Raw genomic sequence first — 127,225 nt, forward strand, 5'->3', positions numbered from 1 at the left:
CTCTATGTGTGTGTGCATGTGTGTGTAAGTGTCTGTGTCTATCCGCGTTTGCCTAAGGGGGGATGAGGGGTGTTCCCCTGGAGTAAGAGGAGCACCTATACACAACATTAGGCACCTTTACTCGGGTGACCGCCAGCGGAGGCAGGGAGGGGAAAAATCGAACGAAACCGCTTTGAGTTCGGCGGCAGAAAAGTTCAAAAGTAGTGAATTTTTGGGTCAAATATTCTGCCGAGACGACCTTATATGGAACACATTTCCTGTAGCATGGGATGTAAGCGAAGAGTCCCGCAGAGAGATCAGGCATGTTACTGGAAATGTGTCTCAAGTGAGACTTGAGACGATATTATAGTTCAAGAGAGAGAAGGAGGGGGGGGGGGGAGGAGGGATGCAAAGAGAGGAAGGAAGGGAGAAAGAAGGGGGGGGGGGGGGACTCTTCTGGAAGATGGTAGCGAGAGATTTTTTTTTTTGAACCCCGAACTCCACGAGCAGACAGATTTTACTGATGATATTGGATATCCCTTTAGAAAGTTGGAATGGAACCAATATATATAGGAAGTTGCAAAGAGGAGGAGGAGGAGGAGGAAAAGGAGAAAGAGAAGAAGGAAAGGAAGGGGAGAAGGGGAAGTAGGAGGAGGAGGAAGAAGAGGAATATGATGAGGGGGTAGAGGAGAGGATCAGAGCTGTAATCATTCTGAGTTGGACAGACATCATACTTCAATTTGTTTGTTTCCTTCGATATCTGTTCTTGCTCCGTTGATGTTGTTTTCATTCCTTATTGGTTATACCAGCACTCCACCTCTGTCGATCATTTTCTTCGGTCCATATATCAATCAACGATACACAACAAGAAAAAAACAACAACACACACACTCACGTACGCACACACATAAATACACATGTTATACACATAACTTAAGCTTTTTAATCAACATTGGTATCTTTTAGTTTCCTTGTTCCTGTTTCTCATGATATCTCAGCAAATTCTTTCGATCACTCTGAATTTGCACGCCTTCTACAATTCTGGATTATCTGTGCGTAATCCTTCAATCTTCCTTTTTTCATTTTGTTTCCTTATCGTCCTTCCCAATTGATCACAATGTATCATCTTGTATATGTTTCTAATCTCTTTGGTTCTAGTGTTTTAGTGTCTCTTTTTTTTTTTTTCTTCCTCTTCTTTTATTGTTCATCACGTCTTGTAAGGAGATAAAACATATTGTATATTAACATGGGAATATGTTAATGTCAGCCTCTTTGTATGCACTTGCGTGTCAATCTGCTTATCTATCGACCGATATCTTACCATCTTATCTTTATATGCGTATATATGCGTATATGCGTATATAAAGATATAAAGATATAAAAAAAAACAGACAAAGAGAAAACACTACAGAGATTAGAAACATCTATCCACCTGTTTCCTATTTTCCTATCTCTCTTTCATGTCTCTCTCCTCTCTCCTTTCACTTTTGGGATAGATATAATATTTCTCTTACCAGCCCGCCATCTTTCCATCACACTCTGCCCTGACGATCCGCCTTCTCAGATGGGAATGCTCTCCCGGCACGTTGATGTTTTATTCATCGTAAACCTACCGGCGGAGCGTGGAGGACAGTGGTGGAAAGTGACAGAAAATCCATACGCCCAAACGCTCAACCATTCTTCCGTGACGTGTGCACTTTTTTGTGATCGATCGATATCATGATCGTTTAAGAGATGATTGAAGGCATGAATGACTAGATAACGTACATCTCTTCGCTATGATGATTTATGATACACATCTTGACGGCTGGTCCTTCTACCCTCATAAATGTGTCATGTGTTATTTTGAAACCATCACATTCGACATTAATAAAGTGCATCACTGAGTATTTTCTTTCTTGCTATCCATTGAAGCCTACAGTCATAATAATATCATATCATAATCAGATCTAATACGTATTTCAATACAGCTAATCTTCCGAGCAGCGCAGATCTTATATATCGACATTAACATATTAGATTAAATCTGCTCTATAGCTGGTATTATGTGGCGTGAAACATACAGATGCGCAAGCAATTTCTCTGTATAGCGTCTGAAACCAGAGCATTTTCTAGTCTCACGAAGTAACAGACATCAGCACGAATCGATAACTGTAAGATAAGAACACTTCTGCCAGATGACTAGCCCTCCTTGACTCGTTATCTACGAATTAACGACCATGGCTCGATGACTACCACCTAAATGACTGTCTCTCCATTCCTTCTATACTTGATATCTTTGTGATGATAACTGTGACTCTGTGATTACTACTATAGATGAATAGGTCCAGATATTTACGAATGAATGACTACAAATTGACAACTAACACTTGATAACAGACTAGTGACTCAATGACTCAATGACTATACCAATATATGAGTTCTAACTTACAACCACATGTTGACGTCTACATGTTGACTACCTTCATATGATTACAACCCCAAAACAACTAATTGATGACCACATCTTGAAGAGTACACTGATGACTATATTGTTATCACTCAGTGACTATGATAACACAAAATCGATGACCAGCACCCCACTACATCAGTGACTCGATAAACGTAACTTTATATGTATGTATAATTATACCATCAGATGACCACCACTCGATTACTATATGTTAGTCGATATCTTCGACTTGATGACTGGACTCGATGATTTACAGTCTGTTACTACGACTGGATGACTGCATTTCCCTTGACAAGAACTTGATAACTAGACCTAATTGAGTAGTACTTGATTCAGTGACTAGGAAATAATGACTACAATGTCGGCTCAACTAAAATAGTATCAATGACTACGTCTCGATAGACTACCGCATCGAATGACTATTCTTTGACTAGGAATCGCAGATAAGGACACTATGACCAGGACTTGATGACAATAACTTGATGAGTATGACGTGATCACTATCACTGACGCCCGGAAGGTGACTACCAGTAGATGACTATACCACTTGCTCTTGACTCGATGTCTCTGACCCTTCGTCACTTGGTAACTACCACTATACGTCATGGCTTGGATGGCTTTACTCGACGGTAACATTTCCTAGAATTGGTCTGCTTTCGTCAGAATTATTCGGCGGGCAGTAGTTTTTGTTTCACCTTTTTTTCATCCAAATTTAGCGGGATTTTATTCACGACTGTCTTGTTCTACCGAGCAATGCAAGTTTTGGCTGGGTTGACGGCGACGCAGTGACAGTGACATGTTGTCATGAAAGAGAAACCTATAGCGAGAGATAGGAGTACTGCGCGCGGCTCAAGTGACTCAGGCCGCAAGGGTTGGCTGGCCTTTCATGCCCATCCACGTTGCAGGGCATACGACGATCCCTCTTCATCCAACGATCGATATTGGAACATGTGACGTACGACAAGGGCTTCTTCTGCATATATCCCTCCTTCCCACCCCCCCCCCATCCCGAATCTCACGACACCAAAGCTAAAAAACTTCGAAGAAAACTACAGATGAATGTAATTACAAAAGAAGCGAATGTACATTTCTGTTGAAATTTTTGGTTTCATAAAATCAAGGCCATGTTGGGTTAAAAAGAATATCAATTAGCAACTTGACTGATAACCGCTGAGAATGCAATATCAAGAACAACATTGCTTGTTTTGGAAATATTATTATTTTTCTTTTCCTTGCGACAAGACTCATTATGCAAGAACAATGTAGCCCTATGGGGTGATACGATCAGATTGCCTCATTACAGACAATGACTCATGACTGAGAAGGAGACACGTGCGTGTGATTGTTTATATGAATCGTAAATACCATAAAATGTACTTGTGTAATTATACAATGATATATATGGCATGTTCAACTATGTTTTTGTGTGTATGCTAGGCAAAATCTTATCGGTATATTCATGAATATATTGATAATAATATATGCATATATATATATAATAATCATACATATCATACGAAACAGGAAGAGAGAGAGAGAAAGATCACACCACGTGATTTTTTTTCTTTTGTATGTTATTCAGTTTTTTTTGGACGATCACTAAATTCATAGTGGATGTAATAGTGGTTACACTGAAGCAAAACTGGGAACCGCAGTATACAACGGCGTAAACCACAATTAAATTCGATTCTGGTTCTTCCACCCTGTTCCCACGATATATCTCATTTTGATCAAGTATATATTCGGAACACGTTCAAAATGTAAGTGCATAGCTTGGTTTTCAGCTCTCTCTCTCTCTCTCTCTCTCTCTCCCCCTCCCTTTTTTTCCTCAAAGACCTGCGGCGATGGAGCGAGCAAAATTATCGAGTAATCAAGGGAACTAATTTTCAATTCGGGCCGTGTTTGTGTGCAAGTCATTTGGATCTCTGCAGTTATTTTTCTCGTTTATTGACGCTTAAATCGCCACAATTCATCGTCAACATCGCCTGCTCAGTTGTTATCGAAATGGAGATATTTGTGCTGCGCCTTATTGCAAACCGTTCCACAAAATGGAAATGATTCTGAATAGCTCTGAAGGGTCTTTCACATGCACAAACAGTGATTATTTCTTTCCCTTCTGCTGCACCTGTGCAAGATGCCTGCTTTGTGTTCATCATATCCGCCCAAAACGTATTGATGTACTGTTCGTGATACAACTGCACCCGTCAATACAGGTCATTACGCCAAGAGCTTGCCACAGGCGACCGCGAGAGCAAAAGGTTAAAGAGAGATCTTTGGTGGGCCCTTGTGTATTTGGGGTGAAAAATTATTTTCGGGTGACAAACCAATGTGGCAAAATTTGTTCCTCTTGGTGTTGAGCACAAACAGAATGATAAAACGCACATGTTTCACAAGAGGGGGCCTTGAACCCAACCTTGTTCATGTTCTTCCATACGGGAACGGTTAAGTTTAGGTAACTAGCGCGTAATGAGAAAGGCCAGGTTGTATAGACTAGAAGTCTAATAATAGTTTGAAATATTGTAATGTCAATATAGGACAACAGTTGAACCCTTTCTCCAACCCCGGTCAGCTGTTTTAATTTTTAGACAGCTCATTCCGAGACCTTTGCCATAACATCGTTTCACATTATTATGTTTAGACTGTCTCTCACCTAATTATATAGTCTCTCACCTAATTATATAGTCTCTCATTTAATATGAGATATATTTTGGATTTAAAAATTAAATCACATCCTTGGAATTATCCGTTATTCTTGACATTAAAGCAGTAAAGCACATCTCATAACAATGTACAGTAGATGTTCATTAAATCATGATGGTGATGTCCTGATGATGAAAAAGAAGTAACCTACTTCTTTATCCTTACTTGTATACAGTTTGCATTATGTATCGCAATAGTAATTTCTATTTATCCTTTTTTGTTTCGTTACTTCATTAGTAGAGACAATGAAGGTTGAAGATCGAAACCATTTAAATACACATGACACAACATCAGTACAAAAATGTAATCAAGGGAATTACTGTGAACTGAAATACAATAAGACCTTCGGAATAACGCCACATTGTTCGGGTAAACGAACCCATTTTAATTTTAACAAACATCAAGGTAGCGCCTATAGGGAATTTGTGTGTTTCGTATATATCTTCAAGAAAAACGACCCTTATTTCATTTTCAGATCGACGAACCTTCGGAATATTTCACGAACATCGCCCGAAATATCTACCGGTATTTCCGGTGATGCATGTATTTATATGAATATTGTCTATTAAAACGTGTGTGTGTTTGTGTATGTTTGTGTGTGTGTGTGTGTGTGTGTGTGTGTGTGTGTGTGTGTGTGTGTGTGTGTGTGTGTGTGCGTGTGTGTGTGCGTGTGTGTATGTGTGTGTGTGTGCGTGTGTGTGTGAATGTTCGCGTGTGTATGCCGCCTTAAATCATATTCTCAAATTCTGTCATTTTTATGATCGTCGACACTGAAGAATGGAATCGCCTACCCCGGGAAAAAAGTTGCACATAACAGAGAATGGCGGAGAGGGTCAAAGGTTAACGACACGTCCTCGATGATACACCAATAAGACTGCATCCCCCCAGACGACAATAGTCAAATTGGAGAGAAATAGAAACCATGATGTAAAAGTAAGACAGACGTGTGAAGTATTGTGTGAAAACTTAATAAAACATTCCTTCCAACTCCATCCATTTGTAGAGGTGGCAGATGAGGGCAGCTTTCCCCGTCTTGGTCTCATCTGCTGCCTCCCCTTTCATTTCCCGCTAGATTCAAAATTCTCATAAGCCATAAATTCACATTATAGGCGAAGGCGTATATATTCAAGATTATTAACCGAAAGAAAAGGGCGGGAAGCTGTTCTGCTCTCGCAAAGTACTATTACCTCCCCCATCGTAAATCCGTCCTGACCCTCACGCAAAACCCTCACCCCAATCCTAACCTCTCGCAGTGATCCAATAATTGCTGTGAATTGAAACATTTTTTTTTTTTTTTGCCTTCATTTCCCATCTTCGTTGCAGCTCTCACATAGCTCTGCGCGGTTATTGACGGTTTCATGCCATCGTGTCAAAATATTGTCGGTTATAGCTTCACAGATGGAAGTATTCATATCACCCTTTGAGACGGTTTTATAGCTGAATGTGCATTATCTTACAATCTAAGGTACAAAGTAGATTGTGTGTGTGTGTGTGTGTGTGCGTGTGTGTGTGCGTACGTGCGTGTGTGTGTGTGTCTGTGTGTGTGTGTGCTGCGTGTAAATTGTTTTTGTTATTTTATTTTTGAACCTTGAAAAACTGTGGCGATACAGTATATTTCCAACGCCATTTTTGAAAAGAAATTGTTCATGAAGAAACTACAGACCTTCTACCCGACCCAACCCCCACCAAATAAAAGAATAAACAGAAGACAAACAAACCCTGGTGCTCGAGTATTCAAGATACATGCGAAATTTGCCTTTTGCGTGCCCAGGGTAACAAGGCATTCGAACTATACCAATCAAACAATAAGAGTGACCTTCTTTTGAAAAGCGGCGGAACAAGCATATACATTAAGATATAGACTTGCAGTCGGCACGCCTCTAAAAAGCAAAGGCCTATATAATCCTAAGTCAGAGTAAGCGCATTGTTGTAGCATAAAAAAGATAAGCTTAGTATTATACAGATATGAAAAAAGATATACTGATATATCCCACTCTACTATATTCCCCTATCAGGTGGAATAGCTTTCTCCAAAATTCATTTCATGTACCTCTCCACTCGAAAGTACACAATATACCATCTCTCCTCTTCCCTGTCTCTCGCTCATATTATATATCTCCCTCTCCCTCCCTTTCCCTATATCTCCATCGCTGCCCATGTATGAGGGAGGGAGAATGAACGCGTCTGTACGTGGCATTCCTGCCCAGGACCCCGAGATTCCCTTCCTCACATCATGCTTGAATGAAAATAGATATACCCTGTCTGATTTAATTTAGACACAAATGAAGTAAGTGGTTTTGTTTATTCGGCATCGCATATGACATTTTCACGAACGCTCTTGCAATACCCCTGGTTCAAAAAAGGACACTGCATCTATACAATTCTCTCCACCCTGCCTCCCCCCCCCCCCGCCATTTTCTTCTTCCTCTTCTTCCTTATTTCCTTAGATGCAATAAGTCAGAAAATGAAAATAAACCTGCTGCTCTTCCGATCGAAAAGAAACCACGATTATTCGGAGAAGTCTCTGAACATGAAACAGAGAAAGCATGCCATGTAGTCTTTACTTAAAACGTCTTGCTTTGAATTCTCTGCTACTACACATCATTTTTTTTTTCTTCGTTCATTTTTTTTTTCTTTATACCAGGGCAGTCTTCTAAAACATAATAAACTTTCAATGTGTTTAACCACGTATTTGAATTACTGTCGAGATGGCATGTGCAGTCAGGCAAATTCATTAACCCGATGAAACAACACTCGTTTGAGCATTTTCATGCCTCGCATGGAGTAAATGGGAGTGTATAGCGATGAGAATATGTGTTGTAGCATGACAACCCTTTAACTGACACTGCAGAAACCAGGAACATTTTCTGCTATAGTTTTAGACTGGTAGTATGAGAACAAAGCAGTTTTTCTTCCCTGCTATAGTACTATGACAGTCATGTAATTAAATGACTATCTTAAAGGGAAAGTCTACCCTGAAAATTGTTTGTGTGGATAGAAGCAGAAAACGAGAGGTTCAGCTAGGACAGTGAAAGTTTAAGTGAACTTGTGATCAGAAATGAGGTTATGATTTCCTTCTTTTTTTAAAGCTGTGATCAGCAAGCCTAAACTGGCAACTCCGTGATGTACAGTAATATGTGAACACTTCAAAAATCATATATTTCTCGGTTTTCATCAGAATTTGATCAAACCTTTTCTGTCCTGTTCCTTTAACTTTTCTGCTCTATTCACACTATCTATAATTTTCAGGTTTTCATTTTCATTTTCAGCTCCTAAAATGGAACAGGACATTTCATTAGACGACCACAAAAGATGCAAGTGTTCACACCTCTAAATTCTTCCTTAATTGTGAACGCTCATCTCAATGATTTTTGTGGTAAATCTGTATATATCTAAATCTATATCATGTAAAAATGCTTTTTCATTTTAACCAATTAAATATCAAAGCTCCCCGAAATCTTTAAAAGCAATTATTATCATCATTTGTGGAGGAACCAAGCGACTATGGTAACAATATAACATTCGCAGTTGTCACTTGATGATCCGATGCTTGAACCACGCCCTTTTAGATACCGTTGAAACGCTCATGACTACAACTTGAGAACGGAAATCGTTCACAATGGGGCGACTGCCTGCAGCGCCATCCAGCGGTTCAACAGCAGGACAGGTGAAGTGTAACAACGGAACAGCGCTCAAAACTCATAATACGTAATAAGCAATCATGACCTTTATGGTTGGGGGTATTTCCCGCCCTTACCCATGAAGCATTGGGATAAAGACGTCAACCAAAGATTCTCTTGGAAAACAACATGACTTCATGACTTTATTTCATGTTAAAGTGGCTAAAATGCAGAAAAAAAATCAGCGAGCCCCCGCCTCCTCCTGCCCCCACCCTCGGGTTCCGCCAGCCCTGTACTCGATTCGCCGGAAAGGGGTGGGGGGGGGTGGGGGGGGGGACAGTGATCCTGCCTATTGCTCCTTTGTTAGGATTCCGGTGCAACGCCTGGAGAGGACGTACAACTCCAGGAAAGTCGGGTGATGTTCGGGTGAGAGTTCGTTAATCCTAAAATAAAATAAGGTTCGTTATTCCGGAGATTCGTTATTCCGAAACACACAAATTCCGTATACCTAATTCCTTTAATCCGAAATTGAAACAAAGTTCTGCACTTCGAAGGTTCCGAAATCTAAAATTGAAAATGAAAATAAGAAGAAGAAGGAGGAGAAGAAGAAGAAGAAGAAGAAGAAGAAGAAGAAGAAGAAGAAGAAGAATGTGCGTACTAAAGAACCTTCGGAATTTCGAACCTCTTTTCGTTTTCGGATTAACGAACCTTCGGAACTGTAATTCTGGTGATGCTCGTTATTGCGAAGGTTCGTAACTCCGAAACACACATGTGCCCTATACCATATAGATTCGTTAATTCGAAAAATGAAATAGGGTTCGTTTCGTTAATCAGGGACGTTGACTTTTTGTTTCGTTGTTCCCAAGGTTCGTTAATCAGAAAATTGAATAGGATTCGTTAGTCCGAAGGTTTGTTAATCCGAAAATAGAAAAAAAAAGGGAACGTACAAACAAATCTTCGGAATTGAGGAACCTTACTTCGTTTTGGAATTAAAGATCCTTCAGAATAATGAACCTTCAGATTGTATGCACCTTAGGAATAACAAACTTTGGGAATAACGAACTGTAACCAAAGATTCATTGGACGCAGGTTCTGAAGGAACAAACGCAGTCTCTACTATATAGAAAAGAGATTAGAAGAGGAGAAGAACTTTTACAGATGAGAGAGATTAAGAACAAGTTTAGCCAGAGAAGAGGGAAGGAATAAACGACCGGTCCTTTTGTGCCAAGCAATATTCATCCATGATCCTCGCCCTAATTTTGGTGCGACATGTCACAAACATTGTACACTAATCATTCCCATCAAAAAATACATTTCATAAGTTTTGTTTCATCACCCTTTCAGCGAACTCTCTTTGATGTCATTTGTTTATGATATTACCTCCTACTAAAGACCGCCAAATTACCTTTCTCTGGATTCAAAATGTGTCATCTTTGTTCGGCAAGCTACAAAGAGCCCGTATATTGGAATCAAAATGAAAATGCAATCGAAATTGTCAATACATTAAAGTGCGAAATTGCTTCGATATCGAGGTATGCGTGCTGTATTGGTGTTGGGAAATGAAATGAAAATATGACAGGTAAGAAATGTGTGAACTCCCCCCCCCCCCCCCACATTCCCCGGTCCTCTTATAATAAAACGGACAGCGCGGTCATTTGCAAGTCAGCGCGAGTATATGTCACACGGCTAATGAGAAAATGTTCGATTTCAAAATATCATTATCACATACGACCAAAATTGATATGCATTATGTCGAAAATTCTCTCTTCTTTCTCCTTTTTTCCACATAGTTGTTTTCATTTTCAGAGTTCTGACGGCAGATGCATATTATTGCCTGATATGTCTGGCAAATCAATGCGATGAATATCAGCTTTGTTTTTCCGAAAAAGTAATCAGTAAGGTACAAAGACAAACAGTTGTTGTAATTCATCATTCGTTTTCTTGTTCCTTTTCGTCCTCTTCGTCGTTTTCATTTCCTGCTCTTCTTTTTCTTTTCCCCCGCCATTTCTTCTTGTTTCCTTGATACAGATTAAATATTTGACTATTCTGCTGCCTCCATCTATGCTGTGATAACATTGCTCCATTGTAAAGCTCACGCTTAAGAACTTTAAGAGGTATAGTTCGCGCCATCTTCTGTTCTTTTTCCTCAAGCTTTCCACTCTAACGAAAATGAAATAAGTGGTTATAATCTTACATAATATATCTCCGTTTGGAAAATACGTTCATAAATATGATATATTTATTATATTCAAATAGCATGGGTGTTTAATGTAAAAAAAAATACATGTGCTTGTGTGCAGTGTGCAGTGTGTGTGTGTGTGTGTGTGTGTGTGTGTGTGTTCGGTTCAGCGTGTGTATTCCAATCTATCCTCAAGTCACATTAAGAAAATGTGATATCAACACCTATGACACATTCACACACCTTTCACATCCAGCACAGACAAATACACAAACGCACACGCACTCACACTCGTGCACAATGCTGTCAACACTATTAGAAAATAGTTTACACAACACACACAAAATTAAAAACACATAACATAATATAAGGCAAATAACACATAAAACACACACACAACACACACGCACATACACACAATACACACTCAAACACATCTTTAAAACGCACACGTATATCACACGCTCACCCACAAACGCAAGCAACACCAACGCAACACACACTACACGAAAGCAACTTACAGACGAGGTCGCAACACAATAATACACTACAGACGCAATTATAAGAGTTCATGAAACACACTCACGCAAGCACACACACGCACACGCACACGCACACGCACACACACACACACACACACACACACACACACACACACACCCTCAAACTCTACAAGCGACCATAAAAACTACCGATGCTTTATACGACGTATAAATATATCGAGAATCGAGATGTCGCGTAGATCCCGAAGAAGAGCACCTGATGTGCGGAGCATCCGTGGATGCTTCCAATGACACAAAGCAGGTTTCATCGGACCGTGGAGAAGCTTACCCAGGACGTGTTATCACACTTAACGTCTCGCTCGCCCTTTTGTAGTTTGCCGAAAATGATGCGATAGCGCACCGTCATATTTCCATATCTCGCCGACGGAATTAAAGGTCACCCTATCTCTCTTGTTCTCTCTCCTCTCTCTCCTTTTTTTTTCCTCTAGTGTCATTTTGTCTGCTACATTCTCTCTTTCACCCATTCTGCTCTGTGCGATCGCAAAATGATGTACACCAGCAAAACCCCAACCGCTCCCCGCACATTTACTCGCCACCCCATCGCACTTTCGATTCTATCCCCCCCCCCCATTCAATACAAAATTTGTTTCCTTTTTCAACAGAGCACAAATCATCAAGGTATATCTAAATACGATGACGATACAGTGAAATCTATTGGTAAATATTCTTTTAAAGTGAATGAGCTTACAAAGTTCAGAAAAATGGTGGAACCCACTGAAAAGGAGTTTTGAACTTGCGGGTCCCTCAAAGAAAATACAAACAGATCGAGAGGAAATAAGTTACACAATATTATAGATATAGATGAAGATACATTCCACAACTTAAGAAAATAAATTCAGGAAAGGACAACACAAAGATCCGAGAAAGAAATAGAGGACAACACTGCTTGATAAGTCGATATTCAATTCAATTCAATATACTGTCAGTGTATCATCACTTTTATTGAAGTTAATCAGTCAACAACAAGGGAAACATTGAAAGACGTAGCCACACAATATAGAAATAAAAATATTACTAGTACTATATGCAGGAACAATCGCCTAGGTCAAAACGTATAAATGAAATAAATGAAAATACAGGGCAACTGAATTATTTGCAAAAGATTGTGTAAAGGCAATGAAGAAAAAATATTTTGTTAACAACTGATGTATATGTATATGTATATGTATATGTATATGTATATGTATATGTATATGTATATGTATATGTATATGTATATGTATATGTATATGTATATGTATATGTATATGTATTATGCATATGTATATGTATATGTATATGTATATGTATAATATGTATATGTATGGCACCAACAATGTATACATGAACATGCTAGTATGTGCATGTACAATGATAATACAGGAACCAATAAATCAGATCGAATCAAATCAAATCGAATCAAACAACGAATGAACAACAGAACAAAAGAAAGAAAGAAGAAAAAAATGAATGAATGCCGAACATACATGTTCATAACAGTGTGTGGGTTAATCCATAATGTAATTGAAAAAGTATAACATGAGTTTCCACCACCTTGATGCAAGCAGTTAAAGATAAGTCAAGTTTTGAAAGGAACTGAAAAGATCAAAAAAGGGCTTGCTTGCAGTTGTTTTTTTTTTTGTATTCAAATATTCACCAGAGTGATACCAGCGGGATTGGTCTTCTAGTGGTCATGTGACGGACAACGCGCAGGCGTTGCACACTCACAGATGATGCATGTCGACATCTTTAGAAGACGTGCCTTTAAAATCGGCGCGTCGGCGGCACGGATGATCGAAGATTGCAATGGTTAAATAATGACTTCACGCACCGAAGTGTGCGGGTCTACGTTGGGAATTACGTGGGCCATTATTTTCTCGTCATGTCCGTCGACCTCACCTTCTGATCAGGGTTGGGGAGGGAGAATGATGTCGAGAAGATGCTGAATAAAATGGAGGATTCTACCAAGGAGGTGCGTGATGATACCTTCTTGATTCTATACCAAGAGCATTTTGCTGAAAGTCGAGTACACTGTAAGTGGGTTATGAGCACGTCATCAGTGTGTCCCTCTTCATGCCTTGAATGCATAAACTTTGCAGCAGACCTAACAGAAGGGAAAACATTATTCGGGCTAATGCGCAGATGTATAGCGAAGTGTCTGCAACTCTCACTCATTCCATTTACCAGCATGTTTACAGAGTGTGTAAAGTCGTAAATATGTATGAAATTTGCTGTTGTTCTTGTTCTTGTGCACACTTTTTGAAGAATTATTATTAGTAGTATTTTTTTCAGTGCGCTCATGAACATAAACTCTACAAAATGAGAAGTATCCATTGCATGCGGATTCCTGATCTGGTGCGGTATCCTCAGTGGCAAGGTTATGATACGGGTGAACAGCTCTTTATTATGGCTCCTTGTGTATTGAAGTAGCCATCGAATGATGTCGTTATGATACAAGCATGTCAAACAGATGTCGACCAGCAGCAAATGACGAAAACTTATTATCCAGAACAGAAATGTGAAGGCACTATCGCCTGGGACTGTGACACAAAAATAAAACAGCAGAGAAACACAAACAAACAAACCAGAAGAGAATAAGCTCGAAGAGTCAATCGGGATTTTATTACGGGGCAAAATTGGGGTCGCTGTACACATCACGAAACGATAAAGGGAAGATATCGACAGATAATGGTTGGTGATTTATCACTAAATGCAGTCACCCCATGTGAGGTATACTCCTTTCTTTCTCCACTTCGCCTCCTCCTAGTCCAACCTCAAGTACTGAGCCTGCAAACACTGAGGAAAAAAACCCTTGATAAAATCCACTAGACTCGGTAACCCAGATTTTATTTCGTGATAAATCCGCTCTCCAAGTTGAAGTTTTTGTCAATGTCTGCAATGTTTTCTCTGCATGATTTTGTACATTGGATTTATCTGTGTACAGATGGAGATAGCGGTATTTTTCTTTGATATGTGAAAACTACACATTTCCATATCTTCTCTATGACAAAAGAGTTGATAATAATGGTCGGCGCCTTTTGTACCCTCTTTCATTTGCTGCTAGTGCTAAGCCAGAAGCTCTGCAGGTAAAAATTCAAGATAATGACAGTAATTATTTTATACCATAACGATTAACTTCTGAAATCATATTCTATGACGGGGGTGGGGGGGGGGGGGTGGGGGAGGGGGAGGCAAGATTTTTGGACTCGAGTGTAAAGGAAAAATTATCAATGGTAACAATGGTTATAACAATATCATGATGCTGATCAGAATATGGTGAAGATGATGATGATGATGGTGATGATGATAATTATAATAATAATAATAATAATAATAATAATAATAATAATAATAACAACAACAACAACAATAATAATGATGATGATAATAATGATAATATCAATAATAATAGAGATTAGCATTATTTCATATTATGTCCTGTCGTTTTCTTTCTCTTATGTATACCGGTATATAATTCGTATCTTGCACATGTTTGTGCCTATGAGAGCATGAAATTATTAGATGGATTTAGCGCCTTAATTCAGCGCGATTAAGTCCCATACTATTATTTTTATCATAATAATGATAATAACGTTTATAATAATGGTAATAATAATAATAATAATAGTAATAATAATAATAGTAGTAATAATAATATTAACAATAACTATTATTATTATCATCATTATCGTTATCATGATTATCATTATCAATAATAATGATAATGATAATAATGATGATAACAATTAGAAGAAAAAAGCATGCAGTATAGAGGTGGAGAGACAACATGTAGGCCTATGTTGAAAGTATACTATAGGAGCATGGAAACTATTTAGCATTAGTAAATGTTTAAACTGTGGTAGTGTAATAGCAATATAAATACACGTCAAGGTATAGTAGCAGAAAAGCAAGTATAGATTTATTGTTATAATCATATAATAGCAAAAATAGTAGTAATAGAAGTATAGTGTTATAATTAGCAAGAATGTAGAAGTAGTAGTAGAAGCAGGGAATATAGATTATTGTATTGTTCCCGAGAAATGGCGACGTTCGATATATCATCTCAGCAGACCGATTTATGATTAAAATTTCATTCTTTTTATGATATACAAACGCCTGGCCACCAAAGTCTACACACCAGGTAATAAACCTTCAGAAATTTTAATGAGATAAATGTAAAGACACCTCCACGGGCACGAGGTCATTTGTCTACCTTTGTTCTTCACCTGTTCCCAGACTTTCCCGTTAATATTATGACCGCGATTCCACCTTTTACGATATACAAACAAGATTTTTATTTCCACCGAAGATAAGCACTCCCAATATCGTGCGTGAGGTGGTTATAGGCACAATATGCGGTCCTCGCGAAGTCAGGGAGACTCGCCTTTATCGTAAACCTCATAAATAGATGGGAAACACTTGTTAATTGCAAAAAGGTGTCCATATATAGTCTATGTTCAGGCTGAATAACAAAATTTCCCAGCAAATTTGACATTCATGCATAGGTACGAAGCGTAAGATAGTTTACATTTTGCAAAAAAGAAAAAAAAATGCTATGTATGACAATTGCAATTTTGTTTACAGTATTTTTTTTCTTCTTTGTGGCCTTTTCTTTTGTGAAAATGACAGCATCAAAGGGCTGAATAAGCCGGTAAGATATTTTGAAACTGATATAAAGCGATTAGACAATGTATATTAATGTAACAAATGATTACATGAAGGAGGTGCCATTGTACACATATCATATAGGCCTACTATAACTCTTTTTGTGCTGTTTGTTTATGAACGTGGAAAATAGTGACAATCACCATGGACATATAGAATGAGACTTTTCCTCATTGTCTTAAACTCATCAATCACAAATGAGATGTAGGCCCTACCATCAAAAACTGCCGTCAGAAGTCACGGGTATCTACAGAACCTATACCGGAACTATTTATTATACAAGTTTTGTATCTGAATTTGTATATTGCAATTATGAAAATTGCAAGACGCCGGAAATATTAAAGGGGCTGTACAGTACTGGTTGAGGTGGGGATTCATGGTTCTTACATTCCTAAGTGAGATGATGAGAAACCTTTATGAAATATGAAAAAGCATGTAATTTTAAGAAGGATTCAACGTTTATTTGATGAAAATTGGTTTTCAAATGGCTGAGATATCCAAAAAGTGCTAATAATAAAAGACTCTACATGCCCCAACTTGATTAGGATCTCTTTGTTTCACATTGTTTTTGGATATCTCAGCCATTTCAAAACCCATTTTCATCAAATAAACTTTTGATACCCCGTAGAATTGCATGCTCTTTGACATCTCATAGAGTGGTTTCTGAATATCTCGCAAAATGTTAAAAGCTAAATCCTCACCTCGACCAGAACTGTACACACCCTTCAATAAGCACATTACACAGCGCAAGACAAGGAGATTAAAAAGAAGAGCCAAGGAAAGGAGAAATAAAGAGAAGAAGCCTGGCAGAGAAAGACGGGAAGGGAAGAAGAGAAAGAATATTAAACAGAAGATAATGAAAAGGAGAGGAAAGACAGAGAGAGAGAGAGAGAGAGATAGGGAGAGGGAGAGAGAAGGCGGGTGTTGCTGCAGAATTCCGACGACGGGAAGGGGAACAACTTTACATATTATTATATTAAATGGATTAGTCAAATACCGGTTAGTGATTGGCTAAACACAGTCACGTGATGGAGGCACATTGGTTATGTTCGCCCATGGGCAGAACATTTTTGTTGTTCTCCCATGGTATATTGCATGGAAAAACATTTTCACGTAGCTTAATGACAAACGATACCAAACGATTGAACGATCATATTTTTCACGCAATCGGGAGGATAAATTTGCCTATTCCATACAATGTGAAAAAGCAGATTTGACTAACCCATATAATATAACAGATGATGACTTTTGTTGTCGGGTACATGTATACCAAAAGTTCCACCCTCAGGGTTTGAAATGCTATTTCGGGAGGCTTTAAGTCCCTTAATAGCATTTCAAACCCTTCGGGTGGAACATTCGGTATGTTCCCTCCCCCGCCAGTCATCATCTATATAATACTCCTCCCGCCATGACATGAATCTAGAAAGCGCATGCCAGGAGAACAGAAGCAAAAACAATGCAATGAAAATCTGTCGAGTCTGACGAACTATAAATAATAATGTTCAATGCATTGATCAAAGGCTATACCAGATTGACGCGCGTTCCACATCACTCTGGCGTCATATTCTTCCCCCTTGTACCCGCAGCCCGAAACTTTTTTTTCTCTCTTTTCTATTTTTTTTTTCAGGTAAGTTCTCTAAAAGTTTTTCCCCAATGTTGTCTCCCGAGAATCAACAGAAAAAAAAAATCACTGCAGCAGAGAGGCAACAAATTTCATGCTGTCAATCCGATGAGTGAAATGATAAACCGTATACTAGTCTCAGCTATACGAACTCACCCTTCATCCTTTCCTATTTCGACGAGAGGAACTGTGTGTTTAATAATGTTGACTCACGTCTGCGACAAAGCCTATATATCTCCCCAATAACTGGATATCTGCTTTTGTTCAGTTGACACTTCCGAGACGATGTGATTTGACTAGTCTGAATTCCTGCTGGGCAAATACGATTTTGCGAGACTGATATTGACTGGATCTCGATGTGACTTGGGGCTGTGAATGAGAAAGAAAAAAAAAGGGGGGGGGGCAATGTGTTCTGTCATTTCTTTCCCTCTGTCAGTTCCCCCTGATGATTCTACGTATGAACATAATCATTAAGACAATAACGACAACGAAGGCCATGATGATAATGATGATGACCGTTAATTGCAAAGCACACAGACTGATATACTTTTTCTATAATATTCTATGATACTCTTGATTTGAATTTCGTTCGATATCAGCATCATATTCACAATGATTCGAATGTTCTTGGTTTTTGGTTCTTGGTTTGGTTCTATTTCTGCCTGTTTCCAAATCACACATAACAAAAGAATACACATATTTAGAAATTAACATTACATGACGCATAAGCCAGCATGCTGTCTTACAAAATAAATTATACATATACACACACACTATGAACATGACAGTATTCGATGTATAAGACGTGTAGCATAATATCATTCACAAAAAATGTTCAGAATCGAATCGTTGAATCAACAGTTGTAAATTATGTAAATAATGATTGATTATTCATTCAGAGTATATCATGTCGTTCCAATAAACGAATTTCAAAAAAAAAATTAAAGAGGTTGATTTAAATGAATTGATTTCAAAATTAAACATTTTTAGCTATTATAATAACAGAAAAGCAGGAGACCGCGATCATATAAGCAGCAGCTTGACATGGATCGAGGCCTCTGGGTAAAATTCGAGACTTAAAATCGATTTACATATCTGTATGACGGACGTGTCTACAAAATAGAATCAATAATCAAATCTAAAATATCGTAGTAATTTATGAGGTCAAAAATAAAGGGAAAAATCCAAAATAGTTATCGTTTATTTGTTGTCAATAGGCATTCTTTACTATAATACTGTGCTGAGGTGAGTGCTGTGCTGTGCTGTGCTGTGCTGTGCTGTGCTGTGCTGTGCTGTGCTGTGCTGTGCTGTGCTGTGCTGTGCTGTGCTGTGCTGTGCATGCCATGAAATACAATTTTGTTAATTTAATCAATGTTGATAAGACTAGGCAGCTATATTCTTCTCACTTGCGCTGCTAAATCACATTTTTAAAGCATGCAGAGAAATATTTGATACAACTTTATATCATGCATAAAAAGTGATATAAAAATTCTAGATTAGTCTTGCAATAAAAAAAATTAATCAACTATACACACAAGCGCGCGCGTGCACACAAACACACACACACACACACACTCACACTCGATCATTACTGGTAAAACATAATATCAGCCTCATCGCAATTTTGTCTATTCAGGAGCCCCTTCATCGATTCACATTTAAGATTGGGGGGGGGGGGGGGCACAAATACCCATAGGAAATAATGTGTTTCTTAGCATGGTAAATACATGTGATTACAAGATGCGATTCAAGGACTGTTGTAGTTAAAAATTCCGGACCATCTTAAATACAAGAATAATATGAAATTACAATGCACATGTATCGTTATTAAAAAAAAAGGGTGGGGCTTGAGCAATTGGATTGACCTACATGTATTCATCGTGATTTTTTTTTTTCGGCAGGGGTAGTAGGACCGCGCGTGTCCTGTACATGCTAATTGCCATCAACTCTACCTGGTCGCCATTTATTGACAGGATTTGTACAAATAGTTAAATAAAAACACTCGTGATACGGTTTGATGAGAAACTTCTGCCTGCCACTTTCGGTTTACCATCGAGTTCTGAGTCCATCTATTATTTACATGTTTTAGCTGTCTACCTGTAATATTATATATCTATCTATTTCTCTAACTATCTATCTATCTATTTCTCTATCTATCTGTCTATTTATTTATCTACCCATCTATCTGTCTATCTATCAATCCATCTATTTATCTATCTATCTAGGCTATCTATCTATTTCTCTATCTGTCTGTCTGTCTATCTATCTATCTATCTATCTATTTCTCTATCTGTCTGTCTGTCTTTCTATCTATCTATCTATCTATTTCTCTATCTATCTATCTATCTATCTATCTGTATATATCTATCTATCTATCTATCTATCTATGTATCTATCTATCTATCTATCTATATATATATATATATATATATATATATATATATATATATATATATATATATATATATATATATATATTTCCTTTTTTAACATCCACAGGATTATTGGGAGGTGCGGCAACTTTTATTGGTTCTATCGTTGACAACAAAACGCAAACTGAATGATGTCTGAAAGTGTTCGTAGAGGGCAGTATTGAGATACGTTTCCATGATGAAATTGATGCAGGCACCATTATTTATGGTATGCCACTATATCATGTGTAATCAGTTTAACACATGAACAGTGAATTGTTATAGGATAGGCATATCTTGTTTAGAAAGTAAATAAATCCAAATCTTTAAAACGTACAATTCAGGGGCCACGGAACGTTTTTGAGGGTAAGGGCAGTGGGACAGGGAAGAATCTAAGAATCTAAGGACGAAACCCTTTGAAAATTACTGGGTGTTGTGACTTTTCCCCGATGTTTTTTCTTTTACGAGTAAAAAAAAAATACACAACACAAAACCCACAAACAAATGTGTGTATGTGTGTGTGTGTGTGGGGGGGGGGGAGGGAAGTCCCGGCCAGACCCCCCCCCCCCCGTTCCGTGGCCCCTTTCTGTCATTGCCTGATTTTTTTCAATGAGAATTCTCATGGAGGTTTTGCTACCTCCTTCAAGACCTCATTTATTAGGCCTATGTTGTAGCTCTGTGGATTCACAAAACTACAAAATAAGCAACTTCAAGTCCATTTCGCGTAGAAAAAAGAAGAAGATAATAATCATATGTCCAGTGGGGGCCGCTTATTATCATTCATCTACAACCGCTCCTCATTTTGGAATCCTGTGGTTAAAGTTATCCTGTTTGCTGACCAACCAACAGCCATAGGACAATCTCCCCCTTCCCCCCCCCCCCCCCCCCAAAAAAAAAGAGACAACAAAAACAAAACAAAGAAAGAAAAATTCAAAACAACGAATCACCCACAAGAAACAAACTTGCAATAAAAAGATCTATGTCACGTACATCCAGTACACCATGGTGGGTGGAGATGAGGTTGGTACTTATCGTTTTCGCTGATTCCACAATACATGGCATTGAGTCAAACCAGTATGCACTGAATGAAGTGGGCCCCAAAAGCGAACTGCAGTTCATCACTGAATAATGTTGTGTGTGAATGACTAAGACTTGCTTTGCATGTGCAACGTTAGTGAAGATCAACATGATGTTGTGTTTGTAATTCAACTGAAATGACACCAGATTCCAATTTTCCGAGGTATGCAAGGAATTCAAGATGATGAAAAAGAAACGAAATATCCGACAGAGAGGTAGGACGGATGACAGTGACGAAGAAAACGATGTGAAGCCTGTGGTTACGTCGGGAGACCAAATTCCCTTTTTAGAGACAGATTATCACACGCAAATCGAGCAGATTGAAAAGGAACGGTCCTCGAAAAAGAAGGACAAGTCGGACAAGAAGAAGCAAGCTGAATCGTCACGGCTAACTTTTGACTACGATGAAGACGAAGGTGAGAAAAAAGAGAATCATTGAATTTGTAGGGAGTACGAAACTACATTGATTTAAATGCTGACGACATCCGGCAGCCTTCCGTTTGCACTGCCCCTGTGCCGTAGGCAGCTCCGCAGTGCAGTTTAATTTCTATGTCAGTTCGGGAAACCCACTCACAAGGGGGGCCCCTCCTTATAAGTAACCCGTCCCCCTTATAAGTAACCCCGTCCCCCTTATAAGTAACCCCCGGGGCACCCCTTATAAGGAGTCTCCACGCTTTTTTGCAATGCAACGCGAAAATGAAAGGACTGCGGCAATTCGCTTGATTATGTCCATAAAGCTTCACAAGTTTCCTAGTTACTCACGAAATTTGAGCAAAATCGGTTTGAGGCATCATATCTAAAATCATGGATTTAAATGCGATGTCAAACGACCCATGCGAATGCTGACATGCGAGCGATTACTGGCGTGAGTGTCGCCAGGCGCGGCGGCGCGGCAATGCTTGAGTGCAGACGTGGCGACTGAGTACGTAACTCGGTCGCCACGTCTGCACTCAAGCATTGCCGCGCCGCCGCGCCTGGCGACACTCACGCCAGTAATCGCTCGCATGTCAGCATTCACATGGGTCGTTTGACATCGCATTTAAATCCATGATTTTAGATATGATGCCTCAAACCGATTTTGCTCAAATTTCGTGAGTAACTAGGAAACTTGTGAAGCTTTATGGACATAATCAAGCGAATTGCCGCAGTCCTTTCATTTTCGCGTTGCATTGCAAAAAAGCGTGGAGACTCCTTATAAGGGGTGCCCCGGGGGTTACTTATAAGGGGGACGGGGTTACTTATAAGGGGGACGGGTTACTTATAAGGAGGGGCCCCCCTTGTGAGTGGGTTTCCCGAACTGATGTTAACGCTAGTTGTGCACTGTTCATGTGGTGCAGTGACTTGTTAACTTCCAGTGTTAAATTAGTGCTCCCGGCCCGGAGCAACGGGCAGAGTGTTTCATGTTAGTTTACTTCTATTTAAACTAGCCCGACCAGACGCTGTGTGAAGCACAGCGTCAGATAACTCCACGCAGCAGCTGTCGTGAAGCGAAAGCGGCTGCACGTCTATTCCTTCGCAGACGTCGTTATTTTTCAGCGGTGGGTGTGCATTTCCTTCATGAATATCTTTATTAATCGTGGAAAACTAAAATATAAGGAATCCCCATAATCTATGAATAGTATGATAATCATTCAGTAATCGGTATGCAATTTTTTGTTTAATTACGTCAAAAACTCACCGAAATCCGTGGCTAAAGTCAGGTCTGTAAACGTCCGTATTGCTTCACTCCTCATCTGCGTGTTATTTGAATGGCATTCACTCTCGTATACTACAACGTAGCTAGTCGGGGTGACCCATAAAAAGGTCAAATCATTGCCGGCGCAGCACGCGCAGATACGAGTGCTGTAGCTTTACATACGTAACACATAAAACGCATGGGCAAACGGGCGCACAGGCGTACGTAAAACGCGACCACTTCTGGTTGCGCATGCGTGGTGGTTTGTTGATTTTGTGAAGCTCTCGAAGGAAAAGATGCCACCGCACAATCTACTCCGAAAAATTCAACAATAAGGTCTGGATACCAACAAAACGCCGAATTCAACTCAACCATCAGGAAAATATGCTGTAGGTGAGTGGTAAAAATGATCTTACTCTTAAAATCAAACAAAATAAAAGGCATTTAATGTGATTTTGCCGTCAATAGTGACGGTCGTTTACAACGTTTAAACACTAACACATGTCAGACCGCTGTGCGAAGCACAGCGGTCTGTTCAGGCTAAGATTCAGACAGACGGGGCCTCGCCATCAAATCGGGGAACCACAGCACAACTACAAAACTTACAATAAAACAATTGCAATTTATACGTTACTTATTATAGACATTTAAGTTTATACGTTAGTCACGTAAAATGCATGCTTATATTACAGAAGGTACATAAGTCCATTGAACAAAAAAAACGGCACTTTCTAGTGCAATCCCTGACCATCGGGGTTCATTGTTGCAAATTCAAAATGGCGCGTTGACCACTCAGCAAGTTATGCATGTGCGTGCGTGGCTGGAAGTGCAGCAATATACTGTGTGCGTGCGCTCTTTGATAGCAGCACAGTCGACAGCGTGACCTTTAAAAGTGCATTCCCATCGCATGAACTCCCGATTATCAGATGTACTGTTCGCACATGCTGCATATAATCTTCATTTTCAGTAAGTTGTGAAATGTGTATCTCAATATTGATAACGTAGCTATGTAGTGTCATTAATGAAGATTACATTTAATGAGTTTGAGGTGACAAAAAATGATGTCAAGTATCAAAACTCAAAGTGATCGTAAAGCGATCGCTGGGCTCTCTTTATGTTGTAGGCCGCTCCAGTACAGCCCTGTCGCTATTTATACAGCGACTGGGCTGTGTATAGTTAATTTAAACATAACATAAATTTTAATTGTATGTGCTTGTAAACAGAGTCGAAGGTTAGTCATCTCCAAAAGAAAAACAAAATCACTCCGTCGCAATTTGCAGGGTGCTTAATTAAACCGGCCCAGCCAGTAGCTGCCAACTGCCCTAAAATACCTACCCACACAAAAATATTGTGCTTATCTTCAAGCATGAACACGATCAAACCTGCACTTAATGGGGGAAGAAGAGTCACATTAAGGACATTTTAAGTTTTATATGCTACAGGTCTAGATTCTATTTGGTTTGTATGTTTTTTTTGGGTTTTTTTGTGCCCTCAGGAGAGGTTTTCCAGATCAAGAAATCGAGCCACAGCCGGAAGCAGGCGAAGAAGGTGCGAGAGAGACAGCGACAGCTACGGAACCAGGAGGCTACCAGCGCAGAGAAGAAAGGTTTGTGAGACCCAGATCGACAGCACCTCTCTTATCACAAAACAAAATAAAACAAAGCAATCCTAATAGAAGTTGGGTCCCACCTTTGGTTGGATTGCTTTATTTTGGATATCTCAGCCATTTCAAAACCAATTTTCATCAAATAATCTTTGAATTCCTCTTAGACTTATATGCACTTTCATATTTCATCATTATCATATTATCTAAAAAAAAAATATCAAGAATCGTTGGGAACCTCAAACCCTATCTCAATCAAAATTGTACCATTCCTTTAAGCAGTCAGAGTTTTGACAGTTACTCTACTACTTGGGATGCATCTACAACTGTAAGCCTAGGCTTGACTGTTAGAATGCAGGCTGGCTTTAACATGCAATTTATGTTCTGCTATCTCTTCTACTTCTTGAGTGTTTAGTGCCTTGTATTTTTATGTGTATTATGTTTAGAGACATTTGATTATAATAGGACTATGTTGCAAGTCACAGTGATTTTGGTATGGACTATTTTGCATCTGACAGACTCTATGGGCTCTTACCTATATACACGTATATATATGCAAGTAACCTTATAGCTAGGGCTTTTTGTGTACGTGGTACATGAATAACGGCAGGACTGTCAGATTGCCAACCAGAAATGTACTGATCGGGCAAGAAGTATTCACAATTGCAGCACAGATATTAAAGGCAAGTTTGGAATGCAAACTTATAAGCTTGTGGAAGAGGGGGCTGAATCAATACACTGTATTCTGAACATGGAGCAGATGAAGTCTGTCTACCCAAACGCGTCCTTCTTTTCTCTTATCTCAATGTCCATTACAATGTATATTGATTTTCTCTGCCATTCCTCAAAGATGTCAATAGAAATGCAAGTATATCACATGTCTATACACTACAATTCTCAGTGCAAAGATTTTCTACTAACTGTGTTTCATTCATCATACTTTGTTGACCTGAAAGCAAGGAGTTCTTGGTTGTATGTGTGTGCCTTTTTACAAAATTTTAATCTCAACCAGGTGACCAAAGCTACAAGAATGGAGCGAGGCCCGCTCTTCGAGCTCAACGGGCAGACGGTGATCAAGCCATTAGGATAGAGAAGGAAAAGGAAGAGGAGGAGGAGGAGGAAGAAGTGGAGGAGGAGGAGAGAGAGATGGTGCTGAATGGAATGGCAGCCGAAGCAGCTGCCTTGGCCCAGGAAGACCTAGAGGAGATTGGGAAACAGAAGGAGTTCTCAGGGTTTTTACCAGGTAAAGAACTGAAGAATCTGCAGGTAAAGGGTGGAAGAAAATCAATGTTTCCTCATACAACCAGGGGCCTGTTTCATAATGATTGAGTGTGAGATTGATCGTATGATTGATGCAATTCAAAAAAAGTTACACGATCTGCTAGTAAATCTGTGCTTTAAATAAAGCGTATGTATCTTTATTAAACAGACTTCCGATCGGTATTGATTTTAAACTCGATTCACAGAGTTAGGTTTAATAAATCGAGCGTAAGATCAATCGTACCTCTTTATGAAACAAGGCACAGGTCATCTCTTCACATCCGCCAGTGAAGTCTGTGCCATCTCCAGTGTTGGTGTGAGCATAACATTTGCTGCACTGCTTTGATCTCTACTGTGCATTTACAAAAATATTCTTGTCTAACATGTTTGAGATATGCAGTGATAAATGAGGAATTAGCAAATCACACTGATAGAACTTTCACAGCTGCATATATGCAGGGCCAGACATTAGCAGTGGCCCAGGGCTGCTAAAAATTAGTGTCAGGCCACCATGTTTCCAAATACTGTATCTTTTGGTGGCCTGATTGGGCAACTGAGATTAAGAATGTATGTTATATTCCTTTTCTTTTCAGCAAACATATTTCTTTTTCTGGCAACCAAAATTTCAAACGACAAGATGTTAGTAGTTCGAAAGGGCCACCATGTTTCCAAATACTGTATCTTTTGGTGGCCTGATTGGGCAATTGAGATTAAGAATGTATGTTATATTCCTTTTCTTTTCAGCAAACATATTTCTTTGTCTATTTATGATAACTTTCTTCCAGGTGTCATTCCTGATGCCAACCTGATCCATGCTGCCCGAAAACGGCGCCAGATGGCCCGGGAGAGGGGCGACTTTATCCCCGTGGACGACACGCAGCGCTTCCAGTCCGAAAAGTCGCGGCTGGTGCGAGAGGACGACAACGACCAGAGCGGCAGCGACAGCGACGAGGGCCGCATGGGGTTCAGCGTCAAGCAGCAGACCAGCCGGCAGCGAGTGCAAGAGGCCCTGGATGCAGGTTTGTGTCATCTGCTGTAGAACCTGAAATTTTTGCGTGCATGAAACCTTTGCAAATTTCGTGAGGAGCCAAGATTCACAAAAGTGAAATGCATGCAAAAGTGTATGTCTGCACAATGCATTGAATGCTAGTGGTGATTCTTGAAAGTTTCATACCGTGATAAAGCTTTGACTTTACTACTTCAGGAGCCCAGTTGGTTTGGATAAGATATTGATTTGTTATGGCACTTATGAAATTTGAGCTAAAAAGAAATGATATCTGCAGGATAGCCATGCTACCGCCAATTTTTTTACCAATATATATGTATTGAATGAAGGTGACCTTTCAACAGAATTGTATGGTCACTGAACAACTCTCCAAGTGTTTAATGTAATATCATATTGCCCATTTCTTCATTTCTGTACAAGACATGCAGAATGTATTGAAGTGGACTAAAGATTTGGTATTGGCTATGGCATTGTTTATCTTACTTTTTACCTATATTTATGTGTTTGTGCTTCAAAGTTTGTAACACATAATTTCCTAGATTTATTAAAAAAAAAAAATTATATTTGGTTATCAAGGATTTTTATCAGGATAGATTATGAAGACATAAAAACATCGAGAAAGAGAAAAAAAAAGCATTTATTTGGGATGATGTTTCACATTTTGCCTTGGTAGGGGGACTGAGCCCGGAGGTGCACAGCGACGGCCACGAAAGCAACGAGGAGCTGGAGCGTTGGGAGCAGGAGCAGATCAAAAAGGGCACCAGTGTGCCTCAGGTGATGCCCCAGAACCAAATGATCCCCAGTTACATGGTAGGTGTCCTGCCTCCATACCCCCTTCTTATTGGGAGTGGGATGGGGGGGCGGGGGATGGGGGTGTAAGTTGAGGGGGTGTGGCTGAGCAGTTTACCCCTGGGAATACAATTTTGGTGATGAAGGCGTATCTGGGCAATTATCCCCGAGGGCAATTACCCCCCCCCCCCCCCCCCCCCCCCCCCCCCCCCCTGGCTAAATACTGGTTAGTGGTAAGATTAGAGCAAAGATTAGGGTTAGGGTTAGGTTTAGGGTTGAGAGTTTGGGGTGGGTTAGGATTAGGTTCAGGATTAGGATTAGGGCTAGGGGAAGGGTCTGGGGTAATTTCTCACGGGGTAATTGCCCTAGACGCGATGAAGGATGGAGGAAAGGGGTGGGGGTAGAGAGGTTGTGTATTCTTCAAACCGGACCTATTAGGGGAAGATTATCCACCTCACCTTTTTAATATTGCAGCATTTGTAAGCATTTCTGAAGCGAAGTTAGCAGAATCTTTTAAAATTTGTGAGTGAAGACTTTATAAGTATTGTAGACTGTCTCCACTTTGTCTTCTTTCTTCACCATTGGCAACACCATGGATTAGACAAGTGTTGGATGGACAGTGGTTGGTCTTCCCTTCTTTGCAGCATTGATGCAAATTGTTGCATTACCACTTTAGATTGATATTGGAAATCTTTGCACTACTCCAACTGGTTGGATTTGGAGGCTTCATTAACTCATACCAGTGCATGGAAAATTTGCTTCTTACTCAAATTTCTGATGTTTCAGTTCCTCAGACTCTTTTGCGCCCATTAGAAAATCAACTAAATGCATCGTGCTGCAGAAAACTTTCATCAGTTGGGGAGATCGTACAATAGGAGATTACGGCTTCTACCGACCTTTACTGACATGCTGGCTAGCTGTCCACTCCTGTGGACTTCTTCAGGTCAAGTGATTGCACCGTTTCTCTGACACTGCCTGCCTGTTTCTTGATCATTGGACCGAAGGTTGGCGATAGGCTGTATCCAGAATCCCTATTGAGTGTGGGTTTGACAGGCAGTGTCAGAGAAACGGTGCAATCACTTGGCCTGAAGAAGTCCACAGGAGTGGACGACAGCTAGCCAGCAAGTCGGTAAAGGTTGGTAGAAGCCTAAATCTCCTATTGAATGCATCATGCTGTTTGAGATTTGTCCATTATTGAATAGTGGCCATGCATAAAAACAATTCATAATTCAAATTCAAAAGGTTTGACAATCATTTTGATTTGCATTACTCACGCATGCACTGTGGTACATTCCAGGCCCAGGTCAGTGGACCCGCTGCAGAGACAGTGACCCCTGACCCCACCAGCTACTACCCCCAGCAGCAGTACTCCTACTATCCGACTGAGAGCTCCGCCTACCCTGCTGTGGACCAGAGTCTGGTTTATGGCTCGGCCTACTCCACCGGCCAGGACTCGCCCCAGCAGCAGAGGCAGGTGCCCGATGCCCTGGCCCTGCCTGCTCAGCTGCCAGAAATCACAGTTGAAAATGTAGTGATGAGGCTAAAGCAGAGGTGAGTTCAAAAACTAATTTATGAGTCATATTTCCTTTGTTTTTGTCTGTTTGCTGTCCTTTTGTTTTTAAAACAGGTTTCAAAAGGGTATTAGCCAACTCATCTCTGTTTGCTTCAAAATGGGAATAGGACATACGCAGACTCCAACCGCAAGCACCTCATAAATGGGAGATATTCCTGCCTGGACTCCTAGCAAACCGGAGACTTAGATTTTGTGAATATGAGCTTGAAGTGTGGTGTTCCTTGCGGCTAGGGTCCAGAGCCCTTAATCTCTGGGGATATTGATGCTCTTTGGATTTATCTTAGCCTCTTTATTTTTTAACATAGTTATGACAAATTAAAGTTTGGCAGGAGAAAGCTAAATTCTAAGTGGGAGAAAATGCATCACAGGCCAAAGTGTGAGAGATTGCAACTCAATTAGGAGAACTGGAGATTCTGATAAATTGGTCTCAAAGTGGGAGGTCTCCTGTCGTAAGTGAAAGAATTGGAGTTTCTCGACATGTTGCTGGGAAGATACCTCTGTATTAAAAAGTGAGAAACACAGCTCCAAATATGCTACCAGCACATGTTTATCTTCATGTTAATTGCTTTGCATATTTTGTTGCCTGCCAGGCAGAAGAGCCCTAGCATGAAATTTCACCCCTTAAATCAAATTTTTGTTTGTGACATAATTTGAGGGAGAGTTTCGAAAGTTCTTTTATATGATGCAACCATCATTTTTTTTTGTGTGTTATTATTTGAGCCCGCGAGCCATAGAGCTCTTCTACTGGACAGGCAACTATTTATATTCCTGTTTTTAACATTGTCACATTTTGCTTTATGAAGGCTGGAATCTGTGACAGAGATTCATAATGCCCACCTGCGCGAGAGCGATAGCGTGACCGACCGGCTCCAGGACGCGGCGCTGAGCTCGGAGAACCTCCGCGACACGCAGGGCGACGTCTCCGGCCAGTACAACTTCTTCCAAGAGATGAGGGGGTATGTCACAGACCTTGTAGAATGTCTGGACGAGAAGGTGCGTCACAAGTAGCGAGGGTTGCATTAATTTGCCCCCCTTTAAACTTCTTTATCTATTCTATGTTTAATTGTTTGCTTGTGCCATTCGATTAATTTATTGTCCTTACAGTAATTCACTTTTGATTTTCCAAGGGTTCAGGTTTCAGCACCCATGTTGCAGGTTCTCTCTTGTGTGCCTATTTCTTAGTAGACAGTCGAATTTGTAAATATGCCTCCAAGGATAGAAAGAGATCAACTTTATGAAAGAGAAAAGTCACTTTTCTTTTCAAGTAGAGTGAAAATTGTACAATCAGGATGGTAGAGGTTTCGGGAGAATAGGGGGTGAACTAAGAAAGTTTGGGATATACAAGTTTCCCATGTTGTTTGTCGCGATGATATATGTAAATTAGATGAGATAGTGACGTCATCACATAAAAAATCATCCATTTACCCTTGCGGAATATTTTCACTAGATTTCCTTTTTGTTCAATGAAATAAAAGAGAATAACTCATGTTTCACATCAAATTATTATGTTGTAATAACAATGATTTGTGGAGATGAAAGGGTTGCAGTTGCAAAATATTCGACCAAAAACATGATTTTCATAGAATTTTATTGTGCATTAATCAGTGGGACAGCTATGACATGATGATGTTTTCAAATCAATTTCTACATATTGTTGCCACCGCTATCACTGTTTTGTGAAATTATAGGAACTTTCTTAGTAATTCCTAACTTTCTCGTCGTACACCTGATTGCACTGAAACCTCTGTCATTCTTGTTATCTGATATTATTCCATATATTCAGGTCATTTTGAGCATTGTCAGGGTCAAGTTACATATTTTCATGGGAGCTGATTGAATTCTCTGTCAGTGTACAATACTAGTACTGCATTTTACCAGTAGAAAAAAAGTCTTATGTGTGAAGACTTTGACGACGAACGGTCAATCTGCTCTGAAAAGTCGGGCCCCTGAGCAGCTACCTGGCTACTAAAACCTTGGTTAACCTTTGCTCAGCTCTTATTAGAACTACAGTACCCAGAAAGAATTTAGTCTTTCCTCACTGCTCTCACATGGTGATGCTGCAAAGTCTTCACACATACACACCTCACCATTCAAACTCACACTTTCAACCAACACACAAAAACAGTCTTTTCTGATACGGTATTCTTTAGCTAGTTGCTTGGCTGTCATTATTATTAGATATTGAAGTCTTTTCTTCGTGTCCATGTTCAGTTTTGATTGTTCTTCTCTGTGTCTGTTCATTGTTGTACACTGTAGCTGTGACGTATGTGTCTACCATCACCTCCAGTACAGTTTCTTTGCTCTCTGCATATGTATTCATCATCATTCTTCATGGCATTAACAATTTCAGTGTTGCAGATAGTACAATGCAGTCATATTTCATTAGATCCAGTCCATTGTAGCCAATCCATTATCTGTAGAGGCGTATACATGTAAAGCAGAATTTGATTCTGTTGCAATAATGTAGTCCCATTGCTCACATGTAGAATGTGATATGATCTGTGTGTATCTTTTAAAAGTCAAGATGCAGATACTCATGAATCCTTAGACTTCTGCTGCCAGTGGTTTTTACGATCAGGAACTTTACATGTACTTATTAATGTTAATGAATCATATCTGTAAATGATATGGGAAAAATGCAAACTTTCTCATTTGCTCTCCTCTACTGCAATGTTTATTTTAAATAAATGTGAAAATAATGGTTGAATGCCACATTGTTAAACAGTAAACATGATGCTTGTTACCAAATTCTTGCCTTCTAACAATCTGCAAAAAATGATCCCAAAGGGGGCATTTGTATGATTTCTGTGCTTCTTCTTGGACTTGCATACTATGATCAGCTGGAAAAAATGATTCTTTTAGCATGTTCTGTTATCAGGCAGTTGCATATTGATCATAGCATTAATAAACACCATCCTTGTTAAGCATAGAACTGCTAGGCACGACTATATCATGAATGCATAGTAAAATTGTCCTTATATTGCAATGTTGCCTTTACGAAGGAGGCCTTGGGGCCCACTATTCCGAGTGATTTATAGTCATTGAAACTTTCACGAAATGCAGTTCCCATGGTGAACATGATATGCTTGAAACTGATTGGTTGTTGTCCTACTGCTACCATGGATACTGCATTTATTGTCCCTGACCATGGAAACTGAATTTCTTAATACTGGAATCTTTGTCAACAACTCCATGTTATGGGGCCCAATATTGTCTGCGTTATGCGTGTTGAAAATGTTGTTCTGGAACGCAGTCAATGCAAATATTCTTTGTTAATGTGTTGATGGAGCAGAACATTGCTCAGGGACCAACTTTCATTAATGAGAACTATCTTCATCTGTGATGAATACGGTCTCTGAGTGGATTCATGTTGGAAATACTTCTTTTTTTTTTCAGAACGCAGTCATCAAACTTGAAAAATGAAATATTACATGGTGGAATGTTCTTTTCAAATGCTGCCAGTTGTCTTTAATGAGAATTAAATGAGAATTACCACTTTAGAAATCACTCAAATATTCTAAATGTATACGCAGAGCTGCTCACTAACCCATTTTCTACTGGTCCGACTTGTCTGTTAGACCAGTAGGTACACAGTTGTTCCATTTTTTACTGGTCCATTCCCGAAAAAGTTAGTGGTCTGAAGTAATTTTTACTGGTCAGGGAGCGTCGGACCAGTGCCAGTGTGCAGCGTTGGTATACGAAATGGTTATTGGTGATGAAAGAGCTACATGAAAATGCATTTTATCATTAGTGTCGTGAAGCATTCACACCAGACACTACTTGAAATGACTGAGATTCTCTGAGAGGCTCCGTAAACGATTAATGATCTCTTCACACCCTGACCAATGTCTCTTTGATTTGGTGATAACTATCACCTATTCAAATGCCTGTTACACATGTTTATGCCCTTGATGGCTGTGTGGCAGCATTGTAATTTTGATGTTTGTAAATGTTAGCAATCCTTTAACCGTACCATTTTTTTGTTTCCCCCCTTTGTCTTTTCTTTCATTCCGACAGGTTCCCCTCATCACTGGCCTGGAGACAGCCATGCTGGTGCTGCTGAAGGGGCGGGCCAACCAGCTGCTGCAGCGGCGCCAGACAGACATCAAGGACCAGTCGGACGAGTTCACGGGCCTGTCCCAGAAGGCCGCGGCGGGTGCCAACATGAACCGCAGCCAGCGCAAGGCGGCGAGGGAGGATGAGGAGGCCCAACAGCGCAGGGCAGCGGAGAGGGAAGCGAGAAGGTGAGGTTGTACACATGTGTGCTGAGTTTGGAGCTGTTGAAGGAGTACAGGCTAATTAACTCTACACGTGCCATATTTCGCGCGCCTGTCTCAGTCGATGGCCGGCCATCTTTGCATCATTTTGCTCAAATCCACAAGCGCACACAAACTGATCAATATTGTAAAACACAATATTTTCGTGGCATGAAATTTTTGCGAGTTGCCTCTTACATTCAATGCATTATAGTGTAATCAAGAACTTTCGCGTGCATTTTAATTTCGCAAATCTTGGCTCTCGTGAAATTCACAAAATTAAAACGCACACGAACATTCCTCGTTTTACAGTAGATCACAGTATGCCACAGTACATTGAATGTGTCATAGCCATAGCTTTGCCATAATATTTACATGACAAAAAGGTTTTGATTCTTGTCTACAACTTTGCTGTACTTAATTTTTAGCATAAATTCTTGTTAAAAAAGTTACATGACTTTCTAAGGCAGAATGTTTTCCGGAAGCGCTCATGCGTTGCAATCTTAGAATGATGTAGCACATAGGGGGTTTACGCCATGACGTACAAAGGCTTAAATATGCTCTTTCCCTCCTGAAGATATTTTTCCCTGAGACCCAAGTAATCAACTATTCAATTTACCAGTTCCAACTTAATCCACAGTTTTATAGTGTAGTTTATGTCATTAATCTTGCTTGAATGAAAAACTTTATATCATAGTGGAGCTTTGTTTGATAACATGAATATTGAGTTATTATCCCAGGATGCCTTGTAATTGTACCTACCATTTCACATACTGACTGACCCAACTTTAATGACATCTTTTGTGGTTAGTACTGTGTTTCCATACAAGGCCTGAGTGGTCCATGCCCCTTTTTTAAAAAGACAACTGATGACGATTCACCCATGAGGGCGCTAATTGTCATTGGCTATGAGTGATTTGTAATTGACCTGTGTCATTCCACAGAGCTAGGAGGAGAAGAGCGAGGCAGCTGGTGGAGCGAGCCCAGGCCCACAACGACGGCACGTCCAGTGATGACGAGATCACTGACAGCATGCTGGCAAAGTTCAAGACAGAAAAAGGTACGCCACGTTACTGGCCTCGGCATACTGTACTATTCTTTGTATCTGATGATTTATTGACTGACGATCATTCTAGCAGCCACAGAGACAGGAACTGCACATGACTTTTCTTGTATAGCTGATATGAGTTATCTTAAATAATTACCGAACAAATATTGAAATACAACTGAATTGAAATACAAGCAGCACAAAAATTGAAATACAAGCAGCACTAAATACTCTTGAGGATGAAGTGATACTTTTATAAAATAGCACAAAGACGGCATTAGGAAAGATATACAATATGAAGAGCGACCACACTGAGATTCAGAAAAAGAGGTGTTCATTTTTGTTCATTAAGTGACATTGAGAGCAAATGGGGGTAGCTGGCATGTGACATCATAGAAATGCCAATTTTTGTTGAATTGATCAGAATTTCAAACCATCGTAATTATCTTCTTCAGTTTTCATCAGAATTTTCTTAAACTTTCACTGTCTTGTTCCCATTATAGTTCTACTTCTATTCACACCAAATTTTTAGGGTTGATTTCCCCTTTAACTTAAAAGAGTAAATCAGGCAAACAGAACAATGACAGATCCACTGGAATTTGACAAATAAATGACTGTTTCTAAGCATCACATAACTTTATAAGCCAGTGATCAGTTGCAATGACATGTACAATGCAAATCGGGAAGATGCCAATGTCATTTGATTAGTTAGCATACATTACACTGGGCATTAGTAAAAATTCGCCATGCAATAGTAACTTTGGAATAGTCCATTTTTATACTGTTCCAAAGTTACAAGGTTGGATTGATATACTTATGCAGACCAAGTAATGTGCATTATTTGTTTCGTAAAATGATGATGTGATTTGAACTCCACAGCTGCCATGAAAGCTACCATAGTAACTAAACTGCACACACAAACAACTTCAATGCAATCATAATACACAGTCAATGCAGCAGAAAGATCTATATTACTATTTTGTGATCAAATCTAATAACTGTCATAATTCAATTCTTGCTGGTCAGATCGCATCATGGCTGAGCAGGCCAAGGTGTTTGAGGACGTGGAAGACGACTTCTGCTCGCTGCCTGCGATCCTCAAGCGGTTCCAGCGCTGGAAGTTTGAGCAGCGCGACTCGTACACCGACGCCTACATCGGCCTCTGTCTGCCCAAGCTCTGTGAGCCGTTCATCAGACTTCAGATGCTGGATTGGAATCCATTAGAGGTACGGGTCCCATCGGCTGTTAAAGGACAAGTTCACCTTCATAAACATAAGGATTGAGAGAATGTAGCAATATTAGTAGAACACATCAGTGAAAGTTTGAGGAAAATCGGACAATCCGTTCAAAAGTTATGAATTTTTGAAGTTTTTGTGCAGTAACTGCTGGATGAGAAGACTACTGCAGTGTGTGAAAAACTTAGATGTCACATGCGTACAACAATATAAGGAAAATATAAAGAGAATTTCACAAAATTTCATCTTATGAAAAAAGTACACATTCCCCCGACTCGTTACCGACAAATGTTATGGGTAATATTATTCCCCCTGCCTTTAGAAAGAGGCAAGTCAAGTGCTCTTTTATTATGCGAAAAAAGTGAAAATATGTTGAATTTTCTTTATATTTTCTTTATACTGTTGTACGCATATGACTCACAAGCTGTAGTAGTCTCCTTATCCAGCGGTTCCAAAACAGAAATTTTAAAAATTCATAACTTTTGCATCGATTGTCCAATTTTCCTCAAACTTTCACTGATGTGTTCTACTAATATTGTTGCATTCTCTCAATCCTTATGTTTATGAAGGTGAACTTGTCCTTTAAAGGGGAAATCAACCCTAAAATAGAATTTTGTTTGAAAGAACCAGAAAATTGAGAGGAACAAGATGTGACAGTTTGACTAAATCCTTTCTGGCAAAATTATGCAAATCTTTCCACTCCTCACCCTTCTTCAAGAATTTCAAAGAAAATCACTATTGTTCAGTACTTCTTTGAACATGGAATAACTGATCAAATAACATATCTAACAGATGCATTTATACCTTGAATATACTCTGAAAGAGAAAAATACTGATGGCTTATGTTCATGGTATGTTTGTTGATCTACATACATCAAGATTCTATTTGTGTTTCACCTCGAGAGAAACTTTGTACATTCTGGCCACCTATTGATTCCTCCCATACAGGCGAAATGCAAGGATCTGGAATCCTTTCCATGGTATGACGTCCTGATGTTCTACGGCTTCCACAATGAGGACGACTTTGACAGGGAGGACGATGACATCAAGCTGATACCGCGCATTGTTGAGAAGGTCATCCTGCCCAAACTGTCCGGTGAGTGACTGTCTACCGATAGGACAGTACACTGATGTAACTCAATGGTGATGTAGTGCAAAGCACAGTATGCTCTGTGTTTCATGCAAAAAGGAAAGTGTCGTGGGCAGTGCTTTGACTGTTAGTGTTTATGCTCTCCTGGATGTCTGATATTTCTGAGATATGATGCCTTGTTGCCCTAACAGCGATACATGTATGCTACTGTATACGCTATAATTTTCGCGTACATAATTTTTCGCGAATTGCCGCTGTCACACATTTTCGCGAGTGGTTAAATTCGCGATTGGGGGACCAGAGAAAATATGAAGTGGCAAAGAAAGTGTGAATTTTCAACTTACTAGCAAATGTGACCGTGCACCTCAAAACGAACATAAAGTCGCACACACTGATTTTGCGTGAGGACTGAAAATAAGTGAAATGGGTCAACCTAGCCGATCTTGACTTTTTCATATTTTCTTAAAGAGCGGGTCTTCTTTTACATTATGCTTAAATTTGGTATCATAAAACGGGCAGAAAAGTGTCTTTTTTAGCAGTTTATCTCGAACATTTTTGGTAGAATAGTGTGATTAGGTGTGTCTTTAGAATCCCTTTTTCATTTCTGAAAAACCTTGTCCACACTCTTCACTTTCAACTCTAATAACTTTTGAAAGGATAGTGCTACTGCTTTGAAAGTTGGCATTAATTATGGACAGAATGTGTTAATGAGGCATGGTTAATTTCAGTTTAATCTGATAATCTCTTCATTGTTGTTACTCTGGTGGTATACTTCCTGTTTTTTGTCCCATTCATCGCACAGCCAGCACGGTTTGGTAAAGATTAAGCGCTGGAATAGACACTGTACTTCAGAGCCTCTTTTCTCAGTTCACACTTTTCCTGAGTTTGTGCTTTCTTTCCAATATTTAGATAGGTTAGGAGAGTCCATTTGATTTGAGTTATACATCATTTTAAAGCTTAAAGTCTGCTCTTTCAGAATGTGGTCTTAACTAAAAATTCATGTCTGGCGACTTTTTGTTTGTTTTGAGGTGCAGGGTCACAAATAAGAATGATACAAGTTATACACTGCATGAAAAAGACTTGCCAAACTCTGCGAACTAGTAAGTTAGAATTCAACATTTTTGAAGTGGTTAAGTCCGTCGCGCTAGATTTCTGACGAGGGGTCCCCTTGGCTTGCGATAATGGATTGGCTCTCTACAGTATTCGTAAGTAGACGTGGACGTGCGTAAACAAGCTTAGCCAGTATGGTCTGTTCGGTAAGCCGTGACATGGTATAGTAGTACTGAAATGTTCGTATTATCAAGGCAAGGGATTCATTTTGGAAGGTAATATTTTCGCGTGTTGTTAATTTCGCGAATAGCTCCCGACTCGCGAAATTCGCGAAAATAAAACCCCCCGCGAAATATATAGCGTATACAGTACTTGAAATAGATGTGTTGTCAGTGCTGTCTTAAAGGTCTTTTTAACCTTTGGGAGCAGTAATTTAAAATTTTTTTAAGATATCACATTTGATGTCACATGTGTAGGTCTGTTGTGTCACAAAACTTCTACCACATAAAATTTTTGCAATAAAGCCTAAAATATAAGGAGATATCAGTAGTTTTCTCAATAAACCATGATTATAGATGGTGTAGTCTGGAAATATTTTGATTATGACTATTGTTCACATTTTGTGTATTTAGAAATAATCAACATCAATTATATGAATTCAAATATTTATAGTGGTTGTGTCTATCCCTAACTCACATTTTAGAAATATTTTAAAGCACTAATGCTGGGTTTTTGTTTCATCTGCAAATGGTAAATTATACCTTTAATGTATTGCATATATGTTTTCATTCTGTGGCGTCCAGATTTGATTGAAGGGGTTTGGGACCCCATGTCCACCTTCCAGACACATCGCCTGATAGACACCGTCCATCAACTGGCCCAGGACTACCCTACCGTGTCCGCTGACAACAAGAACACTCAGGTACGAGATGTCACCTTCCAGGGCGAGGGAGCCCTTCCGTTCTTGTTTTTCATGGCAATATTTTCCTGATCCTAAAAAAAAACGTCCCACCTAAGTTAAACAGCCACATTTTTCAACTTGATTGTTGCATGCATGTACATGTCGTAGGTAGACACCACTGTTAAGATTCTGAGTTGCAATAGATCATCAGTTTATGTGATTATAAATTGTATTGAATGGTAATTGATACAATGAGTAATGATATGAAGAGATAAAATAATGATAATTGTATGATAGCTGGACACTGCAAGAAATATGTGAGGCAAGGTTAATTTCACTGCCTTAGGCTGTCTGTAAGGTTAGAGTTGCAGCTAGTCATCAACTTTAGGAGAATGAACAGTGGACACAGAATTAAACAGCACTACAAAAAAGGTACAAATTGTGCCGTCATTGGACACAGAATTAAACAGCACTACAGAAAAGGTACAAATTGTGCCGTCATTGGACACAGAATTAAACAGCACTACAGAAAAGGTACAAATTGTGCCGTCATATGTCATGAATTAATGACAGGTTTTGTGTGTGGTGAATTTGACTGGACACTGCATCTAGTGATGAGATGAAGGCAAAACCAAGGAACGTCACATCATACAGAGCTGCCAAGTCTCCTTGATTCTGCAGGAGTCTCTCTGAAAATGTCAAAATCTGTTCATGTCTAAATAAGAGAATATTAAAATCTCTCTGATTTGGGAATTGTTTTCGCCCATTGAAATGCATGTAACACACAGATATCTCCCTGATTGCTGTGTGGAATCTCTCTGATTTGGATGTGGGAATGTTGGCGGACCTGCATTATATTTTATTATTGTTTCTTCCTCATGTCTGCTCAGCTCCTCCTGAAGACGGTGGTAATGAGGATGAGGAAGACTTTAGATAATGATGTCTACATGCCTCTCTTCCCAGCCGAGTGAGTATTCCCTTTAATCAGTGCCCTGAGAGGGAACCTCTGGATCTTTTCTCTTGGTTTAGAATTCATTTCTCTCTATAAAATAGTAGAACGGATTTTACACAAAAAGTGAAAATGAATGCAGTGTGATATGCAATAAGTATGATATATTGTGTACGTCATATTCTTTTTCCAGGGATTTTTTTTTTTTTTTAAAGTTTGTTAGTTAGAAACTGTTGGCAAATTTAGCAGCATGCAAAGCTATGAACTATGATCTCAACATGAATGCAATGCGCATGCATAAATGTACTGGTAACTGGTATGCAGTAAGCAGTACATGAGCAAGGTGCATGATGATTCATACAGTTCAGTAGACATACCAAAGTCTTGGCGCACCTACTGTGCAAATGAATGAGCTCACTTCCAAATTTCTCTGTCCATTGCTGTACTTCATGCGATCGTTAGTTAAACCACTCATGAAATTATTTGGAAGTCGGAATTCGCAAAAAATTGATACTCACTAAATATATGGCGTATACAGTATTCATGCTGTAAGTGAGGAGTGTGTGATACTCAAGAGAGAGATATTCACTTTCTATGTGTTGTGAGAGAAGCTCGCCTTGAATGACTTAAAGGGATGGTACAGTATTGGTGGAGATGAGAATTGGGCTTTTAACTTTTTGCGAGATACCAAGAAAACTCTTTTAAAATGGTACAGAGCATACTATTTTAAGAGGAATTCAAAGTTTATTTGATGAAAAGCGGGTTTGGAATAACTAAAACATCCAAAAACAAAGTAAAACAAAGCGATCGTAATAAAGTGTGGGTCCCACACTTACAAGAATCGCTCTGTTTTGGATATCTCAGCCATTTCAAAACTGATTTTCATCATATAAACGTTGAATTCCTCATGGAATTACATGCTCTTTCATATTTCATAAGAGGTTTCTCATTATCTCACCCAAAAATGTTAGAAACCCGAAATTAGGTCTCAACCAAAACTATACGATCCCTTTAAGTTTGCTTGCAAGAAGAATCCTATACCATAATTCTGACGGTGAGTAAGGGTACAGAAAGCACAGGAAAAAATGATTTTAAGACTGAGAGGGAGAGAAATAGAATATTGAGAATACAGGAAAGGAATTGAATACTGAAAGTGTCACTGCAGACGAATAATAAACCCCAAAAGAAGAAGTTTTACATTAAGTTTGGTTATGACTGTGCTTATAACCAAGCCAATGCACTGCAATACTAAATTTATTTGGTAAGGGAATCTAAAGGTGAAGAAATGTAGATAATGAAGTAAATAGCAATCTCTTCTCAATGCTTACACCATTTCTGTATATATTCTGTGTTTATTTTCTCAACTTATCATTCATCTTTCAGTGTATTAGAAAACAAGGCATCAGGTGCTAACTCCTTTCTTCAGAGACAGTTTTGGTCTTGCTTAAAGGTGAGATTTGTTGTTGTTGTCCTTCTTTGTATGAATGTAACACTGCACCAATTACTGAGTCATATGTGAGATCGAAGACCAATTTTAGATGAAACTGCCAGGTACCACTGACTTTCTGCAGTGTTTTACTGAGAAGAGAAAGAGATAAGCTCACACACTTCATTGACTGAGACCTATAGGCTGCTGTCTCCATTGACTTCCATCAGTGTCCTATTCCCCTCTGGCTTACAGCTGATGACATTTACTCCCATTTCTAGCTCCTGCCTCTGTGAAATATACATATTTATACTTGAACTCGTACCATGACTGGATAATTATTCATCTGTATAGATAGCTTCTTAATTTTTTCCTTTCCCTCAAAGTGAGGTTTGGGCAAGAGCAAATCTCAACCTGCTCCTTTTAATTCTATCCCTCAGTTGCTAGGCAACCTGTTGTCATGGCATGGCCTGGTGGTCAAGGAACAGCTTCTGGAGCTGGCGATCGACGGCCTCCTCAACCGCTACCTCCTCCTCTCCCTCAACAACTCCGATGTCGATGAGTCGAGCATTGCCAAATGCGAGAGGGTGAGTACTTTTTTTAAACACTGGCTTTGTGTGCATTATGTTTTTCGTAATACACTTTGGTTTTCAGTTTCATCGTGCCCCCCCTTTTTTTTTTGCAATACAAGCATTGAATGCAGTGAACTAAAAAAGCACTCTGAGAGCGCAGACCTCCGCCAAGCATGAAGCTTATTTCCACCACTACACTGATTTTGTTCTTCCATAGAGATATCATACGTACACACAACATCGGTGCTAAAAGTCGCCAGATTACCAAATATAGAAGCCTTTGTTACGTCATAAGCCTTCAGCTGCACGGCGCGCCTCGCCCCAGCAGAAACTAGAGCACGCACTTTAGTGCGCGCAGGCAAACCTCAAATACGCGCAGCCTGAACTCCCAAGTTCATTGACCCTACCTGCCAAAACATCAAAAATCCTTCATAAATTCCCCCAAAATTCTTGGATCATTACCAAAAGTTAATCATTTGTTACTTGTGTCATTCTCAACCTCTCCTGCAAGTTTCATCCCAATCCGTTAACTACTTTTTGAGTTATTTTGCACACGGACAAACTAACTAACTAACTAACGAACGAACGAACACACAAACCAACAGTAACAAAAACATAACCTCCTCCCTTGGCGGAGGTAATTAGACTATTAGGGAATATATATATATTATGTATGGGATGTATTCCCTGACTATGACAAAGTGATACAGTCAAAAAGATAGCAGTTGTCCCATGTACAAGAGTTAGCCCTAGAGATAAAAGTCAAAGCTTTACCCCCAGAGAGGTCGCTAATGATTATAGCTTGCCCTAGGGTGGATGGTAGTACAGCAGAAGGAAACTTATACATACATGCACGCAGACAACCTCGCCTAAGTTGACCTAGCACCAGTTCAAAATTGGCTTGGTCAAAGAAAAATTTCTACTCCGGACAGATTTGAACATGGGGCAATCGGGGTTTGGGGCGAGTCCTGCCATTTGACACCAGAGTGAAATACTTGTGCATGTGCACATTTTGACAAAATCAGTTGGGCACTGTCAATAACGAGCCCAAGTTCACTCCTCCCTCCAAATTTTGTCCCCTGACCAGGGGGAAATCCCATTGAGCATCCGGTGTTGGTAGATTACCAATCTCCCAGGCACCAATGTTCAAATTCTGCTTGTACTCTTTCAGTGTTGGTAGACTTTGTCAGGCTCCTTTTCTGTGAGCTCTGCTGATGATGGTGTCCGTTCCATTTGATTCCCGTATGCAGCTGGTCTCCACCTTACCCGTACCCTGGTTTGAGGAGTTAGAGGGAGACAGCACCTTACGGCAGCTAGAGCCGCTCTGTAAATACCTCAAGCACGCCGCTACACAGATCCAACAGGGCGCCCTCAGCACTAAGGGCTCTGATCCGGACCGCAAGATGAGTAGGTGAGTGGGGATGTTTGATATATATATTTGATATTTACAGAGACTCCAACCCTCCCGTTTTCGACGGGAGATCTCCCGCCGAAAGCCCATTTTTGCAAAATCTCCCGTTCTCCCGTTTGAGATTTGATTTCTCCTGCCCTGGCTCTGTGTCTCCCGGTGGAAAGGATTTCTTACTTATTGCTATCGTATGTTGAAAAAATAAGCCTTAGATAGCACCAGAGAACATCTAAAACCCTAGGAACTTCGCACACATCAACTTGGAGTTTCCTGTTTGTTAGGGGTTTCGGGCGGGAGAATCTCCAGATCAGAAGGTGCTTGGGGTTGGAGTCTCTGTATTTATTTATTTTATTATTCACTGCCAAGAAGTTGGTAACATTACATTTTTTTAGCATTTGCCTTTCATCCATCAATTAATGAGTATGAATAGTCTGTGAGGTAATGTATTGAGAATATGGATTTCAATTGTAATGAAAACTTACTTTCTTATTTGCATGAAAGAGTGTTACTTAAGATGTATGTCAAAGATTTGACTTTAAATCACATTGCTGTGAAATTTATTATAAACTCAAATTCTTCACAAGTGCATGAAGATGCAGAATGACTATTTTAAAAAGTCTGTTACATTGTACATCACATAGTATTTCTATTACCTTGATAAGAATAACCTTGATACCTAGAATAACTTAATGTTTAATGTCAATGAAAATCTCCCTTTTAAACCTGTCTTTAACAAAAATTCATGATTTTTACCTTTTTTTTCCAAGGATGCTGATTAAACTCATCATCAAGCAGCTTGTCAACATCCGAGCCATGGACCACGCCCTCAGGATGACCGACGACTTCAGCCTCAAAGACATCAAGCAGATGGTCACCAGCTGAGAGGGGGACTGCATCCATCACATTAGTGTGTCCATTCTAGCTATCCCAAAACTGACCGCCAAGCCCGTGCTCGATATCTTTGCCTGCGATGTGGACAAAACTACAGTGATGTGTCCATGTCCCGTAGAGATTGCGCCAGTCCACCACTTACGATACATGATGTGTGAAGAAGACAAGACTTCATGAAACCCTTACAGGGGCTTGGGGCATACTGTATTGAGTGCAAATGCAAGCAAATGTGGCTGCCATTTTAGGATAAATCGCTTCGCGGACGTATAGCAGTATTGGGAGCGTGCAGGCGTCGACGAACATTAGATTAGTTTGTGCATATAATATGGCTGACTCAGGAAGATGGCGCCCTCTCTGTATTCGTGGTGTATATTCTTCCTGGATGATGTGGGAAGAACAATCCAATGGATCTGCCTCACGGTAATAAACAATCACTTCAGGATCGGCACTCTGTCCACCAGAAAATGTCACCGATGTGTCCTCCCCAAGCCACACCCTCAATGTCGAATGACTTAAACTATGCATCATTTTTTTTAATTTTCAAAAAATGGGGTCAGTGAATCATAATGCATCATCGTTTCTACCATCTTGTCACCATTGGCAACCCAATTTTAATGAGACTTGAACAGTGTCAACAGAAAGACTTCTTACAGTCCAATCAAGTAATGATGATTTTGATACTTATAATGGAATGGGACCTAGTTACATCATTAGCAAGTATAAAAGTATGTATTGAATCTGCTCCATTAGTGTCTAGCACCAGACTTTTTTTGAGTTACTGCAGTTATGAAAAAGTAATTTCTCATATATGCTGACAGCCATGACCACAAGAGGGATGTTGTCACTGCAGGCTCTATGAAGTCAGTTGTTGAACCGATCCTCACTGTGTTGCAAATGAGGCCTCATGATATGCCATGTTCATTCTCAACGGTATGATGTATACACGGTGGATTGAGTTGTGCCGATACATCACCACTTTTTGCGCTGTCACATTAAAATTTTTTTCTGTGTTATGAGAACATGCTATAGCATTAATGATCACAATATTGTTCATGTTTCAAGTGATGAGGCAGGTGTCATAGTTTTGTTCTCCAGCTGTGCTGATGCACACCGTGCTGTTCACAGTCCCACCAACTATTAAATCTGTCTGTTTTTACCAAGCTGGTGTAGCACTAAAAGCAGTAGTGAGTACATTCTTGAATTCGTGTTACAAGTCAAAATCTGTCATTTGCTAGTTTTCATGTATAAAGCATAGCTGAGTTCAGTGAATGTGCAATGGATGTTGTTGGCCAGTTTAGGAGCAGATGGCTGTACATGCCATAGACCACATACAGCATTTATGCCCTGTAGACACTCAAGAGATGAAAAATTTCTTTTTGAGAGTCGGACCGTGTCACTTCCATAAGCGTCAGCCTGGGTGAAAAGAATTCAGAAGTTTACAGCTTTATTCTCTCCAGCTAAGATATGCTGTGAAGTTAACATTTTGAATTTGTGTTGAAATTATCTTCACATCCAGATGGTAAACCAAAAGCAAATGTTTGTAGAAAGACATGATGCAGCCCTTAGATTTTGTTTGCAAGGTGTTTGCCAAGATTAATGTCATGAGGTCTTGTGCCATATTATCCTTAGGATGACAAGACCTCGCATCTCAATTTGCACATGTTAAAATCCTCCTGACTCAATTTCGAATATCAAATATGTTGATTTGAGTTTTCAAACATTACAATTATTAATGTAATCCAAGACATATTTTCTACATTATTTGACGTCAACAGTGATGTTATTTTGCCAAAAATTTGCAAATATGCCTACAAGTGTAATGCTGCTTTGAAAATCTAGAGCAAAATGCTTGTCCTCAAATACTGTGCAAGCAAATTCTTTCATCATTCATGGTTTTAGTCGTTCATTCACCCCTTTAAATTCCAGGAGTAAGTAGCCTGTGGTAAAAGATGACAAGAAAAATTTAAGCATTGATTGGTATGAGATACAGGGGAAAATAAATAGTTGAGAAATTTACAGTCTAATGACTTGTGCATTTGAGTTGTTTAGCTCTTTATGTACATTGGGAAAATCCTTTTCAGTTGAGAGATCAGTTTGTTGAAGAAATGTTGTAAATGTTGCAATCATGAGCAGAAGCTTGAAGGGATGGGCGTTGGTACGAAATTCTTGGCATGAATTTTGTTTTTGAGGATGCCGTTGGAGCTAACTAAATAATGTACAAGCCTCATATTTTATGCGTTATGTGGATTCTTGTTTTAAAGCAGACTGATATCCAAACTCCTATTACAACTTATTAAGTCCCTTGCCTATTCAAACCCTGAATAACAAACTTTCAACATAACAATGAGATTTCACCGGTCTTAAGCAGTTTGTTCAAAGGAGAGTCAATGTAAACTTGAATACAGTTTTTGAATGAGGAAATTTAAACCTGTACAAGTAGTGCTCTAATTCTGTTCTTGGCCTCTAATGGATAAAAAGTATAGCTAATGAGAAGCAACAACGACAACAAAAGGTATAAAAATTATGATGTCTGAATGACGCTGACCATTCATTCATTCATACATGCAAGACCAGAAGTGTAATTTCATTGTTTATGTGAAGGATTTGAAACAAAAATTGAAGCCAGTGACCTACTGCATAAGCTGTTATTTTCGCGAGGGTTTAATTTTCGCGAATTTCGCGAATCACAGTTAGACCGCGAATTTAGCAACACGCGAAAATGTCACCATACGCTAAGGTAATATTGCGCTTGTGAAGGCCTCTGTGTCAATTCGTGAAAACAGCATCTCGTGAAAATGCCCATGTCCTCATTCGCGAAAATAACGGCGTATACAGTAATTCACATGCACAAGAAAGAGGTTTACATATTATGTGTGGCTAGTATCCATGATGCATTGTTACAAATACACGTACTTCATTCATTCATTCATTCAAATGATAAATACTGTGCCAAGAATACACAAATATGAACGTGTGGGAGTTGCTGGCAATCAGGGCAGATTAAAACACGCAGACATAGAGACTTGCATACAAGTTGTTGAAATATGGAGTGAAATTGTGATTTTATTATTTCTATTGTACAATGCTTCACCATGCCCAGTGCACAAAATTGCTCATGAATTATATTTTGTACATAAAGTGTTAAGTCTCTACATCACTGGAAATAAAGAGCTTGCTATTGGTCATACTTTGTAAAAAGTCAGTTGTTCCTACATATCATTCTTCAACCTTGCACACAGTGTCCACCACAGAAGCTAACCTCGAATTCTGCTACGATTTATGTGTGTGTGTGTGTGTGTGTGTATCAATAATTCTACATGTACCACTAATAATGGTGGCTATTCGTATAGTGCACAGGTCCGTCCTTCACCTATCATGGTGTTCTGATACAAACAATAAACTACTGGTACATATGGCATGATACACATGAACAGAGGAGCAATTAAACAATAATTAGAAATATAAGTAAAGCATGGATAATTAAAGGCTAAATAAGTATACTTTCAGTTGTGATTTAATTGTGTCTGTTGCAAAAATTTGGCAAAGAGTTTTGGGGAGATCTTTCCAAAGTTTTGGACCCAAAACAGAAAATGTGACCGGCGACAACGGTTTCAGGCAAAAGTCGGGAATTTTGAAAATTCATTTTTTCACTGAATCTCATTGCTCATTTCCTAAGCTTTGCATTGATATAAAACACTTGTATTCTTCGGCACCATAATTGGGCATAGAAAGAGAAATAAAATGCACTTTTTAAGTTGTTAGCCTGACAAAATTGCGAGAAAACAGGCTTTGAAGATTCACCTCTTTCTCAAAGACAATGTCCGAGTGGCGATGCGAGGGGAGAATCACCCATCCGTACGATGGTGCCAATCGATGTTAAGCTCCGCCTCTAGCAACCACATCGCCTTCTGATTGGCTCACTGAGAGAGTCAAATTTCCCGGGCACCATCCTCAGAGCTCAGCGTATGGAGCCGATAAACAATGCATTTCGCTCGGGTTTGTTTACCAGTACGTTTTTCAAGATGGCGAATACGATAATTGCACGTATGGTGTACATGTACAATGTACATTGTACATGACTGTGTATGGTGCACGCATTACGCAATGGCATCCACATGCCATGGCCATGTGCACGTAACAGGAGCGGTGACGAATCCACACATTTACAAATCGCGTTTTCATTGTGGTGCCTTTTGAAAGCAGAAAATTGCTAGTGCTGGCAAGGGTCACGCTTCCTGTTTGTTTTGCCGTTACAAGACATGCATATATTGCTTTGTTCGGTGGTGCTCATTAAATTAAAACAAACAAACAAACAAACACGACTCGTTAGTTTGGTGCGATCTTGACGTGTAGTATTTGAATATAATTGGTCAAATGTGACCGTCACATGTGACCGCTCCTTTCCTCTCATCTACCTTCCATTGAGTCAGTCTGCTGCTGTCATAATTTTTACTACATGTACAAGTAGACAAATTTGAGAATATTTAGTTTTCTTTTCACACGATTATGTCATGCTACATGATATTTGTTTCACTTCCGTTGTCGAACATTGCGGTAGAATAGTTTGGATAGAAAGCCAAATGAAGAGCACGCACTACAGAGCGAGCGTATATAAACCACTATAGTAAGAACAATGGAGCATGTAATCGTGCACCACGCGTGGACAAAGCATTCCCCAAACGCATGCAACTGGTGTCTCCGAAAGCCAAATTATGTAAATGTATGCGACGCACCAGCCAATCGCGTGCGAGACCCTGCGCCGTAGCAACGCTGAAGATATTGGCGCGGCGTTTGAAGGAAGCTCGAAACTGACGAGTGCGATCCAACATAGGATGCTTAGAATTCCATTTTCGATAGGAAAAACTTAGTCTTATGCTATGAAATTTAGTGTAGATGTAGAAAACATATCAAAGATTCGATTTCTGCAAAAAACATAAATCGACAAAAATAATGGTCAAAATCTTTGTACCCCGTCTAGGAGGGAATTTGCTCTTGCGACTTTTGCCTGAAACCGTTGTCGCGGGTCACAAATGCTTGAACACTTAATGTGTTCGATTTTTGGTACAGTACATGAAATGGTACTTGTGCATCTTCAGAAGAACAGAAGTTTCAAGTTGATTTGTCAAGTGTGATTGAGTTACATAATAAGGGAAGGATGAATAGATAGCATGGTGTATCAATCAGCAAAAGGATTTTATTTATTTTTTTTTTGGCTGTTTTATTCTACAGGGAGCAAGTGAAGAGACCTTTAAAGTGGTGATATCTAATCTGATCTTTAGTGAATTTCAAAGCACCCGTATGAGTCATTTGTACGGTGACATACATGTATCTCATAAAACAGACCTCCCAACCTCTCTGACTGAAAAATAGGGATGATTTGCCTCAAAATTAGGAAAGAATGAGTAGTTCCCATAGGAGTGTGGTAATAAAATTATCAAGAAAAATAGGAAACTATTGAAACAAAAGCTGGGAACGGTCAAAATTCAGATTCTTTCCTCCAAATTCAGAATGGTTGGGAGGTTTGCACAATATAGGGAAACCCCATTATAGCAAATAGCAAACTTGCTTATGAGAAGGTGCCACTTTTAACAAGGTGAATTCGATAATCTCAATATTCTGTTTCTGAATTTAGCTGGTCTCTTATTTTAAAAGTATGTTTACAATGAGTTATTGGTTATAATGAGATAAAATCTGCTGTCCAGGCGACATCGTTATAACAGGGTTTCCCTGTACAATACCATAATTACATCAAATTACATAGCTTCTGCCAGCCATAAACCGTGATGAATGTAAAGTAACTCGTGTCATACACACATTTACCATAGTTAGAGGAGACGTTCATCGTTTAACCTTTTGCCCCCCGTCCCCTCCTAAAGTTATGGTTGGAAGGATACTGTCAAAGTGGATATTTTTGCATGACTAATTATTCGTGCTGAGCCGGGCGAGATGAGTTTCACGTGTTTTTTAATTCTGTGGAATCAAGACAACTACTGGAACATTATGGCAAGCAAAAATATTCATGTGCTTTTATTTTCGCACTAGTATCTGGTTGTGTGAAACGTGCAAAAAGTTTTGACACCACGAAAATTTCATTTTTACGGTAATGCCAGCAAGAGAATGGTAAATCAATCCCATCATCTGCCTACATGTAGTTAGCTTCTCGTGCCAAACTTTTTCATCAGCACTCAGTAATGCATTTAAACTTAGCCATATACCTACTAAGTAGTTGTAGATCAGTCGCATCCTACTCTGCATAGTACATTGTATGTCAGGGTTTCATCCGTTTTCTTGTCAGTTTCAAACTCAACTGCATCTGTCTGTACTGGCGGGTGCTGTTCGTTATTCCGAAGGTTCGCTATTCCGAAGGTTTGTTGTTCCGAAGGGTCGTTAATCCGAAACAGGCAAATTCCCTATACCTAGAGGTTCGTTAATCCGAAAATGAAAAAGGGTTCGTTAATCCAAAAATTTGTGATGTTATTCCGAAGGTTCGTTATTCCGAAGATTGGTTAATCTGAAAATGAAATTCGGAACAATGAACCTTCGGAATAACGAATCTTAGGAATAAAGAGCCTTCGGAATTACGAACCTTCGGAATAACGAGCTGTAACCGTACTGGCACCTCTGATACAGGTTATCTACAGCTACAACATTCCTCCTTTTGTTAATATGCCAACATCGGACAGATGTGCAGCAAGAAAGATTTAGGCTTTGCTGTGCGTCCAATGTTACAGCTGTACATGTACACATATTTCTTGAAGTGCCAAGGGCATAAAGTCCATTGTACAGCATTAACATGTACTCTACACATTAATGTGGTCCTTCACGTTTGCAGATACAAAGATCTTTATAATATAAACAGCTGTACATGAACAAGGTTAAAAAGATTACCAGTTAAAAAGGGAAAAAAAGAAGATTATACAATGAAATAAAAGTGTCCTCATCTCATAATTAATAACAGTAAAAAGTATTATATATCACCTCACTATGAAAGGGGGGGGGGGGGGACTAATTATACATGAAGTAGTAAAGAGTTTGTACTCGCAGATATCTGAGGTATCAGGTAAACTGTGATAGTGGCTACTGCCCAAATTGTATCTTTTAAAAAGTGAACTCATTTAATTGTCCTGCTACGTTGTCCCTTTGAACTAAAATCAGCTAAAACATTAGATGCCACACAAACAAGAAATAAAGAAGATATCTAGAAAATCAAATGCCTTCCTATATTCTGCCTGCAGTGTGGAGGCATGTAAGATCTACTTATTTTCTTTCTTTTTTTTCAACTTAATTCTAACGACTCACATGAACAGTCAGTCCATTTGTTTGTTTGTAGCATTACATTACGATTACATAATCACAGAACTTGCATACAGAAGAATTTGAAAACAAAAGATCTACAGAACACACAGAAAGAAAAACAAAATGTGCTGCAAGAAAATTGTACATCAACCTGAGTGAAAATGGCACAAATCAAATATGTCCTAAATTCAAGATTGTGAGTTCGCTTCTATGCTATGTCATAACTACAAAATCATACAGTGGATTCCTGTTATAACGAAGTCCTCAGGACCAGCAGTTTTCTTTGGTTATATTTTTCAAAACTTCATTATACCCGAACAAACAATAAAAAACAAACCAAGAGAAGATAATGTTGCAACCTGAATTTTTATGTTGTTATACCCGGAATTTTGGTGTAACCGTGTTCGTTATAACGGGAGTGCACTGTAATATAAAATGCTTCTTTTCAGAATGTTTTTGGCCCTCAAGGGAGAGAGTGACAATAACCTAGATCATGACAATACACCTGTGTTTATTTGTACAACTCTGTATTTTTGGATATTGGTAGACAGTCACCATTACTGTATATGCATCTTGGCCGAGTTGTATTTTTAATCTCGTGTCTCGCTTAACCCACTGAGGATGGGCTGATTTTGCTACAACCGCATTTCCCATAGACACTTTCCCGAGTATACTCGGGACTCATCCGCAATGGGTTAATTACAGCATTCTCTATGGCTTTAACTTGAGCCCATAAAGATTTATCTGACCGACCATGAACTGCGGCAGCTTTTCCCGTAACTGATTTGTCGTTCCTTTCTGCCCTTATGACATCTTCACATTCCTTCTGCAGTTAAGATCTCTATCAACTTGTGTTGATTTTGGTGCCTGATGCCTGATGTTTCCCATTGTTTTCATAAATACTCATATATTGTTTGGAGTGTGAGCTGTTTCACTGATTCTTAACATGCCAAGAAAATGCTGTTAATACTTAGGCTCATGTGACTGGAAATTTAGCGCAAGGACTCTTTGAAAGGGGATTTGGCTGTTTTACCAAATTTGCTTTGTTTCACTTACAAATACTGGAAGCTATTTATAGCCAGCATTTTGAGGAGTGCTGATGTCAGCACGGCTAGCAACATTCAGATGCAGATTAAACGATAGATCTTAATGGCAAAAATCATATTTTGGGTTAAAATCTGGACAAATTATAAACTTTTAGAATGGTGATTCTTAAAAAAAAAAAAAAAAAAAAAAAAAAATGAACACATTTTCTTATGATATAGATCCGAAAATCATTATATATATTGTAAAAACATACGACAGGTCATTGGCAGCTCTGTCTCAAGCTCAAGTCTCAATGCAAACTGCATAGCAAAAACGAAGTCCCTGACAAGACTCCCCATGCAGACTTTGAACGTTTTTACAACTGGTCTTTGCCACAGTCAAACCTGCCAATAGTATTAACCCACTGAATGAAAACAAAAAGGTGGCTTTTCAGAGACTCCAACTCTCCTGCTTTCGATGGGAGATCTCCCACCGAAAGCCCATTTTTGCAAAATCTCCTGTTCTCCCGCTTGAGATTTAATTTCTCCTGCCCTGGCTCTGTTTCTCCCGCTTGAAATGATTTCTTACTGAGTGTCATCGTATATTGAAAAATAAGCTTTAGATAGCACAGGGAAGCATTTAGAACCCTAAAGCTTGGACCCCGGCTGCAAGGAACTTCGCGCTTCATGCTCGTGAAGCGCACATCAAGTTGGAGTCTCTCGTTTGCTAGGGGTTTCAGGCGGGAGAATCTCCAGATCAGAAGGTGCTTGGGGTTGGAGTCTCTGGCTTTTATGGACAGGTGGCCATAGTAAAAAGGTTTGCCGGGATATTGGGAAATAGCTTCCACATCAAGAGGATATGAATGCACATGAGGCCCATGGGTGCAGTTTGAAGTACTTGTTGATCATCATGTATTCACATCTAGATGCACAAATTGTACATCCAATGAAAAGTGGTATGGATAAATCTATTGGTGTGATTATTGGCATAGGAAATATCTTTGAGATCTTCAGTGATATCAAAGTGAAGAAAATTCAACTATTCATGTGTCATGTATCATCTTGTGTACCTCCCATTTCCAACATGCTAAGTAGGATTGACATTAAAACCACAGAAAAGCAAATATCAAATTTGGACTACCTATTGTTGAGCACTTTCTGACAACTCTCTAAAAATAAATATGGATTAATTCACCTTTTACCTGAAACTGGACATACTTTCCAGAAAAAAAAACCCCACCACAATCTCATATGAAATACAAATAATGATATTAAAATGATTATATAGCCTTGCTTGTGTTCATAATAAATGTAAAATCAAACTATTGTTAATGCTGATATAATCCAATAATGATAGAAAACATAAGAGCAGCATTATTTAAATAAGCATATAACCTGTTCAATGATTACAAATGTAATGTCTATGTACCTTCCCTCATTTAAAAACACTACACCCACTGGGCTCATAAAACGTACACTGCATGATGGGAAGTTTTGTGCGAAATTAATATGATTGGCACTTGTAAAATCTGCATATGCCTCACATCCACCACTGCAGATAAATATCAGCATCATAAATGAAAATGGTGACCTTATATACAGTATATAATTTGAGACTGGACAACCTTGAATGCAGTGACATATTTGTAGTAAATAATACACTGTTCAATGGGGATCAAAACACAACTTGTCATCATGTGGAACATTAACCCTTGTGGCAGAGAAAAGGTGAGCTGTACAAGATGTATTTCTATTCTGTCATTCTTCCCTTCTTTTTTTTTTTGATATCAAGATAAAATTACATATAATTCAATGAAAGAATGTCCAGTGATTGACACTTGTAAATAATGTCAAAATACAAAGCTCCTGGACATGCTTGACAATGAACTAATTAAACACGAAGGCCATCTATAGTAGATGCTGGATGGTCAAATTTCCTGCAGATGTTGAAGGGCACACACACACACACACCTCCTTCTCCCTATTCCTACTTCCAGTGATCTATGGGAGTGGCTCCAATATGGACCCCTTGGCAAAAGTTACACCAGTCGCGGCTCGACTTCGTTCGGTCTCGTGTTAATCCGCTCTTTATCCGGCTTTGTCCCTTCCGCGGCATTTTTGCAATGAACACACACACACACACGTCCACCTGCATCTAGAATGAGGAAACAATTTTGGCTTGATTCAGAGTTGCACGTTCTTAAAGTCTGTTGTCCACTCCATCCATTGTCCAGTACTCCATCCATTGACCAGTACCTCTTTTCTACTGTTATTTGTGAGAGTTTTCGGTTATATCTCTCTGTGAAAGCTGACCATAGCGGTGGGATCGTCCCCCTCCTCTCGACAAAAATGTATTTGATCATCCATGGCAGTGTGGCTTGCCACCGACAACCAACGTCTTGTAGTTCTCTCTCCAGCAGCTATTGTATATTTCACGAGGTTTTTATTTTCGCGAATTTCGCGAGTCAGGTGCTATTCGCGACATTAAATACACACAAAAATATTGACTCTGATCCCGATGTGGATGTGATGTACGCGTGTACATTTCTCCGTTCAGTACAGGACTCCACGATCGCGAATTTAACCACTCGCGAAATCGTTGGGAATTCCTGATTTGTGAAAATTTAGACTCACGAAATATATGGCGTAGGGCATAATGATGACTGTTTGTAGAATGCAGACGCAACTTTGTACATCGTAATTAATTCACTCTCTCGCTCACTCAACTCTCCCTCTCTGCACGGATCCAATGCTGAGCTACAATCTCTGCTTACGCTCTCTCCCTTTCGATTGCACTTCAGCACCTTCCTTCTCTCTCTCTTCCTTTCTCATTCATTCACTCTATCCTTCATAGTCTGTAACACTTTATCAGTGTCTTCTACCTCTCTTTCTCTCTATCTCTCTTTCTTTTTCTCTCATTCTCTCACTCTCCCTGATGAAGGTGTCCTTAAAGTCATCTGATGTTCTGTAAGTTATCTGTGAACAAAAAGACCAAGAAAAGTAAAAATTTCATTCATGTGAATCAAAGGAACAGGATAACAAACCAAACAACATGAACGCTGTCACCTCCCTTTAAAGTCTCCAACATAATCGTCAGACACAGCATAATTTTCATGTACAGAGAACAGGGTGCTTTGAGAAATGCATATTGACATCTTACAAATAGAAAAAAAATTGTGAAAATGCTGAAACTTTGCATGACTTACAGAACTCATTATATCATTCACCTTTGCAAAATCTTCCCGTTAGTTCTGAAAAGTTACACAAGAAAAATGTTCCATGCATTATGTAAATGGGTACAACATACACTCTAGATTTTGTAAACCAAACTGATAAGTCAGCCAGTACATTGAGCAACATTAAGCATATGATGGAATATTAGGACTGGTTCATCTTGGATAAAGCCTAGAAACATACTGCCCTCTGTGTTCACTAAGTGGTGTTACAGAAAAAAGAAAGAAATTGAAAATATGCTATGTACAAGACATGTGGAATCTTGAGTACCCATTAAAGGGAATTGCTGCCATTATTGTGTGACTAAGATAAAAATCACACATAGGTCATCAGATAATTCAGTGTTAATAAAATGACCATAACTGTCTCGATATTTGTCTAATTCTCCTTTTTAATTGAATCTGTGCTGCTCTATCCTTATGACATCATTTCAAATTTATCTTTAAAAAGTTCTTGGGGAACATACTCTACGAGAGGTGTGCAGAATCAACAATGCACTTTCCTGCAACATGGCGATACATACAGGACTTCTCTACAGTGCAGATAACACAATTACAATTTTTTCATGCACAATAAAACAACAACAAAATCCTTGGCAAAATACATTCAAAATATTGAATCCTGACCAACATCATAGTTTCAGTTTAGAACACTATCCACCTATTGTAGTTTGCATGATCACTGAAAACATTTGTATATGCTGCATTGCGTTCATCAATTTCATTTACTGTAAAAGTGAAAATTTTCGCGCATTTCGCGCAACCCGAAACTAGCACGAAAATAAAAGCGTGCGAATATTTTTGCTTGCCATTTGTTCCAGTAGTCGATGTCTTGATTCCGCAGAATTAAAAACGCGCGAAACACTTCTTACCCCGCCGAGCGCGAAAAATTAGTCGCGTGAAAATATCCACTTTTACAGTATGCTATACATTTGATATGAATCTGAACACAGAACCTCTGCTTTACCTGTAATGGTCTGGGCCAAGTGATCAAGGTATTCAGCCGTATTGTAGTTTGTGTAGTGGGCTGGACACACTTCCAGCTGATATCCTGGACCGTATTCCAGGAAGAACTGTGTGGGGAAGGGAGACAGTGTAGAGAGGTGAGTCACTGGGGTTAGTGAAATGCCTGTCTCTGATTGGCTATTGATGCCCATGATGTCATTTTAGTTGAGTTTAGCAAGTAAAGTTCAACCTGTTGTAGACGGGCTGATTTTGCTACAACACGCATTTCCCATAGATGCTACTTGCCCAAGTATTACTTGGGACTTGTCCTCAACGGGTTAACAAGTCGAGGCTGCAAACGTAAACCTGAGCAGTTTGAGAAATTTTGTGAGATGGCAGTTTGTGATGTCCAAGGACAATTTTCATGGTATCTTTCCCAACCTTGTACATGTGTCAGTGAACAGCAGTACCATATACTTGCTGATCGGAAATACAGGACAAACACAACGTGAAAAAAAAAAAGGTTTTTCCAAATGAATGATCATATTAACTCATTGTGTGGAGAGCAACTTCCATTCAATAGCATCAGTCAATTCATATTCTTGTCACATTTGAATCTGAAAGTAGTATTAGTTGCAGTAGTAGTACGTAGTAGAAGTAGTAGTAGTAGCAGTAGTAGTACACTGTAGTAGTAGTAGTAGTAGTAGTAGTAGTAGTAGTAGTAGTAGTAGTAGTAGTAGTAATAGTACTAGTAGTAGTAGTAGTAGTAGCAGCAGCAGCAGTAGTAGTAGTAGTAGTAATAGCAGCAGCAGCAGCAGCAGCAGCAGCAGTAGTAGTAGTAGTAGTAGCAGTAGTAGTAGTAGCAGCAGAAATAGTAGTAGCAGTAGTAGTAGTAGTAGTAGTAGTAACAGTACAGTGGTAGTGGCAATGGCAGTAGCCCAGTAGTAGAAGCAATACTTGATCTTGTAGAGGTTCTCATTGTTGAATATTCAGTGAGGTAAATCTGTAATGACTGGCTTACCTCATGTTCCGGGATTTCTGACGGTAGTTTCTGTCCCAGGACCTGGGCTGTGAGATAGGACCAACAGCGAGCAGTGTTGGCCAAGTTATATCCTCCTGAGTTGGGGTATGAAGAGACAAGAGTGTGAAAAATTTACTTGATACCAGGGTGGAGTTGATGGCTGGAAGGGTGGGGGTAGAGGGTGGGGTTGGTAATGGTGGAGGGGAAACACTGAAATGAGAAGAAGTGGAATGGTTATATTAAAAAAAAAAAAAGAATAAAGAAGCAACCCTTACTAAGTCACATTTAGCATGATCATACAATGACGCATGAGTCTGAGTGCATCAGTAGGAATTGCACGGATAAGGTAACTATGGAATGCTTAACCCATGAGGCAAAGCCGAGTGGGTTTAGGCTAACTTCTGCAGTTTATATCGCATGCACATTATTCCTACTGATGAAAAAAAAAGGCATATGCATCATCTGTTTTATAAAATGGGGATTTTTTTTTTCTTCAGAAATCTAATTTTGATCATGTAACCCAATGGCAACTGTACTTCATGCATTTCCTTTTGGCTTGCCATAGACGAAATAGTGTAACAGAAATTACAGATGGCATCATGCATAAACATTTTTTACTGATGCATGGCCAGCCATCTCTTGCTAAAAGTGGGCGAACGCTTGCTAAGTGCGTGAATGCTTGCCGAATTCCTGAACTCTGTGCTACAAGTACGTGCAATAATATGTTTACCGTGTCTATTGCCAGTGAGGCAACATGCGGCCAGTAAAAATCCATACACAGCTCTCGACCACATGGATCGCAGGATTCTCACTACCCGTTCTGTAAGTATGTATACCGTTACTCACCGCCTCCCAGGAGCAGTGTGGGCAGTTTCCATGACAACACCCTGGAGACACACTGGCCCACCCCCTGAGGGGTCAGGTTGAAGGACTGCATGGGGTCTGAGGAGAGGGTGTCGGCCCCACACTGGACCACCACCACACTGGGCTGGAACTTGGAGCGTACCTGCTCCATTACCCTGTGAAAGGTGTGACAAGGAATATATCTAGAAGTTCAGATGTGGGTACAAAGTAAAGACGGACGTAATCACTTCTTTTTCCATAAATGATAATTTTTTTCAACCATTTCTCTGCAAAATGTTGTACATCTTTAATGGTTCTGTCCATATAGTGCTTTCTTCTCAGAATAGTGTTGCAACGTGCTGCTGGTCTCTTTAAAGGACAAGTTCACCTTCATAAACATAAGGATTGAGAGAATGTAGCAATATTAGTAGAACACATCATTGAAAGTTTGAGGAAAATCAGACAATCCGTTCAAAAGTTATGAATTTTTGAAGTTTTTGTGCAGTACCCGCTGGATGAGAAGACTACTGCAGTGTATGAATAACTTAGATGTCACATGCGTACAACAATATAAGGAAAATATAAAGAGAATTTCACAAAATTCCATCTTTTGAAAAAAGTACACATTCCCCTGACTCGTTACCGACAAATGTTATGGGTAATATTATTCCCCCTGCCTTTAGAAAGAGGCAAGTCAAGTGCACTTTTATTATGCCAAAAAAGTGAAAATATGTTGAATTTTCTTTTACATTTTCTTTATACTGTTGTACGCATATGACTCACAAGCTGTAGTAGTCTCCTCATCCAGCGGTTCCAACACAAAAATTTAAAAAATTCATAACTTTTGCATCGATTGTGCAATTTTCCTCAAACTTTCACTGATGTGTTCTACTAATATTGTTGCATTTTCTCAATCCTTATGTTTATGAAGGTGAACTTGTCCTCTAAATAAGTTTGGCCAATCATAAGGGTTAGACTCTTAAAGGCTACTCTGTCTCTGCTGGTTTTCCCGACAGGTCAAAATTTTCTATCCTACTGCACGTTTATACAATCATTGCAAATATGTATATTTTTTTTCTATACAACCCTGCATGCAAAAAGACATATACAATATTCTGTTACATAATCCTGTGCACAGGGAAGATGAAAATGAGTTCAAATGCGACATCAGAGAGTTGCCAATTTGAGCTTGATTGATCACAACTTCAAAAATTAAGAAAAAGAATAATTTACTATCTTAGTCTTTTCATCAGAATTTGCACAAAATTAAACTGTCCCATTCCTCCCATGTTTCCTGCTGCCATTCACACAAACTAATTTCCAGGTTTGACTTTCCCCTTTTAAAATCTTTTGCTCCTACTAGTCAACCACCGTCTCACCTAGTGAAGATGTCTGTGTACTGGTCATCCTTGATGCCATCCTTGAGAGGTACACTGATGGTGTAGAACTTGCCCCGCCCACCTCCTACTCGCTCCAGACTGCCTGTCCCTGTGGAACCAAACACAGAGAGGTAGTATGGGAGGTGAAATTGGGTACACTGCCCATTTAACCCTTTCCCTGCCAGGGACTCTGGACAGTGTGTACAACATTATAGGGTTATCTGTGCCAACTGACACTCAATGCACACAAATGGTTAACAAGCAGGCAACTAAAGTGGTTCTTGATATCAGATCACACACTTCTAACATGCTGACATAGGATCTTGTAGGAAATTACCCACAACATACCTTATAGTACATTTCTGATATATATGATGACACCCCCCCCCCCCCCCCCCCCCCCCCCCCCGACAAAAAAAAAAAAAGTACCAGTAACAATGACTATGACCAATAGGATATCCTCTGGGCATCTCATATCTTTTTTTTTTTGGGGGGGGGGGGTGGTTAAGGGGGTCAGTATTTGTAACGAGTCTGATAATTTCTTGTCAAAATTAGAACCAAAATGGACAGTTTGAAATATCAATTAACCCCTAGTTGGGTTTATAAATATCACAAATATCACAACTAAATAAAGGACATCATGTTATGGGTCATAATAAAGTCATTCAGCACTGCATTTTGTCACATGGCAGTCACATGATGCCCATGTGATCATTCCACTAGATATTGTGGTAGGCTTATCATCTTGTTTTTGTTTTGGATGTTCGCCTCAGTAAACTGATTAGATCAGGAAGTGCACCTCACACCACAATTGCATCATGAGTTGGTGAGAGGGAAGATCAACTATCAAAGAGCTATTGTGATAAACTTTGTAACAGACATTTTTATCTTGGCCTCTTGCTTTCATTTCACTCAGTCACATGATCACCACATGGCAAAGTTCATGGAAAGTTAGTTGCATGTTTAAAAGCAACAAAGCAAGGTTTCTTTTTCAATCTCATTAGCACAAACACATCATTGCAAACTGAACATGACACTCCACTGTCAGGATGTGAAGCCAGAACAAAGACAGGAAGAAAGAAAGAAACAACTACACACTCACACACATACATACAGTGTATACACACACACACACACACACACACACACACACACACACACACACACACACACATACACACACACACACAAGAGAAATGAAGTTGTCATTGTACAATATTTTTGTGTGTGTAGAGACAGAAAAAACCCCCACAACATTTCCAGGCAAACTGCTACAAACACTGTCGAAGTGTGCAGCACAGATTGCTTGATTAAGCAAGGTGATGACCGTAATATGACCTCACCATAATCTCTCTTATACTTATTTTGTGAAAATTGCCTTTCCTACTGCCCGTTCTTTTTTTACAGTGACCTCCACTTGTACTGACTTTACCTACCGGAACACTTCTAGTAGAACAATAGCCACTGTCTACAAAAGTGTCTAATCTAGATTAGACAGAACATAGTGTATTTCACAAGGCTCATGAACTTATATCTGAACCCATCACACCTGATTATAATGAGCAATGGTTCACATAATTAAAAGGTGGGAAACTTGCATGAACTACACTGTAAGCATAATAAATACAGTTTCAGCAAAATCACAACAAAAACCCAAACCCCAAAGCAAAATAAATATATTTCAATTTTTATACAGAAAAAACCCCCCACCCAAATATCATAGCCATATTAATTGGTAGCTCTGCCTTTAAAAATTTCCTTCCGAATACAATACAGGTGACTGCAGTAAAAATGCAGTCCTAAGTACCGGCAGTTTTCTTTCACTATATCCAAATTTCGCTATAGCCGAACAGTTAAGTGTAAATACATAGTAATTTGGGGACCTGAATACTTGCTTCATTGTATCAAGAATTTTGTTACAACCGTGTTCATTATGATGAGAGTGCACTGTATCAAATCATGATAGACAAGAGATGATAAGACAGACATTATGCGGCAAATTTCCATCAGGCTGGTATTCAATCTTGTCCTGTTTTAACTCACCTGGGAAGAATCCAGGGGAGTGCTTGTGAAGTGAGACCGTCATCACTTTGGGAGTGAAGATGAAGGCATCATCGACAGCTGAGTATGGTAGAAAAAAAAGAGGGGGAGGAGGAGTCAAAGTAAACACAATTGGCCCTTTTCCACTTGCATTGTGAACATTCTTTACTGGTAAGTGACCATCTTGGACTGTATTCCTACCAGCTAACATGAAAATTACCTAGCATCAACATACTGTCAATGTACTGCACTCTCTTTTTCACACATGCACACTTTCAGACACACCTAAGAAGACATCTTGAAATTGAATTGCAGCTGCCTTGGAAATGCATTGCATCTATTTCAATTGCCATAAACAGTGAAATGGCCACATGTGTCAGGGGCGGATCCAGGAATTCTGTAAAGGGGAGGCGCCTTTACAAAATTAAAGGGGGCGCACACGCCCCCTCCCCCATTCTTTCTTTTCATTTATTTTGTTTTAACCAAAAATAAAGAGAGGGCACATGCCTGGTGTGCCCCCCTCCCCCATTTTTTCTTTTTATTTCTTTTGTTTTAACAAAAAAATAGAGAGGGGACGCACGCCTGGTGCACCCCCCTCTAGATCCACCACTGTGTGTAAATTGTGCACAGTGAATACTACACTCACCATCTCCATGGTGGAGGTCGAGATCGATGTAGAGAACTCTGCTGAAATGCTCTTTGAGTTTCAAGATGGCAAGAACAATGTCATTCACATAGCAGAAACCAGCTGCTTCATCTCTGAAAGAAATGCAAAAATATGAAATCGATCAATTTACAAAGAATTTAAATATTACATAACTCATTCACATGTGCTCATATTATCTAGTGCATATACACAAAGTATGAGGGAATATATCTGCGTACGCTCCCTCCAGCTCATTTCTCGTTAAATGAAACGATATCGCACAAAGGGAAAACACAATTCCAGCGGAAACATACTGGAGCAGTTTGGTCAAATATGTGAGAATGAAGACTATATTTTAATGGAGACCACAATTCTTGATTATTATTATTACTCTGTGTTATTTTTTTTTTTAAATCACTATGTTCAGATAAGAACAGCCATATTGCATGTAAATATATCCAATATTCAATGATGATTTGATCCCCCAAATACACATGGGAAAGGCTTCAAACACTTTGCTACTACATTTTTCACAATCTCTTTCAAAGTGCAAAAATTCTGACTTGTTTTGCCATTGGATAGATGGCTAGCCATCTCTTGCTAAGTGTGCAATGAGCACATTTACAGTGTCTATCATCAGTAATACATGTAGCAATGATTATCTGATATCAAACATGCAGCCAGTAAAAATCAATGCTCTCAACCAATGAGATTGCTGAATTTTCTTGGCCTGTTCTTCAAGTACACATGACGCATTCAAGCCTGAGGAAACAGCCGTCTATTCCTCACCGTCTTGCGTGGTGCCAACCCCCGTTCCAGTTGATGGCAACCCTACACTTCTGTTGAATGATAGCCTTCGCACAGCTGAGAGAGGCGCCTGCTACCAGTCTCACAAAGTCATACACCAGAGGAAGGCTGGGGCAGTCATAGCCTGTGAGATTCGACACAACAAAGAAATACAAACATCTTTAAAGGCATGACACGATGCCCTTGTCTCTGGGAAACAAAAACCCAAAGGATAATCAAATATATTTCTAGTTAAAAGCATCATATGTTATAAGATTGATTTTTTTTTCTTTTTTTTTTAATTAAGCAGAAGAAAATTCTGCAACCAATGACTTTTATTATGCTGAACTTTGTTTGTTCAATTCAATTAAAATCTATAGACCTGAAATATTTTTAGCATATATCACTCATTTATCTAATCATTTTTCTACTCTTCTCTCTTCCTGCATAAAAGGTGTCAAATTGACATGGTGTTGCAAGTTCCTCTTTAGAATCATCAAAATCAGAATGATCATTACAGTCGCAGTTAGGTCCTTGGACCATATCAGTCGGGTCAACTTCAGAGTCATTTTCTATAATCTATACAATTGTGCTAAAATCATCATTTCCATCATCATTATTATCATCATTATTCCAACTAGATAATGCCTGTCACTTTCTGGCTTGATCATATTTGATGTAGCTAATGACAGACCTTTACAGGGTCATTACATGTGGCATCTGCACCACTGCTTCAGTGCAGCAGACTTCTGCTAATGAGTGAAACATTGAGGACCCATTGGGGAAAGGTAGAATCACAGGGTACTTAAGAAGCAAAGTTCAACTTGACTGACCTAGGCCAAACTGCTGCTTGAGCTCCTCATCCTTCTCAGAGTCCTCCTCCAGGTTGACGCGCTCCAGGAACTCGATGTAGTCCTGGGAGTGGAAGGCCAGCAGCTCGTCCTTGGTGGCCAGCTGAGGAGTCACGGGGGTGGTGTGCTCTAGGAGGCTGTAGGCTTCCACCAGACTGTGAACCATACTCGCCTGTGGGCATTACATAGGCATTGTGATTTCTCGTTTTGTTTTGCCCCTCACAAATTAACACTTCAATACAAATTTGAAAAGCTTTTGGTCATATGTCCACCATCTAGATATTATTGCATACTAGTATCTAAACGCAATACAGATACAGTTACTCTAATTATCTCCGCCAAGGAAGAAGGTTATGTTTTTGTCATCGTTGGTTTGTCTGTGTGCAAAATATCTCAATGAGTTGTGAACAGATTTGGATACAACTTGCAGGAAAAGTTGAGAATGACACAAGGACCAGATGATTAAATTTTGATGGTGATCTGGGTATTTGTATAAAATTTGGAAGTACTTTTGATATTTTTGCAAACAGGGTCAATGAACTCGGGAGTTCAAGCTGCGCACATTTGAGTTCTTTATATATGCATACTTAAAGCATGTGCTCTGCTTGAGGAGCTGTGCAGCAGGAAGCTGATGAGGTAAACACTTCTTTGCTTATTTCCATTTTAATAAATTTATTATACATATATATATATATATTTTTTTATTTATTTATTTATTTTTTTTTTTTGGGGGGGGGGGGTATGGGTGGTAATGAGCTGCTTGGCCCAGGGCTGCATTCTCTGGCCCGAATTCACGAAGGTGGTACAAATGAAATCATGGTTTAAACCATGGACAAAAACCATGGAGCACCAAGTGTTGCACGGAATATTTCGTTACGAAATTGGTAATTTCGTCGAAAAAATGACCGTTTCGTTAACGAAATTATCATTTTGTGAACGAAATGTTCATTTAGTTGCAAAATAATGATTTTATCGACGAAATGACTGATTTCGTAATGAAATATTCCATGCGCCACTTGGCGCTCCATGGTTTTTGCCCATGGTTTAAACCATGGTTTCATTTGTACCACCTTCGTGAATTCAGGCCTCTGAGTGCTTTCCTAGTTATGTCTGAAATCATTATTATGAGTATAATTCCTTCATGCATTAAAAAGCCAAGTGCATGCAATGGATACAAACTGCCATAAATCAAGTCTACCTAATACAGTAGGCACTGAAGGAAAATTGACAATGGTTATAAATAAAAAACTGAAGGGATTTCCCCCTTTTTCCCCCAAGCTCAATGTTGTGATAGACACTGCACACATGACAGATGATATTTCCTTCCTAACTGCGACCTTGACGGTAACGATGGTGGAGACTAGGAGAGCTAATCAAATTAAAGGACTGCACCTTTAACCCCTTCAGCAATCATCCCACACAACTTTCAAGTTAATTCTAAAGTAACGAAAATCGAGAAAGTTTAGATGAACAACTTACTGATTTTACTTGATCTCTTAAAGCTGACTTGAGCAAAGTGTGGAATTGCGCCTTATTAAGGTGACATTGTCTTTGCAAGTCATTCCGACTTTTATCAGAAGACTGCATTTTGTTGAGATCCAAAAATAGTGTAAGAACAGCATGTCTTTGAAACAAAATGGACTTAGTCTACCTATTCCTGTAAGAATTGAAAACTATTACAGCAAACTTTAAGTCGACATATATGGGACTGGAGGAAATCTGTCGACTTACGCAGAAGGAAAAAAGTATCATAAAAAATGAAAGAAAAATCTTGACTTTTCATTGCTTCGACTTTCACAATTTGTCAACTTACAAAAGATTTACTGTATTGACTGCCACTTAATGTATTAACCCTAAAACGGCCAGGGGTGAGTTGAATCAACCCCCTACTCCACATTTTCCACAACCATTCTGCCGTGCGAAATTTTTTGACCGCGCCGCTCACTAACTTTTTACTTTCAAGTCTCGCACATCTTTTGACACCCTTTTCGCAAAAATCAGGCATGCCCTTACGACCCTGCACGACCTTTTATACGGGCTTGTCAGACCCAAAATGGCTCAAGAACATGATTTTCTGTAAAAAGTCTATGCAAATGCAGTTTTCTCACCTTATTCAAAAAGATATGATTATTTTCACTTTCATTGGCTGAAATCAATTGATTTTAGCATAATTATGCTTGATATAGGTACTGTCATATATTTTGCGAAAGAAAAGGAAAACAAAAGGTCATAAAACAAAAATAAATACATAAGAATTTCATAAAACAATACAATATATGTAATTAAGTTTGATACCAGTTTTTTTTTTTTCAGGTACATTGTTAGGAATGCTACAAGGGATGTTATCAAAAATTAAGGTTTCTAGGAACTTTATTTTCTGATTTAGAGCAAAATGTATGATTTCATGCATATATTAGCATTATCAATTAATACAAAATATTTAACAAAAAATTTTGATTAAAAAAAAAAAAATAGTTTGGTAAGCTACAGGTAATGTATGTGCCAATTTTCATGGAGATCGCGCGATCAAGGCCGAGATCTGGGGGGGGGGGGGGGGGGGGGGGGCACAGAACAGCCAGAAAAGCCTGGCCTGGTTAGGGCTAAAATGCACAGCAATAATGAAAAACAGATCAATTTCATATATGGGAAGCATTACCTTTTAATATGACAACAAATTGAAAATCTATGCCTGGCTATTTCAAGCTACAGTGTACATCCATCCTGCTTCTTTTCACAACCCTACAAACATTTGAAAGTGAACATCACTGGCACTTGAAGTGACTACAAATGTTCTCAATGTTTTTTATTCCTGTGGAGCTTAGTGTTGAAACTGGTACTGGTGCAGGCTACTCACTCGTTTGGGAATCTTTGGGACTTGATCGCACAGCTTGAGAAGTCGCTCACTGAATACATAGTAGATTTCATTGCTACCAGTCTGTTCTGGCGAGTCCTTTGCTCCTAGCAAACAGTCTGACTTAACCGATTCCCCACTGGGGCCGCCCCCCATGCACTTCATCTTCGTCTTGGAGGGCTGCAGGGGCTCGGCCGTTTTCGCTACAGTGGGATTCAGTGGTTTGAGAGGGGAGAGAGCCGCCCGCTTCCGGGAGAGGGGCGGCTTGGGTGGGGCCACTGTCTCCTCCTCCTCTTCCTCTTCACTGTTACAGTCATAGATGCTGATCTCTGGGGGCACATTCTCAGAGGGTCTTGCCGGCTGGAGTCGAGGGGCCGCCAGGGGCAACTTGGGGGCTGATTCTGACACTTTGGGGACCGCATTGTTTTCCGTGTCGGATGGATCTCCTTCATTCATATTTCAGCAGTCCCCAGCTGGATGGGCAGCAAAGGACACTCTCAACAGTAGCAGTCGCACAACATCGTCTGAATTACTGCACGACTAGAAAGGTACTTGTACAAGTCAGAGTAAACAAGGTTATACAAATTTGTGGAGATACAATGAGTATTCTACTAATATGCAGTAACACACACTTGTTCTGTTCTTTTTCTTCCTCAGAATTCCTCGAGACTGTTTAATCATAAGAGGGAGATACCACTCATGGTTGTTAGCACCTTCTTTTTGCATACAGCTCGTACTTACTATTTGGCAAAATGTTCTTTGACCTAATGAACAGAAACATAGCTTTCTGTGTATAAGTGCTCTTCTTGCAACTACGATAAATATATATTGGGAAAGCTCTAATAACATTCTTTTTTTTTTTCTATATCTATCTATCTGTATATTTCACTTTGGTAATATCATTTTTTCTCATTCATTTTCTGCTTTTACTGTAAACTTGTGCTGGAGCATGTTACAGGGCAGGGCAGGGAGTGCCCAGAACCTAAGTTTGTACTTCAAAATCTCCTGCTGGCAGTAGTGGAGAGCACACACGTATCAATCAGGTATGATACATGTAGTACTCTGCATGTCATCTAACAGTCTGCACACTGAGCTGAAGGCCAGTCAAGATTGTTCCTTGCAGGAAGAGCAGAAAATCTGGAGCTTAGGAGATCTGCAACTGTAGAGCTCATTCATTATGGCATTGGACTGAGTGATAATTGCAGTAGATCTTATATGTAAAGTCAGATGTCATGGACAACAATTGTGATTTGTAGTTTATAAGGTTTAATGATTGCTGTTAAGTCTGGTGATCAAATCAAAACAGCATACGATGCAATATTAGGTACCCAGGGGTTCCAAATGAAAATTCACCATTTTGGTTAATATTTTTTTTTTTTCAGCATTGTACCCTGGGTTACCAAAAATTTGTAAAAATATTTTTTAGTATTATTTGCACAAAAATGTTTTCTTGTCAGTGATTATGCAACAATAAATGCCTGCAAATAATAACTTTTTTTCTCATTTACATGCCTTGTTGTAATCTTCACTGTTTAAAAGTTGACACGAAAGGAATATCGGCATTTGGATCATTATCGCCGCGCCGATTTATGCCGGCGCTGATGACGAGAAAATGGTCACCATGACAACATTGCACAATACAACTGTATGATAATAGACATGAGATGGCGATACACAACGCCATACCCCGGGTTAGAACAGTACCCCGGTGTACGGCGTGCCTAAATCATATGAAGAAATTTATGACGAATACATAGACTCATCAAAACCAACATTAAACTTAAATTTAAATATTAGTTTCCTCATCCTAGACAAAGTATCATTGACACTGATTCATTAGCTGTTACAAGTAAATTAATTTACTTCTTGTTCTTTCCAAGTGTCAAAACTCATCACCGCACTGACATCAGGGTCTAGAGTAGAAGCAGCTCCACTAGGTAAATTAAACTAAATATACCCCAAGTGCCAAACAAGATCAATCAATATTCTAAAACTAAAAAAGGGCAATTTGGTCACAAATTAAACTAGAGATTGTAATTTGTCATCACTGACAAATTAAGGTGATCCGATTTTTTTTATCAATGATTCGAGTCCTGATCGCAATAGGCATGACCATACAAGTTTCATCTCTGTTTAGAGACATTGTCCGTGTGATGTTTGCATTCTCATTTAGAAAAGGGAGTCATATCTGCCATCTTTGGTACCAAATTCTGTATACACTGAATAACGAAGATACAGCAATGAATACATATGACCTTTGACCCACCTTTGCACTCCCAAGATTGCATCTGATGAAATAGTGGTTATTTTGTGAAATGATTCTCGCGACATCGTCGATACGTGTGAAAAATATGGGAAAGATAGGACAGGTATTCACTAAGATACAAGATGAAACATTTATGACCTTTGACCCTAATTTACATACCCAAGATGTTGTCCGATCTAGTAGTTGTTATTTTATGAAATAATGTACGAGACATGAACTAAACATGTGCAAAATATGGGGGTGATAGGGCGTGTTTTTCTTGAGTTATTGCAAAGAAAGTTGCAGAAGGAAAGAAATATCTCAATACATAGAAGATAAGCTTTAATTTCAACCAATTTTTTTATCGTCATCCCGACATCGTATGAAAAAACAAAGGAAATAAAACGATAGCGCAAAGTCTCAGCTACAACATATTAAAATCTGGGAGAAATTCACCGAAGGGTAAGTGAGCTAGTGCTCGATAAAGACAATCATGTCAATTTTCACATTAAAGAAAATTCCCTCCCATAGAGATAACACGTCATAACGAAGATACAAAAAGAAGTACATATGACCTTTGACCTCAAATTGTACAGACAAGATGGCATCTGAGTAAAAAGTGGTTATTTTGTGAAATGATCCTTGTAACATGGTCTTTGCGTATGCAAAATATGGGAAAGATAGGACATGTATTCACTAAGATACAGGGTGAAACACTTATGACCTTTGACCCTAATTTACATACCCAAGATGGTGTCCGATCAAGTAGTTGTTATTTTATGAAATAATTCACGTGACATGAACTAAACATGTGCAAAATATAGAAGTGATAGAGGCCGTTTTTCTTGAGTTATTGCAAAGAAAGTTGCAGAAAGAAAGAAATATCTCAATACATCGAAGATAAGCCTGAATTTCAACCCAATTTTTTGACGTGATTCTGACATCGTATGAAAAAACAAAGGGCACACTTACGGTAGCGTAAAGTCTCAGCTACAACATATTAAAATCTGGGAGAAATTTACCGAAGCTTAAGTGAGCTAGTGCTCGATAAAGATAGTCATGTCAATTTTCATTTCCAGAAAAACTGCACTCCCATAGAGATAACACGTAAACTGGTCAAATTTGACAAGATTACTTTTAATCCATTTTACGAGGTGATACCGTTATCCAATCAAAATATTGTAATTTTATGTTTGAAAGAACATTAAATAAGCTACATCATACTGAAATCTGGGTGAAAATTGACAAAGGACTAGTGAGATATGCTCGAATGAACTTGAAATTTGATGACGTCATTTTGAAAATTTACTTTTTTTACTTTATTAAGAAATTTGATATCTTTTAATCATTTTGTCAGCATTGCCACCCCATGAAATGACATGTACAACTCATAAGCTTTCAAAATATGTACAGAAAATGGGGGGTCACCGTCCATCCTGACGAGTAAAATCGGATTTAAAATTGGCAGTTTTTTGGCATAGTTGCACTGTATATCGCCATTGACGCGCGCGCGGAATTTCAACTTTGACGGGCCCGTATGACGTCATATTGAGTCGGATTGATTTGAAACTTGGTATAAATATTCCTTAACATTTCAGACATCCGATCAAAGTGAAAAAACTGGAAATTTCAATTGCACATGAGCTGTGCGTGCGTATATGCGCGCGCGCGTACGCGTCCGTCCGATTTTTTCAATTTTTCAAAAAATGCTCCAAATGGTCTGAAACGTGTGCAAAAAAATTTTGAGCTCGATTGGAGCATACAAATATTTCAACGCGCGCGTACGCGCACGTTTTAAGAGAATATATGAATTTTGAGAACATGAGTAGAATGCGCATAATTTGAAATATATGTGACGTAAATTTCATTGAAAAATTTCATTCCATTAATGAGATATGATTGAGAATGTGTTTTCATATAATGACGTCATAGTGACGTCACGGTCCACTGATCACAATGATACATTAGATTTGTCGTCTTTGGGACATGATGCATACATGGTATAATTTTGAAATTGATAGGCAGCGGACTTTCTGAGCTAACCTCTGCACAACTTTTGCGGAGAAATAAAGAAACAAAGAAGAAGAAAGAATCCGTACAGATACAGAAGGTGATCCGAAGGATACTCGGATCACCTAATTCATAAAATATCTACGACATGACATGCGACACAGCCTTGCCACATTCAATTTACAAATCAATGTGGGAGCATAACACTGTAGTTATACTTAACATAGTTAGTAGTCAAAAAGCACAAATGCACTAGGTTCTAGTGTTATTATACTATAGTGCAGATCTCAAGTCATTATAAAGATCTGGATGTTGAAATGTGAAGATCACATGACACACAGTTCGAGTTCATCCCAGTATAGCTTCATGTACAAGCTGCTTCAAGGGATTACTACATCAAGGTATCAAGGTATCAAGGTATCACAAGAAGCTCAGCTAGCTCGTGTGTGTGCGACAATCATTTTATATTCATTACTATACTAGCCTACCCCACAAGAAGCAAACATCGAAATGAACACACGGGACTGTTGCTTCTGGGGTAGCTTTGTGTGTAAAGTGATATCAATTAGATCGTCTGATACTGCCACAGTATTATGTAAATAGAGTCAATACTAAAGCACACTTACATCTCATTCAATCTCCTAGATCCTCCCTTCCAAAAATGCCACAACGTAGGTTAAAATAAGTGATTTATACTCAATTGATATATCACGTCACTCTGTACTTTAATCTTATCTGACTTTTGTTGCGAATTTAGCAGTACATGTACCTCATTTAATCTAGTTTATTGATGTGTGTTTAAATCAGAACAGTTAAAAAATTGTTGTATATTTTTAAAAGATGTAATATTATTGAAATAGATAAATTATCGACAAAATATACTCAAATTCTGTTAATTTGAAAATAATCATTTATTATATTTTGAAAGAGCCTAGTGTATTATTTTGCCAGCTCTCTCCGTCTCTCATTCATGCATTGTTCCCGCGTGTTCAATTTATTTTGTATTTCCGTATCGCGGGATATCAGCGAAGTGCGCGAAGTTCCGTTGCACTACTACTGCATGCACTAATTCTTGTGAGAGAAACCGCACCGGGCCGGTATTCACGCGCCAGTACTGCTTATTGTGTGATCCTGCTGACATTGTGGTGCAAGCGTTTTGTTGGATCGCACGTGTGCTGTCTTTCAAATGATGTCGTTTGGATGAAAAGATCAGAGATTATCTTTTTACACTAACCTAGAACTGAAGGAGAAACTACGGTAAGTTTTAATTTCACGTAATAACTTGTGGGTAACAAAAATTGAAAATAAATTTAATTTACAAAACTGGCATTGCACTGCCACTGCAACTGCACTGCACAGTATCGTCAGCTCAGTATTCAGTAAGTTTGCTAACTGTGTTAATAGTACTACTACCAGTACTACTAACACAGTTAGTAAATTTACTGAATACTGACGCCGTATTAGTAGTAGGGTGGAACATCCTATTACAGTCCGGGAAACCCGCTCATGAGGACCGCCCCCGCGTACGAGGATGGTCCCTCCTCATGAGGACCTCCCCCCTCCTCATGAGGCCCCCCGGGGAACGCCTCATGAGGCCCCCCCTTCACTTCTTATTCATCTCACATCTGACGTATAAATTGTCGCAACTTTGCACGGTGATTTTTTGTTACACACACATGTCCACTATCCATGATGAAAAGAAGAAAAAATCCTGTCTGTTTTTTTTTTTTTAAATCGAGTTTTAATCACCCGATGCAGAGCGCCCATCAAAACACGGGCGCCAACGCGTTCGCACAATGCAAGACTGCCGCACCTAGCGGCCTGATCCGACTAAATATTTTCGATGCTTTTTTCTGCGGCTCTCACCTCTCCGCGCACGAATCAGCCTCGTGAAGCTGAAGTCTGACATCTTTTTACACAAATTCGTAACGAGAAAAATTAAATCAGTACTAACCTGATCTTGTCCATATAGATCTATTCCAAATTACTATTCCACACTGATAGAGTAGGTGGGTAGATGACATACTCCAGTTTGTTAGCAAAATAATCACTTTGTAGGTATGACGAGTTCACTTTCTTCGTCAATTCCGCCCACGATTCCGCCGTTTGGGCGCTTTTTCTGGAATCATCCCGCGACGCGACGTACGTCGCATACATCACGCATCCAGCACATACTAAGTACCAGACTGGTATGTGCTGGATGCGTGATGTGATGCGACGTACGTCGCGTCGCGGGATGATTCCAGAGAAAGCGCCCAAACGGTAAGCGGGCGGCGGAATCGTGGGCGGAATTGACGAAGAAAGTGAACTCGTCATACCTACAAAGTGATTATTTTGCTAACAAACTGGAGTATGTCATCTACCCACCTACTCTATCAGTGTGGAATAGTAATTTGGAATATATGGACAAGATCAGGTTAGTACTGATTTAATTTTTCTCGTTACGAATTTGTGTAAAAAGATGTCAGACTTCAGCTTCACGAGGCTAATTCGTGCGCGGAGAGGTGAGAGCCGCAGAAAAAAGCATCGAAAATATTTAGTCGGATCAGGCCGCTAGGTGCGGCAGTCTTGCATTGTGCGAACGCGCTGGCGCCCGTGTTTTGATGGGCGCTCTGCATCGGGTGATTAAAACTCGATTTAAAAAAAAAAAACAGACAGGATTTTTTCTTCTTTTCATCATGGATAGTGGACATGTGTGTGTAACAAAAAATCACCGTGCAAAGTTGCGACAATTTATACGTCAGATGTGAGATGAATAAGAAGTGAAGGGGGGGCCTCATGAGGCGTTCCCCGGGGGGCCTCATGAGGAGGGGGGAGGTCCTCATGAGGAGGGACCATCCTCGTACGCGGGGGCGGTCCTCATGAGCGGGTTTCCCGGACTGATTACCGGACGCTTTTCTTTGTGGCTTTGAATTCCGTACTCATAGAATGAAATTTCGGCTAAAAACAACACCACTTATTCACAGACTCATGGAAATTACGAATTCAGCCAACTTACGTCATTTCTTCGTTCCAGTTTTTAGAAAATATGCTTCAAACATACCCCTCTAAAAATAGTGGTTTTTTGCGCCGTGCAAAATCGCATTGTATTACTGGACGCTATTTTCGTAATCGAATAATCGAGGTCTTTCGCACCTAATCCTTGCACCAGAATCACAATTCATCCCACAAATCACCGTACACATTCTCACCGAGCGGATGACACACACAAAAAATCTGCAAATGAAGCTCAAATTTCGTATTTTACAGTAAAATGTCTGTCTTGACCATTTCGAACAGTTCACGCAATAAAACCTTGTGAGAAATCGACAACTGGTTAGAGTATACGTGCTTTGTCTATATATGGGAGCTGCACGCGCGGGCAATGAGTTGCGTGCCCCTTGGCGCACAACTATTCCGCATCGTTCGCGTTTGAGGAAGATAGCTACAAATTTCCGATATTGATCAGTGAACTTTTGGTTCTAATAGAATCTTCAGCATTTTTCCTGTATGTGAGTGGGATTTCATGGAATTTCAGTCGCGAAATGTGATTCAAACATGCATAAATATTAACTATAATAAACGAGGTGCGGGTCACTCAACTATAAATTTGAGGTAAAATGTGAATTTTTTCGTGTTTTTACATTTTTATGTGGCGTTTTTTGCGATTTCGGTCCACACAAAGTTCTGTGAGGCTAATCTACGAAGTCTCGCGCGTACAGAATGTCATTAGTACGCAAAAATGTGCGTGTCCGGTAATACCATGGTGTCCGGTGACACCATGCTTGCCCCTACCCTGCTAGTAGTAGTATTTAGGCAAACAAGCAATTGCAGTGCTTAATCAAAGACAAAGACACAGTCCCGAAATGCTGAGCTGAGAGAGAGAGAGCTTGTTGTATTATATGTTACATTTCTTTTCTATTGCTGTTTTGTTTCTTTGTTATAAAATGGAAGGTTAAGATTAAAGTGCAAAACTAAGAATGAAATATTGTTCAATATTCTAAAATAAACCTGTCATGTCAGTTTGCTGTCTATCAATTTATCATCGATAAATTTCTGTCTAATTTGGTGGTCTAGTACTAGGTTCTATACTCAGTATCGTGACGTTAGTAGGAAATAATATAAACCATGCTTAGTACGTGTAAATCAGTTCGGGAAACCCGCTCATGAGGACCGCTCCCGCGTACGAGGACTGCCCCGCCTCATGAGGACCGCCCCCACGCCTCATGAGGCCCGGGGGGGAACGCCTCATGAGGCCCCCTTCACTTCTACAGTACGCGCAATAGAAAACGCCCGACGAAAGTGCGTCCAAATTTCGTCCCAACGCTTTTTTCGTTGTTGATTTCGTCGGGGACGTTTTCAACGCTTTTTGCGTCCAGACTTCATGGACGGATTTTGGACGAATTCAACGAATTCAACGAAATCCCCGAACGCTTTTCCGAAGCTGTGGACGCTTTCAACGCTTTCGACGCTTTCAACCCTTTCAACGCTTTCAATCCTCTGTACACATCACACACACAGCTACACTGTATACAAAGTTAGCTCGAATCGCGAATCGCTAGCTCTCCCTTCGTCGAAGTTGTCTAGGTTTCCCGTCCATTTCTCTCATTTTTCTCTCTTTTGCTTTCGTATCATTGTATCCCTTTCTTTTCAGAGTACAATCATACTTCTGAGAGTTTAGTTTTCTCATTTTTATTAAGTGATTACCTTGTTTGCAACAATTTGGGGTGAGTTTTTGTTCGAGTGTTTGTTGAGTTTTTCGATTGAACGATTTGTCGATTATCTTCGTGTGTGCGAGGACCTCGTACCCACTCGTTTGTTTCCGTGTAAGTATTTTTACCGTAAAGTGTCTTCATCGTTCGTCTTCACGCATCGGGTTTTCACCTAGTTTTCCTCATCGTAGTTTTCCACATCCATTTTTTTTTCCGGTGCAAGATACTCTGTGTATTTTCTGCTACGGTAAAATGCCATCGTCGATAGTTTTTGTGTATTCATCGTAGTTTCCCACCTCCATTTCATTTTTGTGTGCCAGATGTGTAGCTAGGTCTGCGATGTCTGAATCGTTTACAGGTTTGTTTTGAGAGGGATTTTGAGGGTTTCGCGGTGGATGAGATTGACTGGAATGATAGTGATAATAATAATGATTCTACTATCTAGTGGTGTTGATATACGAGCTCTTTTGATGATGCAATTTATTTCGTGTGACCGACCATCATGACGTTGTCGTTGGCGATGACGAGTACGAAACGAGTAGCCTACACATGTACAATGTAGGCCTGTAAGACGAGAGTGACACTGACGACATGGCCTGGCCCTGGGGGCGGTTTTAGTGTTGGCTCGCTCGATCGTGCACTGGAGTGGTCTAGAGACCTGCATTTTATTTTTTCATTTAATTGTATCCTTTTGCCTTTTTCACTCTGGTTTACTGCTACCAAAATTTATGTCTCTGAAGAAACTCAACCAGAAGTTAGACAATATGTTTGCACATCAAGCCCAAGTCTGTCAATTGCGATGTTCCTACTCCTTTTTAACTCGAAATCCCATTTTCTTTGCTCATTTTTCCACTGATAAATTATTTAGAACTGTACTGCATTTCTGATGAATTGCTTTTGTGTTATATCAAGAGCCTGCTGAGTAGGTGTTTCATTCTATCCTTTCAATTATCTTTCTATCACTTTCTTCTTTGACCCTGGATGGAAAAGAAAAACCCTATCTTGCCATGTAAAGACAGAACACATACCATCATGAAATATCATGACATTACTAAAGTAATAAAAGAAATAGGAAAGCGATGAAAATTCTTGTTTGTAAAATCATAAATCAAAGGTGATTTCATATGAACCAGCTCTTTGAAACGTATTTAATTTGCCTATTGATACTTGCTTTGCAAGTACACTGTATACGTTTTCTCTCCCATGGACTTTGTGTCCCCCTTTTTAGCTCACCTGAGCCAAAGGCTCAAGTGAGCTATTGCGATCGCCCTTCGTCCGGCGTCCGTCGTGCGTCGTCCGTCGTCCGTCGTCCGTCGTCCGTCGTCCGTCGTCCGTCGTGCGTCGTGCGTAAACTTTTTACATTTTCATCTTCTTCTTGAAAACCCCAAGACCGATTTTCCTCAAACTTGGCAGGTAGCATCCCTAGGGGGTTAGGAACTCAATTTGTTTAAATGGGCACCATGCCCCACCCAGGGGGCCCCCAGGGGGGCCCAAACCCCCCAAAATTAAGGAATCTGTAAAAATCTTCTTCTCTAAAACCAGAAGTGATAGAGCTAAGTTAATACTATGAGTTAGTACATTGATGACTGTAGTTTCAAGTTTGTTCATGGCAAAATTAGGGGTGCCCCCCTTGGGACCCAGGGGAGGGGGGGTGGGGAGGGGTTCTAATGGGGCCTAAATTGTACATTTTCATATTCTTCTTGAGAACCCCATTACCCATTTTCACCAAACTTGGCAGGTAGCATCCCTAGGGGGTTAGGAACTCAATTTGTTAAAATGGGCACCATGCCCCACCCAGGGGGCCCCCAGGGGGCCCAAACGCCCCAAACTTAAGGAATCTGTAAAAATCTTCTTCTCCAGAACCAGAAGTGATAGAGCTAAGTTAATACTATGAGTTTGTACATTGATGACTGTAGTTTCAAGTTTGTTCATGGCAGAATCAGGTGTGCCCCCCTTGGGACCCAGGGGAGGGGGGTGAGGAGGGGTCCTAATGGGGCCTAAATTGTACATTTTTATCTTCTTCTTGAGAACCCCATGACCCATTTTCACCAAACTTGGCAGGTAGCATCCCTAGGGAGTTAGGATTTCAATTTCTTAAAATGGGCACCATTCCCCACCCAGGGGGCCCCCAGGGGGGCCCCAAACCCCCAAAATGAAGGAATCTTTAAAAATCTTCTCTAGAATCAGAAGTTATAGAGGTAAGATAATACTATGAGTGAGTACATTAATGACTGTATTTTCAAGTTTGTTCATAGGAGATCAAGGGGTGCCCCTCTTGGGGGCAGGGGGGGGGGGGTTGGTTGGGAAGGTCCAAATGGGGACCTGAATTGTACATTTTCATCTTCTTCCTGAAAACCTCATGATGTATTTTCATCAAACTTGGCAGGTAGCATCCCTAGGGGGTCAGGATCTCAATTTATAAAAATGGGCACCATGCCCCACCCAGAGGGCCCCAGGGGGCCCCAATCCCCCCCCCCCCCCCCCCCAAAAAAAAAAAAAAAAATTAAGGAATCTTAAAAAATTTGGGCCCTTATTGTACAGTTTCATCTTCTACTTGAGAATGCCTGGTCAAATTTTGGTAGAGCTGTGAATAATTTAGATTAGTGACTGCGTGAAAGGTGAACTTGCGATACTCAGGTGAGCGCTAGACCCGCGGGTCTCTTGTTTTATGTGCTTTAATGATTATTATTCTAGTTTGTTTTGTCAATATCATCATTATTGCTGTATCATTATCATACTTTGATATGGTTAATTGCATTTGTTGATTGACTCTCACTTTCATTTTGTTGCCTCCTCTTGGTACTTGTGCAGATCCTTTCTAGGGCTTGCTGTTTGCTCACCCCCCCCCCCCCTTTGCTGTTGCTATTTCACTCTTTACCTTTCTTTATCTCTCTGTTGTTCCTTATCTTGTTTGATGTTGCCTCCATATTCATCCTTTTCCTTCAATGGTTGCCCCCTGGCCCTCACGACTATTACTAACCTTCCCCTGCCTTTTGTCTGTCCATCCTCCTGCTCTAATCCCCCTCCCTTTACCTGTTGGGCTCCTTGCCCATGACATCCTACCCTCTCCTTTTGTTTTCTTTGTTTCGTGTCCCTTGCCTGTTCCTGACTGTTCTTGTTGTGTGAAGTCGCTTTACATGTATGTGGTTGCTTTTTCTTCCTATTTGCCATTTTGCTTCTGACGAAGATTCTGCTATGATCGAAAGCTTAGGTCCCTTTTGACTCTATCCTAAAAACATGATTCATGTACACTCCCAAAACTTGCTGGGCTGTAGTAATGGAAACTTCATTATCTAGCATGGGAGGGGGAATGCTTTCATTTTCTCAAGAGAGTTTGTGTGAGAGAATGCAAAACTTGATTGAGTGTTGCCAAGTTGTTTTCAAGCTTCTTCATTTTATTTGATCTTTTAAGCATAATCACTTTCGTAAGTACATGTACAGTATTACGATTTCTTCTCCCCTGACTGTAATCGGAAAGTTCGCCATAACGATGATCGCTAATGTGTTTGCAGATGTGCCGATATGGGAAACACGTGGTTCAAAGGAATGCACCATGTGCTACTGCAAGTTTAATGGATAGAATGCGCCATATAGGCTTAGTTACGGTAAACAGTTTACGTTCGATGCGAATGATTATTACGTCTTTCAGGATCGAGGAATAATACACACAAAACATGCAAACAAACAAATCCACGAACGAGTGTTGATAACCAAAATTCATATAATGAAAAGTAATAGGCAGTTTTGATGAGCGTGAAATTAATTGTCATAATTTTGCTGTTTAATCGGGTGGTGGCTGCATCACATAGGACATCGCAGTGAATTTGTCTAGGCATATGAGACATTTCATATATTTCTGTGATTGCATTTTTGAGTGATTAATCAATTCCTTTTAACAGTTCGGGAACATATAAATGCATTGTACTTAGATCAAGTACACAATAATCGACGGTTCGATGTATGCGCCTAAAGAAAGGCGAAAGAATCAGAACATCTTTGCAATGATTCCTTTAACTCAACTCACCAGCGAGTTTTTCGATCGATATTAGACCAGTGCGCGCATTCTTTCGACTGGCACCTGGGGTCTGGCACGCACCTGGTTTTGTGGAAATTTCCACAAAGGGAGAGGGTGGGGTTTTTCCAATCCCAAGAGACCGCATTACACAAGAAGACAATCTCGTCGCTTCTATTATTTTCCGTCACTTGTGTTTCCCCCTTATTCTTTGCTAATAATGAACATTTAGGTTGAACTTGATGATGGTTGTTCACACGTGGTTCCTTTTGTTGTGAGGTGTAGGTATTTTCTTTTTTATCATTCTTGGGAGGGGAAAGAAGAGTAAAAGAGGGAAAACTCATTTAAATAAACGAAGGGCACGTACGCTCAGCATCCACAGCAAGCCGTCTTTTACATCAGCATCGTTGATTATCATCACCATCATCAGGCATCACTCCGATAATTTTGTCCTTTTCTTATAAACATTTAGAAACACGATCACCATCACTCGAGATAAACACGTAGCAGTGGCAGATCCAGAGGGGGCGCATGAGGCGCACGCCCCCTTTATTTATCGTTAAAAGAAAAGAAAAAAAAAAAGAAGTGAAACCCGGAAGTGGCACCAGAAATATTACAGAATTCCTGGATCCGCCCCTGCCTGTACGAAAATAAATGACAACAAACAAAGTATCAACAACCTCCCCGACAACTACATAAACATTACCACAGAGCACACCGAAGCGGCTGGGATCAAACACCCTTCGAAATACTGCAGCAAAGCGGGAAATCGCCGTTACTAAAATGCATATGTACACAGTGCGAGGCAATTGAAAGAATTACCTTTAAATATTTCAGAATATAAAGGGAACAAATTAAGTGATATGAAACGAAAGAAATCGTATACCAAACGAGAGGTATGAGAAACGACCTCCAATATTATAGGCCCTTAGCCGCAGCATATCAACAAACATGAGTAGGCACACGGAATATGCGTGTTTGGGATTCCTCCCTTCTATATTTCTTTCCTGAACTACTAGTATTCCCAATGCCCGAATAAAATAATGACTAGTTTGTTACTCTGATTTCTTCTTCTGAGGTAAGGAAGTTCGTTCATCCGAAAACGAAAGAATTGACACTCCGAAAGTTTGCTAATCGGACAATGCCCCCCCCCCCCCCAAAAAAAAAAAAAAAAAAAAAAAAAAAAAAACAGCCCACAAAATGCTCGTTAATCAAATTATTGGTTAATAATAGTGAAAGACGATAATAATGATAATAATAATAATAATAATAATAATAATAATAATATAACAAAAGACAGAAATAAAACAATATATGGCCCTATAGCAATTACCCGCAGCATGATTACATTTTCGAATCAACAAACATGGATAGGCACAAGGAATATGCGTGTTTCGGATTCGAAATAACGCCGTAACCATCGGAATAGCGCACCCGTTTTCTTTTTAGGAATAATGAACACCAAGGAAATGAATAAATTATTTCAAACTATAAGAATCCAACGTAATTCTTGCCTTAATGATTTTCCTCCCTTCTATATTTCTTTCCTGAACTATTCCCAATGCCCGAATAAAATAATGACTAGTTTGTTACTCTGAAAGTGGTGTTGTGAGTAAAGGAAGTTCGTTTATCCGAAAACGAAAGGATTGACACTCCGAAGGTTTGCTAATCGAACAATGACAAAAAAAAAAATAATAATAATAATAGATTTTATTTTCACACTAGGTACGAACGTCTGCAAGGTGTAGGGAATTTGCGTGTTACGGAACATTTTATCAGTTTCGCATCAGCGAACTTTACGTGGGTACTACAAAAATGCCTCCCCCCTATAAAAAAAAAAAAAAAAAAAAAAAAAAAAAAAGTATTACACCAACACTTGAGCATAACAACAAACAAGAAAGCTAACAAACAAATAAACAACTTAAGATTTAATCTCATTTAGCTGCTTTGAATATTTCACGTTCCGTCTGTATATTATACTTCTTTTCAGAATTATCTCTCGCTTCCCGCTTCACAACTAGGAAATAAACGATGTCATACTACAAGTATATAAGAATTAAACTTATTGTCTTGCTCTAATATAGAATTCATTATTCCAAAAGTTCGTTTATCCGTGAATACAAAAGGCTCGATACTACAGTACTACGAAGGTTTGCTTATCCGACAATAACGCACCTACCCAATCACAAACATTCGTGCATTTTCGGATTATGAATCATAATATAATTTGACTATCACATTTACGAACATCTATACTAGTATTTCGTGTAGGGAAGTCGCGTGTATCTGAACGTTTCATTTTCGTACTAACGAACCTTTATATGGGTGCATGGGTACAACGAACATGACCCTCACCCCCCCCCCCCCAAAAAAAAAGAAAGAAAGAAAGAAAGAGCTTAGTCAAACTAAGAATCAGTCAGAATTAGTCGCTTTGAAAATTCCACGTACCGTCTGAATTATCTCTCTGTCCAATAAAGAAATAAACGATATGAAACTAAGAATTAAACTTATTGTCTTGTTTTAAATATTTTTTTTTTGCTTTTCTGATTCAATAAAAAAAAGGGCAATGTAACGCGCAATTGCTGAAGAAAGAAAATATATTTAATGACCAAATAACGGCGAACAAATCCTTCTAATTTCTTTTTTCCTCTTTTGGGGGTTAATTTTCTTTCTAATACTCAAAAGGATTTTACGTACACGCAATTTTAGTGAAACCATTTTCTTTTTGGTCGGCATTCTACGATAAGGTTCCTGTGGGTTCCCGCTCGCCAAAATTGCGTGATTTCTCTTAAATACTATGAACCCGAATGATCTCTGATTGGTAATTTAGTCTATTTCCTGATCAACAGTTGTTTATTTTCTGCTTGTAAAAAAAAAAAAAAAAAAACCACCACGTGAACTACTCGTACTAGTACATCGTACATATCTCTGTTTCGTTCAGCCAGTCTCACCTGCCTGGTTCAGCCCACAGAACGTGGTTCAGGCGAGCGAGCCATGCCATAGCAATGGCGACGCACACACGGCGCACTCGCCTTTCCCACCACGTGCACTTTCCCTGGTTAATACGGTTACATGCAGCCAGCAGCATGAAATGGATGTATCAGGTGACTTACTAAATGCAGTGATAACGGCACCGTACTTACAGCTAGGGTAAGGGAAACTAAAACTTTTACAAATTGCTTCAATGAAAACGGCATCGATATATGTATACATGTTACCATTTTAATATTATCATGTGTATCAGGTGAATTCCACGCCTGTCTACAGTTCTCATTCCGACCGCTGTGCTACTTGCTGAGTCTTGCAAGTGTGATTCTTGCCGGCTGGCTAGTGGATGTGGCCACTACACACACGTGTATTCCATGTGCGCCTTGGATCACGGACGCTTCTAACGAAATTTGGACGAAACTGCCGAGCTCCGAACACGCATTTTCCGAACGAGCAACGCATTTGCCGAACGGAATTGAGCGGGCGGTCGTGCGTGAAATGCGTCCACAAAGCGTCCACAAAGCGTCAGAATCGTTGCTACTGGATCGATAACGAAAGTTCGTCCAAATTTCGTCCAGATTTCGTTGCTACTGGATCGATAACGAACTTTCGTTGGAAAACGAAATTGACGGAGGCGTTTCTTATTGCGCGTACTGTATTCATCTCACATCTGACGTATAAATTGTCGCAACTTTGCACGGTGATTTTTTGTTACACACACATGTCCACTATCCATGATGAAAAGAAGAAAAAATCCTATCTGTTTTTTTTTCAAAAATCGAGTTTTAATCAACCGATGCAGAGCGCCCATCATAACACACGTGTTTTGATGGACACTGTTGTGTTACACTTGTTGGGTTATGTTAATCGCAGCCAATTCGCTCAGCGATAACTGCGTTGCACAGGATAGGAGCAGACAGGGCAACGCAGCACGGTGTACAAAACACATTCATCCACGGCAGCGAGTGCGAGCCGAGCGTCGCCATTGATCTGTAGTGTATGTAGCTATCTCCTGTCCATCAGAGCAAGTTCTTCTATGGTATCTTTAAAAAGATAATACTTTTTCCGCTTTTCTCTCGGCCTGTTCCGAGTCGCGGCAGCAATTGATTGAGGACTGGGCCCGGGGTTGTTTGTGTTGTGTTGTGTTGTGTGTGTGTGTGTGTGTATTGTGTGTGTGAATGAAAGAAGATTGAGAAAAATGTGTTTATAAGACAAGGGTGAAAGAATATAAATCCTTTAAAAAAGGCTAGGAAAAGGGGGAAAAGGAAATGAAAGAAACTATGATTTAAAAAAAAAACCTGGAAAAAATGAACAAAAGGTTTACAAAATAGTAGGGGGCCTACACTAAAAGATAATGGAAGAAAAAAAAGAAGAGAAACTTACATTATAAAGGAAAGCAAGGGGGAGATGGATATGTTTGAAAAGAGAAAAATATAGTGCCTAGATTGAACTTGAACAAAAAAGCACAAGGTAGAATAATAAAATGAGAGATGAAACAGAACTGGATGAAAGCAAAGATGATTAGGAAGAAAAGAAAGAATTACACAGGTTGAAAAGGAAATGAAAGGAATTCACTAGAACAAAACAAAAGGCTATTGGAGAGATAGACAGGAAAGACCCTTGTACAATGTAGATGGAGGGAAAAACAGTCAATGAAGGAAACAAAGAACAATTTGGCAGAAAGTACAGTTAAATAGGAAATTGAGAAAGTTAGATGAGGAATTACACATAGAAATAATTGCTAGAAGGAAAGGAAAATTTAGGTATAGATTTTACCTGAAAAGGAAAGAAGAAAAGATAGAAAAGAAAGAGAATGATATAAGTGGCAGCACACACTAGCGCATGTGCTCAACCACTTTGAAGCTACAACCGCTAACGCAAGACTTGGTCGAGGATAAGAGAAAAATAAATTTCAGCTTTTCAACGACACCATTGAAAAACCTGCCATGTCGCTACATTCAGACCAAATGATCAACCCTTAGCATTCGATGAACGTATTCATACTGTGCTTGTGTACAGAGCAGCATTTCAAGCGATCAAGATTTTCCGATGATTTTCGGACACGTAAATACTAAAAGCGTTAAAACTTAACATCTATTCGACTTTGGAGGCTCAGATGCAAGTATTTTAGGCTACTGAATAACAAGGGTGAGTTTGGGCATGTTTGGAGATCATTTGACAAACAGGTGCGAAAGTACACTAGCGCCAATAATAGAAAGGCAGTGTATACAACCACACCCGTGTCGTGTGTCTTTACCATCCAGCCTCACGTGTGGTTGTTTGAAGCCATGGCCCGAGTCGCTGGATACAACCGCATCCTTGTTATGTATGATAAAGAAAATATAAAGAAATTTTAACATATTTTCACTTTTCTAGCATAATGAAAGAACATTAGACGTGCCTCTTTCAGAAAACATGGGTAATGATATTACCCTTGACATATGTCATTACCAAGTCCATGGAATTTGTACTTTTCAAATGAAATGATATTTTGTTGAATTTTCTTTATAATGTATTGCATATGATAGATGACATCATGATCTGTTCTAGTCTTCTGATCCAGTGGTCTCATCACCAAATTTTCAAAAATTCATAAATGTTGAACGGATTGTCCAATTTTCCTCAAATTTCCACTGATGTGTCTCACTAATATTGCTGCATTTACTCAATCCACATGTAGGTTTGTGTTTAATTCCTCTTTAATCAACTGTAAGGGAGAGTAGAGAGTTACAACCAATTGTACAAGTACCAATCCAGTGTTGTCATAATGTACAAAATAATAGTGAAGGGTGACAATTAATTTGTACAGGATTTTTCACAAGGGGAAAGATGAGATGCTCGTCATTTGACATCGCCTCATTGAATAGAGCACTCTGTACTGCCTTTATGCTTTTACATTGAATGTGTGTATTTTAAGATGTATTTACAGAGCTTGGCAACCCTGTGATATGTATTTGGTGTTTTTGTTGTGTCCGTCAGGTAGTGGAATCCCTTTATAGCGAGCAGAAGATCGTTGCTGTCCATCCTTTCTTTGTTCGTAAGTGACTATTACTGCAAGAGACCGACTCTACTTTGACTTTGAGGAAGATTTTCAGTAAGTGAATATTCAAATTATGATGAAATGTCCTCTTTGTATAATATTGAAAAGTGTTTTTTGCTTGTTGTCGCTTGATCTTGTGTTTTTGTGATCCAGTATGAGTACCTGTACATCCGTTTACTGGATAAAATGCAAAGCACACTGTTTTGTGGTTATTGATTAAAATGCCTCATTTCTGTGGGCCAGTCAAGTTTAGGATTAGTCAAGGATTTTAAAACACCACCATTGAAGATTTCCTTTGTGAATTGAACTACCCCAGCATTTTGGAAATGAATTAAAGACAGTTTCCTGTTCACGTCTAGTAATAAGTGAATAGTGCATTCACTTATGTTTACAAAACTGATTAATGAAATTAAAGTTGTGCATATTTTGGTGTGTCCCTTTTAGCTAGAAGCATCTTGGTAGCTATTAGGATGTATACAGCCTTTTGCAAAGTTTCTGTATAAAATCTGCTAATTGGTGTAAAATGATGAATGTGAGATGAATGTGAATAGTCAAGGTCTGGAATTAGGGCACTCAGTACATTTCTTCTGAGCAAACAGGATCAGGGCAATGTTTCATGATACTTGTCAGCCACTTACAAGTGTTTTAAGCTACTGAAATCCTTGCATCTGATTGGCTGAGAGCAAATTTGAGAGTGAAAATCACTGAAAAATGCCCCTCCCACAGGGCAGTCATCAAGGTCAATGAACAAATTAATATAGTGTACAATTACCGGTATAGGTAAAGAGCTAAACTCATGGCAGGGTGTTGGGCAAGAAGATAAAGCATCCCAGTGAACTACATATGTGCATGTCAATGTTGGTCCAGGTTGGGTTTGTTTACATGCACTGTGTGTAGATAGACTGTTGAGATTCATTTCCCCATTGTGCAGTCCGTTATGAATCCCTTTCAAAGTACAATACTAATAAGGCCACACAACACTTGAGAGGGTTAATGTGTACCTGGTTTCTGTGTAGCTCAAAAGACAAGCAGAGCAGCCAGCCATGAAGTACATCCTCGTTTCCGGAGGTGTGATCAGCGGCATCGGCAAGGGAGTCATAGCCAGCAGCATCGGCATGCTCCTGAAGGCCTGCGGACTGAGGGTGACATCCATCAAGATTGACCCATACCTCAACATTGATGCGGGCACTTTCTCACCGTACGAACACGGTGAGCATCATACAGTGCATTCTTTCCCAGAATGAGTCCTGGGCCACATTTCATAAAAAGTTGTTATGATAGTAGCCTTTTGTCAAGGCCCTCTCGCTGTAATGGGCGAGCGAAGAGAGCCCAGCCGAGCGCGACAGTGCGAGGGCCTTTTGAGATCTGCTGCACATATTATTATTCATGGCATGTGAACCCTACTGAATATTCATATTATCGGGTTCCGGTCGACCAATGGAATGGCGCGCTCCCCAAATCCTCAGCCTTGGTGTTGTCATGCCTGTTCGTATGCATCACTCATCACCAGCGGAGGTCTGTGGCGTGCATTCGCTGTATTCAAATCGGGTTCGAGCAGACAGACACGCTGATTGGTCGACTTTTGCTCCCGAAATCGGGGAGCAAAAGTCGGTAATTCAAAGGGCTAACAAAACGATGCGAAGCAGATCTCAAAAGGCCCTCGCGCAACCCCACTCTGCTGGGCTCTCTTCACCATACAGGGAGAGGGCCTTGGCAAAAGGCTATTATGATAGCAACTCTCGCTGCAATGGCAGGTGCAATAGTAATAACAAGAATACTGCCTCCTGTTTGGCTGTTGCTACAGGAAGTTGGTAGTCTAGCAAGAGTTTCTATCCTAACATCTTTTATGAAATGAGACCCAGAAGTTTGTCAAGTATTTTCTGTTCCTTTTTTTTTTTTTTTTTTAGTGCTTGGACTCAGGAATTCTATAGTTTCATATACTGGTATTGTTTGGGTGCATTCAACTGTACCTGAGTTGAACCTAATAAGTAGCAGAAGAGACTGCAATTCTTGAAAGACATTGCAGGGTGGTTCCACAAAATTGAAACTGAGTGTGGGAGCTGTTTGACACATATCATGGCAGAATTTTCAACCAATTGCAAGAGAGGGCATTTGGTGGATTAGACTTGGTAATTTGTGAATAGGCTTAACAGTCATTAATGTCAGAATCTTATTAGTGTAATTTTTAGAATATCTCAGGCCCTTTGCATCATATTGTAAATACTGCTGTAGTCCCCAGCTTTTTCAATGTATTCATTCACTTAAATCCTCTCAGGTGAGGTGTTTGTCTTGGATGATGGAGGTGAGGTTGATCTCGATCTGGGAAATTACGAGCGCTTCCTGGACATCACACTTCACCGTGACAACAACATCACGACGGGAAAGATCTACCGACACGTCATCGACAAGGAACGTAAAGGGGACTACCTTGGAAAAACAGTTCAAGGTAAAGGGTGCACCTAATGTGACCTACTGTGAAGCCAGGAGCATTCGTGGCATGAAACTTTTGCGAATTGCCTGACATGAAAAATTTGTAGATTACTAGGTAGTGCAGACAAAAACATTTGCATACATTTTATTTTCATAAGCATTTTATTTTTGTGAATCGTGGCTCTTTAAATTCGTTGAAGTTTCATGTACATAAAAATTTCTGGTTTCACAGTATAGAAGTTTGTCATGTTAGGTTGGCTTTCCTTAGTCATCATATACCTGTTGTATTTAATGCCTTTTCCTTATATTCACTCACACACATCAAGTTGCTAACAAAATATTGAGTAAATTTCTCCAATATTTCTCTGTACAAGCAAGGAGACATTTGCTATGATTTTTATCTGTTGTCTCTGTCTGTACGAATGTATTTGTAAGATCTCAACTTCCGAGCTATATTTTTGATAACCATGTTGGAAAAAGAAACCAGCGGGAACTGAACCTGTCATCTACAATGTACTGCTTTCCCGGCAGTGACACTACCACCAGGCTGTCCCTGAATGCCGGCAGTGAACCAATGAGCTTGGAACAAATAACCCGCTGCTTAGATTAAAACAGTGTTATAAATGTTAAATAGTCCAAGGTGGACAAGGAATATGGAACGAAAGCAAGAGATCTCCTGCTTTCATTTAAGGAGACATCTGTTGAACATAGTCACTGTTAGGAATTTGCTGTGTAATTAGTCCTCAGTGTGACAAGGCTACACACAAACATAACAGTGTATTGTATTTGGATGTCTTAGATCTACAGACTGGATGAATATTATGTATGGTTTTTTTTGGCCATGAATCCCACAGTTGTTCCTCACATCACCAATGCCATTCAGGAGTGGGTGGAGCGTGTTGCTAAGATACCGGTTGATGGTGATGAGCAGGAACCAGAAATATGCATCATTGAGGTGAGGAGAAGTCAAATTTGTGCTGGTCAGTTTGAATATTATTTGTAAAACTAATGCAAGTACCAAAGAACTGCATGGCAAAGTGGCAGCATTCTTATGAAACCTTAGAAAATATAGCTGTAATCGCCCAGATACTAATAGGATTACAAAATTGTCCTCATTGTCTTTTATAGGATGAAAGGTTACCATGACCATATATATTCAGCAGATTTTATTCAAACTTGGTCAGGAGATGTACCATGGGAAAATTTACCTGCCTGTCATTTTTTGGTGACAGCGCCCTCAGTGTTTTGACTTTTATACCCAAGCTAAATTGTACCCCAGATAAGAGTGCCAGAGAGATGATGTCACAGTCTTATGTTGTAGCTGAGTGCTGGTTCCAAACAAGATATTGTTGTGCACAAGACTTTAGGCAGTAGGTTAGAAGAGGGTACATGCATGTTAGCTACTGTTGTGTTCACAGATATTCGGGCTAGGTAAGGTTGCTTAATTAGAACCAGTTTCCACGGCGATGAATGGCTATGACATCACACTTTGGTAGTCTATTCCATTGCTGTAATGCTTTATATTGAGAAAATTCGTGTCAGTCAGGCAGATGCACTTGCATTGCACAGAAAGTAATATTTGTATTTAAAGGAGACCTCCGAATGATTTTCAGTTTTCTACATTTGAACAACTATAAATTAGTTGTACTGAGGACAGAGTTTCAGAATTTGTGATAATTGGGATGAAGAATAAGAATATTTTCAAAATTTAGAACAAATTGCAATGAACAAGGATGATGACATGGCAGAGTCACCATAAGAATGCATGAGTTGGGGCTCAAGGAAGCTGAACAAAAGAAGAAGGCATGCATAGATTATACACAGGTGAACTCGCAAGCAAGTGGTATTGTAATGGAATTACACTGCTACATTTCTGAAATATGTGAACCTCCTATGTCATCATCCTTGTTCAGTGTAATTTGTTCAAGGTTTTTCAAAGTATTGTTTCTCTGCTCAAGGACCACAATAAATTCCACAAATCTGCACATGGAGTTGTCAATTTATGTACTACATGATGTGAAATTATGAAAATCGTCTGGAATGTCCCTTTAATCATTGCAGCTTAATACTTTGTGACGGGCAATTTTTGTTAAAATATTTCTGCCATTTTTTTTTCTAAACAACAAGAGTGTTGCAATTAAGCAGTACAATTTGTTGTGGTGTAGTCATCTTTGTTTCATTCTTTTTTTCTCCACAGCTTGGCGGAACCATTGGAGACATAGAGGGCATGCCCTTTGTGGAGGCCTTCCGTCAGTTCCAGTTCCGGGTCAAGCAGGACTTCCTCTGCATCCACGTCAGTCTGGTGCCGCAGCCCAAGTCCACCGGCGAGCAGAAGACCAAACCCACCCAGGCCAGCATCAGGGAGCTGAGGAGTCTGGGGCTGTCCCCTGACCTGGTGAGATCGCCATGGCAATGATGATAGTGGTGATGATGTTAAATGGTGATGGCGATACGGATAGTGATGTGGTGATGATGGTGGTGATAGTGATGATGATGATGACAGGGATGTCAGTAATACTAATGATGATGATGATGATGATGACGACGACAACGATAGTGATGATGGCAGTGATGGTGATGCTGATGACAGTGATAACCTTCAAGAGGCATACAAGGCTTTAAAAATGTTTTCTAGACTCTACACTGTGCATAAACGCAAGAGTCCCTCTAACAATTTTCTGTCAATCTCTCACAAAGATATATAATCCATCATTTCCATAGATTCTGTTTCACAGTTATGATCTTGTACCTGATAGAAGTGTAGAAATTTGATAATTGTGATTATGATAATGATGAGGATGTTAAGAACAGAATTGATCTTCAAAATGCCTGCAAGTCTTGTGAAATGGGCACAAAAAGAATTGCCCCATAACATTTTCCTGGCAGTCATTCATAAAGATTCATTGGTCTTTTCCTCTCACAGATCGTGTGTCGCAGTCATAATCCTGTAGCTGATGGAGTCAAGGAGAAAATCTCCATGTTCTGCCATGTTCCACCCGAACAGGTATGCACCCGATGTTCCTGTATGATTTTTGTCACAAAGTTGGCGAGCATATACCTCCAATGGATTTCTTCTCAAGCGACATGAGTTGTTTAGTCAACATTTTTTCTGGAAAGAACAGTGACTGTTAAACTAACCTTGCTGTAATAACGAGAATGTAAACATTACAGAACAAAACATACCTGTGTAGCAATCGCATTTTACAAATACCGATACATCTGAGGCAATCACAAATGGTGCAAGAGTTATTTCAGAGCTGGTTGATCTGTTAAACTAACTTGAGTAGTCTTGTGACAAATATAGATTCACTGGAGTGGGAGTTAATATTTTAATATCACTTGAATTGACAACAAAGAGAATCCCCCTAACAAAGATACAAAAAGCCAGAGACTGAAAAGGTTTTATGATTTATTTTTCAGTAAAGGTTATTCAAGCATAACTTCAAACGCAATATCAATAGCATGTAATAAGCTATTTTCCTCATGCATCAACGTTCAATTTATGCAATTTTCTATTGCACAGGATTTCATTAAAATCCTGAAGCTTGAATTAAGCTTTTCTTGGGTTTGCTCAAGAAAGCAGCCAATAAAAGCATGCCACCCACACCAACATCATAGAAATATCACGATTTGAGATAGTTCCAGAAGGTTCTGTTTATTCTAGGAGAGAGCATTCATAAAAAAAAAGTTACAGTAGAATTATACTGAACAGAGATTCTTGTGTTCCATCTGTTGCCTAGGTGATTTGCGTGCACGACTGCACATCTGTCTACCGTGTACCCCTCCTGCTGGAAGAGCAGGGGCTCATCAACTTTTTCCGCTCCCGGCTCAGCTTGCAGTTCCGGCGGAGACCAAAAGCCGTCCTCTCAAAGTGGAGAGAGCTAGCTCACAGGTATGCTAAACCGAAGTCCATCATTTAACATTTTGCATTCCTCAGAGGGGTGGGAGATCCACGACGGCTCATAGACCTTAGACTCAAGTAGGAACAGGTCCTATGTGGTATGGGAGTTGTAAAGGCGCAGACTTTAGAACCAAGTATGAACATGTCTTGGGTAGTGTGGGAGGTGTAAAGATTATTATTTCCTTGCCTAAATGTGTTTGGTATTCCAGCATCATATAAATTTGTTGTGTATGGAGAAGTACACATATAACAAGAAATCTTGTCAGCTATGAAGTGAAAAGAATTCTGGAACCTCTACTTCAAGGAGTGCAGATTTTTTGTGTGTTATCACAATTCAGTTCTGAAAGAGCTGGAAGGTGGAATTTGAAGATCATCTTGAAAGACCAAGCCAAAAAAAAAATTAAATAGATAAAAAGAGAAGAAAAAAGTGACAAAATTTGAGGATGTCTTTTATGAATAATCAAGACTTTGTTTTTCAATCAACTTAATTCTTAATTCATGCATCTTTTAAGGGAAAACATGATGGATTAACCATAAGCAATGCTTGATTAATGTGATATTTTCATACCAGTATTTCATCCTTTATTTCTAAATAAGTGAACAGTTTAGCATATTCCTTTATTTTTAAGTAAGAAATTGATTTCGTGCATCTTTTGTATGATTTTGTGTGTCTCTTTTCCCAGTGAACATGTCAAATAGTTATCACTTGCTATCTGTTTTGGCATGAATATTCCTTGTGCGAATGCAGGATGTCGTATTTCTACATGTAGCATCAAGCAGCAAGATGATATGTCACCGTGCATCACAAAACGAACAAAAAGTGGCACGCACTGATTTTATGTGAGAGCTGAAAATAGGTGAAATAGGTCAACCTAGCCAATCTTGACTTTTTCATATTTTCTGAAAGACCAAGTTTTCTTCTACATTACACTAAAGTTTGGGATCATAAAACGATAAGAAAATTGGATTTTACCCAGTTTTTCTGGACACTTTTTGGTAGCAGATTGTGATTAGGTGTTTCTCAAAGAGTCATGTTTCCATTTCTTCAAAACCCTGTCCATGCTCATCATCTCAACTCCAATATCTTTAGAAGGGATGACGCTACTGCTTTGAAAGTTGGCATTGATCATCAACAGAATATGTTGATAAAGCATGTTCAAATTCAGCTTAATCTGATAATCCCTTCATTGTTGTTGCTCTGGTGGTTATCATCCTGTTATTTGTTCCATTCATCGCACAGCCAGTGTGCTTGGTAAAGATTAAGTGCTTGAATAGACCCTGTTCTTCAGAGCCTCGTTTCTCAGTTCACACTTATCAAGAGTGTGTACTTTCTTTCCAATATCTAAATAGGTTAGGAGAGTCCATTTGGATTGAGTTATATATCATTTTAAAGCTTAGAGTCTGTTCTTTCAGAATCTGACCTTAACTAAAAATCCATGTCTGGCGACTTTTTGTTCGTTTTGTGGTACAGGGTCACAAATGAGAATATGATTTGATACTGAGTGACGCTGATGGGAAAGATGACAAATTTAACCACAATTTGTCTTGTCTTGAAACCCTCAGATTCGAGTCGCCATCCAAACAGGTGTCTATTGTTCTGGTTGGGAAGTACACCAAGCTGGAGGACTCTTACATCTCCGTCACCAAGGCTCTCAATCATGCTGCCCTCGCCTGTCGACACAAGCTCAACCTCACAGTAAGTCGAGAATCTGCCTGAATGGTGGTAACTTTAGTTGAGATATTGCTCATAGCTTTTTCTTTTCTCTCTTAAAAATTTGCAGCAGTTGTCATTGGCATCATACCCCAATGCTGTGGTATGTGTATACATGTTTTCCCTAGGAAACCTAGAAATAATATTTACCAAGAAGAAGAAAAAAAATCCTGAATGTTTGCACAGTGCAAGATATCAAGTTTCAGCACATTGCATTCAATTTTGTATGTCAATTACATTGGAGAATTTCTTCCATATCACCAGAATTTGAGGTTCTCGTTACAAAACTATATAGTTTGTTATTTGTGATTTTTTGTTTGAAAATCTGCATGAACACTTTGACAGTGGGCAAATTTAGTGAGAAAGTGCTATCATTCTTTGAGATTTCCCATTTTTTATATAAATCCCACAATCAAAGGAATGATAAAAAACAAGAAAGGCTACGGTGCTCTTATGTAAACTGTATGGACATAAAGTACTTGTCAAACCATATGAATACACCTTTTGTGTTTGTGTGCATGTGTTTTGTTTGAGCATTCATTCTTTGTAACATTCAGTAATAGTGTGTAACCAGAAATTTCCATGGTTACCATATTGTAGCAGTGTTGTTTATTTTTGTTCATTGTTTCTACCCACAGTACATTGAGGCAGATGACTTGGAACAGGAGGTGATGAAATCAGACCCAGTCCGCTACCACGAAGCTTGGCAGAAGCTGTGTAGTGCAGAGTGAGTATGGGGACCCTTGAATGCAGGGCTGTGTATTTGGTGGTGTTGTCAGTTGCCATTGGGCAGCACCTGAAAAGATTCTTACTTGACGATAGTTTGATTACTCATCACATGTCTTTCTTGACGAAAGCACTAGTATTGCATGGCGCTTAGAAACTTTGTATTAAGTGCGGTAAAAATGTTAATTATTATTATTATTATTGCCTGCTTTCGCTATCAGATGTGCAAATAATGTAGTTGTGAAGGATGACATAAGCAACCACATAAACAACTCCCATGGGCATTTTATCTCACTCTTGTTGTCCAATCATCTTGTATACCTTGAAAAATATATATTTATTTTTTGTCATCAGACCTTGGCTTTGAACCATTGATGTTGACTTCTGAGGTGTTATGCCATCCTCACACTTCTTCCGAAGATGGTCGGAACATACTTACTGAAACGTCTAGATTGAGAAGGCCCCCTATCAGGACCACACTCACATAAAAAAAAAAGAATACACGATGTAATCTGAAAGTGTTCACCACCAAATATTCTACCACCATGGAAGCATCAAGAATATACGCACAGAAGTATCATTGACTTGTGAGTGTATGACAGAGTAGCTGGTCTAATAGAGGGTGATTTAACACTTGGTCTACTCCCACTTTGTCTAATAGCCATTTAGTCTCAACCCACATGGTCTAATTCTGTTTTGTCTACAACCAGTTTGTCTAATGACCATTTAGTCCAATTGCCACTGAGCCTCTTTACCAGTTGGTCTACTTCCAGATGGGTTATGCCCACTTCGTCAAATACCCACAGTTTATTAGACTAAATGGGAAAAAGTCCAAGGAGACAAAACTGCAATTAGACCATCTGGTCGTTAGACAAAACGATAAGTAGCCAAACTGGGCATTAGACGAAATTGATGGTTGACCAAGTGAGTTTAGCCGTAGTGGTGTTGGATGAACTGGGAAGTAGACCATCTGATAGTAGACCAAGTGGCAATAAACCTAATAGAGAGTGTCGTTGTGTTTATCTTGCAGTGGAGTCCTCGTGCCTGGAGGTTTTGGAGGAAGAGGAATTGAGGGGAAGGTAGCTGCAGCAAACTGGGCGAGAGTCAACAAGAAGCCTTATCTCGGTAAGAGGACCAGATGGAGTGATTGTCAGAGATGCCAACTCCACTTTTTTGACAGTATTTGTACCTTTTTTTTGGCCAAAAATACTGCAGGTTTCATGGAAAAATACTGTTCTCACAAATTGTATTAACACACATGTCTGTTGCAGGAAGGTAAAAATATTGTATTTCCACCATAAATATACCTTTTTCAGTCCTCAAACCGTACTACAATACTGTTTACAAGGTTGGTATCCCTGGGATGTGCAAGTTGTCCTGTAAACCTATTATAGAATACAAAATGAGCAAGTGTGAATCAGTTCAACTGTAGAGTTTGGTTTTCACTTTCATATCATGTTGTTTTCTACTGAATGGATGTGTAATATTTTATTCATTTCTTTATTATTTTTTTTTTGTCTGAGTACATGTTGGATTGATCCAGCTTTGATGTTGGTTTAGAGGAAGTGGGTGGAAGTCACAAAGTTTGTTTTTCTTTGATTCCGAACCAGGGGTGTGTCTGGGTCTCCAAGTGGCAGTCATCGAGTTTGCAAGGAACGTCCTGGGTTGGGAGGATGCACACTCAGAGGAGTTTGATCCCAAGTCAACACACCATGTGGTAAGGCATCTTATAATGATTACTGTAAAACGAGGAATGTTCGCGTGCATTTTAATTTCGCGAATTTCGGGAGAGCCAAGATTCGCGAAATTAAAATGCATGTGAAAGTTCTTGTCTACACTGTATGCATTGAATATTACAGGCAACTAGCAAAATTTTCATGCCACAGAAAAGGCCATCGGCTCCAATTCGCGAAAATGTCATGCCACGAAAATATCTTGTTTTACAGAAGTTGGGGGATCCGGAGGGGGTACATGTAGGATGTTCCATCCGAAAGTTTTTGAAATACTGACGAGGAAGATCATTAGTACTGAGACAAAGTCTGGGGACATATGACCGCCCTCAAATAGCATTGCAAACTCTGGCATGAGAAATTTGTTTATTCCATACAACAAAAATCATCATCTGTTTCTTTATGCTGGGCAGTCAATGTATTTTGAGATCACAGCAAGCGTACAACTTTGAATTCTACATGGTAGCCATTTTCACAGCATCACCAACAAGCTCCCTACCAACAATCCATAATACTCAGCTATACCCAGCTACGCAGCTTCAGGTTCTTTGCCCCATATGTGTGCAGTGTGCACCTGAATTTTTCCGTGAAGCAGCCTCCCTGCTACGGGAATTATCTTAGTCCATTGAAATGCATGTAACACACAGTGTATCTCCTTTAGATTGCTCTTTGGAATCTTCCTAATTTTTACTGTCTAAATGATGGCAATCCTGCACATTAGGGATAACAAAATCAGCATGTTACGTTTATCGACAAGGAAACATATTCAGTAACAGCTGGAAATAGAAATACCGATAGTCACATTATTTTAGTAACACCTGTATTTACTGAATTGTAATATAGAAGAAATATTCTTTGGTAAAATATGAATCAGCCAGAATTGCCAACTTGAATGTTTTGATGATATGAAGTATGTTTTTTCTGTGGGCAAAATTAAAAGATATGTTTTTGACATGAGAATATATTCTTCTTGAAATATGATTTACATTATTCCATACGGCAATTGTAGTTTGTTTGTTCATTTTCAATGGAAATAAAGCATTTTGTCTTCAAAAAATATTTTTCTACTGTGCAGCAGTATGTCTGTTTGTCTGTGGAAGGTAGCAGGCAAGGTCATCAACCCCCCGCTCATTTTGTCTATTGTTCTTTCTTCACCATTCAGGTGGTTGAGATGCCGGAGCACAACACAGGTCAGATGGGTGGGACCATGCGGCTGGGAAAGAGGACTACTCTTTTCAAGTCAGAGGAGTCCGTAATGCGTGGGTCTCTCTCTCTTTCTTTTCTCTTTTTTTTGGGGGGGGGGGGGGGAGGGGGGTTGAAGGGGGTGATCGGGAGAGGGTTTTTGTCAGATCCTGGTGTGTTTTTGGAAATTAACCCTCAAAGACTCTTTTTTCCATCTTCATGCATTAATTCTGTGTACTTATTCACTTTGCACTTTCGAAAATCATCTTTTGGTAATCTCTTTATCTATTCATACTTTTAGTGGGTGATTTCAGATGTGTAGCATACATATATTTCAGAATGCTGTAGTACAGGAAGAAGAGATCTGTTAGAATGTTTCTCTACTCAGATTATTACTGCTTTATGATGATTTATCCAATTATCTTTATCAAACCAAATGTTATACAGCATTAGAATAAGAATGATGAGGATGCCACTGATAGCAGAACTTTTATTATCACCTTGATCGTTTTATAGTGGGTTTTTTTTTCGGGGGTGGGGGGTGAACTTATATTTCTTTTGAAAGCTTTAAAAAAAAAAAGAAATAGCTGATTCAAATCTATCCATGTGAGATGTAGATTATGAACACGCTTAAATGAGAAATTTCTATTAGCTGTTCAATGTTGAGTATGATGGCATCATGCAGCCCCACATATGTGTATTTGTGTTGACATTCAGTATTGAAATGCCCTTTTTTTAAGGAGCTCTGTGTCTCTGCCAACATTAATAGCCAACTGTTACTTTTTTGCAGTATTTTGTACTATTTTGTGCCAAAAATACTGCAGGTTTATGAAAAACACTGATTTCCAAAATTGTGTTCTTACATATGTCTATTGCAGGAAAGTAAAAAATACTGTTTTCCACCATAAATACACTTTTTTTTTTTAGCCGTCAGAATGCTGGAATGCTGCTAACAAGGTTGGCATCCCTTCATTGTTCATCATTCAATTTTATTTCCTTTGCATGTACAGGAACTCTCTACAACAAGATGGACCATGTGGAAGAGAGGCACAGACATAGATATGAGGTGAGGGTCTTCACCCTGTCTTTGAAACAGACTACTGAAAGTAATGAGCAGATGTTGGTCACTTGCCAATGGTCACTCTGCACCACAAAACCTGGGTCAAGATGCTTTCTTTTGGGCCTCAGAAGTACAGTGGTCAACTCTGATTTGTTTTGTTAAATTGCAATTTGACATTGTACTGTCTTCAAATTTACAGTCAGTAACTGAGTGAGATCAGGCAAAAAAAAATGATAGAGATTTCTTGGAAGAATCACACATAGAATAAGAAAATGAATTTTGTTTACTACATTGGGGTATGGTGATTAATGTTGCTGCAGGTATTTTATGCTGTTCTGTGAAAGACATTAAATTTAGAAATTGTGTAACTGTCTCAACCTAGATCAAATTTCCATGGAAGATCTAGCATCCCAATTGGCTAATTTTAATCTTTTATGGCCAATTTGAACATGGTGTAGAATAAGTTGCACTTTAACTGCAAAAGAAGATGTGTTGCCATTGTTTGAAGGATAAATCTCTTTTTGACAGACAAGAACAGAAGATGTGCCTTGCACTTGAATGGCTCGGGATTCAACACCCAGTGAGTCTCACTGAGCAATGTTGTGTGTTATGCTATTCTCCTGCTTGGTAAAAAGGCAAAAACACTCTCCCTGGGATTGGACATAAAATGGAGGTCCAGTATGTGAGAGAGTCACAACTCATGTACGTACAAGATCCTGCTTCATTCAATCGTTGCAAAGAGCATAGTGTCACCCGATAAAGTGGTCCACCCCAGATACCCACAATGTGTGCATTGAACACACCTACCTAGTTGATTATGAGTGGAACATTGCACAGTATTTAGAAGAAGACAGTTTGTTATACCAGAGTAAACTGTTAAAGTGGAAATTTTCGTGGTGTTGAAATTTTTGTGCATTTCGCACAACCTGAAAGAAGCGCGAAAATTAAAGCATACGACGTGAATATTTTTGCTTGCCATATGTTCCAGCTGTTTAAGTCAGGATTCCGCAGAATTAAAAACACGCGAAACTCTTCTTAGCCGAGTGCGAAAAATCAGTTGGCGTGAAAATATCCACTTGTACATTATAATGTCCATGTCATGTTTCTCACATTAAGTTTCGTATACAGTATTCAATTTATTGTTTTGGTTTTTTGTTTTCATAGGTGAATCCCAGCTGTGTGGAGAAGTTTGAGAATCAAGGCATGAGATTTGTCGGGCAGAGTGAAGACGGCCAGAGAATGGAGATTATGGAACTAGCCGGTAAGAAAAGTTTTCCTCTTGCATGAAGATTTTTGTGTTAAAAAATATTCCCTAGCATCTTCATATTCATTAGATTTGTTAGTTGTTAGTGTTTGTTAATTTTGCCTCATGGGGTAGCTCAGTGTCAGTAGTGATGATGTAGAATATTTTTGGAAAATCGGTGTTGGGAGGATGCAAAATCCTGTTCAAGAGCACAAGGAAGGGTACTGTAAAAGTGGACATTTTCGTGCAAGTAGTTTTTCACGCTCAGCCTAGTAGGATGAATTCCGCATGTTTTGAATAATGTGGAATCAAGGTATGAATTACTGTTATGTATATAACAAGCAAAAATATTGGCATACTTTTATTTTTGTGCTAGTTTCATGTTGCACAAAATTCACAAAAATATCCTTTTTTACAGCATTGTGAATTTGATCTAGAGTTTATTCAGTCGTCATGGGTGTGAAGAATCAATGCCTTTACGCCACATTTCTTCTTTCCAGACCACCCATACTTTGTCGGCGTCCAGTACCACCCAGAGTACATCTCGCGACCGATGAAACCCTCGCCCCCGTACCTAGGCCTCATCCTTCAGTCTATCGGTCGGCTCAACCAGTACATCGCGCGGGGCTGCCGTCTCTCGCCCCGCAGCTCGCTGAGCGACAACGAGTCGTCCGACACGGAGGAGGAGATGGTCTTTCTGACGGAGAATGCCAAGCGCCTTCAGTACGAGGTGACGCCGTGAGGGAAACGCCACTGAAATCACACCGAATCGTATCTTTGGGACACACTTGTGCACAAACTTTGAATTCATTGTTCCCGTAAATCGCAATGTAAGGCGTGCTATGGCAGGAAATGACTGAAATAAGCTGTGATGTAGAATGTCTGGAGGATAACACGGATGTAGCAGGGATAGCCAGTATAACTTGTAAACTGCAGCAAGACAAATGCTATCATTGGGGAGCGAGGTGTCTCCTACATCTACAGCTAAGTACCCACTTCTGACGACCGTAGGCGAGAGAAAATTTTAGCGCCAAGTATTCATTGTTTGCCATCCTTTCCCGAGAAATTTAAGTTTTTGCAAGTGCCTAATTGAAGACAACCGCTGATATCTTTTTAAAGGTCTCGATCTATGCAAGACAACAACAGTAAAGCTATTCCCTGAGTGATTCTTTAGTGAGATTCCCCTTTCAAGACTTACAAAGTTTAATAACAGTTTGCATCCCCTTGCGAGAGTGAAGTGTAATGATAAATCAAAATGGTGAGTGTCATCACTGCTGCGGTGGAATTGCTGTATGGTCACCACCTTGCGGAAGTGCCAAAACTCTGATGTGCTAAACAATGATTGGGTTTGGTTGTGTTTTTGTTGAATTACTTTAGAGCACTTTTCAGCTTGTTAACCTGAAAGTTTTAATGAATTTATCCCCCTCCAATTCTCATATCATTGCTACTGCATTTGCCTTCTATACTAACTTTTGTATGACATTGGTAGTTTGCCATTGACTGCATAAAGTGTATTTCTTCACTCCATTAGGCACACATTGTACCAACTAGGTATCTATGCCTGCACAAGAGATGATCTTAGGATGTGTGTTTTTATAAATGCTGCCCCAGCTCTCAGAGCTGACCTGCTTTGCTTTTAAATTCATATTCCATCCCACTGGAAAAGAGTTTAGTTTAATGTCCATTTGGAAGAGATAAGAAATATTGGAAAGGGGTCCGTAGGCTGCAGTGTGAAATGTGCACTCCATGATCTTGTACAAGGTAGATTACTATTTTAACTACATGAGCTTTTCTCACCAAATTTTGTCATACTAGATTTTGCATTGTTATCATTACATTCCCTTTGGCGCCAGAGTTTTGTCATTGTTGTGTGTCGTACAATTACCTTCCAAACTCTATCAGATTAAGGCAGGATTGTGTATAGCTCTGTGTTGCATTTAAAAGAAATCCTGTTATAACAAGTCATCAGAGATCACGCTTACAAAAAAGTAACTCATTTAGCGACACAAATTCAGAAGTCCAGATTTTATTTTACTGTAGTTAGCTGGTCTCTTTTTGGTACATGTACAATGAGGTACCAGTTATAATGAGGTAAAATTGGCAGTGCCAGTGGCTTTGTTACAACAGCGTTTCCCTGTAGATCGCTGGAAGTTCAGTTGACACAAAAGCTGTTTGCTTAAAATCTTGTTTTTCACTAGAATACCACAGATGTTGCAGCAAATTTTGTTTGTCATGAGGCAATGTTGGTTTGCTAAGTTTATGTGAGAAGTGTACTTTGTATATATTTCTTTTTTAGGGTATGTATTTTGTTTTTAGTGGTGTGTGTGTGTGTGTGTGTGTGTGTGTGTGTGAGTGTGATCGGGGCTACTGGCCCCTTGCCTATTTGATCTTCACTTCTTTTATCATACAAGATTTTGATCATTTTATAAACTACAGTATATCCAGCTAATTTATGAGCTATGAATGTTCCAAGCAGATGTTGTTGTTTATTACCAGCAAGTTGCTTAAACTTTGGGACTGGAAGGATACTTTTGTAAAATTTGTGTAATTGCAGTTTTCATATTTTGTATATTCCATGCATGATGCATGGCTTCAGTCAACACTCAGTGCCGAAATGATTTGCTTGCATTTTTTGTGATTGCTTACTTGGTATCTTAGTGTAAAGATTTGTGGATGTGCAGAATTGATGGCAAAATCATTTTCTTCTACATTTTACTTTCTCGGATGTATCCGTGCAGTATTTTTACCCTGTCATTGTGCACAAAATGCGTTTCTCTTTGCAGAGATCCATCTTGTGTTTGTTTTCAGATGGTTTTATGATGGTCTTGTCATGACACTGACCGCACAAGTTTGATGGAAAATTCTGGATGCCTCAAGATTGCCGCTGGAGGCGGCAGGCGATCCGATTCTAGCATATATTTTTGAATCAGCTTGTTCTCAAGGAAGCAGGTATATATGTGTCAGTTGTAAAAGTCAATGTTTGAGTGCAAGTCTAGCTGAAAATGAGCCATAGGTGATGTGTTTTACAGCCATGTTTGTATTTTAATGTCTGGTGTGATTGCAATTAACATGCATCAGGAAGCATAGTGGTGACACCAGTGTTGCAATGTTACAAAGTGCAAAACCCAAAAGGCCCTTATAAGGGCCAAGCTGTGTTGTTTCATATGAGTAACACTGTTTTAATGCCCAGAGGGCTAGAAGTCGTGCTGAACAGTGTAAATCTGATTTTTCCCCTTTTTGTCACATACATGTAGAGTGGTGTAGCTTTCTATCCATAGCTAGAGCTTGAATAAATTGTAGTGTGGTAAATCCTTATCAAATTTTTAGTGTAAAAATTGAAATCAAAATGTGCCTATACAGTAGAAGAGACAAATGTGCCAGTGAGAATGTACAGTCGGACAGTGCTTCATAGAATTTTGGGACATAGAGGAACAGAGCCAAAGGAGTCGGGCTGGAACAGAAAGAAACAAGTAGTGCATTCTGCCCTTATTAAAGGACAAGTTCACCTTCATAGACATGTGGGTTGAGTGAATGCAGCAATATTAGAACACATCAGTGAGACTTTGAGCAAAATCGGACAATCTGTTCAAAAGTTATGAATTTTTGAAGTTTCTGCTCAGTCACGGCTGGATGAGAAGACTACTATAACTTGTGATGTCATATGAGTACAACTATATAAAGAAAGTATAAAGAAAATTCAAGATATTCTCACTTTTCTCACATAATAAAAGAACACTCGACTTCTCTCTTTCAGAAGCCAGGGGAAATAATAATTACCCTTAACATATGTCAGTAACATGTCGAGGAAACGTGCACTTTATTCAAAAAGTCAAGTTTTGTGAAATTCTCTTTTTATTTTCTTTATATCGTTGTACGCATGTGACATCATACACTGTAGTAGTCTTTTCCTCCAGCAGTGAGTGCACAGATATTCTAAAAATTCATTACTTTTGAATGGATCGTCGGATTTCCCCCAAACTTTCACTGATGTGTTCTACTAACATTGTTGCTTTCACTAAATCCACATGTTTATGAAGGTGAACTTGTCCTTTAAGAAGAGAACATACAATTTTGTTTATATTATTTCAACATGTCCTGGATGCAAATGTATACCTGTACCAGTTACAGTTGAGTTTATGGGCCATATGCGTGTACTTCCTCACCATTGTGAAACTACATCATTTTTATCGGTGTTTATTTATTAGATCATGTATTTATTTACCCCCATCTATCAAAATACCAGTTTCTTGTGCTATTTTGTTTTGAATCAAAACAACATAACAAGCAGTACATTTCCTCTCAAAACAACTTTCTCATGTCTTTAATTCTGTCTTTAACACTCCATTCATTTCGTGATATTGTAAGTTCTCTTAATGTATGCATTTCTTTAAAGATCCCTTATTCTGTGTCAATAAAAATTACTTCTGTTGATGAATGCAGACACATACATAATAAATCTTCTACTCTTTTTAAGAAAATGCTCATCATGTACTATGAAACATTTTTTGCCCTTTGGTTGTGTTCACCTCTACTGATAAAGTCCTAATCCTTGTATAACTAGTACTATCTTTCTCTGAATACGAAATCTCAGTTTAATTGCGTATTCTTATGAAAATCAATCCAATGGCAATTCTTTCCCAAGCATTACTGCAAAAGTTTTGACATTGCCATTTTTTTTTTTTTTTGTGGGGGGGGGGGGGGGAGGGGGGGGGGCTCATTAGAGCATCATATTGTGTTCATGAAAAAGTCATCATAATTACGCTTTTTCAAAGAGATACCCACCAGGGACAAAAATTTTGCTCTTGCCCACATCACTGGAGTGCAAAAATGATTTGTGGGATTTTTCCTGGCTTAGCAGGATGCTGTGAAATATTCTAAATATGCCATGTATATTGCTGCATTTTTATTTTCCAGAATTTAGAAACTATACTGATAACTGCGAGATTAACAATAATTGTAACAGATATGCAATGTTCATTGTCTTCAAGTTGTAAAATTACTAAGTTTTCTTGTGAAAGAGCTGATGTTTGTTACTCATAAATTCTTACTTTACTTGTTGATTACAAATTCAGCCACTCCTGACATTTCGCTCATCCTGATTTGTGAAATATTATCCTCTCAAAATATACATTTCATACACTTGTTAAAATATCTGAAGAGAAGTGATGTTCAGTTTAATAGATGTATAAAAAATAATTAGCAAGTGTCCATGTATACTTCATTGTTCAATACTCTAATATCCACAGAAAAATACCAATATGTAACTTTTTTTTCTCTCTCTGTCTTTAAGGCAGTGTATGTATATATTGACATAATCTCATTCACAAGTTGTATATACATGTGTACTGTCGCAGGGTGCTCTGGATGAGAGAAACTCGGCAAATTGTCACTCAACTATGCACAAGTTGGTTGCAGTTATATCATCTCCAAAGAATGTGTAATAATCAGGGACTGAATGTTGACAGACAGTGTAGTACTGTATAAGCTGTTATTTTCACAAATTTTGCAAACCACAGTTGGGTCGCGAATTTAACAACACATGAAATTGTCTCCTTGCGCTTTGATAATAGAGCATTAATGTAAGCATCGGCGTCGATTCGCGAAAACAACATCTCGCGAAAATGTCTACAACCTCGTCATTAGCGAAAATATCTGTACGCGAAAATAACAGCGTATACCGTAGGGCAGTGCTCATTTACTCTGTGTTGTGAGTCAAATATTTATCAGCTGCTGATCTCACAGACAAGAGGCTATTTTCTAATTTCAATGATATACCAGTAACTGGAAGAACTAAAATGGCTTGATGTATAAATGGAGAGAGTTCGCACCCCCTCCCCCTATTCTACACTGTGCACATCATCCATACACACACACACACACATTTACACATCATTCACTAGGATGTACTGAAACAAATACCATATGCAATTGTCAATGGTTAAGTCAAGGAGGTACTTGGTGAGTCCTCTGTGGATGAGGTGTCTCTTTGATTTTGGCCAAGTCGGATCATTAAAGTCTGCCTGCTAATGACAATAGTGCTGACTAAAATGCATCTGTGTAACTCAAATTTTATTCACATTATTTTTCAGTTCCCATTCAACATTTTGTGCATACTGAAAATTTAGCTTCTGATGCTTTTGAGTATGTACCCAGAGCACTTGTTAAAAAAATTGCAGTGAATGGTACTACGCTATGAAATATATACTACCTATGTTAGGAAAGACAAGAATAGTACTGCAATACAGTGAAACTTTGTTCTAACCAGGTGAGATATAGCAAGATATGTGATATTACAAGATGCTTATGCAGGTCCCATTCCTTTTACATTGTGTTTTTATCACTGATATAATGAGATACTTGATATAAGGAGGATATTTCAGTGTTCCTAAGCAACTTATTATAATAAGGTTCCCCTGTACACTCTTTCAATGCTTTAAGAAGTGTACCACAGAGGTGACTTCATTCAAAACAAGAGGCTCTCTACTGAGGTAAATTTTCTCATATCAGGAAGCAAACGCCAATTGCACTGGTTCTTCCAATGGTTTATTTTTGAATCCTTCCAGAACATGTACCAAATCTCTGTCATAAAAGATAGCGGCTAATTGCTTGATCTGAATACTCCTTCACAGAACCGTTTCTGTTTTATTTTTTTTTATTATTGATTAGATTGGCCAGCTGTAATTTCCCTGTCTGTTCGGAAAAAAAAGGGGGGGATAGAAAATTCAGTCTTCATTTAATGCTAACCTTTTGTAAACAAGTTTTTTTTTTTTAAATAAAGCTGGAGAAATAAAGAAAATAATCACCATTTTTTATATTGATAATCAAAATTGCTCTAGACATTTGCTTGTTTTCAGTGCTGTGCACTTGGTATGTTATGTTGATGATAAATGCAGATCCTTATGGTAATGATACGAATGCAAGCTTTCTGTAATTATTTCATGTATGTCCTGTCCCTCATGTTATGTTCCTGTTTGGTTTTTAAATTGAAGTTTATTTTGAACGACAGTACAATGAATTTGACAATAAATGATTTGTGTTTAATGCTGATTGACTGTGTTATTAGCATTTCATGACTTTGTACATTATGTTAAGATTTCTTTGTGATCTGGCACTTCACTTCTCGTCTGAAAATGAATTATTTTGTTTCAGTAAAAATGTGTTTGTCTGACTACCATTTGGCACTGACTTTTGTGAAATGCAGTGATGTATACAACAACAATGTATTTTGGAAAAAAAAATGATTATAGTGCCCTCTAGGACTTGATGTTAAACTTTGAAGCCACTTCACAGTTTATCACTAGTCTGCAATGTCCCGTGGAACCACAGAACTTTACAGAACATAGAATAATTTTTGTAGAAGAGCAGTTGAAAACAGCCAAGCAAAAAGTGGTAGTTTGCATGTAAGTGCTGCATGAATGAATGTAAGATGAATATATTTTGTTAATTTAATTGAAAACAAAACAGGTTCACCTGTACATTCCAATGTGTACTTGGTTCATATAATGAATATTTGTAACATAGGTGTAGTTTCATGAAGACATGACCTATCTCCACGACTTACATTTTTTCATATTCTACTCAATTTTCATTTGACGGGGTCAAATTTGTGGGAAATTAACAATGATAATACAAGCAGACATGCAACAACTACCATGCCACTGAGATCTTATCTTGGAAGGAATCTTATGAGAGCAACGTTAAGCAATTTTCTTAAAGTGTAACGTAAAAAAAGGAATATATTTTATTTTCTATGTTATAATACTGTGTCAGAATGATCAATAGAATACATCTAGAACCCAAAACAATATGGCCAGTCAATCATGGCATACATACACAGACACACACACGCACACACACATACACACACACACACACACACACACACATATATATATATATATATATATATATATATATATATATATAATAATTATATATGATATATATATGTTTACTACATTGTATATGAAATATATATATATATATATATATATATATATATATATATATACATACATACATACATATACATATATAATTGTATATATAGTTGTATTCATATACAGATATATCTATATACTTATTTTTTTCTTCTTTTTCATGTTATCCTCTCCAAAGGGGAAAATCACATGTCTTCCACACAGAACATACATGTAGGCCTACTACAGAGGCATAAACGTCAAGAAGACAGAAGTTCAATTCCGGACCAGTTAAAGTTAGTCAGAAAAGAAAGGGTAATGATTATTCTGTGAGTGCAACAGTGAACATTTTACTAGAATCGGATTAACTTTGGGAAATTGATGAAATTGTGAAGTTTCCCTAATTTTTGCTTTCCAGTTTGCGAACAGTTGAGATGTGAATATATGCAAATGAGTGAGCTGATGATGTCACCGCTTCACCCTATAAAGTAATATTTCTTTGTGTTACGCACATTGCCTTGGTCTATTCAGGGAGGCCTGGTCTATTTTCAGACACTGATCGGCAGACAAGCAGCACGCGAGGCCTTGTCCAAAGGCTAAATGAACAATCTAGCAGTATGTCGTTAATCATCTTTACAGATAACTTTTTAGTTATTAGCTTAACCCTAAAGGGGCCGGGCTTTTTTGGCTATGCTCAGACCGGGGGGGGGGGGGGGGGGGAATGGATTCCCCCCCCCCCCCCCAGATCTCGGCCATCGGTGGTGCGATCGCTATGAAATTTTGCGTGCATAAGACCCGCGTCATAATCTACAAGATAGTGTCATGAGATTTTTTGAAACAATCAATTTCTAATTTTAATTAATTAATTATGCAAATTAAGCTCAAGATGATATTGTAGCCTAATTAAGAGCATTGAGAGTCTAATTTTTTTATCTGTAAATCTGTTTTAGCATATTCAACAATTGTACATCACAAAAACTTCCAAAACTCATTTCAATTCTTATGTATTTTATTGTTTTCAGAATTTCTTATGTATTTCGTTGTTTTTCAACTTTTTTTCCTTTGTTTTTCATTGGAAATTGTCACTGACCACTTTTCTACCATAATTAGCACAAAATTAATCAATGAAAGTGATTAATTGTACAAATAATCAGGTTTTTATGACTTTCATGACAGAGCACTGTTTTCCATAGGAAATGTACACAAAATCACAAAACTGTGTCCGTTTTGGGGCGACATTCCGTTACAAAAATGGGCGTGGCTTCACAAAAGTATGCGCGGACGTTGCAAATTTGGTCTCAAAAGTTGCGCGAGACTTGAACGAAGAAAGTCAAGAAGCCTCGCGACGAGGCCTTCTCGCGTTACAGAATTATAGCGCGAAACGTCGAGGGGGGGGGGGGGGAGGGGCGGATTCCGCCCCCCCCCCCGGCCCTTTTAGGGTTAATGAGTGATTAGGTCCGGGGAATTAGGTCCCCTACTTTATAAACGAAACATAGTTCATTCAAACAGACAGACAAAATATTTGATGTATACAATACATAATTTACCAACAAAACTGAGAGGACGTAACAATTACAGTATTATGCACGATATAGCGCAAAGACAGAATGCTAGGACAATCCTGTATTTCATCGGAGGATCTGTCATTTAGCTAGCTGCCATTTAGTGAATCAACGGCTTCTTGATTTACGACCTGTCGCCTGTCAGTCCACCCGCCTGAACGTGATAAATCAGGAGCTAGCTGATGTGCTAATTGGATTACGATATGGTCGAGTCACTTTTATTGTTGCTCTTGTAAAGTAATCGGTTTGACGGAGAGATATGGGCTTTGAAAGAGTCACCCGTCAGTCAAACTCGCGTGGCTGCTATAAATTAAACCAGGGAGGAGACCATGCAAGGTGAACCAAGTTTGCGTGAAGCACAAACCCTTGTTGTCGTAATCGAGTCTGCGCCAAGACTACTACATGCACCACTGACACTGTCCGTGCTGCAGTCACTGCACGTGGTGCGTGAAGTAGTCTTGGCGCACGCAGACTCCTTTACGATCAACAAGGGTTTGTGCCTGCAAACTACGTATTAAGCTCGCATATACAGTAGCTACCTCCTTGATACCACGGAGCTTCAAAGCTCGCCTTGTTGAAACTAAACTCAGTGAGAGATACAAACCATAGAGCTTCTGTAGCATTAAAGTCCATCCAGGAAGGTACTAGGTGTCAATAAAACAGGTTATTCGTCCTGACGAACACCCGTTTTCCTCAGCTTAGTTTATAATTTTCTATGACTAAAGACATTGTATACCCTAGAAACGATCGATGTTATGCGAACCCTGGACACCAACGGCACCCAACTCATGATTACACATATGCCTAGTAGTAAAATAGTAATAGTACTGTATTCTATCATCTTTTTTTCCGAATCATATACGATTCGTCTGCTGATTAGGCCTATTGTGACCGGGAAGCAGACGGTCCAGAAAGGTTGCGATTTCAAGCAACGTGAATGGAAACGTGTATAGCTATGAAGAATGCGTGAAAGAAGAACGGATACTGCTCATGTAGTCACTATTGAATCCCCGCGCATGCGCACCAGCTCCGCATGACTGTGTGACGTCATGCATATCTCGTACGATCCTCATGAATATTCACTGATTAGAGGGCGATGCCGCCTGTAGAAAGAGAATGGTAGACGATTTTTGTTGAAATTACAGGTTTTTAAACTTAAAATTTTCCACAAAATGATATTCATATGAACGTATTTCTTTATCAAGTATGTCCGGATAAGCTGAGCAAAGATTAAAGTGATAATTGATGAAAGAAACAATTCAAATACACATCATTGGAGACATGATAACCAGGACATAACGATGAATAGACATATATTAGAAATTTCAGCGCAATTTCGGAAGCATACTTACCTGGCGCAGGAGTTGCGTTGATCAAGAAGGACGCATTCCCAGGGCGAGGCTTGCCATTGCACTCCGGCTTGCTGAACCTTGCGATTCCCCCAAACGTGGGGAACTCGGGCGTATAATTTATGGTAGCGGGGATCTGCGTTCGCGCTATCCCCTTACAATTACAATGGAAAGAAAGTGATTCACAAGCAAACATAATTGATGGGGCAAATATCATATCTTTCTTTTTTTTCATTGGTCCCCCTCATTTCTCATTATATTGGAAAGAGGGGGGGGGGGGGTAGTCATTCTTAAAGGAGACCTCCGGATGATTTTCAGATTTTTACATTTAAACAACTATAAATTAGTTATACTGAAGACAGAGTTTCAGAATTTATGATAATTTGGATGAAGAATAAGAATATTTTCGAAATTTATGACAAATTGAAATGAAGGATGATGACATGGCAGGGCCACCATAAGAATGCATGAGTTGGGGCTCAAGGAAGAACTCTGAGAGAACAAAAGAAGACGGCATGCCTAGATTATACACAGGTGAATTGAACAGGTTTTGAACAGGTTATCAAAAATCATGTCTGGCAGCCAAAGGCTGAATTGCACATGTTTTACAATCATATAGTTATAAAAACAGACAGATTATTTGGGTGCTCTATACAAACAATGGCTGCGTTTATCAACTTTCCCCAGTTTAAACGACTTTCGAAAGCCCTTTCGTCGATAGCCCTTTCGATAGCCCTTTCCATAGCCCTTTCGAAAGCCCTTTCCATAGCCCTTTCGAAAGCCCTGTCCACTCCCTGTACTATTAATATGCCGCTTGTTTTCGTCGGCTGCGTTTATCAACTTTCGATAGCCCTTTCCATAGCCCTTTCCATAGCCCTTTCGAGAGCCCTTTCCAAAGCCCTGACTGCCTGTACTATTAATGTGCCGCTTGTTTTCTAAGAAGGGACGGCGAAAAGCAATTACCATCATAAAGACATATCTTCCTTTGAGAGTGCTATGAGGAGTCATGATACAATGCCACATGAATCAATTGTCTTCCTATCTGTGAGGCAGCTCCAGTTTAGCACATACTTCAAATATTTCTGAGTAGCGGCATGAGACATGGGATCAAAGGGAATGAGACTGTTGTTACTTTATTTCTCAAACCTTGTTGATGAGAGAAACACCTCCTTGTTCCAAGCATATGCGTGCATTACACACAGCTGTATGTATACACCTGTGTACAAGTACTCGTGTGCACTTTACGTGGCGCGCGTCTTTTCAGAAACTGGAAACGCATGGTTGCGCAACCGCAGTATAGGGCGACCTAAAGGGCTTTCAAAACAGCTTTGCGTTTATCAACTTCGAAAGGCTTTTACAAACAGGTTTCTGATAACCTGTTTAGGAAACCTGTTTGGATCGTCACAAATTTCGGGCTTTCGAAAAGGCTTTCCTAAAGGGCTTTCAAAACAGCTTTGCGTTTATCAACTCGTGAAAATTCCTTGAAAGCTGTTTGGATAACCTGTTTCTGCCGAGAAAGGAGAGTTGATAAACGCACCCTTTCGTAAAAGGCTTTCCTAAAGGGCTTTCAAAACAGCTTTGCGTTTATCAACTCGTAAAAATTCCTTGAAAGCTGTTTGGATAACCTGTTTCTGCCGAGAAAAGGAGTTGATAAATGCACCCAATGACATATAAAAAAAGAACAAATATTACAGTGGTCACATGTGGCAAATCACAAGAGGTGATCAATCATTGAGGGTACCAGCCCAATCAATTCTAAAATTGCTTTTACAAAAACGAAAAAAAAAAAAACAGAGATAAAAAATATTCTCTCAACATGGCAACACTGCTCAAAACTATATATAAAAAAATCATTACTATTACAACTGATAATGAAATCAGTGAGGGTACCAGCCCAATCAATACTCAGATTACTTTATCAAAAAGAAAGAAAAAAAAAAGAAATGAGAAAAAGGGGAAAAAATCGAAAGCGAGCGGTATTGTAATGGGATTACACTGTTACATTTCTGAAATAATTATGTGAGCCTCCTGATATGTCATCATCCTTGTTCAGTGTAGTTTGTTTAAGGTTTTTCAAAGTATTGTTTCTCTGCTCAAGAACTACAATAAATTCCACAAATCTATACATGGAGATGCTGATTTATGTACTACATATGAAATAATGATAAACGTCTGGAATGCCCCTTCTGCTGGGAGTATTCTGGCATTTCTAGTCTGGGGGCCAACACAAATATTTAGGAAATTGTTTAAGAATATTATATTTCAAGTGTTTATGTTATGTTATACATGTACCTCATTTTGAAGAGGATAGATTGAAAATTTCAACTAACAAAATTTCCTTGCATTGACTGCCATATCATTTATATTCTATGCCAAACACAAATTTTCATATATGAGTTTCTTCAATTTGTCTCCCTCTACAAATCAAATTTGTTAAGATCGCAACTGCTGATCTGTAAGGGCGGACTCACACTGTGCGATTTTTACTGCGATGCGCTGCGCTGCGACAATGTGCGATATCGCAGCCTGTTGCACTCTGTCGCAGGTGCTGCGATGTACACCGCACACTGTGCGATTTGTGGCCTACGATTTACACCGTGCGCATGCGTACATCGTACATTACGGCACCTGTTCATCACAAAGAATGTTTACCATGAATGAAGTCACTCGTGACTTTTTTTTTTTTTTTTTTTTTTTTTTTGGCGACGTTGGTTTGAAAAGTACATGTATGTTCAAGCTTGCTTTTTTTTATCATTCCAAAGTAACTACAGAAATTACTAGATATGAATCGAATAACAGTGTATATTCTAAGAAATAAAGTTAATAATGATAGGAAAATGAAATGCCATATTTTGGTATTAATTTGGATCACTGCCTGGATCAAAGCCCCCCCCCCCCGTTTTTTTTTTTTTTGAGGAGGGGGGGGGGGGGTTACGTGGTTGTAGGATTCTTGATCATTGGAAATAGTCACTTACAGCATATTACGCATATTGATGTAATTATTACAATGGGTAGAAATCAGAGTAAGGGTGAAAGAGTACTGCTTGGTGGAGGTCTGTATTCTCTGAGTGCTTTTCTAAGGCTTTGATAGTGGAATTCTAGCATTGTGGTTTCTCAAACACATAAAATATTGTGCTGACATATTTTTCTGGTTGGCCCTTGAAAAATTCACTCTTGTTTTGTGTACGGTATGTAATTACCATCCAGATGTAAGGGAATCACACTTATTTACAATATATATTGATTCACAAATAAAAACGTGACAAGAATAAAGATAATGATATATTCAAGTCATTAAATTAAATCTAAACTGTATAGACACATTGATCACAATTAAAGTCAATTCAATAGTTTATTTATTTCCATCATCAAAAAAGAAAAAGATAAGATGGTACAAAGCAGTTCAAGTTGTAGATTTGTCTTTCTATATCATGAGTACAGCTGTATGCTTCAATTAGTTCAATACAATTGTACACTGTACTGTCAAAAAAATGCAAAAAAAAAATGCAAAACTAGTAGGAAAAGCAATATCATAATTGTGCTGTACAATTCATATATACACACTGCAGTATGGATGTCATAGTTCTTAAAAGTATCACACAAAGTGACAAAAAACATCAACTTCCATTTCTTTTCCACATAAACAATGAATAAATTCAGTCAACTTGAACATCTACAATAAGTTCAGCTCAACGAGTTACCATTACAATTTGCATGAGACAACTACCTATGCCACTACAATTTCCCAAATAATGTTGCAAAAACAAACAAACAAACCTCAGAGAGGAAATTGCTGCAATCTAACATACTCTACAAGCAATGTTTACAGTTAGAGTTTGTGTACAAAGGTACATAAACACTTACTGTAAACATATAGTGTATTTTGAAAAATGCCAAATTGAAATGATCATACCAGCATCCGAAGGGGTGCTTTGAGATGCACTAAATGTGCTACTGGTCCTAATCCAGATTAATCAGACACTGCATACACTGCAAAATACTGTGGCAAAGCCGTCATTTGAATTGAAATTCCAACTGTGTGTGAACCTTGTCAATTGTATACCTTAAAAATGTAATATCATTACAGGAGATCTCATCTTCAACATTGCCCATTTTCTGTCCATCCCAGATTATGTTGGTGCCTACCTTAGGCATTCTTTGCAAGAAGAAGATGTGCTGGTTAAAATGTGCGGAAGGAAAAAAAAAAGGTTCAAGGCTAGAGTACATGTAATTTTGGTTACACATATTACTTTCCAGAATTGACTTATAAGCAAGAAATATACAATTGTGTTACCAATAAATCAGGAAGATACAAATGAATGAACATTGAATTGCTTTGACTGATAAGGGTAAGTGGCAAATTGTAGCCTACAATGTAGCAAATACAACTATAACAATTTTCTGACTCAAACTCTCAGATGTTGAGTCCAGTAATAAATGTTATCCATTGATACAGATAGAGGTATGATAAAAAACAAGCAAACAAACAAACATAATTTTGTGCAGAGGGGGGAGATCAGCAGTTAAAATATGTATGATTAAAATACCATGCAGCACTTATACGGTAGCATGTATATACGACTGCATAGGAAAAAAAATAGCTATCTCAGAACGCTGACTGCTGCATTCACATTGCTCTAAATTCAGAATTGCACAGTAACATGATTTCTTGTTTGCAGCTATAGTACAACTTATTGCAATGATACGTGTGCCATTCTCCATTTTTCTAGCTCAAACATTTCTGACAATACATGTATCATTGTCAGACTCACATTTCAATACGCTTACACAAGGGCGATGAAAACACACTGTGCAATTCCATCATTGTGCAATGATTATTAAAAGCCTTGTTGATGTAGACTGGCATTATTTGGGTGATTAATAAGTTTACAAAACTAAGTTGTTCAATGGTCAAGTTAAACTAATATTAGACAACTTGCAATAAGCTCTCACTTCCACAAAGGCCTAAGGTGTTTTTACTCTGTGCAGTCCTGTGAGTGACGAAGAAATATGATGTCATGTCACTACCACTTTTGCAACAGTGCAAGTCATATACAACAACTTCAAGGTAAAACATCTCTTGAACTTCTGAAGTTTTCCATCGATTCAAAAGAAGTTTTGCTTACATGTTCAGCTCACTGCAAAGTGTGTTGCCGTGGTAACAGCACTAATTGCCCTCAAAGTTATGTAACGGCTTTAAGAACAGCTTTCTTCCCCAGTTTTCGAGCCATTAAAACAATGTTTGGCCCACATGTTGAGTTTAATGTAAAGTTGCACAAAACATACATTTCTAAACAGTAGTGGAAAGAGTGTTGCTATTGTCTCTGAACATTGTAATGGCCCTCACAAATCAAACAAAAGCTTGTGGAATTTTTCCCTCTCCAGTTTTCCAGTGATACAAACAAAACATGGTACATTTGTTGTACATGATCTAAAGTTGCAGGATACATTTTAAAGAGAAAGGGAAAGTGCATTGTCGGAGTAACAGTGCATAATCGCCTTAAAATCATGACAAAACCTTGCACATTGAAACTCTTCAGCTGTTTGATGGTATTTCAGAAAAAAAAAAATGACTCACGGTGATTGCACGTAAATTTGAGTTTTTCGAGAGTAGCTGTGTTTGTAGTTGGTGGGAAAACAGAAATCAAATCATTGTAAGTTAACATCAAATGCATGTAAAGTTCATGGAAACTTGCACTGGTCCAACATAAATGAAAGAAACAAGTCAATATGTTAGTTTCTTCAAGTTCCACCTTCACGACTGCCTGCTGTAGTAGCTTTGTAGTAGCTTTTGTTTCCAGTAAGTCCCAGAGAGACAGCAATGTCATCCCACACCGATCTTGCAGTTACAGGTGTAAGTGTTGAGGTGAACTACATGACAAGGGCTAAACAAACACAAAAAAAGAGAGCAAAAGGGAGAAAATAGGGGAAATATTGTTACAAAAATGCATAAGGTTCCCTGTGAAGCAAATGTTTGTAGTTTAGGACGCCTCCAACTTTCCGCCCATTTGCTTACATTGTTTACAGCACTTGAACTACACACATTAGCAACTGACAACCACAGTTGAGTTATCGAGTAGAGTTTTTATGAAGTTCTTCGACCATGGAACTGACTGTGGAATTTTATTTTCTTGAAAAAGTAAAAGAACAATGTGGCATGTTTTTATTTTATACTTAGAGAACTTACGCCTGAATAATCCTTTCGACAGTGATCATAGATCTGAACGCCCTGACAAAAAGAAGTATCCCTGGATGATAAATCTTTGAATAAAGTCTACTCAACAATGTTCTTTGAAGTATGTAAATCAAATTTGGGATTTTCGGGTACACCCCAAATATATAAATATGTTGCACTTGTCTGTAGAGAGAGAGGAAAAAAAAAGCAACAACAAGCATTTTTTTGTTTTTCTTTCTCTCTCTATTTTAGAGGTAAAGCAAACATTTTCCATTAGTGCATCAGCAGGGTACCTACTGCTGATAAAATTTTGGTTTCCTTTGCTTCTTGACTCCTCCTTATCTTCTTAGGTTTTGCTTTGACAGGTCCTGCTTCTCCTTCTCCTGCTCCTTATGTGTAGCATTTCAGCCTTTGACGCCTTGCTGGTAGAGTCTTTATCATCTTGTAATTCCTAGTAAATAGGAGAAAAAGAAAAAGAAAAAAAAAAATACACAAACATGATTACATATTGCATTGAATTAGAATGATGAAGAGGGATGCATTCCCCCTATGTCTTACAATGGATTAATTCTTTCAAAGAAATGATGTTTTCATTTATTTCTAGAAATTGCTTACAATGACTGTATTTGAAGTTCTATGAACAAACTATTCATCACTTTTAGGGTAGCATGAATGAAATTTTTATTTTCTTCAAAATACTGTAAAAGACCAATTAAATTACACTTTTTGAAATAATATCTTTCTTGCTCGCAACTTAATGTTGTTTTTTTTTTAATTGTCAAGCCACCATAAAAAGAAAAAGAAACTGATGTATTCACACATGCAGTCACATAAACATTTTGGAAAGTATGAAAAAGTGTTTATTTTATCTTCTAACATATACATGTATACTGTACCTCAGTCTCCAAAATTGGTTAGGGGTATCCTCTTGGCATGTTTGTCCTCAGAAAGTGCAGGTAAGAGAGGGATTCATGTATTGTACTTCTGCAGGACAACCAGTTGCCAGCTGCTCCTTTTCTGCTCTTCCTTTTCAACATTGAGACAAGCCTCCAGTATGAATTCCTTAGAGATTTCATTTTTATTCAGACCTGTTTAGGGTGACACAAAGGGACAACTATTTTCAGGCATTTATGATAATTACAGTAGACTCTAAATTTACCATTTGGGTAAAAAGGACAACATTTGGGAATGAATCTAGAGTTAACAAACACATATAGTGATAAACAAATTTATTCAACTATTCACCATTGTTGATCATTGGACAGGCCTGTACATAAGTGCTTCATAAATTCATATATCATAATCATAATTATTTCAGTCATTTACTAAGGTCTAAGGGCTCGAAAGCTTACCTAAATTACACTATGCATTACATATAGTGTACGATTAGTACAAGTATGTCAATATACATCGATACATGTGTAACACATGACGCACACAGCATTGTTTCCTACAATCTGCAATTTTGGATAATTCATGATTGCCCTTGAATGATGTTTTACATTCTGCAATCAAACTGCAAGTACAGTTTGTACACCCTACAGATTGGGGCAGGGTCTTTGATGATTTCAGACTGAGAGTTCATTTTGATATACTTTGTTATGAAATTAAAGGGCAATTAAAGTTAACAGAGAGTATGACATGTACACCGGTACTGTACTGTATACTATATAGCCTTACCAAGTGCTGTGCACAGCACGTTTGTGACTTGCTGAGGCAGCAACGACAAGGCTGTGTTTATTATCGACACAGATTAACAAATGACGCACTGCCGGATAATCAAATACTTTGTAGCACTAGTCTGCAGACCTGAGCATGAACATGTTACAGCCTCATACAGTAACAACTTTCAGTTTGGAGTGCATGATCGATCATCACATAAATACTCGGACAAACATGGATAAAATGTTAATCACCTAGTAACCTACATGTAGAGAGGGTCACTTCAATGCATTGCATTTGTTTTGTGTGTGTGTGTGTGTGTTTCTAGACTACAATTTCTGTACAAATCTCCAAGAACAACTGATCAATCTAAGTTACCTAGGCTCCACATAGGCCTTATTGTTACAAATCTAGAGTGCTATACTCCTGGCTTAGTTAGGTAATTTCCATGAGACTAGACACTACGTCTACTCTAAAAAAAAGTTTGGGAACAGTTTGTTTATTTTTTGTCTAGGATCTGGATTCATAGCCTACTGCTTGTAACTATAGCAATGGATCTCAATTACAGTGTAGGCCTAACTCCAACGGTTAGAGTTCTAATTCCTCTAACGTTTGATACAAAATAGGTCTAAGCCTACGGTACTAGGGTTAGACCACAGCCAAGGACAGGAAAGGCTAGCACAGCTACTGACAATCTAGATCCAGTAGGTGCCTAGGCCTAAGTAATAATCGACACTGTATTTCTGTAGCCATCACTAGCTTAACCAGAGTAGACCAACCGTATGATTTGGAAATCCATGAGCACATTTTGGAAGAAAAAAAAATGTAGACCCATCTAACGTTAGTACCCTTACGTTAGATCACCGTAAGGGACTAACATTACTATCGTTTAATGTTGTAGAACGGGTCTAAAACTAAGAAGAAGCCTGCTGACTGCGAGTAGTGGTAACGTTAGTGCATGCTACGACTGCTAGTGCTAGACTAATTAACTGTTAGATCTAGTGCTTAGGGTCTAGACAGACTAGTTTAGGTAATCTATATAAGACTTTAATAATAAAATGTAGATTTCTAGAGATCTTATCACTAATAATATCAGTTACATCTTGATGGGCTAGACTTTCAGTTATCAATATCCTTTCCTATCAACGTGTAAAAAATATCTGGATCTGTTTCTGTTTCTGTTCCGGTTCCGTTGGTATAGAGGTCTACTCAGAATTAACTGTACTCCACCAACGTTTTGTAACTGTGTGTTAGTATGGTCGTATGTGCAGGGCAGGAAGAATGTTTCACATTTGAAGCCTCTAGACTAGACTAGATCTCTAACTGTTGGTTACTCTTTTTCAACGTTATGTCGTTAGACAGAAACCACGTCTAACGTTAGGCCCTAACGTTATGTGTTTACTGTTACTGTTACTAGTGTTAGTGTTCACGTCCACGTCAGTCGATCCAGTAGCAGTGCAATAGTACTAAGCCATTATGGTCTAGACTTACAAGAGCCTGTCCAGACCAGGGGCCTAGCCCTAGTAACTTAGTTTATACAACGTGTACTATAGACTAGATCTATGTCGATTTAATTTATAAAATTCGACTGGAACACGTATGTACATAGATCTAGGGCAGACTAGGCCTAGAACCACTTCTAGGCCCACACACGTATTTAGGCCTAGCTAGATATGGGTCTAGTTTATAGCATACTCAGTAGGGCCTAGGCTTAGTATAATTCAAACATTAGACTAAAACACTTAACAAGTTAGTCCAAGGCTATGCATAATGATACAGTAGGCCTACCGGTCCGGCGGTACGCAAACAGAATTTTAACCAACCCACAGACTGTGTAATCTGCCCTCGTTCAAACTCTATACATGGGACTACGTATGGACAAAACGGCTGCAATGGACGCGAGAAGCCCATATTCATGGTAGAATTACTCACGATTGCACTCTTAGTCGTTGTAAAACTCCCTCCCCATCTCATCTTCGTCATCATGTTGAGATAGATCAGTAAGCAATTGTGGAATAAAGGAAGCATATCCAGCCAAATCTTGATTAGTACTTCTTCTACCACCTTGCTTCACTGAAAGTTTTCGATCATCGTCGCAAGCGATTGTCGCAGAATTTTGAACATGTTCAAAGTTCTGCGATGGGGCTGCGATCCCTGCGATATCCCCAAATCGCCGGTTGTCGTATCGCAGACATCCTCACACTGTGCGATTTCTCGTCGTGCGACATCGCAAAGGGTAAATCGCAGTAAAAATCGCACAGTGTGAGTCCGCCCTAAGTTAACAAACGTGTCGGAAAAAAAGGAACCAGTGGGACTCGAACCCACTGTTTCCTCTTTACCCCCGACATGTTTGTTAATTTACAGATCAGCAGTTGCGATTTTAATATATTTGATTTGTAGGGGGAGACAAATTGAAGAAACTCACACCTGAACCTTCACCCCTCTGAATAATATCTTTCTTATAAATTTTCATATTGAAAAATACCATAATTATTGTAAAATATACGAAAATTCATAATATATTTCAAATTTTTGTGGTTGTTTTTCCAAATTTTCTACATAATTTTGCACATTGATATCTTAGGACACCAATACAGAAATTTCAGGTATTTATCTCTTTTCACTGCTGAGATATTTGCATAATACTGTGAGTCACATGTCATCAATGTCCGTGCAAATAGTCCCATGTAATGATTTTTCCCCCCGTATTTTCGTCCTTACCCAAACTGAAAGTGCTATCCAACAGCGTTATTTCACACATTTCGTCTGCATAATGATAATGATAATGATGATGATAATGATAATGATAATGATGATGATAATGATAATGATAATGATAATGATGATGATAATGATGATAATGATAATGATAATGATAATGATGATAATGATAATGATAAAGATAATGATAATGATAATGATAATGATGATGATAATGATAATGAATAACACTTATATAGCGCTTATACTGATGTTTCTAAGCGCAATAATCCGGCAAAAATTTTGAAGTAAGATACAGCATAATGTATATACATATGATATAACAACAACAACAAAAATTAGGATTGAGTAAATAGATAAATTTTCAGCAATGTCTCCAATTCAGAGAGAAAAAAGGAACCTGAGTCAGTTTCTGCAGTCATATGGAACATGTTATTATGTTCAGAATGAATATAGGTCTATACCTTTCACTTATCCTGAAAGTCTATGCAGCAACCTTGCACGTTATTGTCTTCTCAACGCTCATTACTATAATCCGACTGATTCCCTGGTGGCCGAGTCGAGAGTGAATGATCACGAATTAGTCCTTCTTACTCGCTTACCAATATCTGTATGTCACCTAGAATAAAGCACGACCCTTTGCAACGGTGATATTCTTGAGCAACTGTAACGCGGGCATTGCACATTGTACCTACAGTATTATTATGCAGCATAATTATGATATAAGTTGCGGGGCATGATACATGTACTAGTAACTGATGAGCTTGTTACAGGCGCATGCGCAGTGGTTGAGTCACTCGATGACGTCATCGCTTTATGAATATGCATGAATATGCACATCGAGTTCCGCGTGGCACGAAGGGGAACTGCTTTTCTCTTGTAGTCGGCATGTAAAATCATGATTTTACTATTTAGTTAAAGACAATCTACTTTATCTATTTTTTTTTTCATCGACTGACAATGTGTGAAGTAGGAAGACTGCACAGCGATCCATACTGGCCCAGAATGTTATCATGAATCACTGATTATGATGTATCGCAAGACTTTTTGTAACCACTCTAACATAGTGTGTCGCTTTGAACCTGAACTTCGGTGAATGCTAACCAAGCATACTTACCTGGCGCAGGAGTTGCGTTGATCAAGAAGGACGCACTCCCAGGGCGAGGCTTGCCATTGCACTCCGGCTTGCTGAACCTTGCGATTCCCCCAAACGTGGGGAACTCGGGCGTATAATTTATGGTAGCGGGGATCTGCGTTCGCGCTATCCCCTTACAATCTAAATGCAAAGGACAGAACTAATTAACATTCTTGTTATTATCTCACCTTGTTATTACCTCATCTGTAATCATTGCTTATGCTTATTGCTATCATTTAACAAGAGACATTGCATTAATACAACAGAAACATGCAAGTTATGCTGAGTCGAGGGGAAGGTGCATTCCAATGTGAGTTTCAGTACTTTAGTAAGAATATGATGAAGAAAATAAAGAGAATTCCACAAAATTTACATTTTTCATGAACAGTAACCATTCCATTGGCTTGTTACTTACATTACGTTAAATAATAATGCTCCCCTTTTCGCTGTCTGAAAGAGGCAAGCCAATTAAGTGATTTTTCATTTCATAGAATAATGATGTGTTCTAGTATATGGCTGCTTTTACTCAATCCACATCGATAATATTGTGAGGAAAATGCTGTTATTCCTCCCCCCCCCCAAAAAAAAAAAAAATAAAATAAAATAAAATAAATAAATAAATACAATACAATACAATACATGTAGTACATAATGAGAACAGCAATGTTGATATTGTCTTTGGATACAGGCAATGTGTTGGTAATTATCTCAAAATTGCTAACGGTGAACATTGGAATGTGAATAAAATTCTGAGAAATACAAAACAACAAAATTGAGGCATTTTACACAAAATGAATATCACAGTAAAGAAGATTTTATTGAAGAATATGTGTAATAAACAGTGAACAGTGATGATAGAAGACTAGCACTGTAGTAGCAGGATGCACACGTAAATGACAATGTGTAGACGCTAGCTAGGCTACATAGACAATTGCACAGCGTATGTCGTAGTTACCGTATCACGGAATGTCAACAGACGTATTCAGAATTAATGACATAGATTTTGGTTTTTTGTAGATCTTTTTGGTATACAAGATCGAATTTTGGAAGAAACTTAAGTCATTTGAATGTTTTTACAAGTATAAAATGAGACTATGTGGTTTTACTGACATGTCTAAAATAAATCGGCAACGGCGAATCCTGTGTGCTAATTATAGCTCAGTCAGAAAACATAGAATAGTATATGTGGGACTGGGGTAAGATCGAGCGTATTCACGTACGAGAAATGGCGTTAAGAAATGTGTAATCTCATTGCTTACCTTTTATGCTTGAGAGAAATAAGTTGGTGAATAGCCAGAATTTGATCTGGAAGTGTAATGTCCAAAGATGAAAGTGTAATTTTTGTTGTATCCAGGTTAATTCCCCGGCGAACAATGGTCGCTGCAGTGTACTTCCCAATCGAATTTACCGCTGTGCGTGACGTAGAAACTTTTAGCCAATCAGCGTTCAGAGGCGTATTGTCTGCACTTTAGGGCTCAGGGTCAAGGGGTATAAAAGGGGCCCGGGAAGCTTGAAATTTTACCCTGGCTGAGAAATCTTATGAAGATCTTGACTCCGTACATCCTTGATGCCTTGTTGATGCTACAAGTACAATTGTGATCTGATACAGTCTTGAGGCTAAGTTAGAGCAATTGTAAGTCTAAAATTCTCTAAGTCCCTGAATTGTTGTTAGCATTGTTAGAACTTATAAACTGAGATATGAGGATATAAACAAATACTTAGAAAATATTTGAGATGGTTTTCCTAGTTGGGGAAATTGGAAACAATTTTATTGACAAGATGGATAGCAAATTTAGGGTTTCTTTCCCGTTGACTTAGGCGAAAATGAACTCTGCTTTATTATAGAGTAGGGACAAGTATGGTGCAGCAACTGTTTGAGAATATTTTCTTACATGCTCACAGTCTCTTAGGCAAATTTATTAAGAGAGGTTGTTATTTTTCTTTGCTAAACAGAGAGATGGCGATGATGGAAAGCAGGGTCTGGGACCCTGGGATAGGGGGTCATGAACGATGTCTCCTAGGATAGACTCACTCTAATTATTGTTGTTACCCAAGTTCTTATCCAGTTAGTTGTTAGAATGTTACCCAGATTGGTAACTGGTGTTTGGAATTTAAACTGCATTAGGATTGTAGTTAGTGTTGTCTAGAATCTAACTGTTAGTTCTGCTCTTGTATGAGACGCTCGTTGAGACTTAGACATTTTGCAGAGAAGTGTGAACTTAGAATATTTTGTGGTGTCACTAGTCAGCACTTAGAAATTCTCGGAGAAGTGTGACTTAGAAATATTTGACAGTTGCAGCACTTAGAAATTTCTCAGGGAAGTGTGAACTTAGAATATTTTTATGGTGTCAGCACTTAGTCATTCTCGGAGAAGTGTGACTTAGAAATATTTGACAGTGTCAGCACTTAGATATTATTCAAGGGAAGTGTGAACTTAGAATATTTCATTGTGTCAGCACTTAGTCATTTTCAGAGAAGTATGACTTAGAAATTTTTGACATGGTCAGAACTTAGACATTTTTCAGAGAAGTGAGAACTTAGAATATTTCATGAGGAAGGAACTTTGACATTTTCAGAGTGTTAACTCAGAATATTTTGAGGTGATAGCACTTTGACATTTTCAGGAAAGTGTGAACTCAGGCTATTCTATGACAATGGCACTTAGGCATTTTCAGAAGTGTGGCAACTTAGAATATTCTATGGTGATAGCACTTAGACATTTTTGCAGCAGAGTGAATATTTTTATGATCATAATGTGATGTGCAGTGGATTGTAGTTCAACATCTTATGAAGACATGAGGTGGTACCATAGTAGTGCTTTTTGCATTTGAAGACTGAATAGGTTATAGATATAGGTTTAGTTTGTGATGAGTGTTGGGCAGATTCCCTTCCCCTTCCCCTCCCCCCCCCCCTCCTTTCCCTTTTATTCCCTGATGAGGTGAAAGACTGACGGCAGATTCAACAGCTTGATGAGTGACATGTTACCATGCCGAGCCAGCAGTTGTGATGTTTTCAGTGTCAGAGACTGGGTTCGAGACGAAAGACAAGTTTGATGCTTTAAGCTGAAGGTTGAGTCTCAGTGATGCTGAAACTACAAGGGCTTAGCTGCGATCTGGCGATTGATGTCCTATTGTGATGTGGTCATGGCAAGCTGCTGTTCTTTCCTCCCCCCCCCCCCCTTTTCCCTCGATCCTTGTGTTTCTGTCCTTTCACTCATTACTTGTAGTAAATTTAACAAGTGTCAAAATCGAGTGTGCCTAGGGCAGGCCTGACTAGTGCACAGTAACGGTCAAAGTGCTGAATTTAGTGTCAGAAGGTGGTTATTTGACAGCGGTGTTTGTGTCCCACCAGTGATAGGTAGGAGTGTGACCCACTTGATGTCTATGCTATCACCGAGTACCGGGTAGTGAGATACCTAGGTTGCAGGGTCTGACACCGACAGAGTGAGTGCAGAACTTGCAAGGAACTGTTGACAGGGCCTAGAAATGTATCTGTGGAGTGTGTGCTGGTTAAAATCCCGGCGGGGTGAGATCCGGATAGTGTCGTGAGACTAGCAGAAAGACGCGTATTATTTATTCTTGTTGTTTGCGTATTTTATTGAGCCGTGCTTTATAAAGGAGAAAAACAAGGAAGACTGCTTGCAGTCTAGTTTTGGAGACAAATGCCAGGAACCGAGATTAGTAACATCTAGAGTGGAGGACCGGTAATTCAATTTAAGTAGAAGACACTATAACCAAAAGTTGATAAAATCTAAGTTCACACTGTGCTGAGTGTAGCGTTAGTAATACTTAAGGTGGTTTAATAAAGTCAGTATGTAAGTAAAGAAATGCACTCATACTTCTCCAATGGGTAATATTAAACATAAGAATTGGGGCACAGAGTATAAGTATCAATGTCAGATTTTCTAAAATGGAAAACAATCTATGTGTAAATGTTTGAACTGTATAATACTGTAAAGTGTACAGACCGTGGCGTTCAGAGTGTACATAATTATGTGTAACCACACTTACGACAATGTACATAACAATGTTAGAAATTTGGAATTAAACGTTCTGTGTTGTTGTGAACTCAATCCCTGCTTGTACAGACTAAGTTTAGAAGAAAGTCAAGCGTTGTGTGATGATTGACTGAAAGTCTGCTTAGTGATCTGTGGATGCAGTTGTGATGTGTGAAATAGTCTAAGTAAGAGTAGTTTAGCAGTGTAGAACAAGACCATCCCACGACCGCGTCCATATACTGTGGACAAACGAACCCGTCATCGAGCTCGAGCCAGTTGAAGTAATCAGTTGATAAGGACTTTATTGTTAAGAGAGAAGGGATTACTAGTAGTTGGATACACTGTAGGAATGCCAGAATGTGTGTGCCGCAATTTACAAGTGAAATCTACACGATAGTTAGGCCTGCTGAACCTATGCTCGAGTGTGGTTGAGAATGCTTAGCGTGCCAGTCTGACTGAGCGTGTGTTCGAAACACGTGTGGAGAATTTGTCGCTGTTTGGAGTGTTGGGTGCAATGACTGAAACGTGCAGTCGTGCACAGCTGACTCGTGGTATTTAAATATCTACACTAGGCACTAGCTACTCTAACAGTCACGATTATGCACAAAGACACTAAATATCGAATTATCAACTCACCTATATTAAGCTGAATGCTTGAATGATGAGATTGTTAGAAACTTGGCATAGAAGTCTGGTTGAAACAGGAGATTTTAGTGCAAAATCACGAGACTCACCGCATTCAGGTGCTAGTAGCAATGGCTTAGTAGGACTGTTTGGCGGTCAAGTCAGTTATCTCATTTGCATGTACGCACTTTCAACCAATAGCACATACAGTGTGATAG

The 127,225-nt window shown here is 39.0% G+C and overlaps 3 protein-coding genes and 2 non-coding genes across 5 annotated transcripts; 4 read left to right on the top strand and 1 right to left on the bottom strand.

The window, feature by feature from the left end:
• The first annotated feature begins 21,345 nt into the window (after positions 1 to 21,345).
• Positions 21,346 to 44,911, top strand: LOC139723745 (PAX3- and PAX7-binding protein 1-like). Its single transcript, XM_071634962.1, has 17 exons — positions 21,346 to 21,662; positions 24,417 to 24,527; positions 25,537 to 25,767; positions 26,570 to 26,803; positions 27,464 to 27,600; positions 28,877 to 29,130; positions 29,956 to 30,145; positions 33,170 to 33,396; positions 34,353 to 34,468; positions 35,483 to 35,682; positions 36,640 to 36,787; positions 38,635 to 38,753; positions 39,623 to 39,699; positions 41,065 to 41,131; positions 41,548 to 41,694; positions 42,930 to 43,090; positions 43,855 to 44,911. Exons 1-17 carry the CDS (start codon positions 21,428 to 21,430, stop codon positions 43,967 to 43,969), a joined length of 2,769 nt encoding a protein of 922 aa, XP_071491063.1. The 5' UTR covers positions 21,346 to 21,427; the 3' UTR covers positions 43,970 to 44,911.
• An 8,421-nt stretch (positions 44,912 to 53,332) lies between these two features.
• On the bottom strand, positions 53,333 to 71,881 carry LOC139723756 (histone deacetylase 8-like). The gene is made up of 11 exons (XM_071634971.1): positions 71,776 to 71,881; positions 66,898 to 67,434; positions 64,026 to 64,215; positions 63,196 to 63,337; positions 62,407 to 62,519; positions 61,764 to 61,841; positions 59,721 to 59,829; positions 58,345 to 58,517; positions 57,499 to 57,593; positions 56,500 to 56,605; positions 53,333 to 55,275 (listed from the first exon to the last, which is right to left on the bottom strand). Exons 2-11 carry the CDS (start codon positions 67,348 to 67,350, stop codon positions 55,253 to 55,255), a joined length of 1,482 nt encoding a protein of 493 aa, XP_071491072.1. The 5' UTR covers positions 67,351 to 67,434; positions 71,776 to 71,881; the 3' UTR covers positions 53,333 to 55,252.
• Positions 71,882 to 72,222: 341 nt separating this feature from the next.
• On the top strand, positions 72,223 to 100,715 carry LOC139723767 (CTP synthase 1-like). The gene is made up of 16 exons (XM_071634980.1): positions 72,223 to 72,406; positions 85,820 to 85,934; positions 86,897 to 87,089; positions 88,156 to 88,326; positions 89,165 to 89,265; positions 90,508 to 90,705; positions 91,234 to 91,314; positions 92,051 to 92,202; positions 93,775 to 93,907; positions 94,561 to 94,649; positions 95,679 to 95,773; positions 96,259 to 96,365; positions 97,541 to 97,637; positions 98,571 to 98,626; positions 99,785 to 99,881; positions 100,364 to 100,715. Exons 3-16 carry the CDS (start codon positions 86,924 to 86,926, stop codon positions 100,603 to 100,605), a joined length of 1,785 nt encoding a protein of 594 aa, XP_071491081.1. The 5' UTR covers positions 72,223 to 72,406; positions 85,820 to 85,934; positions 86,897 to 86,923; the 3' UTR covers positions 100,606 to 100,715.
• A 9,973-nt stretch (positions 100,716 to 110,688) lies between these two features.
• LOC139724964 (U1 spliceosomal RNA) lies at positions 110,689 to 110,850 on the top strand. The gene has a single exon (XR_011710513.1). It is a non-coding gene; the product is annotated as a U1 spliceosomal RNA (small nuclear RNA).
• An 11,510-nt stretch (positions 110,851 to 122,360) lies between these two features.
• LOC139725022 (U1 spliceosomal RNA) lies at positions 122,361 to 122,522 on the top strand. The gene has a single exon (XR_011710530.1). It is a non-coding gene; the product is annotated as a U1 spliceosomal RNA (small nuclear RNA).
• Positions 122,523 to 127,225: the final 4,703 nt, after the last annotated feature.

This window comes from Diadema antillarum, unplaced genomic scaffold (assembly GCF_040938485.1).
Source record: "Diadema antillarum isolate AM-2024a unplaced genomic scaffold, OU_Dant_1.0 scf00000015, whole genome shotgun sequence".
Lineage (NCBI taxonomy): Eukaryota > Metazoa > Echinodermata > Echinoidea > Diadematoida > Diadematidae > Diadema > Diadema antillarum.

Bases quoted from the DNA above. Each gene is read 5' to 3' on its own strand.
- LOC139723745 (XM_071634962.1), top strand. From the start codon at position 21,428: ATGATGAAAAAGAAACGAAATATCCGACAGAGAGGTAGGACGGATGAC. The intron at 26,804-27,463 runs GTTTGTGTCATC...TTGCCTTGGTAG, and splicing joins GCAAGAGGCCCTGGATGCAG to GGGGACTGAGCCCGGAGGTG. The intron at 34,469-35,482 runs GTACGCCACGTT...CTTGCTGGTCAG, and splicing joins AAAGTTCAAGACAGAAAAAG to ATCGCATCATGGCTGAGCAG.
- LOC139723756 (XM_071634971.1), bottom strand. From the start codon at position 67,350: ATGAATGAAGGAGATCCATCCGACACGGAAAACAATGCGGTCCCCAAA. The intron at 63,338-64,025 runs GTCAGTCAAGTT...CGAATCTCACAG, and splicing joins CAAGCAGCAGTTTGGCCTAG to GCTATGACTGCCCCAGCCTT. The intron at 62,520-63,195 runs GTGAGGAATAGA...CATTTCTTTCAG, and splicing joins GGTTGGCACCACGCAAGACG to AGATGAAGCAGCTGGTTTCT.
- LOC139723767 (XM_071634980.1), top strand. From the start codon at position 86,924: ATGAAGTACATCCTCGTTTCCGGAGGTGTGATCAGCGGCATCGGCAAG. The intron at 98,627-99,784 runs GTGAGGGTCTTC...TTGTTTTCATAG, and splicing joins GGCACAGACATAGATATGAG to GTGAATCCCAGCTGTGTGGA. The intron at 99,882-100,363 runs GTAAGAAAAGTT...TCTTCTTTCCAG, and splicing joins GGAGATTATGGAACTAGCCG to ACCACCCATACTTTGTCGGC.